General features: G+C 45.0%; 3 protein-coding genes across 3 annotated transcripts; 1 reads left to right on the top strand and 2 right to left on the bottom strand.

Annotated features, from left to right (window-relative positions):
- Positions 1-15028: 15028 nt before the first annotated feature.
- On the bottom strand, positions 15029-29571 carry LOC133345707 (potassium channel subfamily K member 18-like). Its single transcript, XM_061556686.1, has 6 exons — positions 29561-29571; positions 26411-26434; positions 25556-25652; positions 23528-23804; positions 19690-19830; positions 15029-18040 (listed from the first exon to the last, which is right to left on the bottom strand). The coding sequence occupies exons 1-6, from the start codon at positions 29569-29571 to the stop codon at positions 17328-17330; spliced, it is 1263 nt and encodes a 420-aa protein (XP_061412670.1). The 3' UTR covers positions 15029-17327.
- Positions 29572-35987: 6416 nt separating this feature from the next.
- On the top strand, positions 35988-77990 carry PDCD11 (programmed cell death 11). Its single transcript, XM_061556470.1, is given in 39 exon segments — positions 35988-36237; positions 37161-37276; positions 37809-37961; positions 38708-38875; positions 39328-39489; positions 40123-40246; positions 40800-40981; positions 42199-42300; positions 43265-43471; positions 44836-44948; positions 45060-45120; positions 45408-45554; positions 47408-47659; positions 48432-48572; positions 49094-49285; positions 49706-49780; positions 50621-50689; positions 50691-50717; positions 51295-51511; positions 52168-52196; positions 52198-52300; positions 52871-52923; positions 52925-52999; positions 54322-54866; positions 55521-55583; positions 55740-55842; positions 56201-56290; positions 57497-57599; positions 57855-58092; positions 58796-58927; positions 59978-60100; positions 61600-61768; positions 62577-62690; positions 63699-63866; positions 64408-64673; positions 65639-65807; positions 66345-66498; positions 71480-71645; positions 75371-77990. Coding segments are annotated over 38 exon segments (5529 nt in total). The 5' UTR covers positions 35988-36237; positions 37161-37177; the 3' UTR covers positions 75546-77990.
- A 3261-nt stretch (positions 77991-81251) lies between these two features.
- LOC133345568 (RING finger protein 24-like) lies at positions 81252-105175 on the bottom strand. Its single transcript, XM_061556469.1, has 6 exons — positions 104674-105175; positions 103210-103368; positions 94707-94749; positions 94524-94565; positions 90922-91001; positions 81252-85225 (listed from the first exon to the last, which is right to left on the bottom strand). The coding sequence occupies exons 2-6, from the start codon at positions 103365-103367 to the stop codon at positions 84916-84918; spliced, it is 633 nt and encodes a 210-aa protein (XP_061412453.1). The 5' UTR covers position 103368; positions 104674-105175; the 3' UTR covers positions 81252-84915.
- Between the last annotated feature and the right edge of the window lie 23143 nt (positions 105176-128318).

The raw sequence follows: 128318 nt of genomic DNA, 5'->3' as shown, positions 1-128318 counted from the left end.
AAGAGGCTGTGTCATTAGCAAGAGGCTGTGTCATTAGCAAGAGGCTGTGTCATTAGCAAGAGGCTGTGTCATTAGCAAGAGGCTGTGTCATTAGCAAGAGGCTGTGTCATTAGCAAGAGGCTGTGTCATTAGCAAGAGGCTGTGTCATTAGCAAGAGGCTGTGTCATTAGCAAGAGGCTGTGTCATTAGCAAGAGGCTGTGTCATTAGCAAGAGGCTGTGTCATTAGCAAGAGGCTGTGTCATTAGCAAGAGGCTGTGTCATTAGCAAGAGGCTGTGTCATTAGCAAGAGGCTGTGTCATTAGCAAGAGGCTGTGTCATTAGCAAGAGGCTGTGCATTAGCAAGAGGCTGTGTCATTAGCAAGAGGCTGTGTCATTAGCAAGAGGCTGTGTCATTAGCAAGAGGCTGTGTCATTAGCAAGAGGCTGTGTCATTAGCAAGAGGCTGTGTCATTAGCAAGAGGCTGTGTCATTAGCAAGAGGCTGTGTCATTAGCAAGAGGCTGTGTCATTAGCAAGAGGCTGTGTCATTAGCAATAGGCTGTGTCATTGGCAAGAGGCTGTGTCATTAGCAAGAGGCTGTGTCATTGGCAAGAGGCTGTGTTATTAGCAAGAGGTTGTGTCATTAGCAAGAGACTGTGTCATTAGCAAGAGGCTGTGTCATTAGCAAGAGGCTGTGTCATTGGCAAGAGGCTGTGCCATTAGCAAGAGGCTGTGTCATTAGCAAGAGACTGTGTCATTAGCAAGAGGCTGTGTCATTAGCAAGAGGCTGTGTCATTGGCAAGAGGCTGTGTCTTAGCAAGAGGCTGTGTCATTAGCAAGAGGCTGTGTCATTAGCAAGAGGCTGTGTCATTATCAAGAGGCTGTGCCATTAGCAAGAGGCTGTGTCATTAGCAAGAGGCTGTTGCATTGCTCGGGGAGTTCACAACGTCGCTGTCACAATTACTTGGCAAATAACAGGCGAGTACCTTCTGAGTTTAAACGAGGTACTCAACTCAAATCTCTCCAATGCTTCTTCGGGCCATGAGGTTCGACGTTTCGCTACACGTGCTGGGAACTTCTTCGAGTTCCCGAGAAGTTCCCAGCGGGTGGCGCGAAACGTCGGGCATCATGCCCAACGATACGCGGTTACAACCAGAGAGCACCTCGGAGAGCAACACAGCAGCAGAACAACAACCGCGAGAGAGACAACAGCATAAAGATCATCTTCTTGGTTCTTTCGGTAAAGTCACGTAGAAGGGAAATAATAAAATAATACAAATAAAACATAATAAAATAATTCTCATATAATAGAAAAATTCTCACAAAGAGAGAATTATTTTATTATGTTTAATTTTTATTATTTTATTATTTCCCTTCTACGTGACTTTACCGATAGAACCAAGAAGATGAATCCCTGCAGTCACGAAAGCTTTAAATCGAAAAAGCATACATATCATTTAGTTTACATCTCCCAGCATTGAAGAATCACTCAACAGGTAGGAGCAACACATTAACTCATTCACACACAGCTAAAAAGATCGCAGTCGAAAGAGTATGGTAAGACAGCGGGTCCTTGAAGGATGTCGTGGGAAGGTTTATGCTTTCATTTCTTGCCGCCGTGGCTTCTGCGGGATTATCCACAAATAACCAATCTTCTGAGCGCATAACTGTTGAAGGTATATTCTGCGTGTGCAGTAATTGTTTATTAAACTTAAAGAGAGGCGCATGCAGACACGTGCCGTGCAGTGGCTTTGATTGGCTTTGTGTTCTCACAGAAGGCGCTATTCGTCTTGCGTTGAGGTCTGCACGTGACCCTCCAGGTGCCTGTGAAAGATAAACTGGCGGTTGCTATAGGTTGTGTGTGAGTTGATATAAACGAAGCACTGCAGTGATGTTGTCGTATTCGCCATAGCACATTAATAAAAAAACAACAATTGGCTCTTCCACTAGTATAAACTACTGAACAAATGTTATGTTAAAATACCACTGTATTGATACTCTTTGGTTCTTTTGGTAAAGTCACGTAGTTAGAAATAAAATAAAATAAAACAAATCACGACGTTTCGATCGCAACCTGATGACGACCGCTTGCAATCGAGACGCCGTGATTTGATTAATTTAAATTTTATTTCTAACTACGTGACTTTACTGAAAGAACCAACGAGTATGGATTCCTGCAATCACGAAAGCTTCAAATCAAGACCAGTGTATTGCGTAAGCTCTTGTCCCGTGTAAATTTCCTGTGATGTATTTAACAAAATAACATATTTTTAAAGTATTAACACTGTTAAAAAAAGTAATACGAGCCTACTATACCTGCTATTTGTCAAGCTATACCCACATACGGTATAGTTCTATGCGAGTATACTCAATAGTTATAGCTATTGAAAAGTATTCATGAAAAACACGATCTTTGTAACGTGAATAAATCGTGATAGTATTCATATTCGTCTGTACTTATGCATGTTAAATTAATAAAGGTGAACTCTCCTGACGGGTTCATGTTTGATTTTAAGTTATTCCTGCCCGCGCACCAATTAATTATGTTGTTGTTATGGCTATGTATAAATCAGCACCCTGGACAGCGCATTCAGCGTAATAATTGCAACGGCCCCACGTCCCTACAAGCCATGAGAGACTCCATGATCTTAATAACATCGTGCTGCTCGCTATCTTCTTTGATTTTATACCCAACGAGCGAAGATTATACGAGGTCATTCGACTACAAAGAGCCATCTGACTTCAAATAAACATTTAAAGAGGGCTCAGCTAAACTTTTCTCAAGTGTTTTTTTATTTATCGGATCAAATTCAAAAAAGGACACAAGCACCCACCACATCACGTATAATAATACTGTAGTATTGAGGCCATTTATCCAAAATCATCATTGAGTCCCTCGGGTATTTTATCATGAGAGTCCTGCGTTTCAATAATTTGGCCAGTTCCTCAATATGAGGAGCTGAATAAACCCCCACACATACGAGGGGACACGCCTCAAAGGTCCGCACAGATAGGTTCACGAACCCAGTTTCTACGCTGTCATCACCTGGCCACCTCGTAACCCAAGCGGGTCTGTTTGGGGGGTTCACAAATCTCCGTGATTCACTAAGCCTTGCCTCCAGAGCGCTGGGTCGTAGGCGCGCATCGCCACCACGCTCTGACATTGCCCCTCGTGTGCAGGCGGTGCAACTGCGCTGGCGTCCACGGGACAGTGTGGCCCAAGCGCTGAACCACGGGGCTGACAACCAAGCTACGCCACAAGCTTCAGGCATCGGTGGGGAAACTGATGATGCCCTGGCGTGGCCGCGTGTACAGTGCCTCTACCGTTATACGCAGCGGTAGGAAACACTCCCGCAAAACAAACACGCCAGCCTCTTGTTTCCCTCTCGCGATGAGTCGCACTCTATGCACGAATAATCCAGCCAGCTGGCGCGCAGTGCTTAAAGCACGACGGCTCGCGTGTGTGTGAAGGTCAAGAGTTGAAATCCCCAAGTGAGGGGTCAACTCGGCGTTTCGTCCTTCGTGTTGATTAAAATGAATTACCGTTCAATGCGAAGTGAGCAATTGTCTCGTGTATAGGACCGATCACTGTTAGAGGAATGTGGCATTCTCACCAGTATGCGATCACCTCTCAACGTTCACTTAAGTAGGAAACCATTTTCGATTATTATATACAAACAACCAGCGACGATTAAACCAGTTAGTGAACAATCGCTAAACGGATGCCCACATTTCAGGACTGAGATATAGTGATGGCTTTGGGTAAAGCCTTCATCATCCAGCAACGGATTGAGCATTGCTGATGATAATACAAACAACCGTATACTTTTTAGGACATATGCACGTCGAGCATATGAACGATTTAATTGCATGACATGTATTCGATTCTCATGTTATTCTATGCAAGTCATAAATAAACCTTGAGAATAACATTTTGAAATTGTGTCATCACAGGAAGCACTGTGTATAAGCATTTCATTGGGAAAATTAGACAATTATTTTAATTATATTTTTAAGCCACAGTCATGGTGGGCTTTCATGCATTACGTATAACCACAGAAGGGCCACCATCTCTTTCATCCAATTATGATTCATGTGAACACAGCAGATGGCTTTCATCTGCTGCCGGGTGTTTGATGTGTAAAATGAGGTAGGCTGACATATGTGAACTTTGAATAAACAATACTGTGCAGATATACCGGTAAACCAAAACTTGTTGTTTTTTAAATACAACTCAACCACATCGAGCTGATTCAAAAGAACACAGGATGAGATGTTACTATCCTTTGTGCAAGCACTTCCAAGAGTTCATGAACAGTGATGCAGCGATGAACAGACATCTCTCAGATGCGTCTGCGGCTTGTATCACGTGATGCTTTAGCAACATTAATTGTTGTCCATAATAGAGGTGTTTGTGTCGAAAATTCGCCACCACCCGACACAGCCAATTAGTAAGGTACGTAAGGTTTGTCGTGTGACGAACCTTACTAATTGGCTGTTTTGGGTGGTGGCAGCTTTAACGACACATTTATATTTACGCGATGAAACCCAACGAGCTCTATTATGGATCATATTTCTAGATTTGAAGCTTTCGTGACTGCAAGGATTCATACTCTTTGTTTTTTTCGGTAAAGTCACGTAGGTAAAAGATAAAATAAAAAAATGAATGAAAAAAACTCAATTTTCAATGAAAAAAATGTAATTTCCATTTATTTTGTTTTATCGTATCTTTTACCTACGTGGCTTTGCCGAAAAAACCAAAGAGTATGGATAATATTTGTCGCGAAAGCCCTGCGTGTTACACTGATCCATTCTTGTGCACTCCTTATATGCTCCAAAGTCACTTCTCCCGCCTTCACCAACCCGCACTGACCATCATCATGATGATAATGAAAAATGGTGCAACAGTTGACCACGGTACAACAGCGAAAGCCTACGCATCACAAGTTGTTTCGTGAATTGTCGCTGTGTTGGGTGTTGTCGGTTTTGCATCCTCGCAAATGCACAGTGTCCCCCCCCCCGCTCTTCCGTACACCGTGCCAGGCGTGGATGTCACGTGACCTTTCTTGGTCGGTGTCGCTCGGTAAAGACGTTGGAGCATAGAAGTAGAGTGGAACAATGAATGTCTGCCGCACTGCCCCTGCTCAGACGCATAGCTCCGCAGCAGCAAGGGATTGACAAGAGGACTGTCCTGTATATTTATTGGAGGCCACGTTAGTGTGTGATGTTATTTCCCTCGCCTGATATGCAGGAGGTCGTGGGTTCCATACCGACCCTGACGCCTGTATATTTGGAGTGTTCATGTCTCTCTGCCCGTGGTCGAGTGGATGTTTATCCGGGTCCTCCGGTTTGCCCCTCCACATTTAGAATCAACGTCACGCGTTTAGGGTATTTGGCCGCGAAAAATGTCCACGTGATAAGCCACTTCGTTGAGCTATCATTTGTGGCCAGGTCGCTTCCGAAAAATAGCTATACAGCTCAGTGGGCCTTATCTGGTCAAATAAAAAATAGTTTTTTTTAATTTACTACACAAAAAATGTCGCCACGGTGCTAGATGTCCCATGCCAATATGGTGGTCGGTTAACACAAGCACTATTCAGGCTCAGACTTACTTCGTTTCCACCATAGAGAACATTTTGTCTACGTGGCCATAGACGAAATGGTATAAGATTCATCAATGCCTAACAGAGCGACAACTTGTCACATATCATTGCAGGCTCATACCGTCTGTCATCCGCAATGTGCTGGCTTTTCAGTGCCGTGACCGCGTGTAATGTGTGACATCGATGCAACGTTTTGTGACATTTCATTAGTTTTATGGCAGTTGGAGGTGCGCATTATGTAAGCAGTGGATCAACGTGATTTTAAAAAACCTCACGGGGAGATCAGTGGCTATTCAGGCTGTTGGAAGCGCGTTGGCTTTACACTTGCGGCGTCGTTAATGACATGGAAAATGACCGCACTGCTCAAGATATATGTGTGCACTGCCTCTGTGTGCCCAATGCATGGAATTGCAGTACAAAATAGCAGCACTATATATATTTTTACTTATTAAGTCTCCAGTTATAAACGTACATTTAATTACAGCGACATGACATGTGTGCTCTTGTTTGCTTGTGGCCAGGAGCTAGATGGACTCTTGCGTTGTGAGACCTTGATGAAAATTGACGGCTTGCGTAGGCCTTCGACCAGCAGTGGATTGGTCATGACTGATGACGATGTTGATAAATATTGAATTACAGGCAAAACATTAGACTGGACTATCATCTGCATGATTACAATCTGTGCATATCACCCGCTGTGATATATTACATAAAGTTGGGAAACTTTGACAATGGGACACAAGCTAAAACATGTTCAAAGTAGCAATGAGAGACGCATGCTTTCGCACCTCGGACTGCCACGGTTGAGCACGTACAGCGCACAAGAAGTTCAGCATGCATGCACGCAGACACGCACACTTGGCATTACACTGGCAGGCACAACGAGGAACACACAGCACAGGAGACAAACGCCAATTGGAGACGTCAACATCTTGACTCTCGAGAAAAAAACATTGGCATTGGACCCTTAGGGGCCGTCCATAAATGACGTCACGCGCCTAGGGGGGGTCAGACATTTGTGACAATTTGTGACGAGGGGGGGGGGGTGAGAAATGTGACGCCACATCAAAATGTGCAACTTTAAATAAATATAGACAATACGTTCTACTTAATTAAATAGACTTTTTAATAAATGTTTTCTCCTACAACATCAGAGTGCAGCGCCACATTAAATACGCACTACGATGACAATAGTTTAAAGCGATTTGAAGCATGTTTTATTTTTTTGGGAGGGGGGCGGGTAGAGCTTTGTGACGTCATATTTGAGGGGGAGGGTCTAACTTTTTGTGACGCCGTGTGACGAGGGGGGGGGGGTCAAAAATCGTCCAAAATCGCGTGACGTCATTTATGGACGGCCCCTTAGGAGACATCACCGCGAGAAGAGACGATGCCCAATGGAAGGGGGGGGGGCTAGACAAGTCTTCCCATCGCAAGCACCCGTGAGGGATGGCGAGCAACTTGCGGAGGCCTTCATCCACCAGTGGCTGGGTCGTGGCTGCTGATGATTAAGGTCACCAAATACGAATGCGTGTATTAAAAAAATGTGTATAAGAATCACAGTGTGAAGATCAGGAATGTGTTTTAGCACGTGCTTGGTCACATACATTGTAATATGTGTGTTCCTGTCAAATTTGCTGAGCTATTATAATTAACCGTGACATTGCACATGTTACATGCATGTATACTTTATAAGCATAAATGGGAAAAAAATCTCTAGACCAGCTCACATAGCTGGGAATGCCAGAACACATTCCTGCGGAGGGAGCTGGTAGGAACGTTGGTTTGCTCGGTCAATGGCCAGGGTTAACGGTGGCGTGGTGTATTCCGCAAATATGCCCGACTGTGAGGGCGGGCACAAGCCGGCGTGAGTAGGTTAAACGTTGAGTTTTATAAGGGCACCACGGGGTGACCAGCCCCTCCCCACCCAGCCCCACCCCTCCCACCCCCCACCCAGCCCCACCCTCCCCAACCAGCCCCTCCCCACCCTCCTCACCCAGCCCCTCCCCACCCCCCACCCAGCTCCTCCCCACCCTCCCCTCCCTTCCCCACCCAGCCCCACCTTCCCCACCCAGCCCCTCCCCACCCTCCCCTCCCCACCCAGCCCCTCCCTCCCCACCCAGCCCCTCCCTGCACGACGGATGGACACAATAATCCTCTGTGGGCTGGTGGAACCAGTGGGTTCCTACCAGTATAATGTCCCCCTCTTGTGCTTTGAGCATGACATATTAACAGTGCTCTGCTATTGATAGTGTGACGTCCACAAACTCTCCTGCGTGTGTTAGATCAGTGTCAACTGCATTTCACAATCTCTGATCATATCATAGAATGAATTGAATTGGATGCCTGTTTCATATACAGTATTTTGTACTTCATAATGTATTCTTTGTGCATGCTTTATATTGTTGATTTGAGTTATTTACCCATGGTCACTTCACTGCTGGATAAAGGCCTCCCCAAATTCTTCCTATGTCTAAATTGAAAAAAAAATGTGTTCAAGTATTTATAATGGTAGAGATTTTTTTTAAACAGCAGTATGTTAAATGCATTACCTGCCAATACGGGATTGAAAACATGTGTGTACACCGAAAAAAATTGCAATTTTTGGCTACTTATGAGCAATCGCACAATCTCCGACAATCAATAACTCACTGCATAAATATTTCATCATTAATTCTGGATGTGTTATTTATGCCGCTGACTAATGTGCGATGCTCTTCATTATCATGAAATGCACAAAGCTGTCTAGTGTCCTTTTAATAAAACCTCATTACAATACTTGCTAGTCCGTTCCTTAATTAATTTATCCGACAGCTATGGGTTTATTCATGGTTTAGGGAACAGAACAGCTTTCATCATCATTTAGTAGCAATATCGCACTTACATCCATTGCATTCCATACTTTGTAGGAAAATAATTTTCACCTAACGAAACATGTCTTCATGCTAATAAACCACTAACAAAAATAATGACACTGAATACATGAAATCGCTAATCAATCCCGCGTGTATGCGTGTGAATGTATGTTAGTATCGCACCAAAGACACAGTGGGGAGCGGTAATATAGCGGTTAACACACTGCGCTCCGAACCTGGCGACCCGAGTTCGATTCCCGCTCACGGCCAACACGAGTGACGATTATTTTGAACCGGTCCTGGGCTTCCTCTAGGTTGACTCAGCCTTAAATGAGTACCTGATGCGATGCGTTAACATCGCCACTGGGGAGACAAAGGCGGTCGGGCGTGGCGCTGGCCACACACCCCCTCGTGTGCCGTTCTGCCTTTCAGAGAGGTGCTCGCTAAGAACACTTGCCCCAACAGTCTGGTCCAGGCTATACGGGGGGTTTTGTCTTTGTATCATACCGCATTATATCTCTGTCTCGTTGGGAGCTGTTAGCATGCTGCTGGCTGCCAGAGTTAGATTCCTCGCCACGTGGGGAGCGGTGGTATAATGGTCAGCACACTGCGTATCAACCCAGCGAACCTGAGTTTGATTGCCCCTCACAGCCAACATCAGTGATGGGTATTCAAACCGGTCCTGGACCTGCCGTAGGTCGACTCAGTCTAAAATGAGTACCTGGTGCCGTGTGTAAACATCAGCATTGCGGAGACAAAGGTGATCAGGTGTAGTGCTGACCACTTGCTACATCAACTGGCTTTAATAAAGTGCTTGCTAACAGCACTTGCCCCTACAATCTGTAAAAGTCTATGTGGGAAGATTGTTGTAAAGGTCTTTACGTATCATGAGGCTTATAATAATGAGAGACATGGACTTTGTCTTGTCTAATGTAAAGTTGCATTTTTTTTGCAAAGCATGTTTGTCTTAACAATTTTCTAAGAATTGAGTCACCTGTTCCTAATCTAGCAAAATCAGACCTAAAGTAAAATCCTTTATTTTGTATAATAATATAATGGTAATTATGCGTGCACGTGTAATGACAGGGTGCCACCTGTCAGCCTGAAGGGGTAATAGCGGTTATGGGTATATTACGTCATGCCTAATTATGAGGGGGGCATATCTGGAGTAAGGTGAAAGGCGGAGTCAGTCGAAGCTCCGGTAACCGGCTTGAAGGTTCTGGAAAGGGGCGTGGCCAGAGGCGGGGCTTGGCCGCGCCGGGGTGTATATAAGGGGGACCGAACCAGAGGAACCAGAGGTTCGGTGCTGTTGCGGGTCCTGGGTCCTGGCTGCGTCGCCGCTCGCCGTCATCTCTCTCCGTCGTCCGGCCACGTGGCCGATCTTCTGCAAGGCTCTCATCGTCGCCGTCGCTGCGCTAGTCGGGCAGCTGCGTAGTTGGACGCCGACGATGGGGTTGTGTGTTAGGGTCGGCTTTGTGTAGCTGCTTTACGTAAATGTATCGCCCAGTGTGCTCCTACACATGTGTAGTGGTGCAATTGGAGACACGCATTATGGAATTGGAGGCAACACGTTTATGAACAACTCTCCTCTAACGAGGTAACTCTAAACGTAACTGGTTCTATAGTAAGGCGTAACGACCTGCTCTATGTGAATAGCGAGTTTAACGAATCGAACGGGTCAGTCGGCGCACACGCTGCCTGCCCCACGACACCGAGCGAAGTTCCGGACCGGGGACTGAAGACGCAGGAACCCAGGCTTGAATCCACAGAAGAGCCCCCGATCGCTGTCCGGGCTGCCCCTCGATCAGAGGTCGCAAACGGGTTTTGATTCCTTACCCGTACCCGGCCGCACCAGGGTCGCAAACGGGTACCCGTACCCGGCCGGGTACGGGTAGCCGGGTATCAGGTAGGGTACGGGTATCGGGTACCCGGTTGTGACCTCTGGAATGAAGCCATGTTGCAGGCGCGGGTGGGTTGATTCTAGGAACTTGAATTGTGAGAAGAGACAAGACGTTGGGAAATGAGTGACAAACGGTTACTCACCAGTGACTCACGGTCTACCCATACCCGTACCCGGCCGCACCAGGGTCGCAAACGGGTACCCGTACCCGGCCGGGTACGGGTAGCCGGGTATCGGGTAGGGTACGGGTATCGGGTACCCGGTTGCGACCTCTGCCCTCGATCCCCCTGAGCGTGGCCTCGCTCCGCCCCTGCTGGCATCCAGCCAGCCCGCTTTCGAGCCCCTTTCTCGCCTCTTCGCTGCCCTGTCCCCGGGACTGCGCCCCCTAGGGGCTGCTCGCAGACCGTACACAACTCCGGCGGCCTCCGAGAGAGGCTCCAGGCACGCACACAATAGTGACGTCATTACCGTCACTACACGTGACTGCCTCGTTGAGTTTCAGGAGTCTTTACACTGAGACATCTCCTTTACCAGTGGCAAAATATAGTAATAGGTTTTTACCATTTCAACTGGTACAAAAACTGACACCTTTATACAAGGCATCATGTTTGCAATAACCACAACACAAGCAGTCATATTGCAAACAATTCAGAGTTATTTCTTTTTGATTGCATTTTGACTGCTTGTGTTGTGGTTATTGCAAACATGATGCCTTGTATAAAGGTGTCAGTTTTTGTACCAGTTGAAAGGGTAAAAACCTTTTACTATATTTCAGGAGTCTGTTTTTTCGAAGGGTCCTGCGTTGGATGTCGTGCCATTTACACCAATGATTGTTTGGCTGCTTCTAAGAATAAACTGGACTACTTAGAGTAAGCACATGCTGAGGTTCAGTACTGTCATCTCCTGATCAAATTGCAGCTGCATGCCTACAACACCTGGCAAGCCCTAGCGGTCACCTATCCCAGCACGAAACGGGCTCGGACCTGCTTAGCTTGTGAGATCCACAATGCACGGTCAATGCTCATTGCTGTTAAAACACAAATGTGTGTTTGCCTGTGGAATTTCCAGAATCGTTGAATGGTTAGCAACTAACACGCAGAAAATCCCCACTTGCAAGCAGCCATACCCTCTAGTAAGCAACAATATGTCAACCTAGCACATGGTTAATAAACGCCAGTCTGATTGGTGAGGCTACGTATCTCATTACGCTCCATACCGGGGCATTGTGTGCTGGTGAAAATGACCCAACTGAACGTTCCGTATGACCGTTCACGTTGGATAATGTGTTTCCGCCTACGAATATGCTTTAGAATCAGTGAACGATGTTCATTCACTGCGATGCTGGTCGACTTAACTTTGTGCTTGCATTTCGTACAAAACAAAATAAATATGGAAAATGAAATGTATAGATGAGGGATGTGTAAAACATAAAGTACACTGGCAAAGTGTTAATGGTGCACTGCGGCGGCGGATTTAATCTGAGATGAGTGTTCTAATGATTGCAAATAAAATGACTGCATGAATGACTGAACCCATAAAAAAACTAACACAGAAACAGGGCGTTGAGCAAGCAAAATGAATAAATTACAATCCACCTCCACCAGCGAAATGCACTGGGCTTGGGTTCTCTGGCGTGGCACGTTCTGGGTGAATTGAAGTTCAAAATCGCTCATTGAATAATTAATAAATTTCCATGAAATTGCATCCACCGTGAATTTAGCAAACTGAAAAAATGTCGTCGGCAAACTTGGTGACTGAAATCGTGTTTCTGCCGAACATCGGTTACGCTTGGTGACAAGAAAAACGGGCTAAATGGGATGTTTTTTTAAGAAGTTTTATTGATTGCCTATAAAGTATAAATAGTGGCACACATTTTAAATAATTCAAACAAAAAAGACAGAACCGTTTTTTTCTCTGTCACAAATGTGTGAAGTGCATATGCCAGGTCTGTGATGACTTCATTACAGATAGGTAAACACTTTAAAAATAAAACATGCATACAAAAACATACAGCATGCATATAAAAATAGTCACAAATATAGCCCCATTGCATAAAAACATGCACATTTCATATTCGTATCGTATCCGTGTACAGTATGTGTAGTGGATCATGCACTTCTCTCTAAACCCAGTTCAATTGCTGGCCACAGCTAACATCAGTGGTAAGTGATGCCTGAGCTGATCCTGGGCCTACCAATTCTTCAACCTGCACTGACCACAGTGGTGAAGTATAGTGATACAACTTGGTGACTGACAAAGGACAGCAAATTATTTATGTTTGTGTAATACCTGATTTGCATATACCGTACACATATATTGTATGGGTGTATATGCGGGGCGTTCCTCAAGTCTCTATAGATGCTTGGCAAGAAATGCCTTGAGATGTACTGTGATATGGATCTGCATTCCTGAATGTATGGGCTGTTTACAAGGACTATTCTTATGTGTTCATGTGATTGTCCCATAGTCCTCCACAATTATAATAACAGCGATGCTCAAACAATGGCCCTTCTTCCAGTGGGATTGTCTGGGATAGCAATTAGACTCCCTGTAACACAAATCAATCACTATGAGACATCTGCTTTACCAGTGGCAAAATATAGTAATAGGTTTTTACCCTTTCAACTGGTACAAAAACTGACACCTTTATACAAGGCATCATGTTTGCCATAACCACAACACAAGCAGTCAAAATGCAAACAAAAAGAAACAACTCTGATGATAATAATGATATGCACTGTCCTTGAAGTTGATTGGTCCACACCCGAGACAGCTTTTCTTAGAGCCTAGTCTCCATTGGTGTTGGACCAGATGACGCCAAAAGGCGTACAACTAAAAAAATGATGCCTTGTATAAAGGTGTCAGTTTTTGTACCAGTTGAAAGGGTAAAAACCTATTACAAGTCAATCAGTACCGTTTCTACTGCATTGGTTTTTCGCAGTTGTGCCGCATAGATCTTCGATGACTTTTCCAGCTGGTGTTATCTGGCGTATGCTGGAAGCTCCCAGCACGTGGATTTAAACGTTGGACATCGTGCCTAACCACACTCGGTGGAACTTGAAAACACATCGGAGAGATAATGCCTTTGTTTAACAACCAGGTGAAAGCCGACAAATCTCTTTTGCAAGCGAGACACGGGTACCAACATTACTTTCGAAAACATGGTGCATATGTATGCATGCACGTGTAAAACATATGTGCATAGATTTCCCATTGTCCATCATAAATTTTGTCTAATTTTTTAAAACTAAATTGATACATGCCAATTTACAATACTTTGTTGAATGCAAACATGTCGGTCCTGTTACAGGCGTAACATCTCTCCACAGTAGACTTTTTCACATACACACCCCACTGATTTCCAATGACCCTTGCACGTTTCGCTCAACAGGCCATTGAACATTGTGATTGATTATTGCCAATGTGCATCATGAGTAAAGGCTTACATAAGAGTATTGAGATTGGTGGGAGGCTTGTAGCCGTATCGAATTAAAATGGGGGGGTTTCTCTGTAATTTATCCTTATTATTTGAATCGCGGTTATCTTTCAACGGATCACCGTGTATCTACTTTTCATTCTGTTTTTTTTTACATTCAATTAGGCAACAATGAAATGGATGACTTTTACGGGAAGTTATTGTTTGCCATTTCAAATGGCTCCATCCATCACCGAATTAAGTGAATGATATCCCCAGGAGCAGCAGCAATCAGCCACCACGTGAATCCATGTCGGCCAGGTTACCTTCGGACAACTTTCCTTGGGACACGTGTGCTCACTGGCCATGTGATTGCTGATTCATCACAGCGATGCACATGCCGATTCATCACGGGCGATATCACAGCGACACATTCCGCTGCTCCTGACGCGGTTGTCCGGATTGACCACCTTGAATGTGAAATTGCAGTCGATGCTCTGCATCTACATCTACATCATCAGCCACACGAAGGGAAGAAGATTGCCGAGTCGACGGGAAATGTCTTCAAAACCGAAACCCACCAAAACATGTGTCAACAAAGGCGAGTGCTGGGAACAGACACATATTAGAACATCACAGAGATTATAACGTCAATAAACACCCCTCCCGCCTCCATCATGCTGTCTCGTCTCCATTTTCTTATATTTGAAGCACCCGTCGAGGACGCTTGACAACGGAGTTGAGGCACACGTATATTTATTTAACAAGTTGCCAGTACAGGACAGCCCTAGAGGGGGTAGCGGCCCCCTCACCCGTATAACTCAGGGAATACCCCTAGCTATCCATAGCCTATCCCCTGAGTCCTCCACTAAGAGCTAGGGGAGGCTGTCTGGCCCGACACTGGTAATCGGGCTCGGTACCCGGAGTCCCAGAGCACTGGCTCTGGTTCACGGGACCACGCCACTGGCTCGAGCCTGATCCCGTGGGGCCCTGATAAGGGCGGCGATCAGGGGGAGTCCAGGGCTCTAGCTACGACGTCTTCCGACTTCTTAGCTTAACTATAACATAACTGACTAAGCCCATATAACGACCCCTTTTTATACCCAACCCTCCTTGAGGGGTGGGGCCCCGGGGGATCGTAACGCCGAACCAGCCCCCCCCCAGGGTGTCTGGCTCGGACGTCGCAGAGGGCATCTCCCTGTGCACACACGTAGCCCCGCCCACTGTGTTTCTTTCCCATAGGCTGCCATGCATAACGGCCCTCTCTCCAACATCCCTACATATTTATAGAAAGCATGCTCCTGACCAAATCCCTCGGAATGAGGCTGACTGATCTTGTCAGATATCGGACGCTGAGCCTGGTGGATATTTCTGGGTGACCACCAAGCATAAAACAGGTGTTATAGGCTGCTGCTGTAGGGCTGCATTGGAAGCACAGAGCAATGCAGCAAAAATGTATTGTTCTACTGTGCTATACTTCAATGTCTCTCCGCCTTCAATCTAAATCGTCAGTGAACTCAACTCCATTTGGCCTCGGCAGGCTATGTTTTCGATACATCAACGAAGCCAGTATACACTCAACTAAATCAGTACGATACTTTTCACTCTGACCATAAGTCATATCCGGGACTGAAGCCAGAATTGAACTTGTCTGACCTAGACAATGCATCAACTTGGTCTCGACCTTAAATAATACCTCTTCTGCCACCGGCGCTGGTGAAATTCCTCCCGTTGCCCTTCAGCTGGTGGCCGACCAAAATCTTGAAACCTCTCGCCCACATTTGTAACCCCTCCGTCAGCGAAGCCAAACTTCCTCTCTCGTGCTTCTCTCTACGTGCCCAGAGTGACTCGAACTTTGGTTCGAGGATCATTTCGTGTTGCTGCTCCCCTTTCGTGGAATGAGCTCGCTTCATGTTTTCGGGAAAATATTTCTCCCATCACCGGGCCTCGTTTAAATTCCTCACTCGATTTCAAATACCATTTTTACTTGCACATGTGATAAGCATGATTTACATAACTCGTTTTTTTTTACATATATAGATTATTTTTGTTGTTGTTCCTCCTGTCCCCTAAAGTTTTGCCCTTGATTGTATGTCTTTCGAATGTTGAAGCGACCTACCTCGTATAAAAAAAATTCATTCTTGTCATCCTGTCTTGTTATTTGCTGCTAACGACTGTAGCATCTCTCGTCAGGTACTCCGTGGGTCTGTCTTGAAAAGCAGCCCGCATCACCAAATAAAACCGAGCGAAACTCAGCCTGCGTTTGTTAGCAGTGTGACGCAAGGTCGAACAGCCCCCCACGAGATGCACGGTCACGTGGTGGGAGGCTCTCATCCAGCAGTGGATTGACAAAATGACTGCACACGGTACACAGGAAGCACTGCCATGTTACTAACCTTCTCTCGTGAACCATTCAATGTGTGGACATACTTGCCATTCATCAAATATAGCCCGTAAATAAATCACTACATCGAAGTAACTTGTGCCATTGGAACAATTGTTGCGAATAACTTGTGATTATGTATGCTTTCATATATAAATTCAAACAATTCCACGTGAATTACATGGTATGGGGGGAAAAAATCATGCGATTACAGTACGTATGTGTATTGTGATGGGAGAAAAAGATTTGGTGAAATGGAATTTACTTTTTATAAACGGGATTAAAAGACGTGAGCACGTCATAAGGTCACACCAATAATTCTGCATTCCGCATACCTGTCAACCCACACGATTTACCCGTATTCTTGTTTCAACACGGGCAAATTTTGTTTTTGTCTATGTGTTTGTGTTTCTCCCTTGCAATAGGATTTTATAGGATGAACGTTGAGATTTATAACGACACGGGGTGACCAATAAAGTCTCAATTGGTCTGTACGAAGGTAGGCACTGATAAGGGATTGACAGGTATGATTATGTGCAAGTGCAAGTTAATGTAAACATTCGTGTCGCTAAAAACCAATGAGTTACATGACCTACGAGAAAGAAAAAAACACATTTCCGTGTCGCGTCACGCACTACGGAATACTCACTCGCACGCGGACGTGAGCGGTGTGAGGACCTACAGGGGACATTTGTGCTTTCGTATACGTTCACTAAAATCATGACGCTTCACATTATTAATGCATTAAATAGGCCCGTAATGTATACATGTACACCCACCATGCAACGCCGTTGACAACTACAAACGTCGGCTATGCCGTAGAGAAGCATTCTCCTGTCAAAACCACCCAAGTTCCCTTGCTGAGTGACGCAATGTAAATGCAGCTCACTTTCTGAAAGCAACGTCTTTGATAATGAGCATTGCATAATATTGGGCAAAACCCAAATATATATTTACGGGATTTAAGGGCAACAAACAAAACCAGCATAACCCTGATACTTAATGAGTGTGTAAAACGCAGGCAATGACCAAATCACAAATAATTCATTATATCGCCTGTACGTTCATGCATTCACTTGGTAGTATTGAGTAGGAATATTCAAAGAAGGTAGGAAGGCATATCGGTTTTGTTGTTGTTGTTGTTTTTGAAAGTCCGCTCAGGATGTAGGCAGCGGTGGCGGCGGCATCGACGGCGCCTATCTGGCACATTTCACGCAGTCTCTTAGTCTCTGGCGCGGGATGCTGATGCGGCCGTAGAGCGCAAAGATGCGGTCCTGCGTGAGCTTGAACCCCATGGAGATGATGGCCATGCCGATGATGATGTAAATGGACGTAAGCATGAAGAAGTTAGGATGCTTTGGCACGATGTCGCCTAGGCCGATGGTGGTCATTGTCACGAAGACGAAGTAGAAGGCGTCCAGGTAGCTCCATTCCTCCCAGCAGGGCAGGAGGAAGGTCCCGAACATCAGGTAGACGAAGACGATCAGGAAAATGAGCGTGAAGGGAACGTCCAAGTCCTTGACTTCTCTGTCGGCTTCCGGGACATCAGCGCCCTCGGAGACGCTGACCGTGGACGGCAACTCCCTGCCGCCCTCCACGTCGCTGCCGGGGGATTTGAGGGGCATGTCCACCGCATCGTCCTCGCCCTCATGCCGGTGGCTGTCGTCGATTTTGGTGCGCGACCGCTGGAGATCGTTCCCCTCCGGCCCATCGCCGGGCGAGCGCTGCCGGCCGCACCGCCCCCCCGGCACGAGGCGGTGGCGGAAGGACGTGTAGATGGTGGTGAGCGTGCGCGCCAGCAGGTCGCCCACGTCGGCCAGCACCAGCAGCATGATGGGAATGCCGAAGGTGGCGTACACCATGCACATGATCTTGCCGCCGTCCGTGGAAGGCGCGATGTGCCCGTAGCCTGCCGCCGTTCAAAGAGGGGGGTCCGGTGTTAATTGGCCACGGTGGAACGAACGTCGGTTCTGAGTGAAAAGCATTCGCGGTGATTTTACATTTCACGAGCAGGGGCAGATCTGGGAGGGGGAGGTCAACGTGACGGCCGTTAAGTGCTCGCAAGTGCAGAGGCCAGCGAAAAAATAAAGGAGGGTTTTTGGTTTACAATTATCATTTCAATATTACTGCTGCTGGGACTATGTCTATGAATAAGAGGAGGGGGGTGGGGAGTGGGAGATACGGAGGATGCATGGGGGGGAGGTGGTCATTTATCCTCTGGTGGCCGGGCGGCAAACGTTCCTAAATCTGACCCCTGCGTTACGGCTGCGCGCATCAATCCCACAGATTAATTGATGCTGATAATTAACGTTGAGGCTTGCTATTGTGATTTAATTTAGGAGAGTCGAGAGTAGGACCTGACTCCACATCTTGAGCAAGCAATTCTCATTTGTGAACTGCATGGAAAAATCGAGTGGTTGCAACGAGTGGTGGGAACATTTCCAAAAAAGGACATTATGTAACAGTGCATCCAGAAATTAGACAGGTATGCATGTATATTTCTTAGGGCAATGTCCACTGTCATCAGTCTCATGTTCCACCAAAATCAATGCAGTATTTTAAAGCGCCTGCACACATTCAGCAAGTAATTTGTGAAGTTGGGCAGTACAACTTGTACTCGAACACTTATTTCGTGTCTAATCCCACTTGACATTGCTTTGTATTTTGGGCACAAGGTATTTACCAAGTTCTGTTACTTGATTAGATTTCAGCTGGATTTGGGCACCCAAGGATTTATTGTTTAGTAACACAATTATGGCAGTAACTTCCAGTTTAATTGCTTTAAAACATTGCTTAATTGGCTGTGATGCGAACAGCTTAGCTTTGCATTCTGAATTTGAGATTCTACTGAAATTAAGGAATAGGGGGTACTTCTCGAAAAGTAATTTTTTAGCAACTCAACAAAATTCTTCAATGTCACGACAAAGTATTAAGATGAAATGCAAAAACATATTCATATATTACGTAATAACCTCCAGAACAAGTAGACAGACAAATATATATTTATTTAGGCAATGCATACTATTGTCTGTCCCACATACCAGCAGCATCAATATTCCAAAGTTGAAACATGCAATTAAATGCGAATAAATATTCAGTTATTTGATTAGCAATGCCTGTTTTGGTTTTAATCTATTTGTTCAGAACACTGAGTGTTATTCGTTCGTATGCATGCATTTTCTCCAACTGCTATAATTTTCTCCTGCATGAAGCCAAACAATTCATTAACGGAATTTGCCTGAATTTGCCAAACATTCCATTGCAGAGTCCTTCTGAATGAAAAAAACAGCAACACCCTTTGCACTTGCAATTGATAGAATTGTACCTTCAGAAGCAAAACTACGATGCTGCAAGATAAATGAAATCTACTCTGTAGGTTTTTGCAGTCATGCTGTACAGCTCGTGTTTGTTTGGAGCGAAACAACAGACTTCACGATGACCAACAGCTGATGGCAACCAACAAACAACAAACATTTGGAGAACTGTATTTAGTTACAATCTCACTCAAGAGTTGCCTCCTTGAGCCCGAGCCATGAGCAGCCACTGGTCGTGCCGTACCTATGGTCGTGAAGATTGTGCAGCAGAAAAAGAGCGATCCCAGGAAATTCCACTTGATGGGCTTTTGCATGGTCAGATTGTAGAACTCTGCCAGGACGATGCTCAAGTAGTCGTGGTACTTGGTGCCATTCTCCATATCGCCTGCAAATAAAGAATAATAATCACAAACATTTACAACAATAGAATTGCAGCATCTAACACAAGAAGCCACAAGCACCAGGCACATTTCTTGATGATTGATTTTCATGATTTACCGTCCTTTGTAAATCCAGTGATGAATTGATTCCTCCTTGCCCCATGTTGATAATGGGAGTTGTTTGACCAAACTTCACCACGATGGTCCACGCGGGTCGGTGAAGGTGGATTCAGATATCACCTGCGACTGATGTTAACAGTAGCTGAGAATCGAACTCCGGTCATAAAGTTCATAGTGCAGTGTGCTAACCACTGTGCCACTTCTCAATCCTTTGGCGAAAAATAAAGTTTCACGGAATAAAATAATTGCATCGAGTCTAAGTAATACATGGTGTTTTAACATCTTAACACCTGTTTTGTTGCCAGAAAAAAGGGGGGGGGAACCCTATTATCCTAAGTAATATTAGTCTAATATCGCATCAAGTCACTTATTATTTTATATTTCATGCTAATAATGCTTGCAATCAACTGCACGTAAAAGAACTGTTATTTTCATATGATATGTAACCGTTCAAGCCACTAGAGGCCGCCACATTGACAAGGTTAAAAACGAATAAATCCTCGATTTGAATGACGTCTACAATTCACACTCATTTTACTGAATCACAAAGGGCCCTTTTTCATTTTCTGCACTCTCACTGTCAGTGGCAGCTCGTGGCCCCAGTGCAAGAGGCTAGCAGTGGCTTCAACGTCATCACTTCATCTACCAGAGGGATACATGTCATCCACCTTCTCCTTAGCAGTTGGTTTGAGCTGGCCTGACTATGCCGATTGAGACACGAAGTCGTTGAGACTGGTCAAGAATTTGCTTGTATTGAACCGACGCTGCTGGGATTATGCCCAACCTTGTATTTTTTATGTGCGCATCGCACGCTTCCAGATGCGCTTCTGCGGCCGTCTGGAACTCTCTTTATTCCTATATTAGGAACCCACTGGAGCTATTTATTTACTTAGTTTCTCATGTGCACGGTGAGTTTTATTCTGGTTCTCCACTCGACTCCCACATGCCAAAACATCCCAGTGTGGGACCACGCTGAAGGAGAGTCGTGAGCCTCGTTCAGGCTTTCCTGGCTACATAGTGGGCATTATTGGTGGTCAATAATAACAACAGTGGTAGCCAATCAATGGAATGCTTCCAATACAATATTTACCGAGCAAATGGAGCGATACAATCAGCTCATGAACAGGTGCTGGATGGATTGTTGCATCGCAAGATCATGAGAGATGATGGTGGCTTGGGAAGGCCGTCCTCCAACAGTGGATTAATCGTGGCTGATGCTGATGTTGGTTCGTGACATTACAATGATTAGTCAAGCCACCTGCAGCTGTAACTTGAAACTGGGAAAGGTGAGGTGGTGTGTGTGTTTCTTCCTCCAACTGGGGTCATGAGACACCACAAGCCACTCATTATTGTGCATTTACATGAACATAATAATCAAGAAGCGTGACAATTGAAATAAAATAGCGAGTTGTGGCTATGATCACATTTTATGCATACACTGTCTTCATGCACCTACTGGTGGAACATTCAATCTGTATATATCCTTGCATTACGAAAAATAATTGTAACATCAAACCAGTAAAATAAAGCTCATGCCATTCGAAAGATAAAGCTAAGCATGGACATAATTTGCCATCTATATTGAAATACTACATAATCTTCTTGGTTCTTTCGGTAAAGTCACGTAGAAGGGAAGTAATAAAATAATAATAATAAAACATAATAAAATAATTCTCACGACGTTTCGGCCACAACGCAAGCAGCCGTCCTCAGGTGAAAACCAGGTCTGTCGGGGAGACAGCGTCTGAATTCTGACGGCTGCTTGCGTTGTGGCCGAAACGTCGTGAGAATTATTTTATTATGTTATATTTTTATTATTTTATTACTTCCCTTCTACGTGACTTTACCGAAAGAACCAAAAAGATGAATCCCTGCAGTCACGAAAGCTTTAAATCGAAAAATACTACATAATATATCATCACCAGCTGTTCTCCATCCACCGTTTCACGAAGGCTGCCCTGGGCCCTGTAATTCACGGGAAATGTTCGATCACACTTCACCGTCCTGGTCGGTGTGGGCTGGTGAAGGTAGTATACGAGCACACGTGACCAGGTCAGATATCTCTCGACACTGACATTCATCCTCTCCCGAAAACTTGGGTTACTGGGTTCATAGCGTCTTACGCGAATGCCACCACTGCTCCCCCGATACTGCTGAGACAACAACACTGACGATTGTTGTTCTTGATACTTGCCTGCAAAATGTTGCGTTTTTCTTGTGACTGTATTCTCATCATCATTTTTTTAATGATAATTAACAAGACACGTAAGCAATAATTTTCAATTCGCCTTGCCAACTATGCATAGATAATCATAAAAAAAGTATTAAATTGTAACTCTCCTGCTACATTGAGCACTGAGAGCATTCTAAATCTAACCGACTGTCGTGACTTGGGATGCTAACACACAAGACAGTCTTAATTCACTTCTGCCCAGCGTTGGCAGTGCTGCCACCGTGACGGTGTCAAATGTGGCATCGCAGATGAGAACCGACGACAAATATTAAAGGCAGCGACTGCATTCACGTGTCGCTCAGGAAAGCTGCGTTAGCGTTGTGCACACGTGACATAAAATAAAAATAAGCATTGTATTGCAAAGCAGAAAAAGGGTGCAAGGATGTGTAAATGCAGTAGCTGTTGACACAACATAATTATGGGGAGGTAAGTCAAACACAAAATAACAACTCTCGGCATAGTCAATTATGCAGAAAGTGCATTACTTAAAACTGCACTCTGCTCCCGCACATTCACCACTGAGTTTTTACCAAAATTCCACATGCTTGGCTGATTAATTAGGTAGTCAATTTAGACTGCAGAATACAGAGTGCATATTTATAGCATTTGGATGCAGCTGTGGCACAGTGGTTAGCACACCGTGATATGAACACGGCGACCCGAGTTTGTTTCCTGGGCACTGCCAACAACCCTATTTTCTTCTCACATGGCAAAGACCCATGAACGGAATTAGTTAAACACCCCAATACAAGACCCTCCTGAACAAGTGGGACTTTCCTGTGCAAAAATAAATAAAATAAAACTAAGTGGCACTTTTCACTGGAAAACAAAGCCCCCACCTATTGGTACATTCCATTCTCCTATAAACGCCGCGTGTTTTCATAAGGCGAATTGGATATAACGCGATTGAATGAATAGAACTACGTCGCGCGAGTATGAATATGCGGTTTTATGGCTGCATCAGCGTAGCGTCACACAAGGCAGCGGGATGCTGTTGGATGCTTCGAGATGCTATTCACGTGCCTCAGTGTTTATTCAGCCTGCATACGCATCTCACGTGCTATCGTGGACTGTGCTTTACCCCCTATATCATATTTTTATACCGCGATTTCTTCCATAAAAGGGTGTGCTATGAATGCAACCAACACGTTACGGGTGAAAAGCCTGTATGGCGATAATTATGACCGTCACACGGTACAGTGGCTGCCCGTGGCGGTATTAACACGACCCACGCAATGACCCCACGCAATGATCCCACGCATGACCCCAGGCAATGACCCCACGCAATGACCCCACGCATGACCCCACGCGAGCGCGCAGACATGTGCACGGTGGGCCCTGGCACCGACCTGCCTGCGAGAGGCGGACGGTGTGGTTAACGATCTGGCTGACCAGCTTCTTCAGCTTGGTGTCCTCGCCCTTGTCCTTGTCACCCTCGATCAAGGTGAAGGTGACGGCGCCCAGGAAGGCGTAGATCATGAGCAGGCCGGCCAGCAGCACGTGCGTGGAAAGGGCGGGCAGCACTTTCCGCAGACGCTCCACGTACGCAGCACAGCCCGCCTGCCTCTGCATGGCGCTCATGACCCTCCGCAAAGAGCCGCAACGAGCCGCCTTGCTTTTGCAGGCCTACGTAACGAGAAGGCGCGATCAATCAGGAGGCGTTAGTCCATTGTTTATTGTGCATATGTATCCGCGTTCACTGTGGGTGTGCGTGCGGACGTATGGATTTTTGTTGTCTTCTTGTAGCCCAGTTGTGTTCAAATTTTGATATCGGCATCGCGTCTTGAGACGGAGCTCTAGTAGAGCAGTGCATCACCCTGTGGGTACGAGAAGGGCCCCTGAAAGAATAACTCATCAGAAGCCAGAATCACAACATTGGTCTGACCTCTGAGTCATCAGGTCACCTCGAAATATATATTTCTGCTATTAGAACAGATGACAATACAATTTTAGTTCTCTTTTTGGGGTGGACAATGCTTTACATGGAATTAATTTAATCAAATCCTCTTGTAATTAAATACGCAGAAGCGCACATGGATTTTTACTCATTACAATTCATTACGGATATTAGCAACACTTTAGAGCACATTTGGTGGTCTGAGCTATATTTCTAATAATTTTACATGTTGTTTGCAACATATATGATCTACATCTACAATGTAGGTATATATACACACAACTTTAACTCGTCTATAAAGGAAATAAGTCCGTGATATAAAACTGGTATTCTGTGGAATTATTGTGTAGACTGATGTACCGTGGGTATTAGTTAACATGTTCTTCTCCGGTTCATGTCAGTGCTATCTAACCGTTGTAATGCTGTTGCGCTATATTTATGAAAGCCACCTAATCTGTATACAGATCATTTGGCGATGGTGCGTTGTCACATCCTTCAATAACACTGTGGCCCCGCAAGGGAAAAATACATAACAGGCGTCATGTCGGGGCAATGGTCTTGCACGTGCTATAAAGAAGGGCCATTGCGTGACGTGTCACCTATGCTATAGTTTTCTTTTGAGGCAATGTAACTAACAAACATGTCAAACTTTGTTTATATTATCTTCTTGGTTCTTTCGGTAAAGTCACGTAGAAGGGAAGTAATAAAATAATAAAAATAAAACATAATAAAATAATATAATATAAAACATAATAAAATAATATAATAATATATATTATTTGATTATGTTTTATTTTTATTATTTTATTACTTCCCTTCTACGTGACTTTACCGAAAGAACCAAGAAGATGAATCCCTGCAGTCACGAAAGCTTTAATTCGAAATTTGTTTATATTATTACTTAGGTATATATACACGAACAGTCCTTCCTTGGTCTTTTCAAGTATTTCCGAAATAACAAAAAAAAATTCTCGTGTGGTTAGCGAACCCCACACAAGTTAGCGTTATACTTATGCGTTTCCAGCTGCCGGTGTTACTTGAATGGAGCATGATTTGAGCGGTGTTTCCCTCGATCTTGTTTACTACTTGGTGTCTGCATTGTTATGGGTTTTCTTGCCGCTGTAACTTCTTTTTTTCACCAAGGTCATTCTTGTAAAACAGTTTAAGGCTGAATATGTCTTCCCATGTCGTCGAATCAAATCAATCAACAATGAATGTCCTCTGGACATGTCCCTCCCTCGCTCCAGCCAACCAGCCAGCAACCAATTTTTTTTCTAATATAGTATGATTAGATTAGTCAAAGAATATTGGAAAACAGAAAAGCAGGTGAATGGATGCAGTGTTAAAATATCTAGAAGAACATGCTTGGGGCCTGTCTTCATTTTGTATGGCATTTGAAAATTAACTGACAAAAAAAAACATTAAAGACTGCGTGTTGAGTCTGTCGATTCGTTCGATGGCATCCGGAGTTGCTTCCTACCTCCTGTGGGTCAATCGGGTGATGAATCGATTGGACTTCACCACGTTCACAATCGGGTAGAAGGGTTGAATGAAGGATTGAGACGGAATCAGCAATGCTGGTTAAAGAAAGGAGAATCACGGCAAAATAATTAGTTGAGCTTCATTGTTGTTAATGAGTTGATAGAACGCACAGATCATGATGATAATTGAATTGTCAAATGACAGGAGTTTAGTTTGCTTTACAGGGTGAGAAATCAAGAGGCCCACATACAAAAAAGTAACCTGGGTCAGCAACATGACAAAAGCACAACGAATATAAATACATGTCAGCACTTGTGCGAACATAATCAAACCAAAAAACAACCGCGTCACATGTGAACTACATATGTATTACTGTACTTATGGATGTGTCTTACAGTACTGGCGGCATTGTGTTCCAACTTTTTAAACGATTATCTATGGAACACAATTTGTCCACGGTACAGTGGTGTAATCACAGGCAGGTTGGAGATTAAGGTGCTTATGACCCACGGCATGTAAACATTGTCACAATTCATGGGACCTCCCTTGCCAGTATCAAAATAAAAGAAGAGGTTTTACCATTTCTGGCAATAAAACAGTTGTGTTCAGATGTTAAAACACCAAACTCAAACCTTTTGCAAGGAATCTTGTCTGCATTAACCACACGTACTTGTGGTGCAGACACGATTCTTTGCACATTCGCCGCAAGCATATGTGCTTAATGCAGACATGATTCCTTGCAGAAGGTTTCAGTTTGGTGTTTTAACATCTTAACGCAACTATTTGATTGCCAGAAAGGGTAAAGCATATTCTCATATTGTCACAATTACCAAACCAAAAATAATCCACTTACTGTGAACGCTGCTGTGGCGTAGCTCTGGAGCCCAAAGGAGGTCACAATTTCACCAGGGCCCACATGCTGTGTGGCCCCAGGTGCCCGGGCCACGAAGAGCCAAAAGCCCCTTTTCATTCCTCAGGACCAGAGCCCATGCTACCCACACTAATGTCACTGAAGCAATGGCCTACTATTTATTGTCCATTTTGCTCAACTACCCCCGCCTCACAACCTGTGCTAGACAAAGTGGAAAGCGTAGTGCAGGATCGAGACTGACCTTCGTCTGGATTTCAAGGCTGTTGCTGCCCGTATTACTGGTGATGAACGCCAGACCCAAGCCCTCAGATAACCTTCAACTGGCTTTGTGTGCAAGATACGTTATAATCCTGGTATGTTACTGCCGGAATGACATGATAACTGCGTGAGCATCGACAGTGCTTCTGGAAATGAACGGGGAACGATGCTTGTCTCGTCCCAGGCCATTCATTACAATGTCAGGCGCAAAATATTAAACTTCGTAATTGCTGCCAGATCCAATGCCCTTGGCACTTAAAAATAATATCAACGGCAAGCAATTATGAGATGGTTAAAGAAAATCCAATTGGTTAGGTTAACCTTCTCGGAGATGATACGAGTGTATGGAGTCCCCAAGAGAACGCACTGCAATGTAAACCCTTCTAAACGCGGAATTACTTCGAGACCGCAATTTCATTTGTTTACAAATCATGTGGCGAGCGATCCCAAGCCTCTCCGGTGTGAAACTGCGTGGACAATGATGCAAAAGCTTCGGCTTTCAGGCAAGCATATGAGCGTCGTGAAAGACGTCAATTGCTCCAATTTGAACATTCACACATTGCAAATGACCGCGTTTCCATGTGTGGGCATGCGATTTCAACATGTGAAGGACTTAGCGAAGAATCATAAACTTGTTTGGTGGCACTGGTTTTGAAATTATGTTAGATACTGTATACTTTTTCTGAAAAAGAAAAGAAAGCCTCCGTACATTTGTACAAAATATACTTTTCACACGAATCCGTTCTATAATACAGTTGTACTGTCTTTACTGCACAATAAACGAAACTTAAACTCTTAAGGGTGAATCGCAGACGGAGATTAATTATTGCTTTTAAAAATAAATAGACAATTATAAGTGATAGAAACATTTAAGTTAAATGTATTCTTTCATTTATGTCAATTTTAATATAAAGTGGACAAGCTCCTGGCTCACAAAGCCATAATATCGCCATCTCACATCATCACGCCGCTGTTACGGTAAAGCGCACGTGGGGCAACCATGCAAAAGGCAAACATGGTGAGGTGCATGCTTGAAATAACACCGAGGGGGCAGTAAAGGGAACACGTGAGTTGGAGGACATGCGTTAGATGGAGGTATCGTATTCATCGTTCAGAAAAAGGAGTGGGGCTTAGAGTAGGACGATGCACAATGCACGTTTGATAAACGTGGTGTACTAAGCGCACCCACACACGCACGTGCATTACACATGAGATGGCGACGTCTTGGGGATGCCTTCATCCAGCAGTGCATAGATCAAGGCGCAAGTAGATAACGATGATTAAATGCCAGTTTTGGAAAGGCGGTGTTACTACAAATATCCCCCGTGTAGCCTTAACAGACTATAGGGGCAAGTGCTGTTCGAGAGGACCTACGAAGGCCGGCACGGCACACGAGTGGTTGGGTGGCCAGCACCACGCCCGGTCACCTTTGGCGATGTTTTACACACAGCACAAGGTACTCATTTGATGCCGAGTCAACCTAGGGGATGCCCATGACCGGTTTAGATAATCGTCACTGGTGTCAACCGTGAGCGGGAATCGAACTCGCGTCGCCAGGTACTTAGCGCAGCGCTTTAACTGCTACACTACCGCTCCCCTGTACACACACAGGCACACACGTGCAGTCTACATAATGAGCTGATCGTGTAAATCACGCGAGCGCGTGCAGGTGGACACATGTTTACATGCATGGCGACACACGCGGTACACGCGGGCGTTTGCGCTCCGTTGCACACGTGTAGCTAGCTAACCCCTCGTCCAAAGCACAAAACGCAAGGAGTTGCCACTATTGCACACACCCACGCCGCACACGCAATTACAGAACCTCGACTCTGATTGATTTAGATGATTACCATTGCCCTTGCATTGTAGTATAGACGTTTACAAACAGACGCGAAATATAAAATACATATACGGTGCATACCTTGATCCAACATCTACGCTATACCTTCTTTGCACTGTTACACACACAAGGCGTTTTTTTTTTTAATGCACGCATAAATGCATTCTATATTTCATACAAATTACGCATTTTTTTGCAAATCGCTACACAATGCAACTGGCAGCGTTGTGCGTTCGCGTAGCAATATTAACACACGCGCTATCGTTATCAATGATATACACACTGCATACACTGCTATTTGTGCATACTGGACCTTACCTTGGTCAGTTGTGTCCAAAACACAGTGCTGGAATACAATGCACCGCTCCTGTATGCGCGTCCGCTCAGCACCACGGCGCTTTCGTTGATGTGAGCTGGCCTGATTGGATATTATATATTAGAGGCAGGCAACTGTAGCAGCAGTAGTAGTGGTGGTGGGTGGAATGGATGTATGGATGATAATGTATAATAAGGCTGTACCTTCTGTTTCAACAATAACAACAAAAAAACGAGGTTAGGCTGTGCTTGTGTGTGTGTGTGTGCTTTGAAGGCTAGGCTTGCTGCCTGCAAATGGTCCTCTTTGTTTTTGCTGGCTATGCCACTTCACGTGTGCGCAATAATTCTTTGAAATAAATAAATTATACCACCTAGATCTGTCCCGTGACCTCCTCCTGCCAGCGGAGCCTTCGACACTTCACGTGGCCCTCAAGGTGCACCTAGCCTGACACAGGCGCCGTGGTGATGTCACCGTGACTTTGTATCGGCGTTATTGTCTTGGACCCCCCCCCCACCCCCGCCCGCCACTAATCCTCGGCGCAATGTGAACATCCAAAGGCAAACATTGAGGCTCTGTGGCTGAACCAGTTGGTGTTGATGCGCGCATCTTATGCAAAGTGTGCACTGTGACAATAACTGCAGGCCGTTGTTTGTTCTTGTTTGAGAGGAGAAGGGACAGGGAGCTGTTAAGGGGATAAAGAGACACAAAATGATACCCAAGCCCCATGGTGACTCATTGAAGTTGTTTATTTATGGGGAATGGCACGAATTAACCATGAACAATTTCTAGACTCACTCATTACACCGCTTTCTTTCTCAAGCCACTCCCGTCATCAGCAGTAGTCATTTTCTATCTACTGGTGCAGCAAGGGCTGTTAAAAGCTGCATACATAGACATATACACAGATACAAACACATACAATACCCATGTATATGTATTATCACGAGTCATGGTCTATCCGCTGCAAGATAAAGGCCTCGGATACTCATTTTCATTTGCTCGTGGTCCTGCAATGCCACCAACTCAGTCCTGCACGCGAGCTGATCTCATATTGCTCCATCTCCCCGGTTAATGTCCCTTCAAGAGTGATCCCCTCCTCGACCGTCATTCCGTAAATCAATCGTCTGCTCACCCCATTATTATTATTATATTCACTCAGAAAAGACTAGTTTACTTACTGAATTTTTTTGCAGATTTGGAATGCTTGGTTGTATTTATACGGTTTTTTTTCGTATGCTCGAGATCCATAGTGTTCCGAGACAATCCACGCATTCGCTGTGACAACTCCACACGCACATCGCCTGTCATGAGCCTACTTGCTGTACTGCCTCCTAAAGGAAACTCTTTGTTCTACACGTGTCTACTTCGTGGCGTCATCTCTGCGTGAACCACCAACCCTACCTCCAAAGAACTGGTTCACAGGTTTGCGCTATAATTCATAGACGCGGGAGCATAGAAGTATAGTACAACAAATGACTTTGCAGTATGGTCGCCGACCCAATCATTATTAACCAGGCTCAAAGCCCGCTAAGCTTCTGAGATATAACATTGCGGCCAATGGCAGAGCCAGGATTTTCAGGTCGGGGAGCAACCCCTCCAGCAATGAAACATGATAGGAGTTGTTCGAACCGTGTGTGATCGGCATCGCGCTCGCGTCGTGTACTGTAGACGCAACTGCGCACAATTCTGAGTCACTTATAACTGCTTTGCCGTTACTTATTGCCAATTATGGACTCAGACTATTGCCCTATCATCTCATTGAGTCCCTGGCTCGTAATAATATGCTACACAGTGGCAGTGAGGGTCGCAAAATGACGATGTATTATTAATAAAACCCAATGATCCGATCGAAATTAGGGATTTCGATCGGATCATTGGGGGGGGGGGGGGGCACGTGCCACTCCAACCCCCACTGGCTCCGCCAGCAATTGCGGGTGATTTGGTCATACAGCTGATTACATAAAAACGATGGAAAAATCTGTCTTGTGTCTCACCTGTGAGGCTGGTAGCTTCTCGTGCCTTATGTACAGATCAAAGTTTATCACCAGTCCCATTCGCAGCTCATATAAAATAGAAATGTAAAACATATCACCGTAGCTGAGCACAGGCCCAACGGCCAAACATGTCCAGGAGTCCAGCAACAAAAAGCAACGTTGAAAGTGTAAAGAGGCACGAGTCAATACTTTTCTTGAATGGAGCAAGGTTCTAGATTTGAAGCTTTCGTGACTGCAAGGATTCATACTCCCAGATTTTTTCGGTAAAGTCACGTAGGTAATAAATACAATTAAAAGTTAATAAAAGTAATAATGGAAATAAAATAAAATAATAAATCACGACGTTTCGGAGGCAACACAAGTCTCCGTCATCAGGTGGGACCGTCACAGATGCAGTAATTTTAGCTGTGACGGTCCCACCTGATGACGGAGACTTGTGTTGCCTCCGAAACGTCGTGATTTATTAGTTTATTTTATTTCCATTATTAGTTTTATTAACTTTTATTTTTATTTTTTACCTACGTAACTTTACCGAAAAAACCTGAGAGTATGGAGCAAGGTTATTGGAACTTCCCGGGAAAAGAGATGACGAATGGAGAGATTTCCAACTTTGAGCAGTGCGAGTCTACAATCAGGAGGAGAAGTGTTTTGACCTGCAGTACGTTGGGTGAACACAGAATGGATAAGACAAAATCGTCCGTCCGGTAGGCTGAGTTTTAGGAGTGAAGTTCACGGGAACAATATCCGTGGTGGTGGCGATAGAGGAGTGATAAGGGGGGACGGCTGACCGCTAGTGAGTAAATCAGTGAGAGCTGGGAGATCAATCATCCTGACTGCTTTATGTTGAATTCCATCAAGTGCACATAGGTAGGAACTGGGTGTTTCACCCCATAAATAACAACAAAATTCCATCTTAGGCCGAATTCGTGCTTTGTATGACAATGTGAAATCCGTTGATGGGCTCGTGCTAGGTTTATTCTTGCATCAAATGACCGTGGAATGTGACTGCGACTTGGGAAGGCCTTTATCCATTAGTAGATTGACCATGGCCGATGATGATTGTACAATTAATTGTACCAATGGCACGTTTTAAAAGTCTATCACGGCACGTGAGCCCTTTACAGCTTGACGAACACACAACTGTGATATTTCCTGTTCTGTATGTTTCAGTTTCGTCCAGACAAACTTAGCTTTTGTCTTTTTTTTTGTGCTTGGCTTTTTTGGTAGCAGAGCTGATATGAGGGCAGTGTGAACCTGGTTCTTGTCATTCACACGCCGGGCAAGCTAGGCTGAGTGCATTTGCTAACAATAGGCTGCACTCCATCATCAATCAGTCTAAGCCCCCGGACCGGACAAAGTAGAATATATATGCATTTGGTCACACGATGCAACGGGAGTTGTACAGTAGTTGATTAAGATGAATGCACATAGCCAAATGTAATACTGTGAAATGTAATACTGTATTATAATCAACGCTGGCTTGCAACATGAGTTGTATTTGATTACAATGTTCTGCTTCTTTGTTTTCTCTCCCTTTGTTATTCTGCTGTTGGATGAAGGCCCTCCTCACGTCGTGTTAGTCGTGGAGCTAACTTGACCATATTTCACCACCGTGACCAGAGTGCGTTTTGGTGCGGGGAAGCAGCAGGACCACAACAACACCTTGGTGTCCGTATTCTCAGGTCGTCTTCCATGCAATTCATATCCAAGCTTCGACCTGCTTAGCTTCCGATATCTGACCATGCTGGATGGATTCAAGGCGTTGTTGTCACACATTGTGCACAGTGTCATGTAGCCTATTTGTGATACATAACAAATATTGTGGATAATTGTGTTGATCCAAAAGCGTGTTGCAGAACCAAGCCAAACTCGGGCCAAATTTTCCTCTCGGCAATGTGTGATTTCGTGATGCTGCTGTACATATTGACCTCTTCAAGGGACTGCACAGCAAGAATTTAAGTTCCATTATCCCTCCAAGGTCTCTCTTTTAATATCCACAATACGGTATTGGTGTGTAACCCTTTCACGTACACACAATTTAATTGATCTTCTGCTACATAGTATTCGTACTTTTTCTTTGGTTCTTTCGGTAAAGTCACGTATAAAGATAAAATAATAAATTAAATAATAGCATACTACTAGTATGCTATTAATTTACCGAAAGAACCAAAGAATAATTCCTGCAGTCACGAAAGCTCCAAAATTAAAATAGTATTCGTAGTTGAGCTTTCTTTCCGACAGCCCTGTTCTTCACCTGAGGACGGATGCTTGCGTTGTGGCCGAAACGTCGTGAGAATTTTATTTTATTATGTTACATTTTAATTATTTTATTATTTCCCTTCTACGTGACTTTACCGAAAGAACCAAGAAGATGAATCCCTGCAGTCACGAAAGCTTTAAATCGAAAATTTAGCTATATTGTTCATGCTCAGTTTATACCAACGCATGCCTGCCTATACCTGATGTTGAATGGGGACCATTTGGTTATTTAGTAGGTTATTACCATCTCACAAGCTGGACCTGGATAGCGCTTTCATTTATTGGACTATACGTTCAGTAGTAGGACATTTGCGAATGAAGCAAGCAACCACTTGACTTAAAGCTTTCGTGACTGCAGGAATTCATATTATCTGGGTCTTTCGGTAAAGTCACGTAGATAGGTTCAAAGAAAATAACAAAAAACTACGACGTTCGATCGCAACACAAGCTTATTTTCTTTGAACCTATCTACGTGACTTTACCGAAAGACCCAAAGAACAAGCCACCACTGTTATCCGACGTGGTCGCACATGATGTGTCGTATCAAGCCCTTAATTGGGAAGCGGACAGTCGGTGAGCAACATCGCACAAGGTGGCTGAAGCCTCTCCTCATCTGGCTCCAACACAACAAGCCACGGTGATGTGGTAGACCGAATGTAACAAGCAATTTCCGCAACAAATAAATGAATGTTAGGATGCATTTCCAAATTATACACTTAAGTGTTAAATCTTTACCAACGTTCGAAAGGGCATTTTTCAGATGGTTTATTTATATGTGGAATTTTAAATTACATGAGAACCTCATGGGTGAAAGTTCTCTCTTGCAAGGTAGTGTGTTGTCCTTCCTCCGCACCTCCGATTATCACGTTTGGCAAGCGTACGGTGCGAAAGAAGTTCAACATACATACAGTCCTGTCCTTTTGTGAATATACTGTTGGCTGAGGTCTTCCCCATGGTACAACAATCAGTACATATGTTGTAAAAAGAATGCATGGACGTTCATGAACATGATTTGTGCAACGCAGTGTTTAAACATTTTCAATCGATAATACAGGGTTTTTTCTAATCCAAAAACCTGTATTATGGATGATATTGGTCGCGAAAGCCTACGTTTTAAACTGATTTTCAATCGGTTGTACAGGCATGCCGAGGCTCTTTGCGAATAAAATAAAGAGGACCTTTTGTTACGAATAGCCAAAGGTATTCTGAATTGAGATTGTGCATGCATATTGGTATTGGACATGTGAAATCGAACATGAACAACGTGGTGTGTTTAATTTTTCATCAAAACGTAATTTGCAAACACGCTGAACACACTTTTTGATTTTTGTGTTGTTTTACATTTTTCACGTGTATGCACGTACCATTCTACAATATCCGAGCGCACATTGACACATTCCATCTGTCTAATTTGTAATTATTTGATGTAACCGATGACACACGCTGTCCATGTACCACGTGGAATTATTGTAATCGCAAACAATGACAGTATTTTGTTTACAAAAAAAAATTAACATATCTGATATTCAGACTAGGCTCTAAGGAAAGCTATCTCGGGTGTGGACCAATCCACTTCAATGGCAGTGCACATTATCAGAGTTATGTTGTTTGTTAGCATTATGACTGCAGGTATTGTGGTCTATGTAAACATGACTCCTTGTAAAAAAGGTATCAGTTTTGTTGCCAGATAGAAGGGTAAAAAAAAAACAATTATGATATTTTTACTGACAAATGAGGTTCCAATGGTGGGGATTAAAAGCAGCGGAGAGCGAGTTCTCAGGGCTGCCGGTTCTGGGGTTGGACTCGACTCGTCGTTCTTTCTGGTCTTCGCAAGATCATTTCACGGCCGGACAGTCGTTGGCTTTTTCGGTCGACGCCGTCGGTGCAACGCGGTCCCGGTTGTGTCTAGGCCGGGGCTGTACGGCAACATGGTCGAGGGAGAGGAGGCGATCCTGGGTGTGAACGCCCGGAAAGGTGTAACAAATTAAAGGGGCCGTCCATAAATGACGTCACGCACCTAGGGGGGGAGGGGGTCAGACATTTGTGACGATGTGTGACGAGGGGGGGGGAGTTTGAGAAATGTGACGTCACATCAAAATTCGCAACTTTAAATAAATATAGGCAACACGTTTTACTTAATTAAATATACTTTTTAATAAATGTTTTCTCCTACAACATCAGAGTTCAGCGCCACATTAAATACGCACTACAATGACAATAGTTTAAAGCGATTTGAAGCTTGTTTTATATTTGGGGGGGGGGGGGGCAGAGCTTTGTGACGTCATGTTTTAGGGGGGGAGATTTGACTTTTTGTGACGCCATGTGACGAAGGGGGAAGGGGGGTCAAAAATCGCGTGACGTCATTTATGGACGGCCCCAAAGAAGGTGCCTCCTGCAACTATCTCGTCTCCGACTTGTGCTATGCACACCGACACCACTAGTTACAAATTGGCTACCTTCTGTTTACGTGGCAAAAAAAACCTTACTAATGGGCAGTGTCGGGTGGTGGCGGGTTTAACGACGCGTTTATATTTACGCGATCATACTTTTAAAAAAATCCCATATAATGGATGGATAATAGGGGTCGCGAAAGCCTCCTAAGCGTTAAACTGGCCCATTATTCTTCTTGGTTCTTTCGGTAAAGTCACGTAGAAGGGAAATAATAAAATAATAAAAATAAAACATAATAAAATAAAATAAGTTATTTTATATATTTTTTATTTTTTTATTTCCCTTCTACGTGACTTTACCGAAAGAACCAAGAAGATGAATCCCTGCAGTCACGAAAGCTTTACATCGAAATGGCCCCATTATTCATTCATTTAAAATCGCCAAGCGGACGTTTTCCAGCCATAGTCTCGCGAGAGCGCATGCGCGAGATCTCGCGAGACGAGATTTGCTCCGTCGCTTTACGCACATGTTTTCCAAACCTCGTGGTGGCTCGATCGGGCTTGCCGCTTAAATTACTTCGATTAAAGAATCCTTATCGTCAAAGAAGGTGATCGGTATACATTTGCGACTCCGTGTTGTACGACTTTAATAATATTGCACGTTCAGCGTCGACCACCGACGTTTTCAACTGAACTCCAACTAGGCCGCGGTGAATCATCGGTCTCGCCTGGATTCTCTGCTGGTTGAGGTGAGGGGTGGTCGGTAGGGGCATCCAGCCCAAGTCGGTGGGTGTTGAGCGAGGTTACTTTCAAACTCTGGCCTCTCTTGGCTTTATCGGAGTAATCGGTGCCTTTAAAGATCGCGTGTTGTTGACGTTAAGCTCATTCCACTATGTTACTTTATTTTTTAAAGTAATTTAAACGTTCCGTTATAATAACCCGCATGACCAGCGTGGTGAAGTATGTTCAAATCACTCACGGCACGAGGAGGCCCTCATTCAGCATTTATATAATCACGGCTCGGTATTATTTTTACTTAGATATGTTTTTCTTACATTAAAAATGTATCGGATAACGTGGGAGGGAGGGGGGGCGCAGTACAAAAAGTTAACCATTACAGTATAAAGTTTATAAACAAACGCCTGAATCATAGCGTATGGTTTGCAGGATTATTTGTTCGTGTATTTGGTATTATCTGCTCTCTTTCCATCTCTTGTCGGTGTTGGGGGTGTATAGTAATGTACTTTATGCATCACGTTGGTCAAGGCGGTTTGGTTGGTGAAAGGGGAGATGGGGACCCGGGGCTGGTTCAGAAAATAATATAAAAATATAATCAACACTAAACTATTGAAAGTCGTGTATTTGTATCCATTCTGATCACAAAATGTGTACATTTTTCTGTACATACTTTTGTAAAAAAAAAAGTGTTGCCACACACCTGCAATATGTGATTACCAGAGGCGTTAATTACATACATGAAACGCCTCAATCTGCTGGACATGTAAGGTGGCAAGAATATGTCAGTACAGCAAGTGAGCCATCAAATGCAAAGATTGTCGGTGGATATGGTGGTCGACACAACTTTTAATGAATATCTGCTGGGACGGGAGTGCTTGTGAATGCATTTTTTCACGCAGAATATGTGGGAAACGCTTGTGTCTCTTTTGCTCAGCCACAAGTTGCAAAGCCATGGAGGAAGATTTCCCCCGAGGAGGTGTCCAGCCCAAGGAACGAGTGGCCGCACGTGCCATCGACAAGCCTGCTGCTCACAGCGATAACCTCTTCGGCGTAAGTCACCCCTGCCGCAAGCCGAAAACCTGCGCATCGTTTGTACCATGTGTCAACGGAGGATATATACGTTGATAACGTCTGTAGATTGCTCTTTTGTAAAGAAAAAACGTGTAAAATGTTAATATGATACATGCATGGTTGTCATGCTTGCAAAAATACTGTTATGCAAATATGCTTTGTGTTACAGTGTGTATATGTTGGAACTTTTTTGCACCGTACGTAGCAAACCGTGCTAATCGGAGGTGCAGTGAAAGGACAACAAACTAAACACCAAAAACAGTGAGGCTAGTGAAGCCAGCCATCATCCTGTTCAAAGAAGAGAATACAATTAGAAACGATATGGACAAGACTGTAAAAATGAGGCAAATTGTGTCTTGAATGGATTTGCAACATGAGTCATTACATGTCCAGTAAATATATAGACCGTGATAAAACACAAATGATCACAGAAGTGCAATACGGTAATTGAAATCGTACTCTTGTTGGAACGTGTTTATTTTTTTGCCACTAACCGAAATGTTTATTGCAGCAACAAGAGTTGGAAATTGAGGGCAAAAAGCGGCGAGCCAAGGATGAGGGAGAAAAAGTCAAGAAAATGAAGTTTGAACAAGAGGCCATCAGCACTAAACACGCAGTATTAAAGCCCAACAAAGTCCAGTTCATCGACATTCTTAAATTGAAGGTAAAACCGTTGCGTGATCCACATTACTTCTGCTAATCTGTGGGAAAGATGATAGGCCCTTTGTACTGAATTTCTACGTATCCTGTCGTAAAAGTACAGTGAAACCTAATTGTAATGTTCTTACTCGGTGATTTTTTTTCTATACCGAACAATCCATTAAAAAACATCTGATTGATATTGCAGTCGGTTTTTCTGTCATTTAACGTTTTCGCATCTAACGTTCAGTTTGGAAGGATCCCTGAAAATGTTATTTTGAGGTCTCACGGTACCTTCCCGACATGCCTTTCAGCAGAATGGCTACGTTGCCAAAGATTGTGTTAACTGTGGTGTAAATACACTACCTCTGCCCCCATTTCACTCTCTTCTATATTAACTCTGCTTTAGCAACCATGGCTTCTTATCAAAGCCCACAGTCACCATTTTTTCCAGTGGAAGGTTGCGCATTATCTTATGCAGCCCCCCATGGGCTGCTATTGCCTTCCCTCATTCATCTGTGCTGTCAACTCCCTGCTCCTTTTCAAGTCCAATCCTTTTTTTTGCTATGGCAATTGGCCTCTCTCTTTAAAATAAATGTGCCCGCTTTTCTGATACAGCGTCTTGAGATGCAGTTTCTTTTTGTAGCTTTATAAATACAAAGATTGCAATTTACAGCAAAACTTCAGTTGAAACATTGTCATGTTGCCTCGCCTTGTTAAGTATGCTCCTCCCATTTGAATTCTTTATTTGTATTTGCGTTTGTCCCACAGATGGTAAACCCAGACATGCTTGTCCTGGGCTGCGTCAAGGTCTCTCTGGACCATGAGCTGGAGGTGGGGTTGCCAGGTTGCCTCACTGGCAATGTCCAGATCGCGCACGTGTGCGATGCCTACACTAAGAGCTTGGGTGACAACATGGATTCAAACCTGGAGTCAGAGGTGATGAATGTCTTTTTTTATTAAATACATTCAATCTATTTAGTTTGTGCTCTAATGAGGTGTGGTATTTTTTTATATATTCACAAAGAAAACATTTTATATTTTTCGGAAGACCGTCCCGGATTATAGTTTAATGTAGATATTGTTGGAATTGTTTGTAGAACTGTTAATATGTATAGGTTGTTGGAGTTGGAAGGAGTGCTTTGGAAATAATACGCTGCATTTAATAGCGTAGTGGTTCGTTTTGAAACCATAGCTTCTGCAATTATTGTATTGAATCACCATTTTGTTTTCTTGTTTTGTGTAAAATTAATGTGACTCAACTGATTATCTCCACAAGCGTTGTTATATTTTAACCTTCGGCAGAAACATTTAATTGCGGGCACAGACAATCAATACATTTCGCATATAAGTTGTGTTAAATTCTCCGTTTTTCTGTGCTCTGTTAACAGACGATCGCTCCTCTGAGTGAGCTGTACCCACCAGGGACTCTGGTTCCTTGCCGAGTCATGGAGGTTGTGCAGGGCAAAGGCAACTGGTGCAGGATTAATCTCTCGGTCAACCCTCGTGATGTCAACAAGGAACTCAGTGCCTCCGCTCTCAGGCCAGGCATGGTATGTCAGCAGCTGTGGGCTCGTGCCAATCTTGGCAGGAATTACTTTTGTGCTGTCCCATGTCATGTCATGAGATAAAATGTCCAATTCAGAGTTGTCGTGGAGCAGTGTATCGCCTCGAGTTAGAGAGTGGCCTGGAGAAGGCATTATCACAACTACTTTTGAGATTCTTTCAGGTGTCCTCTTGTCCACACTTGGCATGCTATATCTTACAAAGTGTGCTTCTATAGAAATGTTCGGTACATTACAGTCAACCAGATTTAACATTTTTGTAGCTGGAATCTGCCAAATTAAGTGAAAACACAAATTTCCTATGATGGGTTTTGTGTGCAGTCCTTGGTGACCATGCCGAGACTATCGATTTGCTACATTTGCAATTCCGGTTTAATAACAGGCAATTAAAACACGTTCAAACTTAAGATATTGGCAGTGCCTGATCAATGGTCTGACCTGCTTGTTTAACCTGCACTAGCTTGTTTAATTTATAAATGTATACTCTTCAGAGCTGACCACAATGCATTCCTTCAGGAAGTGCTGGTGAATTTTGCATAATGCACGAAGGCCAAGGCCTTTTACACATTTTGCGTGTTGTTTGAAACTTATCAGCAGCTGATGCTTATCTTGCTTTTGCAGCTACTCCATGGCTGTGTGGCCAGCTTAGAGGATCATGGGTACGTGGTGGACATTGGCGTGTATGGCACCCAGGCTTTTCTCAGCAAGGCTAAGGCCCAAGCATTGGTGAACTCGAAGAAAGCGGGTAAGTTTTACACATGAAAGTGATTTTTCAAAATAATGTATTCTGGTTTCACTTTTTTATGTTCCAGTACCATTCATGTACATTTTTCACCGACACAGGTTTGAATTACAATTTCTTTACTTGGTCTTCTGTGAAAGTATTGTTAGACCCACTTAAGACACGTGAGCTTGAAAGCACTCGTCCTTTGTTCTTGCAGTGCCATTGGCTTTTTCTTTATAGAGCCCTTCAATTTAAAATTATATGGAGTTTTATAACCTGTGGCTATGGTTTTTAAAGTATATAGCCAACCTGATTTCATGTTTGTAGTGAGATATAGTTGTCATGTAGCCAATGAATTAATGAACAGTCATTGCCAAAAAAATATATATTCAATAACGCTTTTCGAGCCTTTGTAAATTCCCTGTAGGCAACAGCAGGGGCTTATGATAAACTGAAGCCGCCAATATGCTTCGTGTATGTATGTGCGTGTGTTTGTGTCAGTGTAATAAGCCTTGCCTTGGTTGTATAATGCATGGGTTTGTTTGATGTCTCGTTGCCATCTCCATGTGACCAGGTCAAAACCTGTCGGTGGGCCAGCCTGTGTGGTGCATCGTTGAGACTGTTCGAAGCCAAGGCCATTCGGTTCAGCTCTCGGCCAGCCCTACCAAACTGAGTGCAGCCATCGCCAACGAGAAGCATGGCTGGACACTCGACAACCTCCTGCCTGGCGTGATTCTGTCGGGCACCATTGAAAGGGTACGATAGCTTCTTCTTGGTTCTTTCGGTAAAGTCACGTAGAAGGGAAGTAATAAAATAATAGAAATAAAACATAATAAAATAATTCTCACGACGTTTCGGCCACAACGCAAGCAGCCGTCCTCAGGTGAAGACCAGGTCTGTCGGGGAGACAGCGTCTGAATTCAAACGCTGTCTCCCCTGAATTCAGACGCTGTCTCCCCGACAGACCTGGTCTTCACCTGAGGACGGCTGCTTGCGTTGTGGCCAAAACGTCGTGAGAATTATTTTATTATGTTTTGGCCGAAACGTGAGAATTATTATATTATGTTTTATTTTTATTATTGTATTACTTCCCTTCTACGTGACTTTACCGAAAGAACCAAGAAGATGACTCCCTGCAGTTACGATAGCTTCTAATGTTATGGCGCAATGTCGAGGGGATTTACGCAGTGGTTGACACACTCCTCTATTGCACACATCAACCTATGGGTTCAGTTTTGAGATCCCAACTATGGCTAACAGCAGTGGCGAGTGATGTATGAACTGCTCCTGGGGCCCCCTTCATCACGACCAAAATTGGTAAGAGGTAAAGGTGTAGCTCTCTATGCTTGCTCGTACCACATCCGGCAGAAGGGACTCTGCTACATGGAGCTCTGAGGGCCCCTCTCGAGTGTATTTGGCCTGTGGGTGCAGCCCATGTTTAGTGAAAGTTGCCACAAAAATGTCTGTCTCGGGTGTGGATCAATCAACTTCAAGGACAGTGCATATATTATCAGAGTTATGTTTTTGTTTGCATTATGGCTGCAGGTATTGTGGTCTATGCAAACATGACTCCTTGTAAAAAAGGTGTCAGTTTTGTTGCCAGATAGAAGGGTAAAAAACCAATTATCATGTCTGTCGGCATTTATAAGCCTCTAATTTATAATTAGGTGGAACGGTGGCATAGTGATGCTCACGCTGCGCCATGAACCTGATGACTTGAGTTCGAGTCCCGGTCATGGCTAACATCAGTTGCGAGCGATATCTAAACCTGTACTGACCACCCCCTTTTCACCGATCCTCACTTACCAGTCGGAGGTGTGGTCAAACACTTCACACGGGGGAAAGCTTTCTTCAACTAGCAGTGAATTAACATTGGTTCATGAAGTTTGTTATTTTTTTCGAATTGTATATTTTTTCTAATTTCACAATAGGAGGAGTGCTGTTTGATCATGTCAATTATCTGCTTGCATAAGGTGGAGCACGATGGGTTGGTGGTGGAGTTCCTGGGTTTGTTTGAAGGCAGCGTGGATTCTTTGCATCTCAGCCCACAAGAGCGTTACAAGAAGGGCCAGAAGGTGAGAATTGTGCACAGGATTCCTGGCTCGCATGCCATCCTGCACTGTGGAGATCAAGACACAGACAATCTCTTAACAAAAAACTTGCTTAGCCTTAGGCGGGGAGACCCCTAATGGAACCTGTCCCTGTGCAGTACAAAATGAACACAATTTACTTCATTTTCATCCAGGAATCGACCCATCATTCCAGAATTATAACTTGCATGATGGTTTTAACTGTGTTAAATTTTTCGCGAACATATTCGTCATATACGAAAGTATTTTTTTTTAAACAAAATCTTAATCTTGAATGTTCTTGGGTCTTTCGGTAAAGTCACGTAGATTGGTTCAAAGAAAATAATCCAAAATAACAGAAAACTACGACGTTTCGATCGCAACGCAAGCGGTCGTCTTCAGGAAAAGGGGGGTGAGCTTCCAAGGGAAACTGTTTATAAGGGTTTGAAATGGGCATAGCCCAAATGTCAGCAGCCAATGATAATGTAAGTGTTCCGCAGCGAGCACGGCGGTGGTTCGTTTTCCACCAATCAAAGGAGAGAGGGTATTGAGACTTTGGAGACATCTAAAGACCAGGAAATACATATTTTTATAATTTCTCCATATCTTTTTTGTGGGGTTACTATTAATGGATCACACTGTTCAACAAAAGCCCCCTTGTCATTGTAACTTATTCTAAACAATTAGCAAAATTAATAATTATAATCTTCATTTAAACTGGAGGAATTTGATTAACTATGAAGCCCCTTTTTCACAGATGTCGAGTAAATTAAAATTCTACGTGACTACACTCTGCAGGCAGACATTGCTCCCACTTATTAGCGCTGAAGCTGGCCCACTAGCGCTCACATTACATACGCCAGCGACATTGTTTTCTCTTGTTTTGATTGTAAGATGGTATTGTTTACCAATGCTGGTAAACGCCGTAACACGAGTTTGTCGCGCCGGGCCCTGTTTTTTGTTTGCTCAGGTGAAGGTGTGCGTTCTGCACGTGATGCCCTCTTCCAAGCTGATTGGGCTCAGCACCCTGCCAGCGCTGCTGCAGCCGGGAAAACCAGTGTCGGACCCGATCGGTTTCACCATCGGTGACGTGTTTGAGGACTGTGCTATCTCCAGGTTCCTCACGGGTTCAGGCATCTTATTGGTGCTGCCCAACGGATCTTCTGCCTTCGTTCATGTAAATATTATTGCCTTGCAGACATTAATAATGTGTGTTTGTTTCCCTGTAAGTGTTGTACTTAATCATTAGCGGCAGTGATCTATCAACTGCTGGATGAAGGCCTTATGGTGTCACGGTGCAACGGTCCCATCTAATTCCTGTACACGTGATTGTTTTTAATTGCTCCATCTCTCTGTTAGACGTGATTCTCGGTCGTATTCCCACCTTTGGCTGCCACTTTTTATAACGTGGTTATAAATGATAACTTACAGCCCTCATCAATTCACTATGGATAATGGCCTTGTCTTGTGTTGGTCATGGGGCTTCACCACTGTGGTCAGTGCAGGACAAGTTCAGATGTCACTAGCCACTGATGTTAGATGTGACCAAGAATCAAACTCAGGTTGCTAGGTTTATAGAGCAGTGCATGAACTGCTGCTCCACCACTCTCCCCATTTGTAAGGAGATAGTGTTGAATATGCATTTGAAAATCCGACATTTAGGATATCTGCACTTTCATCATCTTGTCGATTTCTCATTTTATTGTAAATGTAATGATGTGCCCATTGCCAAAAATAGGGGGAAATTTGGAGGTGATATTTTTCATCTGTTTCATCAGGATGGGAGTGGTACCCTACGCGTCTTTCTGAGTGTAACCAGCGGGGGGGGGGGGGCACAATAATCTCTACCCACCTTCATATTTCATTAAGGTTAAAGCTGGAAAGAATAGTCCATTTTATGCTCTTTGGTTCTAATTTGTATTTAAAGCTTTCGTGACTGCAGGGATTCATATTCTTGGTTCTTTCGGTAAAGTCACATAGAAGGGAAATAATAAAAAATGAAAAATAAATATTTTATTATTAAGAATACAATAATATAAAAAAAAATATTATTTCCCTTCTACGTGACTTTACCGAAAGAACCAAAAATATACTCTTTGGTTCTTTCGGTAAAGTCTATACCTACGTGACTTTACCGAAAGAACCAAATAGTATGGATTCCTGCAGTCACGAAAGCTTCAATTCAAGTTCATTTTATGTTTCATTGATGGAAGAATTGAATCAACTACTCTTGGTGGTTGATTACTTGAGACCCTACGAGCCACGCTCGTCAGCGTGAAGCGACCGATGGTGCCGGTGATGTCACCAAGCCCTGCCCATCGCCTCCCGTCCAGTGGGGCATGATGTGGGATACAGAGTTGAGACTTTTCCACGTGATCTGATTAGTCAGATAATCAAACTGATAATTGATAGAGAAAGCTCTTGACAAATCACATAGCTCAGCTTGAGTTCAGTTTTTTTCGATTTTCTGCTGTGTTTGAATGCTGGAAATTATATTATCATTATAACTGTAGCAAGCATATTTGTATCTTCAACGTGCAGGTGAAACAGATTTCCGACAAGGAACGGCAGTTTCTAAGCGAAGACTCGAAGCACAAATGCCGCGTCATAGGCTTCAGCCACGTGGATCAAGCGGCAATCGCTTCCCTTCGGCAGTGAGTACCGTCTCTTGTCCACAGCGCTTCTCTGAGTTGCGCCCAGCAGCTCTCACACAGATCAAGTTGCTAAAACGATCAATTTACACGATGTTCTTTTCTTGTTTCCAGGAGTGTAATCGAAGGTCCTTTTATGCGCTACAGCGATCTTGAGCTCGGGCAGACCGTGGAGGTGAGCAGACGCCAATGCTCGCACTAGTTCCGCACACAATCACTCCGTGGTGCAATGATATTGATTTTAAATCGGACTGGCAGGACTGGTTCTCGTATTACCCGCCACTAGCTGCTGCGGCACGGCTCCATCCCTTCGACGCGATACACATTTGAATGGTTTTGTAGTGTCTCACGTGCATGGCTCGACAAAAGAGAGCGCCTGGCCTTATGCTCATGGCGTCGTCGTGTGCCACTCCTGATGGGCCCCCCCCCCCCCCCCAGTCACACCGCGTCTCTGTACCGTAGGGCACGGTGCTGGCGGTGGGCAAATTCGGCCTGCAGGTTCGCCTGACGGATCACGTGCGCGGCTTCGTGCCACTCGCCCACCTCGCGGACGTTGCTGTGCTCCACCCAGAGAAGAAGTTCAGCCCCGGCAACGAGGTCACCTGCAAGGTAGCTTGAACAATAAACTTGAATCTTCTTGGTTCTTTCGGTGAAGTCACGTAGAAGGGAAATAATAAAAAAATAAAAATATTAAAATTATTCTCACGACGTTTCGGCCACAACGCAAGCAGCCGTCCTCAGGTGAAGAAACAGGTCTGTCGGGAAGGCAGCGTCTGAATGAAACACCCCAGGCTTGGAGCGTATATTTAAGCTGGGTTGGAGGGGGAAGAGCGCCTTGACAAAATAATTTGCATATCAAGAGGAATCTAGCTTATTTATGGGAAATGCGGATATGGGATTAGTACTACTTGTGAAATGCATAGGAGGTGGGCGGGGGGTTTCAAAGTCATATTATGCCCGTGCATTATGCAGGATTAGCAGCATCAAAGGGAGGGGATAGGGGTAGCATTAATAAAGGGAAGGAATGTTAATAGTATGTAAATAAACTTGAATTCATAATCAACGTTTTTGGGTTTAGATTGCGTTATTTATAAATGTGTCGTAACCCTCCACCACCCGACACGGCCAATCAGTAAAAAAGTGTCACGTTGACAAAAGATAAATAGTGCACTGATTTAGTCCACAGGTGTGTTGAAGCGTGAAACCACAACATTTACAATTTTTGAGTACGACGTTTTGCTGGTAATTGCATCCAGCATCATCGGGCAAGTCGCCCGATGATGGTGGTGGAGGGTTACGACACATTTATAAATAACGCGATCTAAACCCAAAAACGTTGATTATGAATAATATTGGTCGCAAAAGCCTACGTGTTAAAATAAACTTGAAACTTGAAGGTACAGCGCCGTAGTGATGGGAAGGTTCCAGCGCCCTCTTTGTCCAACGGTCTTTGTTTTTATGACAATGTTAAACATATATATATATAAACTTTATGACAATGCTTAACATTGTCCACTCGAAATGGGCAGGCGCGAAAGTTCAGAGTGCATTGATCATAATTAAAGAACGTTAACATCATAACTGAACTTGTGTCAACTTGAACATCGCAAGATATGTGGCCTTTACGCCCCTTCCAGCAGCTAACCAAAAATACTATTCACCGGAACGTCAAACCCAAAAGTTAAATGTTCTAATATTTCTCTCCAAGTTTAACACGTAGGCTTTCGCGATCAATGTCATCCATAATACAGGTTTTTACTCTTGTGGTGTTACCCCAAAATGTAGTTTGAATCCAGGTACTACGATGAAGGCTAGCACAGTTGTGCTCTGTAGCCCTGCAGTGCTTGGCCATGTTTATCAGGAACTGAATTTCTAGGTGTTTTTTTTTTCCATTGAAATCTATATTGACACACAAGCATAACAATCCACTGTAATCGATCAACGAATCGTCCCGTCCCGAGAAAGCAAGAGGTTTACCGATATATTTGCAGTCACATGGACACTGTGACACTAACCCTCAATGAGTGAGGAGCTTGGTTATACTCCACAACCCGGATATTGCACCTTCAAAACCCGGTGAATAACTTTTTTTGAGAATTTGGTTAAAAAATAACTTATCGGTACCGCCCAGGGTGACAAATGCAAATGATTATATATTTGGAGCATTTTACCTCCAGATCACACATGGATATGATGGCAAACAAAAGGTTGTTCGCAGATAATATAGCTTTGGGAAACTAATAGTTGCGTGAATCATCTGTGGAATATGGCAACAAATATTAAGCGTGTCTGCAAACCAGACAGTAAGTGCGCTAATCTTTCTACCCACTGTGGACACACGAGTAGCGTTTGCCACTACAAGCGGTACCGACCACAACCCCTGTGGCTCACGTGATGTAACGCTGCCGTTGGTGAATGAAAACAAATGACCATGCTTATTGGCTCGCTTACCCCATCTGCAGGTGCTGAACTGCTGTGCGGAGAAGCACAAGCTGATGCTGACGCACAAGCGGGCGCTGGTGCGCTCCAAGCTCCGCCCGCTCGTCTCCTTCGAGAGCGCCGTGCCCGGCACGGTGGCTCACGGCACTGTGGTGTGCGTGCGTGACTTCGGCTGCATCGTGCGCTTTTACGGCGACGTCAAGGCCCTGGCGCGGCGCTCCGACCTGGGCCTCGACTTTGGCACCGACCCCACGCAGGCGTTCTACACCGGGCAGGTGAGGACCACGCTGGAGCGCCCGGAAACTACGGCGGGGTTGGGTTATTACAGGAAGCCACAATGTATGTTGAACGTGTTTCGTGCTGTACCTAACCAACCGTGCTAATCGGGAGGTGCAGGGGAAGGACAATAAATTAATCAGTAAAAGCAGTTCTAAAGAAATTAAGTGTAAAATCTAGGTTTAAAAGTGCATAGCTGTGGCTTCCTAATATCGGATGGAAGCGCGTTCCAGACGGCCGCAGAAACTCTGCTGAATGAACGCGATGCATGGACCGTCTTTGTTCGATGGCTAGCCAAAAGCTGCTACTGCGAGGATGACCGGAGTTTGCATGATGGTTTATGTCCCTTAATGAGTTCAGCATGATATGCAATAGAAAAATGAAACGGTTTTTTCATCGTGAAGTCAATTTTTGTGATGCTGCATTGGCAGTGGGTTGGCAAGCACAAATTATAGAATAGGAGACGTTTTGTGAACTGGCTATTCATCTCAAATATATAGAAGTATCATTGCCCAAAATGTTGGCTGCTCTCATGGGTTAATGACGGGGTGGGTAGCTTGGGATGGGTTCAGATATTACTCACCAGTGATGTAGGCCATGGCTTAGAGAAACGGAATTAAAGATTGTCTGGTTCAGAGTGCACTCACTAACCACAGTTTTACCAGCTCCACCCTCAGATGATTATTTTCAAATGAAGCAACTGGAACAGATGCTCCCATCATTGTGAAATTGAATTTGTATGTTTTTTTCTTGCGTGCCTCCTGAGCACAGGTGGTGAAGGCTATGGTCTTAAATTCTTCTCCAGCCGAGGAGAGAATGTTGGTTTCTCTGTCGGGGACGGTGAGTGGGAAGGAGACGCAGGATGCTGGGGGCCCCGTTCAGCAAACAAGCTTCGCCGTCGAAGTGGGCAAGGTGAGAGAGCGTTTCTGCAATGTGCACATCCTGCCTTCCACGTGAGATAAACATTCGGTGCTCCTGGGCAGCAGCCGTATGTGAAATGTTTTTTTTTAGATCGTATTATCTCGTAGCGTCGCACCGTTTGCAGCACGCTGTACGTAAGCTTTTGGTTTCAGATGTCTATGTTCTGAACATTTATAGTCCTGCACCAGATAGGTTTTTTTACACTGTTGCTGAGCACAGGTCCAATGTCGCAAATTTCAAACGGCCAGCAATAAACGACATTATCATAGTCGTAATAAATTAGATGTAACACATTTCTTGAATTGGGCAAGGTTATAAGAGCTTGATCAAGGAGACGATGGGAGGGAATTACACACATCTAGCAGTGCGAGCGAAGAAGCGGAGGAGGATAAGCATTTTTGCAAGTAGTATGAGCATCGAACGCGATATTGACGAGACAGACCCGCTGCGGAGAAGGTGTGTTCCCACGCGACAATTAACCCCCACCGTGTGCTCTGTCGGTGCCTGCCCAGTGCGTGGACGTGCAGGTGCGTTGCAAGTCGGAGAAGGGGCTGGACGTGACTGTCATGGATTCAGGAGCGCTGGGCTTCATGCCCATGATGCACCTCTCCGACAACGTGCACGTGTGCCGACTGCTGCTGGAACTTGTGGAGCCAGGCGACGTGATGAGCGCCACGTGTTTCAGCGAGCGCAATGGCAAAATTGTATCCTTGGCATCGTGCCCACGTGGTGGAGTTGGAGGGGGGGGCAGACGTTTGTACGACAGACTGGTGCACATGGCAACTGAAGGCCCTCCATCCTGTGGTGGATTGACAAAAACTAAGTAAAACTTTTATTTTTAACCAGGTAAGGCCCACTGAGACACAGCTCTTTCAGAAGCGAACTGGCCAAAAATGATAGCTCAACAAAGTGGCTTACCATGTGGAAATTTATAGCAGCCAAATACTCTAAACGCATGTTTCTAAAAAAGAGGCCGTACGTGCAATTGTACATTTAGTGATGTTTATTGTGTAACCTGTGCGATTGAAAGCCTGAATATAAGTGTATGCTCACCGTCGTGTTGAGCCTTTCCTGTGCTTTTGCATGTGTGCTGTTAAATGGCCTTAACCACCCATTAACGTCAGCTACTGACAAAGAAGCACGCTCTGCAGGTGGCGCTGTCCGGGAGCAATGTGCCAAAGACACTCGGCGACTTACAAGTGAGACCTTTCACATTACGTTGTTAAGAGTTTGAGTATTTAACACAAATAACTTATTTTCACAGTTGGCTATGTACAGTGCAAAATAAGTTAAACATACATATAAAAGCTTTGGAGTGGAGGGAACTTGTATCCGTTGAAGGAAGCAGCGACGGACAGAGAGAAGTGGAGTGACATGGCAAGGAGATATCGGTGAAAGAAATGGTCAGGCCCCAACGGTAAAAAAGGCCATGGGACTCGAAAAACATCGATGTGAAATCTATTAATACAAAAAATTAGTACATTTAAAAAATGACCTGTAAATTTCTCGTTTGGGAAAAAAAGGAGCTTTGCCTTTAGTGAAACTTGGCAGAACCCTTCTGGAAAAAGTTAGGCTTTGATTTTTTTTAAATGCCCCAAATTTTATACAGGTGTGGAAAATTGGCTGTTTTAAAATCCTTTATATTAAGTTCACTTGCTTGCGCGCTTACGACCGTGCACATTTTTCGGTCGTTTTTTAACCCACTTCCCGTGATCCAATCGAGCTGACATTTTGCACACAGACTCGTTGTGCGTGACAATTTATTTTCGTGAACATTTTTTTCCATAACTTTACACTTTTTAGGAATTTTTTAAATATTTAATTACCAATTGCTTAATGGTGGCAGGCAATCATCTGACCCATAGGTGGCAGCCATCTCAAGCCAGAGGACGAGAGGACTCTAGCCGCCACGCATATAAAGGATTTATAGTGAAAAACTTTGTTTTTACGGGTAAATTTTTCATTCACCATTTTCAATATGAAATGCAATACAAGAACATTTACAGATCTTCCCCCCCCCCTCCTCCCTGCTGCTGCAGGCTGGTATGCTGCTAGTTGGTGTGACGAGGAGAATGCTGCCGTACGGCGTGTCGGTGGAGTTCCCCTACTGCCCTCAGGGGAATGGCGTTCAAGACCGTAAGTGGAGGACTGTCACGCTCTCCGTGCCTTTACAAGAACCATTACTACAGCAGTAAAAGCCTGCACAAATGAAAATTCTCTTTCAAACTGAGCACTATTAAAATGTAACTGCCGGTTTGGTTTCCCTGCTGAGGGCCTCATAAGTTGTCATGGCTTCTGCACAGCTAAGATTCCACATGCCTAGCACTTAAAAACTGTCTCTATGGGCTCAAATGTCTGAATTTGTAAACACCACTTGTAATATTACCCCAGTTAAAACTATACCAAAAGATCCATTCGTAAGTCGTTTTGTATTGCCTAACTTAGCAATTCGTAGTATTGCAATAATCGCCCGTAAAATGAAAATCCACAGTTATTCACACGGTACTTTCCTTTTATCATCGATAGTTAATTGGTTTAAACGATGCATAGCTCCTGCACGAGCGAACCCAACTGACGAATAGATTTGGCCCTAACGCAAACTGTAAAGCGACGACAGATTCTCCAACCCCGTGGCAAGCGGGAACATTCCAGCGGCAAGAGCGGCTCGGCAAAGCTCACGCGTGCGCGTCGCCGATCATCCCCTTGCGAGCAGGCGCTCTCCGACGAGTACGTGGTGAGCTGCGAGGAGTTCTACTCGGTCGGGCAGACGGTGCTGGCGGCTGTGACCCGCGTGGACGAGGAGAAGAGCCACCTGGACATCTCTCTCCGAGTCTCCGAATGCCTGGCCGACGCTGCGCTCGAGGGGACCGCGCTGCTCAGCCAGGCCCTGCAGGAGGTCGTCCAGGCTCGAGCCTTGCTCGCCAGCAAAGGTCTCGGCTCCGATAGCGCCGTGCGCAGACGCAGCACGAGATGGCACCGGTGGGGGGGGGGGGCGGGGGGGTGGGGGGAGTTCAGGGGTTGGAAGTTTCCCCCATCATATGAATGTGGAATACCCACCAGGCAAATAAAAAGGAGATTATATATGTACGTTGAACTTCTTGGCACCATATGTAGCCAACCGTGCAAAAAGATAACCCAGATATGTAGCCAACCATGCTAAAGATAATTCAGTTATCTAAAATAATTCAGTTATCTTTTGAAGAGGAATAAACTACAGATTTTTTTGTACTTAAATAATACAATCTAACCGTGTTTGGTTGACATTTGGTAGAAACAGTATCGTGTAATACAATACAATATGGATTTAAAAAGCATCTGAATGTGTCGGCATGTCCATGACACTGCAAATGATAAGTAAAAATTTGTATGTTGAACTTCCTTCACGCACCGTATGTAGCCAACCGTGCTTATCGGGAGGTGCGGGGGGAGAACAACAAACTAACCACACTTCTATTGTGTCCCTGAAGTTACGTCTTACAATTAAAATGCACAACAGCTTGAAACTGCCCCCGATGCGTAAACTTCTTGTTTGTTTGCATTGAGCGACGAGCAATGAGGCGATGTCGTACGTGTAACTATCGTGCAGGCCGCGAGTTTCCCAAGCCGGGGCAGATGCTTGAAGGCGACGGTGGAGGAGGTTTCCGCCGATAAGTCCGTGGTGTTCAAATCGGAGAGCGCACCAGGCGTCTCGCTGAAGGCAACGGAACACCACGTGGAAGGTACGGCGACGTCAACTCTCGCGCTTCAACTTGTGTTCGATAAGTTTTTCTTCCGACTGCCGGACTCTTGGTCGACGAGAGAAGTCCTTTGACGGTGGCTTTGATCACAATTTTCTCACCTGGTGAAACATCACAATTTTTTCCCTAAAGGCAGTGTATTCCAAACTCCTAAAGGCAGTGTATTCACACTGCACACATCTGACGATTGATTGGTGAGCATATGCCATGTGATGCAAAAACATTGATTCAAATAAGTAGGGTGATCGTAGTGTGTAGGTGTATATCCCGAAAAATATGTGAATTTTATTCCGGGCTCTCTACGTGACTTGGGACATGTTTATAATATAGCGCGTAGAGCGTGCAAGCATTTTATTTGATCAGGGAAGATTGGCAAATGCTGATGTTGATGGATTGTGAGACCTGGCTTTTGGGAAAACCTGTCTTAAAGATTAATGAATGTACGGTTCACCTGCAGAATGGGGGGATGACATGGCCTAGCGGTGGTAGTGCGTTCTTGGTGGACGCGATGCGTTGTGTGGTGGGTCGTGCAGCGTGTTCTGTTTCTTGCAGGCCAGCAGTTGACCGTGGGGCAGGAGGTGTCCGCCCGGGTGCTGTTTGTGGACTTTTCTCGCCTCCACGGTGCACGTCAGCCTGAAGTCCGAGCTGTTGCCCAAGCGAAAGAAAAAAAAGCAAAAACAGGTACGGCCATATTGGGAGCCACCACGTTGGGTTGATGCCATGTGGTGTTTGCGGATTATCAATGCTGCGATCTCTCTGGTGTAGTTACAATGGCTATTGTGCCACTCAGCTGGTTTGCAGACATTTTAGTCAAGCAATGTGTTAAGTTTACTTGCCTGCAGGCTGTGGGTGCAGTAATTTTTTGATTTCTAATATACACTCGTACAGTTTCTGTGAGAAAGTTGAATTAACTTAAGCTTGCACACATACAGTCCTTTTGTGAATTTACTGCTGGATGAAGGCCTCCCCACAGCGTTGTTGTTTATGGGGGTTCTTTGGCCATTTCATCATGCTGGTCAGTGTGGGTCGATGGCCAGTTCAGATATCATTCCTAGCCATGGCCAGGAATGAGACTGAGAGCACAGAGCGCAAACCACTGCTCCACCCATTTGGTAATAAACAAAATTAAGTGTGTGTACTTTATTGCAATTCTGTTTGGATGAAACCGACTTGTAATTCATTGTTTTTGTCATGCAAAACGTAAGCGTACTTGAACAAGAAAACGTTAGACTTATCAAGGGAATACTCCCACTGAAGTTTCCCCGTTTTTAAAGTGGCCATTAATGTATCAACACTCTTGTTTTACGAGCTCGTTTTCGACATCAGCGTGTTTCCTCTTTTACGACCAATTCATTTGTCCGCTTTTATTAGGTGATCAGGAGGTGGTAACGATTAATGCCACCTCCCTCTCCTGAATTTGATGAATTGCACATTTTGGAAGAAGAATTCGATTTGGAATGGTTATTTTTGTTGTGTTTCTATTGTGTGGGGTTGGGGCATTCGTGCAGTTGTTTGTGCACGACTGGACTCTGAGCCCAGTGAACTGAGTTCAGTTCCCAGCCATGGTTAACATCTTATTCTTGGTTCTTTCGGTAAAGTCACGTAGAAGGGAAATAATAAAATAATAAAAATTAAACATAATAAAAATTATCACGCCGATGGTTAACATGTGACGAGTAGTATCTGATCAGTCTTACCCTGCAATGTCCTCTTACCAACCCGCACTAAGCATCTTGAAAAATGGTCAAAAAACCATGATATGGCATAGGAGAGCCGTTTTTCAGCAGTGGATTGACAAAGGGCTGTAATATATATGTATTCACCATTATTGTTTCTGTGCTGTGTGTCCTGTTTGCTGCGTCACATTTGTTACTTGAACATGCAACGTATGGAAATTCTCAAAATAACAAATTCGCCTTACGCACTCGATTCGATGCTCGTATTATGAGCATAAGAATCGATTTTAATCATTACCCACGTTCCTCTCTTCCACCTCTGCGCAGCTGTGCGAAGGCTACGTTTACTTTGCCACGGTGCAATTCATCGGCAGCGACCTGGCCGTCGCGTCGGTGGAAGAAAACTCTCACCTGATTTTCCTGCCCCTGGCCAACCACCTGAACGAGATGCTGCGCCCCAACTTGGGCTGGCTGAGGGTGGGGGAGAAGCTCAAGGTCGTGGTGAAGTGCGCCGACCCCGAGGAACACGACGGTGTCCTGGTAGCCGCGCCGGACTCCGGCCACTTGGGCAACAGCGCTTTCAGGACGAGAGCTCGGATGGCGTCTGTGAGTGAAGAGGGCGGCGAAGTGACCGACGGAGCGGACGCGGTGAAGGGTCGGGCGCTGCGACTCGGCGATGTCTACAAGGGCACGGTGAAGTCGTCGCGGGGCATGCGCGCCATGGTCACCCTGCCCGGCGGAATCGTGGGCCGCGTGCACGTGTCGGAGATCCGGGACGAGGCAACGACCGGACAGAAGCCAACGATGTCGCTCAAGGCCGGAGAGACGGTTGCCGTCAAAGTGATTGGTGGCCAGGAGATCAAGACGCACAAGTGAGGGGGGGGGGGGATCGTCTTGTATGTGTGTTGTGTGTGTTTGTGAGACGTGAAGCCGCTAGTTAATACGTGTGGGCCTGGGTTGGCTGTGTGGTCGGAGTGATCAGTTGGGATCACTGAAAATCCTCGGTTTGGATCGAGTTTCAGTCACCTGTGATTAAACCGTGTTTGCGCAATTGTAGTGAGTTGATTGCCTCTGCCCAATTACTGATGAGTGGACAAAAAAGCCCCATTATATTAAATGTGTATTTGGTGGGTTTTTGTTGTTGCTTAAATTGGCTATATTTTAACTTAGAATTTAATTTTTTTACTACCATACAGACATTTATCCATAGCAGGGGTTTGTTGACAGTGCTCCACTTAAGCGATGTGTGTTGAAGGGATTTCGGTAGCCGTTCTGTGGAATATTCCTTGGGCCGCAAGATTTTCAACCACATGGAGTGGTTGCTCCGCCAGAGTTTCAAATGGTTATTTTCTCACGTGTGATGGCAACATCACAATTGGGAGTAAAATTGTGTATATGCACACACAATCTATATTTGCTTAAAATGACTTGAAGTTTATGGGAAGGGGTTTGAATTCTTTAGATGCATTTTAATGACTTTTCAGAATCTGTTGCAATTTAATGGAATGTTTTTATTTTTGTTGCAGATATTTACCCATCACGCATCAGAATTTAGTAATACATTTGCCAGAGCTCACAATGAGACCCAGGTAAGGTCAAATCCCATCATATAACTGCATAATATTATCACAAATTACATTTAATGGAAGCAATGTTTCCCATTTCTTTTTTAATCAATTATTTGTATTCAAGCTTCCTTTGCATTCTGGATTGACATTTTTTTTACATTTGTCATTGCTGTGCAGTAAACTGAACAGTAATAACAAGGAAGACTACTGCATCCGATCAGCCAAGGAGTGCCTTGAGTCCTACCAACCCGGACAGACTATCACCTGCTTTGTCAACAAGGTATGCCAACAACACGATTGCTTTCCCCGATGTAATGAAACCATAATGGTAAATATTTTGTTTTCGTTTTTCTAGAGTCCGTGCATCAGCATTCCATCAGATTTGGAAATGGATCTGATTTTTGTTTCATGTAAACTAAAGGCTCCGAACGATGCAGAGCCACCCAATTGCTCGTATGCTTTATGCCTATTCAAATCCTGCCAACTGAGAACTGACTTTTCACCTCCTTTGCTTCGTCAACGTTAACCTCTCCCTGGCGTCTTGCCGATCGTGTATGCGTCTTCGTTCGCGTCGAGAGCCGTGGCTCGGCTGTGACCGGTAATCGGTGGCGTGTCTGTATTGTCGTCGTTCCTTTTAGTACCAGGAGGATCGGAAAGCCTTGTGGGTGGACGTGAATGCCGTGGTCAGTGGACGTGTGGAGCAACTCCTCATTAGCAACAAGCCGAAGGTGCGCACACTCTCTGCCAGATCCCCTTCGCTGCCGATTGATTCTGCTTCTGTTGCAAGGATCTGCGGCCAGCATGGAATCCGCCGTTTTATCTGCTTACGCCCTTGTCTGTGCGTGTGTGTGTTAAGGAGTTGCAGCAGATTTGGGGTTCATTATAATTGTAATTGCGTGATTTATATTGAATCTCAATCACAATTGAGAACAGATTGTGTTGTCCTTCCTCCGCACCTCCAAAGAAGTTCAACAAACATGCATACATACCTCCGATTCGCATGGTTGGCTACGTACGGTGCGAAATAAGTTCAGCACACATGATTACGATCTAAGTGTGAATTCTGCAAACAATGTTGCTCTCACTAAAATTATAATTGACCCCCCGAGGTGGGGGTCGTCACGGGGTCAGGGATGGTAAACGTACGTCATTGCACGCTCGGCGACAACCGTCAACAATTTCGGTACGTTTAATTGAGCTGTTCGGTGGTGTGGATGTTCACGTGTGGAGGTTCACGTGTGGAGGTTCACGTGTGGAGGTTAACGTGTGGAGGTTCACGTGTGGATGTTCACGTGTGGAGGTTCACGTGTGGATGTTCACGTGTGGAGGTTCACGTGTGGATGTTCACGTGTGGAGGTTCACGTGTGGAGGTTCAAGTGTGGAGGTTCAAGTGTGGATGTTCACGTGTGGATGTTCACGTGTGGATGTTCACGTGTGGATGTTCACGTGTGGATGTTCACCTGTGCATTACATGTAGCCCTCTCCCACCGCAGTTTCACACAAAACAAGCGCCCGGTGTAGCAAAGGGACATGGCATGGTGGTTGTTACACAACCCAGCCCTTGAAATCACTGATAGCACAAGATAACCCTTTGAAAACATGTATCTCAATGTAACCTTTAGTTCTGTTTAAATGTCAACGTTTAATTGGTATTAATCCTTAATGTATTAATTGAAGGTTTTCATACACTTGTAGTTGACTTTCATCACATGTTTGCTGTACTAGTAGTTGGGTACCCTACTTAAAAAGGTACCCTACTTAAAAAGGGGGACCGGTTTGTCCTCGGTGCAACTGTCACCTTGATGTTAAATTTAGCACGCGCATAGATGCATGAATTTGACATCCTCATCTTAGGAACTCAGAGCTCACTTGACAGCTTTTGATGTGATCGTGTATGAAACTGATACGATAAACCTTGTGTTGTTGCGACGCAGGTGTTGGATAATCCTCTGCAGAAGTTTCGCGTGGGATGCGCCGTGCAGGCCACCGTGGTTACTTGCAAGGTGGAGCAGGAGTTGCTCAGTCTCTCACTCTCTGGTATGTTCACCCTGCAGACCATGACACATGCCACACAACCATCATGACACCCAGAATTTAACGCACGGAGACATGACCTTGATTAAAGCCGCTCGGCTGAAATCGAACCCAGGATCTTGGCCACTGTGGCTTGACGTTCGACCCCTGAACCTCCCAGGAGCCACTTGCCAGCACAGCATGCACATTTAGGCTGAAGCAGAACGGTGAACGAGCGCATGGGTGAGTGACTCCGTCTCTGCGCGCGATGCACCGCAGGTGTGTACGAGCTGTCGCCTGGCACTTTGACGCTGGGACGCGTCAAGTGCATTCAGCCGGGCATCGGCCTGCTGCTGTCGCTACCGCTGGGCCACACGGGCAGGGTCTCGCTCACGGAGCTGAACGACTCCTTCGTGCAGAAGCCCCTGGCCGCCTTCGAGGAGGGACAGATTGTGCCGTGCTGTGTGCTGGAGAACGGAGGCAAGATGCGAGTCATGCTCTCGCTGCGCGATTCCAGGTGAGGCCAAATCGGAATCAGAAACTTTATTTCGACAGGAGGAATCCGATGAGCTATGGGTGGGTCAGCAAGTTTCAACAGCAAACAATAAAAAAAAGCGATAGGAGTGCAAAATAGAGGAAAAAAAGTATGCAAGTCACTACTTGTACATGAATAAATAAGTGATTGCTCATTTCATTATATAAGTCAGATTTTTCAAGCTTGGGCAAGACAGCAAAAACAACAACTAAACAGTCCCAGACCACACCAAGATAACACACATTAGTCCCTCAATAAAACGGTACATTAACTTGGAACTATCAGTACAAATCACGTTTGAGAATGTGGCTGTATCCAGATTGGGGTCGAGCGTTCCGCCCCACGGGAGCCTCACCTTTGACCCCGTTCTGTGTGTCTGAGACAGCCTTGCTCGTCGCGACGCTCGTTTGCGGAATCCTTATTTGCGACGTGCGAAAGTGTTTTCAGGTGCGCTTCTGCGGCCGTCTGGAATGCTCTTCCTTACCATATTAGGGAGCCACTCGGAGCTATGCACTTTGAAATCTAGATTGAAAACTCGTTTCTTTAGAACTGATTTTTGTGTTTTGCTTGTTTTCCTTGCCCCCACACCTCCCATTAGCACGATTGGCTACTTGCGGTGCAAAATAAGTTCAACATACGGACATACGTAATGCGGTGATGGGCTTTTCCACGTTCATGTTTTTAGGGTGAAACCGCCGACGGGCGATGAAGAGGCAGTGGTGAAGGACAAGGAGCTGTCATCTGTGGAGGACCTCACGGTGGGCTCTGTGATCCGTGGCTACGTCCACACTATTGTCAACAACCAAGTCTTGGTCAAGTGAGCATTCTTCCTGTGATTATAAGATTGGGGCACGTGACTAGATGGACCCTATTGGGAGGCACCCAAGTGCTTGCGTCAAAGTGCACTCAACATTTTTATTTTGTCACGTGAATTACAGCATACATTTTTACATTCTTGTTGAGAAATTTCTCCTTCAAAACTGATACATTAAAACGCATGCGTTATCTTAAAGAGGAAAAGACACGTGTTTTGTCTAATGCATGATTTCTCTTTTTTTTTATTATAGTCGTAAATATTGTTGCACAAACAGCACTGTACCCTTCAGGCTAAACTTTGAAAGGCAATACTCAGACACAAGATTGATGGTGGCACTTATTTTTGAAATATATTTTCCTGCATGCAGTCAAGTTTTTGTTCTCAAGACTTAATCCATCGTGTGCTTCATTGCGTTGTGCTTCGGTGTGTGTGGGGCGCGGTCCTGTAGCGTTAGCGCGCTGTACGACAAACCCTGCGACCTAAGTTCGATTCCCGCTCATGGCCAACACCAGTGACAGTTATCTGAACAGGTTTTGGTTCTCCCCGAGGTCGACACAAGCCTGAGTACCTGGTGCGATGTTTAAAAACATTGCCACTTGGGAGATGAAAGCGGCCAGGCATGGCGCTGGCCACCCACCCCCTCGTGTGCCATTCCGGCCTTCATAGGTCCTCGCTAACAGCACTAGTCCAAACATTTTGTTACGGCTATCGGTGGGATCCTTAGTCTTCCGTGTGGGGAGCGGCAGCACAACGGTTAGCGCACTTGCGCTACGAAGCCAACCACCCGAGTTCAATTACCGCTCATGGCCACACCAGTGACGATTATCTAAACCAGTCCTGGGCCTCCGCTAGGTTGACTCGGCCTAAAATGACGACGTGGTGCGGTGTGTAAACATCAGCACAGGGGATATATAGGTGGCCGGACCTGGCGCTGGCTACTCACCCTCATTGTGCTGTGCTGGCTCTCATAGGTGCTCGCTAACAACACCTGTCCCAAAAGTCTGTTATTAGGCTCTACGAGTGATCTTTGTCTTTGTGTCGCTTGATCAGCTTGTCGTGGTGCGTGATGGGCCGGATCTCACTCCGCAACCTGTCCAAGTACTTTGTAAGTGACTCTTCACTCATGGAGAGGCACATTCACAAGGGCGGGCTCATCTCTGTGAAAGTGCTCAGGTAATGTTTCCATTGAAGTCTGAGTGTATGCATGTGCCAGTACAATAGCAAACAATCTTAGTACTCTTGTAAATTTAGTATTACCTGGTTTATAACAATGTTACCTGGTCTATAATCATCTTAGGAAAATTATAATATAAAATGTAAACACTTGCATCATTTAACGTTTCCAAATGCCCGAAATATTGCCTAATTATGTAGTTTTCCTTTGAGGCAATTTTTCTGACAGGAGGTCCCATAATGTGTTGGTTTATTTGTTTTAATCTGTGCTTACGTACCACCGCCAACGCAGGATGGCCAAATATTTATTTTTATCTCAGGTAATTTTAGTTTGGTAATGATTATATTAGCTATCAGGAATGCACCTGATCTTGGAGATTAAGGGGAGGGGTTGAACATCACTTGGATGGACCACCACCTTGCGCAACAGGTGTGCTATAAGCTGCAGGGTCATGTTGTGTGTGGCAATTTACAGTGCAGCAAAATCGCGTACTTCTGTGCTTCCACGGCTATGTTGCCCATTTCCGCATATCCTGCACTGACCAGCGTGGTGAAATATGGTCAAAGCTTTTATTCAATTTCCATAGCAATCACCGCCCCCTGCTGCAAAAGCTTGGCAGGACTGGGATGAAAAAGAGTTGAGACTCAGTGAAGCTTTCCTAGTTAAATAACCATAATAATCCCTGCAACTCGCACAGCATGGGAGGGCCTACATTGGTAATGAACTGTAAATGCTAAATTTTAAAAAAATTTAACGGGATGTTGAGTTCGGAGAATTTGGCACAATTTACCAACAATTTTTTTATTTTCCTTTATTTCTTAATGTATGGGATTCCATTCAGTCAGAATCATAATATTTATACTGGAGGAATCCGATGAGCTATAAAGCTCTTTTTTAACAGATGATCAGTCAGGGCTTCAAAGTTAAAAGCGTGTTCCGGAGCGGGTCGTTGACAACACAAGGTAACAGTTGAAAAGCCAACAGTGGTAGCAACCCCGCTGCCAGAGCGCATTACATGATTAACTTTCCAAATTTGACCATCAGCAATGGATTTACAAAGTGCCCGTAGAGTAAAAAAAAAAATTGTACTGACTTGGGCACGCATGGCCTACTCTTTCAGCGCCACGGTGCCTCACCTGGTTTGCAGGAGCTCGTGGGTTCAATCCCAACCCTGACGCCGGTATATTTGAAGTTTGCATGTTCTCCCCGTGGTCACATGGAATTATTTCCGGATCCTCCGGTTTTTCCCTCCACATTTAGAAATTAGGCATTTAGAGTATTTGGCTGCAATACATTTGCACGTGATACGCCACTTCGTTGAGCTATCATTTGTGGCCAAGTCGCTTCTGGAAAATAGCTATATAGCTCAGTGGGCCTTACTTGGTAAAATAGAAATAACATTTAATTAGCTTGGTTGAGTTTTTAGAATAACGCCACAGGATCTTCAGCACGTATATATATTTATTACGTCTTTGCGTCTTACCCCTCCGCACTGCAGCGTCGACGCGGAGACCAAGAGGGTGGAGCTGTCTTCCCTGCCGAACGACACGGGAGGCAAGGACTTGTTCCCGGGCTCGATAGGGCTGAGGCTGTGGCGGAAGAATGACGACAAAGACAAGACTCGCAAGAGGAAGGCGGAGGCGGATACCGCCGAGCCGGTCCCTGAGGTGAAGGCCGTGCAGCCACGCTCGGCTAAAATCCCGAGCGAGGGGATTAAAGAAAAGAAAATTAAAATTAATAAAAGTAAAATAAAAAATCACGACGTTTGGGAGGCAACACAAGCTTCCGTCTTCAGGTGGAAGCTTGTGTTGCCTCCGAAATGTCGTGATTTTTTATTTTACTTTTATTAATTTTATTTTTTACCTACGTCACTTTACCGAAAAAAACCTATGAGTATGAATCCTTGCAGTCACGAAAGTTTCAAATTTAGGATTAAAGAAAGTCGGTGGCATCGCTACGGAGTGTGCAGGCAGTGCGACTTGCACGGAAGCTTTAAAAGGAGAGATGCAGCCCAAACGACTAACGGCTCTTGTGCGATTTGTTTTTTTTTCTGTGTGTCGGCACAGACTGTCGGGCCCAACATTTAGAAGCTTTGATAAGTGGAGGAAAAGGCGACATTTGTCAAAACGCGTCGTTATGACCCCTTCATGACATCATTTGTGACGACACCTGTGTGTTTTTATACACGCGTGCAATGATGTACATTTGAGTGCTATGGCAGAATGCCTGACTGTGATGTTAAAGTCTTTTTTTTTATCATTTATGAAGCTTCAAGCTCGTGCCACGCAGCCAAGCCCGGGATCCACAGGCTAGTTAGATACGTTTCTATCTCAAATATGAGCCGCGTGTTTTTGGTGATGTGCCTTGTTTTAAGCAAACTAATGTAAGAAGGCGTGGTACCGTAGCTTGGATTAGACTGATTACTCTTAACTTACTGATTGTGCAATTAACACGATGATTTGTGTATTCTTCAAGGAAAAGAAGAAGAAAAAGAGGAAAACAGAAACGGAGAAAGCGGAGGAGTGCACGGACAGCGGCGTTGAGATTTACTTCCGAGAGGGCGGGGATGACAGTGAAACCGAGAAGAAGGTTTGAAAATTTAGATTTTTTAAATCTCAAAATGTAGAATGTATATTTAATTTCGGCGTCATCTTTTTCCCACGAATGATCGGTTTGCGGTGCAGTACACAAACTCACTAATGCACCGCCGTGGAGCATTGTGGGTAAAAGCAATTGCATTGAACAGAGGTTTCGTAGTTTGCATGGAGTGCTCTTGCCAAAAAAACACGTGGTAATCCATCGTTTGTTTAACAAACCTGACTGCTGATGATGGCCAGAAGGTTGAAACCAGTCCAGAGTTTTGTTTGATTAAACAAATGCTGCTTATTAATGTTGGTTTGGAAGGCCAAAAGTGGGATTGACTACTAGGTATTTAGTTTTATATTTGTATGTGGAAACATTGCATGGTGTTCTGCTTATTTTTCCATTGTGATATTTTTTCTATGACTGCATACCTGCATGTGTGCAGGTGAAGTTGTTGTAGTGGAGAATGTCCAGGTGCTGATATATATACACACACGAAGCTAACATTTGATGTAATGTCTTCTTCAGAACCAAAAATGTAAAAAGAATGCTGGAGACTAACTTTTAGTTGGAGACAGCATTTTTACATCCAACAGCTCGCAGCGCGACCCATTTTAATGGCATAAAATACATGACTATTGATTGAGAAATGCGTTTGGCATACGTACATATGGGGATGTTTCAGATGCCAAATCTGAAGAAGCAAAATACCCTCAAGCCATTTGTTCACATACCCCATGCAGAGGACTCCCTTGAGGAGGAGTCACGAGACTCAGCGAGACTTCTCCCGTGCTAATCAAACTCCGCCGTCGCCGCCATGAGTTGTGATGAAGGGGAAGACTAAAGCCAGGTGGCGGGATACGCTGAAGGCGGCGGGCCTTGAAGGTTGTTACGCGTCTACCGTGTGTGGCAGCTGCGGGATGTGGTGGACGGGAGATGGGCATTTGCAAGGTGTGGTGGCATCGCTCGGCTTTTGCAACGGCGACGTCTTGACCTTGTTGTTGTTGCGCGCAGGGCAGCGCAAAGGCGGAGCGCGGCGCAGCCTCCCTCGAGCGGCTGCAGGTGCCGGGCTCATTCAGCTGGGACGCCTCTCTCGCCTCCCTGCAAACGGGCATTCTGGGAGCTCGCAACGGGGGAGGCGGCATTGACACCAGCGGCGACGAGGATGACGCCGACACAGCGGTAAATCGCACAAAATGCCGGCGAGCCGATAAAATCAAAACTCAAGGGCAAACACTGCAGTTGTTTTTAGAGATGTGTAATTATATTGGCATGATACCAGCAGCCACCTGGGATCATAATGCCAATATATGGACCCACGCTTTGGCAGTCTGTGGTGTCAGAGCAGGTACTTTTAAAGCACAGTCAGATGAGGCAGCCTCGCGTGATTTCCGAGTTTCATTAGCTGATGAAGCTCAAAGCAGTTTCAGTGAAACGTCGTCGTATTTTGACGTACAATTTAGTCAAGATAAATAATCGGTGCTTATAAATAATACCTGCAAACCTGTTTGGTGGTGGGAGGGGGTGGGTAATTATAAGAACTTTAGCATAAAACTACCATGTGGCCTCCCTCTAAAACAAATATAGATTCATAATAACTATAGATTGTGAAACGATACAGCCCACGGAGGCCGATCGGTTACCCACCCCTGGTCTAAGGGAATAACCTGGCGCATCTCCGTGTGCGTTTGCCTAACGGCGGATCTCTCCATCCCTCGAGCAGGGCCAGCAGAAGAAGAAGCAGCGGAAGAACAGGCAAGAGGCCTTCGCCGAGCGCAAGCGCGAGGAGAAGGAGCTGGCGCAGCTGGAGGCGCGGCTGGCTGACCCGTCGCGCGTGCCGCAGTCAGTCGACGACTTTGACCGCCTGGTGCTGAGCTCACCCAACAGCTCGCTCGTATGGCTGCAGTACATGGCGTTCCACCTGCAGGCCACCGAGGTGGACAGGGCCCGCGCCGTGGCGGAGCGAGCGCTCAAGACCATCTCCTTCAGGTGAGCGGCCGACCGGGATCGTGCGCGGGATTACTGGTGCGCCCTTCGGGATGTGGGGTCAAGTCGAGGTTGGCCGTGTCTCTCTCTTTTCCTGCTCAAGTGTTTTTCAAGGGAAATGGGTAAGAGTCGGGCAGGCCCCTGAGTCTCGTGGCAGGGGCTGCTGTATCCAAAGAGCGATATTTTGGTTTCTGGGAAATATTGCATGGACGGGCATTTGACAATTTGCAACCCCGAGTTAGTCCATGTGCTTCAACTCTTGAAGATGCCCGCAGAGTAGTGCACGATGACACCTTGTGAAAATAAATGCTAAATGTGTGGCCTGACCCATAAAACTTGACTTGTATTACGAGTGACCACGAAAACCAGGGTATGCATAGCAGCATGTCTGTTCTCATGCACACACTTGAAATGCTTGCATCGTGGGCTTTGCAACCGATTGCATTTTTTTATTGCAATTTATAAAGTGCATAAAGGCATCTCGAGATTCGGCAAAAACTTAAGCACGGTAAAGCCTTTAATGGCAGAATGAAAATGAGGAAAAATATGAAAAGCAATGGCATGCGGAGATTTCCGCTGGGATCCTTATGAGCTCCGTCCACTTGGCCGATTCATTCGCGTTGATGCCAACCCTCGCGCAGAACCCGAGTTCATCGTGGCTTTCCGCTCTCTTTGAGCTTCTGAATCTGAACATATCATTAGCATGTTAAAAATAATTGCGTGCTTAACTGTGATCAGTCTGAAAATAATATGCCAAAGGCAATTAATTATTTAACATTTATTTATGATAATTCATTATTAATGTGTTCTCACGTGGCATAGTAGTTTTTGCGCCGATTTCCATTTGCTTCATCGCTGTACTATACTTGCCTTGTTTTGATTTTGTTATTTCGGTTACAAATCAATCGCTCTTCTTTTGAGTTCTTGCCTGGTGTAATGAAAACATTTGTACTTGAAATGTATTACAGAGAGGAGCAGGAGAAGCTGAATGTGTGGGTGGCACTGCTGAACCTGGAGAATCTGTACGGAGACGAGGCTTCGCTGATGCGCGCGTTCGAGCGTGCCGTGCAGCACAACGACGCGCTCAAGGCGTTCCAGCACCTCGCGCAGATCTACATCGGCTCGGACAAGTTCCAGGTAACGAAGGTTGAAAACTGCGAGCGGTAAAAATATGAAATGCTCTGCTGATGAACATTTTCGTTGCACATTTTCCGCAATCGTAAACACACTGCAAAGCAAAATAAATGTGTATTTTTAAGAGGGAGGATGGCTCGAATCTCCGATTAGCACAGTTGGCAACGTGTACGGTGCATGGCATTGGGAGGGCCATCATCCAACAGTGGATTGACAAAAGAGATGTACATTTCTGTGCATGCACCACAACTTTAACATGTGGTATTTCAGCACATTGAAACGCAGTTGCATTTAGCTGCTCTATAAATATCATTAACTATTTGCGACTCAGTGTTATTGGGTCCACTTAATTGATACAAATAATAATTCACAAGTTACATTATCGAATTAAGGGCTGCGCTTATGGTACCCTTCTATCGTGTTTTGCGAACCGGGTTAAATCAAGAGCTCGGGGGGGGCGAGCGCGATGTTACCGCTAAGCTTGCGAGCATCTCGGCGATAACTGCACCTCCTCCTTGTGTCCACCGTGGGGTGCCGCAGCAAGCGGACGTTCTCTACAACAAGATGCTGCGCCGGTTCCGGCAGGAGAAAGCCGTGTGGCTGGCCTATGGAAGCTTCCTGGTTCAGCGCGGACAGACGGACTCGGCCCGCCGCCTCATGCAGCGCGCGCTCAAGAGCCTGCCCGAACGAGAACGTACGCTCGCACGCACACACAAAGGCAAACAGGTTCCACCCGTGTATAGGCTGTAGCAGACTGTCGGGGCAAGTGCTGTTAGCGAGCACCTGTTAAAGGCCGGCATGGCACACGGAGGAGGTGGTTGGCCAGCACCACGCCCCGACCGCTTTTGTCCCCTTAGTGGCCATGTTTACACACTGCACCAGGTACTCATTTGAGGCTGAGTCGACCTAGCAGAGGCCCAGGACCGGTTCAAAGAATCGTCACTGGTGTCGACCGTGAGCGCGAATTGAACTCTGGTCGCCGGGTTCGTAGCGCAGCGCGTTAACCACTACACTACCGCTCCTCCACGCGGTCTTGCGTTTAGAAAGATCTAACCCAGAATAAGCTATCTTCCTAGGCAGTGTCCAACACTATCCGGCATGAGTGCATTGCCTCGATAATATGTAATCTGGCTTCGTGAGTTCATATCGTCTCTGCATGTGATCACTTTTGTGTTCTTCTTGTCTCCAGGTCCCTTGTCTCGTTGAATTTGCTTTTTAATCTCACCGCGTGGCATCTGTTTGTCACCAATTGGATAACCGCGTTGTAAAATGTAATTCTTGAAGAGTGATGTCACCAGAATACTGTAATGGTACTCCTGGCCATAAGTTTAATTTCTCGGTGCCGAAACGTATTGCTCATGTGAGAAAGCACGCGATTTACAGCCGAGGAGTTACCTCCAAGATAAAAGCTGTTTGTTTTCTGGTCTGTTTCTTGAATGCACTAAGACAAAGACCTCCATATAATCTTACAGACTGCTTGGGCAAGTGCTGACAGTGAGCACTTGTGATTGGTGTCACGAGCACCACACCCGGCTGCATTGTCTCCCAATGATGATCTTAGCACATGGAGCCAGATACTCATTGAAGGCTTCGTCAGCCTATGCGAGGCCCAGGGACCGGTCCAGCTATCACTCGCCACCGATGTCAGTTGTGCAAGGGAATATAAAAACTCGGGTTACCGGGTTTGTATCGCAGCGTGTGCGAACCATTACCGTCGCCTTGAATACACGCCTACACACATGCACACAAGTAATGCTCGACTTCCCACTCGCTCGGCCGCCCCTCCCCTCCACAGCCCCTGGAGGTTGAAATACATCGCGGTGCCCTCATTTGTATACTGATTTGTTCACCATGAACCGTAGATTGTTGGCGGGTGAGGGCGGCGTCCTTTCTTGCAGAGGGGGACTGAGAGCATTTGACATCACTCAGAGAAGCATTCTGGCTCAATGGTCCATGACTTGATTGCAACAAACCAGCTTTTACTTGCTTATTGTCGTGAGTCACGACATGACAGCAGATCTGAGCATTGTTAGTTTTAATTGCCAACATTCCTTAGGAGTTTTGTTTATGTTAGAAAACAAAAAATAACCCTTTAACACACACTAAAACATGTTTTTGCATATTGTATATTTACAAATCCTATGGTTTTCTAGGCAAGTTGAAATCTTCACTTGACAAATTTGGCCTGCGCCACGCCATGTGCATCTTTCTTCTGGCTTTGCAATTTTGTACGTCCTTGTGAATTAGATATTTGCTTATAAAAGCTGATGCAGCAGCAACTGCAGCTTGTTTTCAGATGAGATGTTGACACTTCCATGTGTTGAAGGTTATTAATGATTGTCGTTTTTTGTTGACCTAATGATTTATTTTTTCGTGAGGCCTTGATATGAGCACAGGGAATGCAAACGTTATGTGCATGGGTGTATTTAGTGGGGTACAGCTGGTGCATCTACCAGTCATCTCACTCAGCCAACTCATGGTACCTGGGTCTGTCTTGGAGGCCTATCAGCGAGCCTTCGACACTTCACGTGGCCTCAGAGTGCACCTGGCCTGGCACAGGCGGTCACCATCACTTAGTGGCGAATGGCGGCTATTGGGATTAAGTGCCCTCATTTCCTGTACCATCAACTAAATGCGCGACTTTCAGTTCTACTTTTAGTCCTCTCATCAGATGCACTTCATGCAACTATGTAAGCCACAGTTATTGGAATCCTGGTTTTTAGTATCTATTTCTGCTGTAGGGCTACGCTTACGTCAACTTGGACTAAACTGCATGTGGGTTACCACAACCACCACCCCTCGTGATTTTCCATTCTCATCTGAATGCTCATTGACAGTTCTCTTTGCTTCGGGCTTTAAAGGAGCCACTTTTTCCGACATACAAAGAAACAATTCACCCCCCCCCCCCTCCATGCAGCTTTAATTTATCGTTTTATAATCAATGTTAAACTAACGAGTAAGTAATGGTTTTATTGGTGCATTTGTGTGTGTTTGGCATGGGTTCGCATGCCATCGAGTGACCTCAACCAAAGGGTCCTTGGCAGAGGTAGAAAACACAATCCGAACCGCTTGCTCAGAGCACTTGTGGGGAAGGGGAGGGGGTTCTTTGGCACCGCACGTCACACAATGGCAGGAAAGCCTTCAAATCCCCCATCATCAGCTCGACCGCCGCGCTCAGTTTCTACCGGCAGCGCTCGGTTTCTACCGGCAGCAGCAAAGCTCGCAGTGTCATCGGCAAAAATCGCCGCTGGCAGCGAACGGTAAACAATGCCGCCAAGGCGCGTAGCGTTTCTTAAAATAATCTCTTGGGTTGTTTTTTTTGCGCGCGTTTGCTTCTGTTCTTGGAACTTGACGGCGACGGCTATAACAACGCGAGCAACGTGCCTGGGGTCTCAATTGGCGCCGTGTCCATTGCTGCCGCTGCTGCTCCTGCTCTAGTGTAGTGTTACTGTACACGACGAGCCGAGGTGGCGGGGACCGCCCCTGTGCAAAAGCCCGGCAAAATATTTGCGGGCGCGTTGTGGTTATAACGCACGGGTCTTTGTGGGGAAGGAGGAAAAAAAAAGCAATGCTGCATGATTGAACATGCGACTGGATGCATTGTACTGGTTGAAACAAGGAGGACGAGTACCACGTGCTTTGGTGTAGATTTATTTTTGCTCGACTTATTAGGATTAAATCCATTGATAGCAGGGGAGGGGAGAGGCCTTCATTCAGCAATGGTTTGATCGTCGCTGATACGATAATAACCGTGTGTCAGCATTAACTGGTAACGTTTAACCAGGCTTTTCTAAATTCATCATCCCAAAATAGGTCATTGTGTGCGCTTTGGTTTCTGCATCCACATGAAACAAGGCAGCCATTTGGAATGGCTTGGGAGGATTCTCCCTTTGCTCTTATGATCTTCAATGCATTTGTTTAGTTTTGCCGGTAGAACCTTTGGCATGTGCACTAAGTCTTATTTTTACTGGTTGTGAAGGTATTTCCTTTTTCCTAAACTAATTTGTGTTCATTATTATTGGTAGTAGGTAAATAAAGCAAACAAAACCGTGCAAATAAAACCGATAAAGCCAAAGAATACAAAAGCAGATGTCAAAATTGAGACAAAGAATCCATTCTTTACTCGATTTGCTGGTTGAGTGACTCATTGCAAGCTACCATCTCGCCATCAGTCTGTTGTTGGGTGGTCTGTAAGGCATGATGAGGTCGCCTTGCGGAGGTTGTGATGTCGTGGGCGTTCACAGGGAGCAGTGTGGCTCGTAACTGGCAGTTCTTCCCCCCTCTAATTTTTGCTATTGGGTAAAAAGAGAACTTTCAAATCTTGATATTAAAATAAATACAAGCGCCAGCCAATACACTTTCCTATTCTTTGGGTCTTTCGGTAAAGCCACGTAGATAGAAAAATAATAAAATAATAACAATATGACGACGTTTCGATTGCAACACAAGCAATCGTCATCAGGTGAAAAATATAGCAGGAGCGCTGCTAAGGCAGAGTGTGAAAAGGTTTCGGTTTTATAACACCCTGCCTTAGTGCTCCGCCATATTTTTTTCCTGCCTCAGAAACTCTCCCGCTATATTTTTCACCTGATGACGATTGCTTGTGTTGCGATCGAAACGTCGTGATATTGTTATTATTTTATTAATTTTCTATCTACGTGGCTTTACCGAAAGACCCTAAAAATATGAATTCCTGCAGTCACGAAAGTCAATATTTAATAGACTTTCCGAAAGTCACGAATAGACATGGAGGGCTTCCGTTTGATATCAATATTATGTTTGTAGGTATATTGGGTGGATAAACAATGTATATTTGCAGAACGGAAGAAATTAACAAACAGGTTGTGGCTGTGAAAATCACCGTATGAAATGTATCACATTTACATTCAGCTGCTTTACAAGTGTGTGCTTTTCTTCCACTTGATTGTACATGACCATTTGTCAGTCCACTGCTGAATGTGTGCCTTGCCGCCCTTTCACGGCACGTGGGGGGCTCTTTGACCATACTCCGCCGTCGTCCTGGTCAGTGCGTGTCGGTGAAGGTGGGGAGCTTCGACAATGAGAGTCTACAAGCCCAGCGCAATCATATTTTTGTACCACCCTCCACGTTGGGCCGCAAGCCCTTTGACAACCTGTTTGTGCACCGTGGCCACCCATCCACACACTATCCAGGCTCAAATCTGTTTAGCTCCCAAGGTCTCAATGGTTCGGGCGCATGGAGACTGATTTATCCTGGTGTGGTCTGGGACTGTTTTTGTTGTTGTTTAGCTGCCTTGCCCCACTACCTTGCATTTCACGTCGAAAAATTGTCAGGAATACATGTACTTAGACAAATTTACTTATATACTTTATTTATGTATTAATGTATTTTTCATGTCTTGCTAACCTCTTTACTCTTTTGCACTCATGTATCGTTTTTTTGGTTTTTTTTGTATTGTTTTGCTGTAACTTGCTGACCTACCCCGACTGAACATCTGTGAAAAAGAGCTTCTTAGCTCATCAGATTCCTCCGGTCTAAATCAAGATTTCTGATTCCGATCGGTGCCCCTGTTTAGATCGTCTTCAATGACGATTCTTCCTAAAGTGCACATTGCTGTGTTGCTTGAACTGTTATTTATTAATGCTGTCTTCTGTCCACCCACTCACCTCCCACCCCCTCCCTGAACCTGACCCAGACGTGGACGTGATCGTGAAGTTCGCGCAGCTCGATTTCCGCTCGGGTGACGTGGAGCACGGAGTGGCCGTGTTTGAGAGCACGCTGAGCAGCTACCCGAAGCGCACGGACATCTGGTCCATCTACATTGACATGCTGGCCAAGCATGGCACCGCACAGCAGATCCGGCAAGTGATTAACATGAGCGCCCTCCTCTCACACACACACCGCTCACCGGCACGCGCAGAGATAGAATGCTTTGTTCCAGCGTGCAAGCGCCCAAGCTGTCGGGAAATAATTTTCAGCCATGGTGTATCGACGGCTGGATGAAGGCCTTCCCAGGCCATTACCGTTCCTCGCAGTCCAGTGCTGTTACCTCTTTCGTCTCCTGCAGCTGAACTGATTTCAGGCTCCATCTCTGCAGTGGTTGTTTCTTGGATGCGTTCTCATCTTTGTGGCTGCCGTTCTTTCACAAGCCTGGTCCGTCGGGCGTCATCTCTTCTCGCAATGTGTTCCGCCCAATCCCATTTTGCTTTTAGGCGTTGTCAATGTCATGTCTGTGTCTTTTTCCTGATCCATTTGTCTGTGTCTCCATGCAATTCCCAGCATGTTCTTCTCCATGCGTCTTTGTCCACTGTTCTGCTTTTGTGTTCCGTTTATCAGTGTCCATGTTTCTGATTCCTATGCCAGAGCCAGCAGTATGCACTGATTTAAAACTCTTTTCTTAAGACACATTAGTATGCTACTTGGCATTATCATGTAAATAAACTAAAAACATCATGATGCGCAGTCATGATTGATTGTGGGTATCAAATAAGGCAGGGGGTTGTCCCTCTGCAAAAAAGTTTAATTACATTTCAGTCCATCGGCCTGTCTGACAGCATTTGTGTATGCAGAATAATTCTGCACTGCTTCAGTCGGGCCATTAGTTCGCCATTCATGATGCTGTTAACCCTTTACTGTCCCGATGACGTCCGTGTACGTCATCGGGACAGAACCGGAAGAAGAAAAATAAATAACTATCAGTTCCGAGGCTCCCACAAGGCCATGCGGGGGAGGGCGTGTGTGGCACAGTTTGGAGCCAGCTATCATAGAGTGCGGTCGTGTAGCTGCAGTTCCCTGCCGTGAGTAAAATGGCTTTAAAAACAACGGCGCTACGCCTCTCTAAATAAAATGTACGCTGAACCGCTTGTGCGTTCTGAGATTCAGTGGTGAACGGGACACCCATCCTGCAACTCGCATTTGTCTCGGAACGAGAAAAGGTGTTCGAAGCAATCATCTCTTTTTGCAAGGGAGTTGATTAAACGGGAGAATTGGGCTCCATAAGGACACGGGCGATCACGAGCGCAAGCGCAGATATAAACTGTGGGGAGTTTTACAGCGTGTTCCATTATTGGGTACACGTACCCTACTTTTACCTTGTGCTTATTTGGTGCGTACATACTCCTGCGAGTCGCTTCATTCCAAGAGCAAAAATTCTGAAACAAAAATGTTTAACGCAAGAATAATTTGAAAAGTAGGGTGTGCCCACCTAGATTACCTTCTTGTAAAACATTCACCTTTCATCATCGCCATTCATTATTTCGGTCTCTGTGATGGAGTTTCTTGATGATGGCATTAGCATCATTCCACACATCCGTGGTGACGATATGGGTGTGGGCTGCATTTGTGACATTGCACAGATTGGTTTTGGGTATGTGTAATATAATTTTATTGCAGTGGTGGCATCTTGCCAGTGACATTCAAGACTGCCCAGCGTGCATTTGTTTACTCGTCAGACTTTATTGACTGCAAAATCACGCACAGACCCCAAATGGCTTCCGAGATGGAGCGTCGCTGAGAGATTGCTGGGGTGGGCGGGTTAATCAGGGTCCAGTTATTCGAGTACACGGAACAAACGTGTTTGTTTTTGTGTTAGGAAACTCATCCCTGCAAAGTTGGTTTTGAGAAATATCTATAAATGATACTTTTAATATGTACGGCAGTTCCACAAACATGTTTTGTCGGTTACAGAGAGAACACGTAGACGGATCATTTTTATTTTACATAAAAAATGGCAATCGTGTAGATTTAGTTTCTGGGAACATGAAAACCTGAAATAATTGGACCAGATATTAATGTGTCTGTTTTCTTGTTCTGCGACTGATGTTTGTCGAATTGCATTACAGGACTTGTACATTGTTGACCTGCGTGTATACTAGTTCCTGCTTCATGCAGTCGCTGACGAGGGTAATCTAAATGCTTAAAATGCTGGCACGTTCAGCATAAATGAAAGGATGTATCAACACCGACATAACCACACAGACAAATAGCACTGTACAAATAGGTGCCTATGTAAACTTATAACATATTTAAATGTTACAGCACAAATCGTGACTAGATATTCAAATCCATAACTGATAATAAAAAAACATCATTACATAAATTGCCACGTCAGTGCAGTTCTTCAGTAATTGGTGGTTTTGCTATACGCATTGGCTGAGAGATTTTGTCATGCAATGCACGTTTTGTGTGTTACTGAGACTTTGTTTTCTGGCCTGCACTTATATGTCTCTGAGTTTTCACATCATATATATTTGAATTATTGTTACCATTTGGCAAACTGATGGGTTTCCCATGGTGTCAAAGTGGGCGTCTAATATGTGTGAGGCAGACTTGGCAGCAATGAGCGTTCGTGTCTGCACTCTACAGATAGGTCGTAATAATGACAGAGCCAATCTACAGTTGTCTCTTTGTCTCACCCACTGCCTGTCGGTTTGTCGCATTTGCTCAATTGACTTAAGAAAAGATATCAGTTCTTCAGGAAGCGCTGGTATTGCATAGTGCATTGGCTCAGAGCTTTGTCCATGCGGCGCACGTTTTTGTCCATTGTGTGATTAACTCCGCGAAACTGACGATGCACACGCTGTTTACGTTGGTCATCAAAATGTTGTGAACCCACGTGCCCATTTGCCATCGGTGTAGCTGGTGCTGCCACGTTCCTCATCGAGCATTTGAGCCATCCCCAGGATGTGAAAGTCACCCGTAGTGTGAGTCAACGTTGCAGGATAAGGTTTTGGGTCTGAGTAATGAGCCCTTCTGGTTTTAACACAGATGTGAGTGAAATGTATTTTAATGTGGAAAAGTGCAAAATGAACCTTGAGTCGTGAGTAACTTAGGTAATTACTGTATCATTTCTAGTGAATAACTCATTAACTACAGCCTTACATTTTAAGTGCAATGTTACTTTGAACTGCTCTGCAACAGCTTCCAAATCTGAGAGTTTCTTAATAAGTATCCTTCTAAAACATATTCTTTCAAAAACTCTTTATAATTTATATTCCAAAATAACAAGAACTGCATTTTAGTTTTGTGGTGCACGTTACATACCACCCCCTCACGCACCCCAAACATCACATGACCGCTCGTTCACATGCAGCAACATTGCAATGTGTGCTTTTAAGCACATATGGATGTCACTTGTAAATAATCCGTTCAAACGCCATTGAATGTCCCCCCCTCCCTCCACCTCCACCCCCCCCCCCTCCCGTCCATCCTGCAGTATAAATGGCTGCACCAAAGTTAGTCGATCGGCAAGTCGCGTGCCGTGGGGTGTAGCGGTGTGGGTACTCGCCACTTTCACGACATCTGGCCAGCGTGGAAGAGTAGGCCAAAAATACCATCCGGGGGGGGAGGCTGTCTAGAGCACCCTTGCTTCAGTGGAAGCCCATTCCGCCACCAGTTGCGTGAGCCAGCAATTTGCAGGGCCCACGCACCTTGACTCTGTACCTGGCTTAACCGTAAGAGCTGATGTTCGTGCTGTCGTACGTATGCATGTTGAACTTCTGTCGCACCGTACGTAGCCAACCGTGCTCTCATCGGAGGCGTAGCGATGTCATGACATTGTTGCGTGTGCGTCGTGTTCACCGTGCAGGGCCGTGTTCGAACGCGTCGTCCACATGAACTTCTCGCCCAAGCGGATGAAGTTCTTCTTCAAACGCTACTTGGACTACGAGCGCAAGCACGGCGATGCCGCGTCTGTGCAGCGCGTTCGGCAAAAGGCCCTGGAGTACGTGGAGGAGAAGAGCAGCGTCGGGGCGAAGCAGTAGCCTCCCCTCCCCCGTTGCCGTGTTGGGGGCGGGGGGTGTGCGGAGAAGGTCACGCAACTTTCTTTTTTTTTACGTAAATTATAGCATGACGAGCATATCTGTGCCAGCTCGTGCTGATTTGCCTTGGAGAAGGGGTGGGGGCAGTATGACATGGGGTTAACTCGGATAAGGTTGCGATATAAAAGTCATTTATATATATAATTACAAGGATGACCGTGTCAAATACGTTACAAGAAGTAACGCTTTCAAAGGCCGTTCCGAAAGATTTCCCCGCAGCGAATTTTCCAGAGCAGTGTTCACATTGTCGTCATGTAATATACGGTGTGTGTTGGTACCTTGCTGGTTTGTGGGTTCATAAAGAGATCTAAATAAAAGGCGATTTTTTTTCCCGAACACGAAGCCCTGTGTGCTGTTTAGATATGGAACAACGCGAGTCGGACAGCAGGAGCTCTGATCTTGCGCAGATTAAAAGGCCATTGTGGGTAATAAACATTTATTATTTTGGCTTGTATTAATATGAGTGTTACTTAACAGGCATTACTTTTTTTTTTTCTTCTTGGTTTTTTCGGTAAAGTCACGTAGAAGGGAAGTAATAAAATAATAAAAATAAAACAATAAAACAATTCTCACGACGTTTCAGCCACAGCGCAAGCAACCGTCCTCAGGTGAAAACCAGGTCCGTCGAGGCGACAGAGCCTTCTTATCCCGGAGCTTTTAAGCTCCGGGATAAGAAGGCTCAGAAGGCTCAGCTAATCGAGTCTCTCACCTTTCTGAAGAGATGCCGCGACTCTAAGACTCTGATCAGCGTGGTTGGCTACATACGGTGCGAAAGAAGTTCATCACACATACTTGAAGGGTTGTTTTCCCATACTTTACCTTTTCTGGTCAGTTTGATTTTGTGAAATGGCAAGATAATATAGGGTGAACTCATCCATCAATCAGTGATGTAAGCTACGACTGGGAATTTAACTCGGGGTGCCGGGAATCATAGTGCAGTGCACAAACCACTGCAACTGCACTTCCCTCTATTCTTGTAAACTTATCTGCCAGTTTTAATAATTAAGATTTTAAAAAGTGTACAAATTAACCTGTACAACTGTTCCACTTGCCCGCAGTTGTCCTTCCCCAACACCGATTTGTCTGTCCTCCACACCTCTAATTAGCACGATTGGCAAGGTACGGTGTGAAAGAAGTTCAACACGCAATGCTATGGGAACCTCATTTGCCAGTAAAATATGATAATTGGTTTTTTACCCTTCTATCTGGCAACAAAACTGACACCTTTTTACAAGGAGTCATGTTTGCATAGACCGCAATACCTGCAGTCATAATACAAACAAAAAACACAACTCTGATAATGTGCACTGTCCTTGAAGTTGATTGGTCCACACCCGAGACAGCTTTCCTTAGAGTCTAGTCTCAAGGACAGTGCACATTATCAGAGTTATGTTCTTTTGTTTGTATTATGACTGCAGGTATTGCGGTCTATGCAAACATGACTCCTTGTAAAAAGGTGTCAGTTTTGTTGCCAGATAGAAGGGTAAAAAACCAATTAGCACACGCAAAGCTTTCATGAATTCGGAATCTTGTGCTCCAGTGGTGTGACTGGTTTGGTGTTTCTCCTCTCGCCAGCATGGCAATGTGTTCATCGCCATGGTGCTTTGCGAAAACTGAGAATTACCAAAGGCTGTAATTATTAACGCGCGGAATTTACCCATTGTGGCGAGTGTTGCAATGCTAGTGTCATCAGGTCACCAAGCTTGGCTCGCTTATGCAACTGCTTACGGTTCGGCTTGTTACCTCTTTAATCGGCATTAACAGTGCTGTGTTTATAAAATCGGTTACAAAATGTCCTGCCATTGTTGCTGGGATCTTAAATAGGCCTGCTGATTGCTTTTAATAGCGGGATGTCATTCATTCTTAAATCTTTTTTTAAATGTTCAGATTTAAGCCAAAGCGCACAGCTGATATGATGTAAGGCTTCGGGGCAACTTGCTACGTGCAGCAGCATCTTATAGAGAACCTTTTGCCTAATGCCACGATATTGGACAAGGCTTCACTTGGTGTGAAGTTGTAATTGCAAATAAGTGCCTGGGAATAGTGTCATTTTAGTGCATTGCAGCTAATTATGAAACCCGCTGCTCTGTTTGAACACGATTAGGTCGTTCGATGAATCTCCGTGGCTGTAGATTTCCACTCAGTCGGGGCGGTTTCTCGGCTGTATCATTTTGCTGCACCCCCCCCCCCCCCCCCACAGCCTCACTGTCGTGTTGTTGAGATGTCGTTGGCCAGAAGTGCCGACCAATTACGTTGGAAAATGTTGAAAAATGCTCATCATGTTGAAGCGTAATTCCCTTTAAGTTGTATGCATAAACATAAATTAACGTTTGTAAATTCCTCAATTGTGGTTCTTAGTCACATTAAAGGATGTTATTTGTAAACAACCACCTTGCTTATTTTCGTTTTCATGTGCATTAAAATTGAAATCCTTAGAATCATAAGCCGATCCTGGTGTATGCCCGTGACAAATCATTGTTTTTTAATCTGGCTCTTTGTATTGAAGTTTCTCTCATCTCTTGTTCTAAACCACATCAAAGCTCCCGCGGTGAACGACCACGCGTTGCTTTGGTTCCATGCGGTTAAAAGTGGTTGGTGACTTTCAACTGGCATCCAGTTCTCATTTGCAGTTTTGAATCTTCGGCGTTAAAACTGCGAGCAGCCTTGGCCCCAATTCGAATCTGCCCGCTTATACGACACGGGTCTCCGGGCCAACTTTGGTGGGGTGCCCTGCCACCGGCCGCCTCTCCGATGTCACATATCGTGTGACAGGGTGACAGCGTGACAGCGTGACAGGGAGTGACATGCCGAGCAAAAGCGCCGCCAGTGTGCATCGGCTATGGCGCCCTCGCCCGCTGCTAGGCTAGGCTGTGTGCCAGCCGTGGTGGCTGGCGGCACACTGTTGCAGCACTTGCCAACTGGGCTTGTCAGGGCATTCTCACACTTTGGAGACTTGTGCTACTTTTGTGCTGGGTTGTGCAGTGCCTCCCCACCCCGTGCCTGCGTCACTGCCATCTCGTCCCAGTGCTTGTGGGTGTGTCTGCACGCACAGGGTAACTGTTGATGCAAGCTATACGGTAATCTGTGTAGATTGCTATTGCAGTATGAGGTGGCTGGTGAGTGAAATGTTTTGTAATCGTGAATGCGCACCCGTGTCACGTAATACGTCAAACTTGGGCACAAGCGAGAATTGCACAATTTAGCTTTCGGCATAAACCCAACTTTCCACGTGTACTTTTACCCAAATTCAGCTCAATGCTCTGCAGTTAGGAAGAAGGGAGCTTTTACAATTTTAGAAACTCAATATGAACCTTTGTCGATGCCTACGAAAACAACAAATATTTTAATGGGACCGTGGCTTTCAAGGGCATCCGCGATGTTCGTCGCTGGTCGCCCTTGGGCTGTTCGACAAGGATGAGACGCTCACGCGCCCGACGCGAATTAGCGGAGTCCAGTTTTGCGTTGAGACGAGGGAGGGAGAGGGGCATTGCAAATTACTCATTGCGTTCATCGACTCGTGCAGGCAAAAACTCGTTCGAAAATCCCCGCCTCTGCAGATTTCATACCCACCCACCCACACTCATGACAAATCGAGGGGCGGATATTTAATTGAGCAATATGAAGGAATGTAGCTTGCATTGGTGTTGCGCGCAGGCTTTTGTTCATTGCTGACAACGTTGGAATAATTGGGCGCGAGTCATTTTTTTTGACGTTTGAAGCCACAGCCCTATTGCATCAGCGGCACAATCACGGAAACTCGCTCGGCTGTTTGGATTTAGTACCGCTGGTTTAGATTAGCGGTCTTCTCGTATGCGTTTATTGTTGTTTGCCGATTACCAAAGTGGGCTTTCGTGGTGCGGAGCGATGAGCGTTATTTCGGAGGGTCGTTTCACGATCGATTGGTGATGGGGAAGGCGTTTCTTTTTTAAATCCTTTATATTAAGTTCGCGTGCTTGCTTGCTTGCTTAGGACCGTGCAAATCTTTCGGTCGTTTTTTAACCCACTTCCCGTGATCCAATCGAGCTGACATTTTGCACACAGACTCGTTGTGTCAGACAATTATTGTTCGTGAAAAAAAATTCCCAAAATTTTACACTTTTTAGGCAAAAAAAATGTATTTTACATATATTCAAATAGAACTAATTCATGGCTTTGGCTGAACGTCAGAGTGTAAGAGCCCAGAGCGTAACCCCTCCACATGCCGTGGTGGAGTAGCGCAGTTGGTAGCGCCCTCGCTTCCCATGCCAAAGGTCGCGGGATCGATCCCCGCGTCCTCCACAGGCGAATATATTTTTAAATCCTTTATATTAAGTTCGCTGCCACGCATATAAAGGATTTATAGTGAAAAACTTTGTTTTTACGGGTTATACTTATTATAACGTAATAATTTTCGAGAATCATCTGGTCATTTCTTTCTAGATTTGAAGCTTTCGTGAATGCAAGGATTCATATTCTTAGGTTTTTTCGGTAAAGTCACGTAGGTAAAACATTAAAATTAATAAAAGTAAAATAAAATAAAATCACGACGTTTCGGAGGCAACACAAGCTTCCGTCTTCAGGTGGAACCGTCACAGCCACGACAGATGTATCAAGTAAATGAGAGATTACAAGAGCTACCACTCCGTTTATATAATGGTTGGAGAGGGGGGGGGCAAGTAAAGCACACTTTTTATTCATATGTTAAGGTGAGGCTTAAGACTAAGCATAGACTGCATAACAAAGGCTGAGCCTTTGTTATGGAGAGGTACGGTTATTTTACTTTTATTAATTTTAATGTTTTACCTACTTTTATTAATTTTAATGTTTTACCTACGTGACTTTACCGAAAAAAACCTAAGAATATGGTCATTTCTTGTTTGAGTATAATTCCATCGCATGGAAACATCTTGGCACAACAGCAAAAATGAAGTTACTCACGCGCGCGCACTCAAAACTGTCCTTGGCCCCGTTTTTGTTTTTCGTATTTATTAAATGCGAGCATTTTTTCCATGGAAACACATCGTCGACAAATGCAAGTTACCCTCTAACAATACAAATAACTTTTTTTTGTAATGTTTTTTTCCCTCGGTTTTTGTTTCTTTATTTACCTAGAATCTGGTAATAAATATGTACAGGCTCGTTTCGACAAGAAACAGACAGCAAGCGGACCGCCACCACCACCACCGAACGGCAATGGTGCAAAATTGGCATTTGTTGAGGACCCAATATCACAAGCTGTGGTGCACCAACAGCAGCAGACTGAGGCACAATTGCTGGGCGTTGGCAACATCCCTTCAGAGGGCAGCAGGCGGGGAGGTAACGGCATTTTCCATCGATCCCCATCGCACAAACCACAACGACCGCAACGCATCCAAGTCTCGTGCCCTTGAAATCCATCCGCGATGTCGTGCATATCACTGGAGATTCTTGGTCGGGGGCCCTTTAAAAAAAAAAACACTTTTGAAAAACAAAAATTTGAATTGCGCTACTGAAACACTTGGAAGAGCACTGAACCAGGGCAATTTCACCTGATTTTATTTTTAAATCCTTTATATTAAATTCGCTTGCTTGCTTAGGACCGTGCTAATCTTTCTGTCGTTTTTTAACCCACTTCCCGTGATCCAATCGAGCTGACATTTTCCACACATACTCGTTGTGCGTGACAATTAATGTTCGTGAAAATTTATTTCCAAAATTTTACACTTTTTAGGACAAAAATATTATATTTAATTACCAATTGCTTAATGGTGCAATGCAATCACCCGACCCATAGGTGGCAGTCATCTCAAGCCAGAGGACTAGAGGACTCTAGCCGCCACGCATATAAAGGATTTATAGTGAAAAACTTTGTTTTTACTGGTTATACTTATTACTGCGTCTCCACACTGTTCAGAAACTCCGTGCCAGTGCAGTCCCAATTGGGTGATGTATTTTGCACTAAAGTACCATTCGATTGCGTGTTTCACAATTGGTTTGATTTTTGGCAGGTTCAGTGTTCTGTTTTTCCTTATACCTTTCATAACGCTTTTAAATTTGTAAATATAACAAAAACAATTTCACAAGTGGGCTAAATTTCGTCTTCATGCAAATAATGGTGTTTCTTTTGTTACTGAAGTGGATATACCGGGGCATCCCTTCCCTGAATTAGCTCGCTATTTCGAGGACACACTGTACTGAGTATTGGTGACATCCGCAGTACGGTGGCTATGGGAGACTGCATGTTTCTTACAAAAATTCCTATCGCGATCCAGCCGAGCATCTTTCGTGCCACCCCAGGAAGCGCACGACCCTTATCAGCGTCTTTCCTTCACCTCCCTCCAACTTCGACTTTCATTTTGTTCCTTCGTGAGTTCAGCAATGCCCTGCTTCAGTGCTACTTAAGAGCAAGTGGGTGCGAGTACAAGTGTGAAGGACCCTGGTTTACTGATATCTCCTTGTGTTTTGTCTTTCTTTAGGCAGCTGTGTATACATTGATATATCGTATATATGTCTAGAGGATTTTTTTCCACTGAATTTTTGCACACGTGTAGGCGGGCCAGTGATATGTTTGGCGGGGGGGGAATAAGATTTCTATTCAATGACTTGATTAGTAATTGAATAGAAAGATAAACATGTTCTTTAGACTTTCTCTACACAGTATTTTTAAGAGGATAGTTCTTCCCAACGAGAAGATACAGGCCCGTTGCGGATATTAACAGCGGTGAATATTTTCGAAACGTTAATATTTACGTAAGCTCGAAGCGGGTGGTCACTAGCCATTGGATTAAATTGGATTGGAAGAGGCCTTTTTTGTTGAAACACTTTTTTGACGTGCTAGCTTGCACTGTGGCATTTCCTTTGCACCTTCAGGTATTCACTTGTATGTATGGTGAACTTCTTTCGCACCGTACAAAGCCAACCGTGCTAACTGGAGGTGCACTCCCCTCTGCTCCATGTAAACATGGGCTGCGAAAAACATTCTCCAGGAGATCTCCACGCACGGAGTACAAGAGTAACAGAACCATCGGCGCACGCTGATCGGAAACTGGTATGGATAACTAAATGAAACTGCTCCTCTGTAACCCGCGGGACAAGCGCCACCTCTAATTGATGAATTAAAGCAGGCAATCGTTTGCTGCCTGTATTTTACTTGGTGTCTGTTCCCACATTGGATGCTGTATATATATTTACAAAAACTAATTCAAATTCTTTTACAAAATTACCTTTTGTTCATCTTAATTATGGCATAAATCCCAAGGCCATAGTCCTTGCATATCGCGCAATGAATACCGGACCTGATACATTCTTTTTAAACACTTTCATGATATTTGACAAGCTTTTTTTCTTCCTCTCATAGTTTTCAACCTCCTGGGGCAACGTTCTTCTGAACGTTCAGGGTAACTGTCCAGGCTGGTGCTATGTTTTTACCAGTGTGGTTTCACCTGATGTAGCTTAAAAAGGGGCATTGTGTCAAATATTGGGCTTATTTCCAGACTTGAGATGAGAAACCGATTGTACTCACGTTTCACGATTTAACCTCAAAAGGGGGAAACATTTTGCCATCGCTTGAAGCAGAAAATCCCACACTGTGCCGAGCTATCGTTTACATTGTCGTGCAATAGTAAAAAATAAATCCTGTTTAACATAACAAAATAACACTGTAATATGTAAAAAAATTAAAAGCTTAACTGTAAAAATAAATTAATGATTACAATAACAAAACGAGGCTTTCACAATAAATATCAAATAGCAATTTGTAGTCATTTTAACTTACAATTATAAATTTCAAGTTGTAAACAATCAGGCACAGGGTAGTGTTGCTAATCTACAAGTCTGACATTGATGTGTTTTAGAACCGTAAGAATTGGATGAAGATGTTATTTTGTGGTGGAAATGTTGATCGTCAAAGTCAGCATTGCCTTCTGCTCGAAAATATGGTTCGGAAAGGAGCGGGTCAATATTGTTGGGCCTTTTTGGACGCGTGCTTGTAAAGTGGCCGACGGACAGGCCAACCTTGTTCACGGTTGTTCACGTTCAGATTTTTCATGAAAACCCCACAAGAGGTCTTCATTTCCAAACAACGGGATACATTCCCAAAATGGATTTCGTTTCAGCCTTTGTCAAAAGAGCAACCAGGGCCAATTCAATAGATGTTATTTCATGAAACCAACCTGTCACGTCCAAATAGAAATATGTTCAGTCAAACATACGCCTCTTGGCTTTTTGCTTCTGAGCGAAACACTGGATATTAAATACAACTCGAGCATCAATGAATGGCACCTGTGGAGGGTGAACCGTGGTAATTAAATCGACCACTGTAACAGAATTGGTTCATTCCATATTCAGTCTTGCAGATGTGATGTTTGCAGTGAATTCATATGTGCAGAGCAAACCAACTACTCTCCATAGAGGTCTCTCCTTGCACGATCAACTTTGCCAGCGTACCAATGATCCCAAATGATATTAACAAACTTTCTGTAGACCTCCAAAATCATACATCTTGCACATCACCAGGTACAAACATAACATAATTACCTTGCCATTTAAGTAAAAATAAAAACTATCATAAAAATGTACAGTATTACACAGAATAACTTACAATAATAATGTTCAAGTCCTTATCACAATTTCCTCTGCGTTGCCCTCATAACTATAACCACACATCACCAACATTTAACGTGGCTTTAAACTTTGGTGTTATTCCTTCACAGCAAAACTTTGTTTCAAAGCTTTCCTTATACTAATATTTGTCGATAGATGATGCAGTATTTTACACTATAATTCATCGTCATTTTCACAGCCTTGTCCTCTAGAAATCTGTTATATTACTCAGGTCTCCTTTCCCCGCCTGTGTAATTTTAGCGAAGGTGGAAATAATGCAAAAAAAAAGGCTCGTCATTTTGACTCCCCTTTCTTTAACAAAACGGACCATTAGCATAAAAAAAGCAGATGTGATGCTGAGCAAAAGTGAGCTCTTGACAGCGTGTGCCCATAGCGAGTGACAGGGGAGCAGCTGCAGGCGGCAGCAGCAGCAGCATTCGCAACCGGGCAACAGCGGTTGACGCGACAGACCGCTTGCTGCGCACGCCCTGCGATGGTCTGAAGCGGGGCTCTTCCAACGTCCATACTGGTAAACGCAGGCCCGTCACGACGATGGGCCCACTACCACTCGCACCAACTTTGCGTTCTCCCCCAACAGTCCCTTTTAAAAACTTCGCAAGTCCAAACTTCGTCGGTGGCGGCGGCGGCATCCGGTGCCCGTCGCGACGACCCCCGGAAAAAATGGAGCCAAGGTGCCCCCCGCCGTCAAACGACGGCACGCGGTCACGAAACAAAGAATCCCTTCTTTTGTTATTTACACCGCGGAGAAGCCGCCGCTGGGCCCTTCGGCCCCGTAGAGCGCCGCTCGCGAGATCCGCTGCCCGTCGACGGGGCAGCCCAAGGAGCTCGGTGACCCCAGGGCGCCCACGCCGAGGCCGAGGTCCCCGGAGTCGCTCGTGTCGCTCGCATCCCCGGACTCGGCCGACGGCAGCAGCCGCTGGCGCTGCGTCGGCTCGAAGGAGGCCGGCTCGCCCTGGCTCCTGATGGCCTTGGAGCCAGGCAGCAGGATGGGCGTGATGCACATGGGGCACGACTTGCGGATCTCTAGCCAGCGCACCAGGCACCTGTGATGGATGAGGAGGAGGAGGTGAGTCAGGCTCAGCGTCGGGTGAAGAAAAAAATGCCATATCCTGAGGACGTTCTTAACGTGGAACAATATGTTGTCAGGTGCTGGCTGGGAGATTGTTTTGTCACATACTGGGGAGCTACTTTGGTATGTTTTGTTTGCTGGGAGCTTGAGTTCCTGGAGAAGCTGCCAGCATGTGACAACATAATGCATCCGGAACTGAAGGCAAATATATCGTCTCGGGAGCTGAAGGAGCACATGGACGACATGGTGCCGAACAATACGTGGTGACACAACCAGAAAACGCATATGAAAGCCGTACAGCACAAGCGCGAAAAAACTGCGCAGTAGTTATATTTAAATTGTGTCGGTGGCGTCAAAGGCCGAGACGAAGAAAAGCACGTTGGGAACTCTCGCGGCGAGCAATGCCCGTAGCATTGCGGAGCGGCCACTGGAAAGTTACATCAAAGATTGCCTCCGAGAGTCATTTCCATAGACCTCTGGCAACAGGACACACCGCGCGCGGTGTCTGTCGCGTAACAAACCGGACTTTGTCGTTCTCAGAGATGGAACTGGTGTATTGAAAACGCCGATTCGTTAAAAAAAATTGGTGCGGCCGAGGGAAATGTATTATTTTTTTGCAACCAAATCATCTGTGACAACGGGCACATGCAGGAATGAACCTGCATTCGCGAAGTCAGCGATAAGCATATCATTTTTGACCTGTGACATATATGAATATTATCTTTAATGTATACCACGTAATTCTAGATTTGAAGCTTTCGTGACTGCAATGATTCATATTCTTAGGTTTTTTCGGTAAAGTCACGTAGGTATTTTATTTTATTTTTATTAATTTTTATTAATTTTGATGTTTTACCTACGTGACTTTACCGAAAAAACCTAAGAATATGTATACCACGTACTGAAAGTGAATCAACAAACTTGATTTGAAGCTTTCTTGACTGCAGGAATTACTCTTTGGTTCTTTCGGTAAAGTCACGTAGAAAGAAAATAAATTAAATAATAGAGTACGACGTTTCAATTGCAACACAAGCAGCCATCATCAGGTAGAACTAAATTTGAGAGAGAGACAAAACACAGACACACAGACAGACACACAAGCAGAGAGCCAACACAGAGACACACAGAGAGAGACACAAAACATAGTTGTTGTGTCTCTCTCGGTGTTGTTGAGTAAAGCACCAACATTTATTGTCTTGTGTGTTTATGAAATTGTAAGCTCTTAAAAAATTGAGACCTTTAAACGTTCTCAGAATTTGTTCTGTAACATCCGCTTCTGTGGGCCACTCTCACAAGAAGGGTTCACAGCTGCAGCGTAAATTCCAAATAGATCATTCGTCACGAGACACGACGCCAAAAGCACAATTGGGTTAAAGTTTGGAAAATTATTCTTGCAGGAATGAGATGTATCCAACAATTATTAATGTGCGATGTTCCCTTTGCAGTCGTATTAAGGGCTATGAAATTATCACAATGAAACAAGAGGATACGGTTACTGGAATCCAAAAATAGAACACCCACATAGAGCAGCTGGCAGCTGTTAATCACTCCTATTTGGCTGGGAGACACACATGTTCCTCACCCACATATCATGGACACTGTTCGTATTCAAGAATGCTTTGAAGCGGGTAGCTGTTTAATGTGAAATGGGAGTTATTATACTCCTCTGCACTTGAATGCTAAAATTGTTGCTCTGCCAATATGTATGTTTTGCAATTGGCAAGGCGAGCGAGTATAACATCTGCAGGGGCACTTGGTTATAAAAAGTTTGCCCCTTTAACGGAGAAGAATAAACAGCTTCCCAGCAGGCACTGCTTGGATGGTGGATTTGGAGAGATGAGACGAAGCCACCGCTATTATATAATCTCATCTTGTTCAAACCTGCTGTCAAAACACCGAGGTTCCACGAACAAGTAGGGGAAATTGCTCGGCTTATTCGAATGAAATATGTTTGTATACATTTGAGCAACAATTTTCCAAAACGGAAGTGTTTCTAATTAATGGCCACTGCTGACGTCGTGTGCCGTGATTTACGCGTCGTTTTCACAGCAGTTCCCCGATGATGCCTGTTTCGTGATCGGACGTGGAGCTTATTCGGTCGTCAAACGTAGTCGCTGTGTTCCAAATGCATCTATTTGACAAAATATGTACATTTTAATCTTGTACACGTGCTATGGTACGTGTGGTTTTTTTTGGTATCAAATAGTGTGCAAGGTCAAGGTGCAGTAATTTGCTTGCTCATGCCACTGCCGGCAGAGGCCCTTCTGGCGGCATTGGCTATAGAGGGTAGTTGGCTTCATCATCCACGGTGGCCGGACATGTTCAATAAATGGCGCTCATTATGACAATACCGCAAATTGAAAACCCAAAAAACAGTGGCTCTCGTCCACTCTATACAGCCTCGGTTTGAATTCAAAAATGCCCACATCACTCAAGCACCCCCCCCCCCACACCCAGAGATACACCCCCCACTCTGCACGTGGAAGATATCTGGGGTAGCTGCCTTATAAAATGTAGGAAATTTCCCTGAACATTAAATGGTCTGGTATCTGTCAGTTGCGTAATAAAGGATTTAAAAACAAAGTTTTTCACTATAAATCCTTTATATGCGTGACATCGGTTTTATTTTATTATTCATTTCAGTTTTTCTTGAGTAAGAGTTTCATTTTTATCACATTGGTATTTTAAATTAAATATGAAATTTTATTTTTCCTAAAAAGTGGAAAATTTAGCAATTTTTTTTTCACGAAAATAAATTGTCACGCACAACGAGTCTGTCTGCAAAATGTCAGCTCGATTGGATCACGGGAAGTGGGTTAAAAAACGACCGAAATATTTGCACGGTCGTAAGCACGCAAGCAAGCAAGTGAACTTAATATAAAGGATTTAAAAATACAGCACTCCAGACGTGCAGTTACATGTGGTTCTTCCGGTATTGATCGTGCTTTTGTGATGACGGTGCCTTCACAATTGCAGCACCTAAACTCAGGAACTACTTGCCCTCCGAGGTCAGGACTTCTGAGACACATACAAATCTTCAAATCACGACGAAAAACGTATCTGTTTAAAATGGCTTTCTCTCTTTAGTTATTTTCAAAGCGTCGTTCTTACTTCTTCTTTGCTTGGCTAATGTAAAACTATTTCTGCCTTTCCATGCATAGCACCATGAGATCGATTGTTTCAGAGCGCTTCATAAATTTAAATTATTATTATTGTGAGAAATTCTTCTTCTCATTGCTCTGGCTTTTATGGTGGTGGTGGTATCTCCGCTCCAGGCCTAATCCCGACTAACAAGTAGCACAACGAAAATCGCTTCATATATACGGCCACACAGGATCCGCTTTCCCTTAAATGAGCAATGTTTCAAATTGTACGTTATCCGCCAAGCTCACTTAACACAGGGGTGCACTAGTCGCTTTCATTTAAGGGAGCTTAGTGCCCGGACAGATTTTCTGCTGCCGCTGGAAATTGTAGCCAAGCGGAGTTAGCAGCAGATGTACCGGGCCTGACAGCGGGAGCTCACGCCAATGAGCACACTTGTACCGAGTGACCTTTTCATTCTCACTCACTGTGCTGCACGCACCGTATGCTCGTTAAGTTGGGGAGCAACAACGGACCTTTGTAAGGGGCGCCGTGGTGGCGAGGTGTTATCTCCCTCACCTGGTATGCAGTAGCGCGTGGGTTCGATCCCAACCCCTGACACCTGTATATTTGGAGTTTGCGTATTCTCCCCATGGTGGCGTGGATGTTTTATCCGGGCCCTCCGGTTTTTCCCTCCACATTCAGAAACGTGTGCTTAAGAGTGTTTGCCTGCTATACATGTCCACATGATAAGCCACTGTGTTGAGCTATCATTTATGGCCAGGTCGTTTCTGACAAAGAGCTTTCTAGCACAGTGGGCCTTACCCGGTAAAATATAACACAAATTAGTTTAGTTTTAAATACGGGACGAGTGACAGGTCAAACGCTAACCAGAGTTATTGTTTCAGGGCCTGACAATGTGGGTTTCGCCATGAAGTCTACGCTGTGCGGGATTGGTCGTGTGGGAACATCATTCCCCACCGGAGGTATCATAATAATCATAATCAGGGCTTAAATTAAACCAGAGCTGTCCAGAGATGAGCTCTGTGGGGTTATGGGTTGGTTGAGGGGGAGTGGGGGGGTGCCAGAGAATATTCCACAAGATACTAAGCCCTGATCATGCTACTGCTGCGTAGGTTTTCGTGATGTTGCTGCACAGATCTCTGACGTGTTGTCTGGTTCCTGAAAAATCTCCCAGCACGTGGATAAAAATACGTCGAACCAACACGCGGTGCAACGCAGCAACACATCGGAGAGCTACCACCATAATCGTCATCATCATCAGCCAACGTCTGTCCACGTCTGTCCACTGTCAGACAAGGGGCCTCCTCTGCAAGCCAGCACCATCCCTCAGTCACGTGATGCAACAATCCGTTTCCCTCTCTTGTATTACGCAGGAAACTCGCATGCTGTTCAGGTTACTTGATTGCACAACAGCCAGTGTTTGGATAAACCAGTGCTTCTTAAACCTGGGGTGCACGCACCCCCTGGGAGTGCGAGATGCCCTTTCTGAGGGTGCGTGAAATGGCCAGATTATTTTTTAAGGTAAATCATCCAAACACAAATTAAGCATGGATACGTAAGCACAACTACTTTGTTTCATCAAACCTATTTATTGACGTAATTTTTTTTACAACTGAGAACCAAAAGGGGTGCAAGGCTGCAGTAAAGGTTAAGAACCACTGGGCTAAAGAAACACTTGTAGATACCACAACTTTCAACAACCCAGGTTAACTCGGCCTTAAACGACTACCCAGCAATGCGTGCGAGTTCCAGCGCTGATTCACGATGGCAGCCTAGGGTGGCGCTGTCCTCAGAGGTTGGCCATCCATGTGCGCTGTGCCAGTGTTAATGGGGGCTCGCTAATGATGCGTCATGCATTAATTAAAACAGGTAAATTGTGGATGTCTTTGCAAGTATCCTGCAGTGTTCCCGTGTGTGTGTTAGAGAAAAGTCCCATTCATGCAGATTTTCGTTTTTGAAAAAAGATGTGCTGCTCACTTTTATTTCCAGCAACGGGGAGAACTGCAAGGTCGATGTGATTTTAGGAATTCAAGTCAAGATGGGAAACTTACTCAAATCGTTTAAACCTAGGACTAACAGATGGTTAAAATTTCAGTCAAAGTTTGGAGACAGCCGATAATCCCTCTGGGGTCAATAAAGTAAGGCCCATTTTGTGGGTTAGTCAGCAGTGGTCGTTCTATGTAGAATTCCTGCCCCTGGCTTGGAGTTAACGGTGAAAGCAAATCAACCGAGCTGTCTGCTCGTCGTCATTCAAATATAAAGATATCACTTTATTATTTCATAGTGGGTGAATTATGAAATTCCCTGTGCCACCAAAAGTACATTGTCACGTGTTTCAATGAAACCAGCATGAATGATGTGCTTGTGTGTGTGTGTTGCACACCGCCACTTAGTGGCGAATGGCGGTTGTTGTTGTGTTGGATATTAAATTTGTTCCGGGACACCTCCCCAAATGGCGTTTTGCCTCACGATATTCGTGGCTCACACTCTCGGTACTCCAAAGAAAACACAGAGAATGCCCCCTCCCCCCCTCCCCCCCTCCCCACCGATCACCGGGTCACTTACTTTCGGTGGAAGGCGTGCCGGCACGGACAAATGCCCAGCTTGTCCTTGAGCGTGAAGTCCTCCAAGCAGACGGCACAAGTCTGCACGATCACAGAGTCAACGTTACCAACGCGGCCACAACACCGGCACATGGTACGGCACACGCCCGCCGACTTGCTCCCGCGCGCCATTTCGCATAAACGTTAAACTTTTGGAAGAGGTTCACAATGTTTATAGCACTGCCCGATTTTCAAAGCCAAAATTTCGCAGGATTTGGCGTGTGGATGAAAAGCAAAGCTGCCGAATTTTTTATCCCCCCGAGTCGCGGTTAGAGAAGGGAAGGTGCCACAGCATGGCTATTGAGGCCAAGGTTTGCAGTCGTCAGTTTTAAATGAATTGCTTGGCCAGAATTATTGTGCTTGTGTGGAAGAGTAATAATGCCACATGTATCTTGAGGCTGTTTCACATTTTAAAAAATACACATAATTGCAATGTCAAACTCTGCTTCTGGCTAGGAATGCCCTCAAGTCAAGCAGCAAGAGTAAATGTGAAAAAATACCATCTGTTAGTCCAACACGCATGTTCACATTGGTTCAATACGAGTATTTATTTTTAATGCAGTACAGTAGTTTTAAAAATACATAATAAATGTACACATTTTTCTATCATTCGTTATTATGCATGGCAACATAGTGTGTTTTATGTATGTCCACAAGCTGCCATTGTGTGGTCTGATAAAGGCTGTAGTTGATAAGATGTTAATAAAATATTAAGAATGTAAATGTGTCAATTTGCTTATTTGGTTTAGTGCTCTGAATTGTACACTGAAAGCATTTTTTATTAATCCACTGCTGGAGGGCCTCCCAACGCCGTGGAGGTGATTGGTGTTATTTGGTCATACTTCACCGCACTGGTTATTGTGGATCGGTGAAGGCGGGAGCATACAATTACAGTACAACAATAGATTTTGGCTACACCGCCAACTGCTGCCCACAACCTAGCACCGCCTCAAGGCCAGCTAACGGCATGCATGGCGATCATCCATCCAACAATACGATCCATTAAAATGTATTTGTAAGTTATCTCAATCCTTAGATATGCAACAAAGCCCAAGCTCAGAGGGCCTCAGATGCCCTTATGAAAACAAACGAAGAAAGCACAGTACCACAAGATGCATGACATTGAGCGCACAACACACAAAAGCCACAGGCGAAAACGGAACCATCAACTCGCACACAAAATGAGCCAACCCCCTTTATCTCAAATTGCTTGTGCATCCACACAAATCCTTGACTCACGGAAATGTATGGGCATCGAACTCGGTAGACATTTCTACCATCGAAGCCGTGAGACGCTGCTCTCCGAAGATCAAGATCGACATTCAGGAGCAAGCCGAGCGTTTCCTCCGGTCGATTTGCATTTGCGTCGCGCTAACAGATGTCGCATCACTCCTCAAATCTCCTCAAGGGCTGCCCCCCGCGTGGCAGGCGGCAACAGAGATGGCCCACAAGCAGAGGTCGCAACCGGGTACCCGATACCCGTACCCTACCCGATACCCGGCTACCCGTACCCGGCCGGCCGGGTACGGGTACAGGTACCCGTTTGCGACCCTGGTGCGGCCGGGTACGGGTACGGGTAGGCCGTGAGTCACTACTGAGTAACCGTTTGTCACTCATTTCCCAACGTCTTGTCTCTTCTCACAATTCAAGTTCCTAGAATCAACCCACCCGCGCCTGCAACATGGCTTCATCCCAGAGGTCGCAATCGGGTACCCGTACCCGTACCCTACCCGTAGGGTACGGGTAGCCAGGTATCGGGTAGGGTACGGGTACCCGTTTGTGACCCTGGTGCGGCCGGGTACGGGTAAGGAATCAAAACCCGTGTGTGACCTCTGCCCACAAGTCCAAGTCTCTGCTTTACAAATGAGACTATCCTGGCCTCCCAAGTACTCACCTGGTTAAACAAAAACAAGCTCATGCCAGGTGGCTCAGGGGGAACGCGAGTGGCTCGCAATCAGAAGGATCTGAGTTCAACTCCTGGTTGGGGGTTGACGTGACTCATCATCACTCCGGGGTTGATAAAATGAGCATCCGTTTTGTGGGGAAGTTAACACTCACTGATTTCAGGATCTACTGCACCCCCCACACCCACCCCTCACCACCATAGGAATAGGGAATTTCCACGACTTTCTTACAGCTTTCAAAGGGAGATAAGCACCACATAAATGCTCATTTGCGCAAGAAAATTCCCTGCCTTTTTTATTTATTTCTTGCCGCGCAGCGCGAAAGAAGCTGCCCTACGAGCCGGGCAGCTACACAACACCATTTTTGTCACAATGCGCACGTCAAAGTTCGCAAACTGTTGTTTCTCCAGAATCACGTGGTCATGGGGGGGATCCTCCATCCGCGATCACGTGCGGAGCACATGATCGCGGATGGCAGCACCGATCGGGATAAAAATGGCATCGACACAAGGGCATTACCGTTGGCGCACACACTCGTGTGGACTCGGCTGGCCGGGGCAGGAGCCAACATTTTGGTTAGAGGCGGGTTTAATTTACCGGCTCATGCAATCCGATTCCCGGAGCACGTCGCTGCACCCCCCACTACCCCCATACCCGCCCCTTGTGTGCCTGGTTGTCTATACATAGGTGCCCGCTGACGAATAGAAATACTAAGTGAAATCTCAACGGTAAGTTGTTGCTTATCCCAAAACAAACAGTTCAGATCGTAACGTTACGTAGGCTGTCTCAAAGTGCACTGTCCCCTTAGCGGTATCGGAACGTGACAATAACGCACTGTTCCTTTAACATATCTGTGAGATCCTTTGGCTCACAAGTTTATCAAACGAATCTCTTTTTTTATCCGCTCATCACCTTTGAAGCCACTTGCGTTCATCACGACTGGCTTGGCAGGTCCATTACAGTTCAGATGAGAGTCTGAAAACCATTTTTCCATGAGTGGTAGCACAATTAATTTTTTCTAGGGTGTCCCTATCGTTTCCATATTGTATTCTGCCCCAATGTGCTATTTGATGAAGGTCTGCATTTAAGTGTTACATGCATCTTGGCTAACTTGTGGCGATGGTAAACAGATTTTTTTTTTCAATGCTACACGTCGAGCCCACGTTATTACCAAAGCCAAAATCATGGCCAACTCTCTGAAGAACATATCAAGTCAATTTTAAAGACATAAAACGTCTGACAGACACCGCCTCATGTTTACGATGTTTTTGATGTTTTCGAGAGTCTGGGCTGGCCTTCTCTTTCAAGGCTAAGGTGCCTGCAAATGCCGTAAATAATACGGTGGAATGAAGCCATATGGTTTAGTTCCCAGTCAATTTTCCTAATCCACACTACAGTATTAACGATCACTTGTGTAGCTATTTAACGACGAGCAATTGCACTGCATTACGCCGGGTCACTGAAGAAATAGAGCCACGAAGGTTCGCTCCATCCAGGGCAGACACTCGGTGATCAGACGCACGCTTGGCTCGCAGCCATTCCCACCACAGACTGTAAGCGGAAATCGACGGCAGCGATTTTGCCAAAATCACGATGTAAACTCAATATTGGCGCCGCAGTTCAATTTGTAAACGCACAGAGACGTCACCGTGATATTTACCTCGTAGCAGTCAAAGTTCCGTGCTTTTCCTTTCTTGATGACCTGTTGAAAAGAAGAAAATTATTTTAAAAAATTATAACAAAAACAGAATATAAGACACTAGATGTATTGCCAAACCATGTACGTTTGGTGTACACGTACGTATTGAACAAAAGCGACAACAGAGTAAATAAAATCTCTTACCTCATTGTACTTGTTAATTTCACGCTGCGCTTTGAGCCGTAACCTGGCAACAACATGAACCAAAAATATATATTTATTTCTCATGTAAAATTGGCACCGAATACAGATTATTTCAATTAACAGCGTTTACATCCCATTATTCTCTCGACGTGAGGTAGATTCAAGTCAGCCATTGAAAAATCACAGTCGTTCGTGGTGGTTTTTTGTTTGTTCTCTGGCTAGTAACTTCAGCCAATATTAGCCATGGCCTGATACCAACACTCTTAATGCCCTTCTGAAAGCCAACTTTGTCTCACCTTAATTTGTGTAACAAAAAACTTCCCAAACCACAAAACCAGTATAAACCACATTTTGACTCAGATTTACCTTTGCAATATTTTGCTATGCAAATATTCAAAAATAAAGGGTGCTTAATGAAAAGGGCATTTGGCTTGGGCAATGCAGTTTGCAGAAAAATGCAAAACAAATAATGCAAATGAATGAGTGAAGTCCTAGGATTTTCAGAAGCCACCTGATCAGTGTTTTCATTTACACTTTGAAGTTCAGCCTTTTCAAGTCGTGAATTAGCTCTAACTTAATAAAATCGAATTTTTCCCCTAACCAACAGTTCAAAGTCCCCACAGAGAGCCATGGCACGTGCTTGTTAGTCAGCCCGCACCAGCTTCCAGCTTGTAACCTCACGTGGCGCCACATGGGGGTATAACATTGTATGGCCTTTCCCATACAACACCATTCTCTCCACTCGGATAAGGGGGCCCCATAAAAGGTTAATGTGGAAAGTGGAAACAATGTAAAAGTTCATACTGCAGTGGTGTAATTATAAAGGCTGCAGCTAGCCTTTTACAGACATTTGCGCGTTCTTAGATGTAGCAGCATATGTTCGGAATATCCTGTCGTCTTTATTTCACCAAAAAATTAAAAACAAGCCCCATTGAGACACGTGGTGCATGGCCTGTTTTGCAAGGTTGGCCTGGGTTACATGAATACATTTAAAATACTGTACAACAAAATGTTTACAAACGTTTGAACGTTAACAAACCTGGATTTGATTTGTGATAAATTGGATACAAATGTGAACATTGTCAAAAAAAAACAGAATGTAATTATTATTGGGGTATTATAGAATATGTTCAAAGTTGTTCGTAAAATGTTAAGCCAAATATTGTACAAACTTAGCATTTTCACACTTTGTTAAAGGATTTTTTTTCGACAACAAAAGCAATTTTAAATGCAAGGCTACGTTCAAGTGCAGTATCTGTGCCAAGTGAGATTAGAACTGGTCCTGAACCCCCCCCTCCTTCCTTTCACCAACCCGAAACAAACCAGCATGGTGAAGTATGGTTTAAAAGAGAACTCCATTATCGAAACGAGGTGGAGAGCTCTTCATGCGTTGGTGGGAAGAGAATGGCTGGAATGAATTAATTGTTCCACCAAGCACACAATGTGGCAAATTACTGTGTTGAACTTAACATATTTCATTCATTTATTATTAATTCATCAGCCAGGTGAGAGCCCATTGTGGCTATCTATTTTATTTCAAGGGAGCCCAGAGTCAGAGCAATGCAGGTACAGTAGAACATGTGAAGATTAAAGGTCCATAACAGCTGTCGACAATAACAATAATTTTGCAAATAAAGCTACATTTATTACCACGTAACAATTACAACACTGAAGCTACCGACACAAAGCCCATGCATTGTGCACCATTCGGCCATGTGACACGGCAACCGCGCGCGTGTGGTTTCGATTGCCACAGCTGTCCTCTTATTGCCTGCCCTCAAAAGAGATCGGTTTGGAGAATTAAAAAAATCCACGGAAAAAGACGTGAACTTAAAAAATATATATTCTATCTCTCATTCAACTAAAAAATCGATACTCGATTGCGTAGCGGTGTTGTTCTCTTCTTAAACGTCGTCTTTCGTGTATGCACGTTGTGGATGGAATACTTTTGCCACGATTGGATGAAGGCCTCAACAAACAGTGCGAGTCTTGGGGATTGTTTGGCAATGCTTCACCGCACTGACCAGTACAGGTCGGTGACCAATTTAGACATCAATCTGGCACCGATCTTAGCCATGGCCAGGAAACAAACTCAGGATGCAGGGTTCGTAGCAGCGAACCACTTTGCCACTGCTCCATCCCACCAAACCCCACCCCATTTCGACCTCACCCTACCCCCACGTTACGAATACTAGTTAATTATAATGGTGTAATTGATATAATCACCAACAGAGCAACAGTACGTTCGAAAAGTAAAAAAAAATAATGTCGTTTTCACTGACATCTGGTGATTATCACAGGAATAGGTGGTTTCCCATATTCCCGGCAATGTCACACTAAACAAACCCATCACGGGAGGTTCAACGGTCACACAGAAAGCCCCTTAAAGCGCCACAGCCTCTCGAACATTCTTCCCCTTGCCTTCCAACCCCCCCCCCCCCCCTTGGGGAATCTCACTTGATCCAAGTTAACAATTGCCACTGCAAACCACAGCACTCGGTTTATCAACACGAGCCACACAGCCTTAAAAAAACAAAAATACAGTCAGCAATTGCGCAAAAAAAACCACATGGAACCAATGAAAACATTGCTTAATCCCGTGACACACTTCTGTATACGCGTCACTGCTGTCGAAATTTACCCCACATTACTGTTATATGATTACAATGCAAGGACAATTACGGTAGTTTCTGAGCAAGCCGCACATACTCATCTCCGAGGTAAAGGTGCTTTTAATAACATAATTGCCTAACCGGGACTCAACCTAAAGTGCCGCTTGAATTGAGTCATTGGGGCCATTTCATGCGTTGAATCACTTGGCACCAGATTTGTGGCAAGTGGCAGTGAATTAGTGTGCCGTTCTCAGATAAGGGAGGTAAAACTACCGATCGACTACTCGGCGACAGGCAAGCAGGCAGTGTTTATCAGCCGAAGTTTGTTGCCAGTTAACGTCTTAAATGAGTGGCGACTGACACGTGAAAGGTGATTGGGGCCCACACACCCCTTCACCAGCCTGCACCGATCAGCTTTGATAAGTGTGGTCAAATAACCCTCATGCCCACACAGTGGAATGAGGAGGCCTTCACCCAGCAGTTGATTGTCAGAAGGGCTGCAAGTTATTTGTTGTAAAACTAGCCTTTTGCCCGTCCAAGGACGGGTGTATTGTAGTTAATCTGAAACAACTGCTCTATCTTTTCACCTGAAGACGATTGCTTGTGCTGCGATCGAAACGTCGTAATTTTTGGTTATTTTTCTATCTGCGTGACTTTACCGAAAGAGCCAAAGAGTATGAAATCCTGCTGTCACGAAAGCTTTAAGTCAAGATTACATTGGCGTCATCTGGTCCTACACCATGTGAGACTAGGCTCTAAGAAAAGCTGTCTCGGGTGTGGACCAATCAATTTCAAGGACAGTGCACACATTATCAGTGTTGTGGTTTTTGTTTGCATTCCGACCGCAGGTATTGTGGTCAATGCAAACATGACTCCTTGTAAAAAAAGGTGTCAGTTTTGTTGCCAGATAAAAGGGTAAAAAAACAATTATATTTTGCTACTGGCAAAGGAGGTTCCAATGGTGTAAATTACATTGTCGAAGAAATGTTTATTATCGATTCCTATCATCATCTATGGTCAATCCACTGCTGGATGAAGGTCTCCTTCAAGCCGTTACCATCTCTCACAACTTTGCGATGTAATAATTGTTTAGGATGTTGTAAACAACACATTATGGATATTGTATACACCACAATATACATAATTACAACACAATCGCCCTAACTAATGTTAGCAAGGGAAATAATACTGTAACTTGGGATCAACCCTTGCACATGTCTTTAATTCAAATACATTTTAGAGGCTAAACCATTTAAATAATTTTCGAAAGTTTTTTTTCTCAAGCACTATACTGTACAGAATTTGCATCTTTTCTGCGTTTTGCCATCCCCTTATTTAAAGACATTATCAAAGTTAAAGAAACATTTTCTAATTAAATACTTACATTCTATGCAAGCCTAGCTGCTGTCGTGGGCCACCCAGGAATTACGCGTCTCTAGAACATGACAATTTAATAGGTAAGATGCTGCTTTGGCAGTGGTGCACAAGCACAACAAAGACAGAGACCCCCCGTGTCGCCTATAACAGACTGCTGGGGGCTAATGCTGTTAGCGAGCAGGCAAGGTACGGGGGTGGCCAGCACCACGCCCGACCGCCTTTGTCTTCCCCCAGTGGCGATGTTTACCGCACACGGTACTCATTCGAGTCTGACACGACCTAGGGGAGGGGACCCCCTCGAGGCTGACACGACATAGGGGACCCCCCCACCACCCCCAGGAGTAGTTCAAGATCACCGTCACTGAGTGTTGGCCGTGAGCCCGAATCGAACTAGTGTGTCGCCCGGATTCGGAGCACGCAGCTCCCTAACCGTTTGCACTCTCGCTCAAAAAAAAAACACGAAAACATACACACGAACTCAACACTGCCTTAAAAAATTTTAGACATTTTTTGTTTTTTTTATTAAAGCGTTATTTACCAACGCGTTGAGTCCATTTCCTGTCTAAGCGCACGTAAGAGGTGGCTCTTTAAACCCTCCGGTGGGTGACGTCATTCATTTCCGGAAACATCGCTGACGAACACCGCCAGACGTGGGAGGGAGAGGGCCTCGTGGTGGTGGTGGTGGTGATCTCCCGTGGAATGTTACACCGGGGTAAAACGAGTTTTAATCTTAAATACGATGGTTTTTTTTAAATAAGGAGCAGCTCACGGGCGGCAGCAAAGAACGTGCATTTTATCTTGCGATGTATCAACATTGGGGGGGGGTAAGAGCCCCTTTTTAGTTCTTTCGGTAAAGTCACGTAGAAGGGAAGTAATAAAATAATAAAAAATAAAACATAATAAAATTATTCTCGCTACGTTTCGGCCGTCGTGAGAATAATTTTATTATGTTTTATTTTTATTATTTTATTACTTCCCTTCTACGTGACTTTACCAAAAGAACCAAGAAGATGAATCCCTGCAGTCACGAAAGCTTTAAATCAAAATTTAGCCCCTTTTTAGATTTAAAGCTTTCGTGACTGCAGTGATTCATCTTCTTGGTTCTTTCGGTAAAGTCACGTAGAAGGGAAATAATAAAAAAAACACAATAAAATAATTCTCAAATAGTGAGAAATAATTCTCAAATACTGAGAATTATTTTATTATTTTTGTTTCTCAAATAGTGAGAATTATTTTATTTTTTATTTTAATTTTATTACTTCCCTTCTACGTGACTTTACCGAAAGAACCAAGAAGATAAGAGCCCCTTTGTAACGTAAACATAAAATTATAACTGGGGTAAATGCTCTATAATCATCGTGCATCGTCTCCGCAGTGTTTCGTTCGACTTTTGGCGTCGTTCGACTTTTGGCGTCGTTCTCTCGTCTACTGACACTGCTGGCGAGACTAGGCCCGAAAGCAGGCTTTGCTATCTCTGATGTAGGGCAATCAGTTTCAAAGACAATGCCACATTATCATCATTACAATAGCACCTTTGTTCGTTTGCATGTTCACCACAAGCACGTGTGCGGTCAATGCAGCCTCGATTCCTTGCAATAAAAGGTTTCTATTTGCTCTTTGAACATCTTAACACCTCCTTGTTTTATTGCCACAAAGGGGTAAACACCTTTTTGTTTTACATACTGGAGTAGTTAGAATCTGTACAGGGATGGAACAGTGTCGGTGGGAGGTGGGGGTGCTGCTGCTGCTACTGGTGGTGGGGTGACGCACAGAGTGGAAATTTCCAACTCGTTCGGTGGCGCAATGGGACCCACGCATGGTGGATTCCCTTTCGCTGTGCGTGTGTGGTGCGAGCCCGTGGCGTGGAGAAGAGAGAGAAACGCTGCAGAGGGCACTCATCCGTTGCGTTAAACGGAGGAACGTGAGAGCCCCCCCACCTCCTCCCGAGCACGTGCTTGCCCACGTGTACATTTCCCGTCGTGGGGTTTATGTTGTGATAGTTGCAGGCTCTGGCGTGTTGCGTAATAATTGTTTGTTTGTTTTCCCAATCGATATTGTATTTACAAAGCTGCCATCGGCATTGGCACGGTTTCGTGTATATGATGTGTAAGGAAATTTATGTAGGGGGCATTTGTGTGTGCTGCTATTGTAATTGATGTTTAATAACACGCCCTTACAGGGTGTGTCCTTTAAAAAGTACAACCAGGTAACGTTCTTGGGTGAACTGTTACTTTATATGCCCTATAGAGGTAGCCACGATTTAAAGGAAAGTTGCTGTTTTGTCAAAGGCAACATACACAATTTCAATACAGCAAATAAAATGGCCAAATTATTTTTTGAAAATAATACAACGGTGCTGCTGCTTTGCTTGCGAGCTGCATTTTCTCGGTCGCTTTCAAATATAATCATACCGTGAGCAAAACGCGCATTCGCGTATCCACTGTGACGTTGCGAGCACACGCAAACAGCGTGCCCACTGCAAAATTGGGCTAAAAAAAAAAGCCTCGCCAACCATCTGTCGATCTTTACCGAGGCTCTCTGCTCAGTTGAGCGAGATCACAGGCAAAGAGCCCCAGTAATATTCCACCGCGCAGCATTGCATATAAATATAAACACAGCGCCGATGAGTAATCCGCATTAGCAGCAGTGCCCGTCACTTGCATTGAACTCGTGGTACACGTAACCTCTACCCTTCTCTCTCGTGCCCAAACCATGCTGCTGTCGCGTGAAATATAACTCATTGAGCCAACTCTTCGCCTGTGGGCGATCTACATCAGTGCTTCTCAACCTGATTTCATTCCACGACACTCACTTTCGAGTTTTCCAGATTTTCGCGGCACGCCGAACCCAACAATCACCTTGGCGCCAGGCGTGTGGGTATCCGCTGCTGTACCGTCGTATTACTGCTCACGATTACAACTGCGCGTGTGTATTCGCGACTGTGCGAGTACCCCCCCCCCCCCCCCCCATGTCTGCCGTGTGTGTGTCTTCGTGTCTGCCCAATTGCGAAAGTGTCCCATCGAAGGAGTTGAGAGGGCCTGGGGGTGGTGGCCATGCTGCACCGCGACCAAAACCAGCGGAGGGCAGGAGGTGTGGGGATGTGGGGTAGGGGCTGGATCAGCCACTGAACGGCATGGAGAGTTCCAATGTCCCGGCTCGCAAACAGCGACGGGTTCTTTACTTTCCTGTATTCTTCAAATACCGAGGCACACCAGGGACCTGTCGCCATAACAGCACACTGGTGTGCCATGGCGCGCTGCTCGCGAAGCACTGATCTATGTGAATGCATGCCTGGCCAAGCCCCTCCTCCTTTCGGTGTCACGAGGGTTGTGGCTAAAAAAGTTCGAAAAATTTGTTACGCAAGGAACCTCTGCACAATTCAACGCAACGCGCACACCCACCAACCTCATTTATACCACGTACTTTATGTGCTAGAAATAAGGGTTATTGGCCAAAACATCTCCTTTTTTACAGTATAGTTTTCGTTTTAAGGCAGTGTTTTTGATGAGTGTTTTTGTAATTGATAGTGGTTCACCACTGCCAATACAGCAGCATCGCCACAGAATATGTTTAACCCCATTTATACATCACACATGTGGCTAACAATGTTGCTGTAACATCTGCCTTGCGATGAAAAATGTTTAATGTTATATTGTATACGCAGATGCCATGATGTTTTGACCAATGTTTAGCCACCATTGCCCAATGCAGAGTGTTTGCTGGGTGTGCATTACCTTCGTCACAGGGTTTCCAAAATTTCTTTAAATTACAAGCCACAACAGTTCAACGTATTCCACTTCCACCCACTGCCATATAGGGATGTGCAATCTATAAGGCCTTCACGTGCATTTGAATAGAGATTAGTGAATGTGAAAAGGATGACTGTGGCAGGCTGAATAGACTGGGACATTGCAAAGCCCAGTAAAGAATATTCCACACAGCAGAGCCTCCAACAATACAGGCACTATACCAGTTGTCACCAACCACAGCGTCATAGAAAACTAAAATTTCCGATACCAGCAGAGAAGTTGAGCACAAACCGACGACGTCCATTCAAACATTTCAAAAACGTTGATAATGACAGATTTTACAAATCCAAGTTGTACAGAATTTATTTAATTAAATACATATACTTCCGTTAATTTCTCTATATCAAATCTATATTTTAGTCCATTATCCATCAGTTTTTTTTTTAAGCAAGCAATCTCTGCACCAGTTGCAATCGTGTGGGTCTTCTTTTGAAATGTTTAAGCAAACAAACTCTCAGCCAGATGGTGTCATTATCAAGGAGCAATTAAGCAAGCAAATTCTGGACCAGTTTCAACTGTCTGGATCTCTTTGATTAAATTAGTGCAAAGCTTGGAACGCCAAGAGGCAAATGGACTCAGCTGATATCGTGTTACTGGAGAAATTAATGATACACACATGTTATTATTTGTGTGTTTATCCGTTTCTATGTGTGTGTCTGTATGTGTAATTGCATGGGTGAGTGGGTATGTGTTGTTGGCACTTACTTTACGAGATGGCAGCAGAAAATGAGGCTCAGAACAAAGACGAACACGGCCGAGCCGGTGGCAAAGACGACGAGATTCAGCGGCAGGTCCTGCAGACCCACGCTTGGCATCGCAGTCGTGCTGTCAGAGTAGCCCCAGGAGTAGACTGGAATGTACATCCTGGATGGGAGGGGCAGAATGTGTGGTGGGGACATGGGGGTTTACAACATGCGTGGTACATAAACCGTTTTATCTTATCAGCAAACCAATTGTAAAGGAATAAACGTAACGGGCAAAAGTCAAAAGTAATTTCTGTGCCATGGTTGGATTAGTTTTGTTTATGTTTTAACCAGGTGACAACTTAAGAGACCAAGTATCATTTCAAAGAGTGACCTGAGTCATTAGTCTGTCAGCACATCATCCCAATTAAATAATGTGCGTGGTAGATTTCGAAATCGACAAATTTGGACATCGATGCTGGTCGACTCGTGCAAATGACGTCAGGAGACCTTCAACGTTCTCCGTGAAGCTGACGGCACCGTAGTATTAGTCAGAGCGGCGGTGGTTACCACCTGTAGTAATAACCAGGGCGGCCGCTGGGTTTGAACCGCGACCGTTCGCACACAAAGCGCCAAAAGCGTTACAGCTAGGCAATGTCATCGCACAATCGCCCATCAACGTCCTCGTAATCAATACAATACGCAAATTTGACTGATGCAGTCTAAACGCAGCTACCTCAAGATAACAGGTAACATCTGTTTAGATAATTTACCGAGTAATTGCCTCATTTCAGCCTCGAGATTGAGATTCAGGCGGTCCCTGCTACAACGGACGGGATGTTTCGCCAATACCATGAACGAGTGGGTTGCCTTCGTGTCAGACAGACAAACCCCATACAACCTGGAGAAATCCCATAAAACCTGGAGAAACCCCATACAACCTGGAGAAACCCCATTCAACCTGGAGAAACCCCATTCAACCTGGACAAACCCCATACAACGTGGAGAAATCCCATAAAACCTGGAGAAATCCCACGGCGCATCGGAAGGGGATAACCCTCACAGCTCCGCACAGATGGATTCAATGCACGGGCAGGCTCAATACACAGTTAATCGCATCAGGTTATTGGCTATCGTTAATTAAGACTGCATTGGCCATTTGCGAGGATAATTTTGCAATATAATCAATGAGCATCTGTATGATAGTGGACTGTACAACAGCAGGCTTAACTGCATCACATACAGCCATCTGGCACGAGTTATTTCAGCAGACTGGGTCATGCATTCTTGCCACGGACACAGTATTTGAAGAATGCATAATTTAACACTTTTGTAATCTTATGACAGAAAAAAACAACTGCAATACAATGGAACGAGCTTCTTTTATCGGCATACAAATCGATACAGTGGCAATATACACACACAGTACGATAAAGCTTGGCAAACAATGTACATTTAATTAGAGATGTATAGATGTTTCTCTTACCCGTATGAAAGCCAAAACGATGGTGAGCTGCGATTCACGTGCAGGATATTTGAAAGATTTCTCTGCCCAGCGATTTCAATTTAGACCGACCAACAACACTCAACAATCGCAACGCATTAAAAGTCCGATCTGCAAGCAGCAAATGTGGGTAAGCTGGTGGTCTCGGGGCTAATAGATTTAGCCGAATATACGACCCTAAATAATAATGGACATACAGAAGATGACTGCAAGTCTACCCTTCTTCCCACTTTGTCTTCAAAGCCAACTTGCTGATGTCCTCCGTACACTTGGAACTGAACTGAACGCCGTGCCGGATGTCGCTCTAACGCCGTAGCAAGACAACAATGTTTGGCAATTGTTCACCCTTATCACTGCAGCGATGCTGAGACACAGAGCGAGAGAGAGAGCTCGAAGGCGACACACACACACATCTGTGTTGTGGCTCTCCGCTGCTCAAGGCTGCACAGCTTATAGAGAGAGAGCTGCGCTCATTCCGTGTGGAAAATTCCCAAGTTCAGCCCCGACAATCGGAGCTCCGCCTACACACAGAGGGAGCCTCCTCCTCCTGCCCCCTCCCCACCCCCTCCCTCTCCATCCTCCCCCCCTCCCTCCCCGTCGTCCTCCCCCTCATCCCCCCTCCCTCCCCGTCCTCCTCCCCCTCATCCCCCGTCCCACTCCATTCTCCTGCCCCCCTCCCTCCCCATCCTCCCCCTCCTGCCCCCTCCCCATCCCCTTCCCCCCCTCCCTCCCCGTCCTCCTCCTGCCCCCCCCTTCCTCCCCGTCCTCCCCCCCCCGTCCTCCTCCCCCCTCCCCGTCCTCCTCCTCGCCCCTCCCCGTCCTCCTCCTCCTGCCCCCTCCCTCCCCATCTTCCTCCCCATCCTCCTTCCCCCTCCCTATCCTCCCCCATCCCTCCCCATCCTCCTCCTCCCCCCTCCCCATCCTCCTCCCCCATCCTCCCCCATCCCTCCCCATCCTCATTCCCCCTCCCCATCCTCATTCCCCCTCCCCATCCTCCCCCTCCCCATCCTCCCCCTCCTCCTCCCCCCCTCCCCATCCTCCTCCCCCCTCCCTCCCCATCCTCCTCCCCCCTCCCCATCCTCCTCCCCCCTCCCCATCCTCCTCCCCCATCCCTCCCCATCCTCCATCCTCCTCCCCCCTCCCCGTCCTTCCCCCTCCCTCCCCATCCTCCTCTCCCATCCCTCCCCAACCTCCCCCATCCTCCTCCTAGCCCCTCCCCTTCATCCTCCGCCACGCACGCGCGTCAGTGGCGCGCGCGCGCGACGTGCGTGCCGAGGGGGCGTGAGTCCATCCGCTCGTCATCCGTGATGCGTCTGGGGCGTGGCTTGGGGGCGTGTTTATGTGTGAGTGCGTTGGGTGAGTGTGAACCGGACCTGGGCCTCTCCTAGGTCGACTCAGCCTCAAATGAGTACTCGGTGCGGTTGTGTAAACATCGGGTGGGAGACAAAGGCGGTCGGGCGTGGTGCTGGCCACCCACCCACCCCCCTCGTGTTCCTTTCCGGCTCGCGAACAGCAATAGCCCCAGCAGTCTGTGTCACAGGTGACACGAGGGTCTTTTCTTTTTGTCTTTTGCAGAATGTGTCACATAGTCAGTCCCACCTGACTCTGTGACACATTGAGCTCCTCCCGCAGGCGAGGCTGTTAGTCACGGAGCCCGGCATGCCCAGGCAGCTTTGGTTTTGGCCGGATAGCGGAAGATCTTTGCAAACGAGCTTTATAACTCATCGGATTCCTCCAGTAACACATTCCTGCGGAGGGAGCTGGTAGGAACGTTATTGGGTTGCTCGGTCAATGGCCAGGGTCAACGGCGGCGTGGTGTATTCCGCAAATATGCCCGACTGTGAGGGCGGGCACAAGCCGACGTGAGTAGGTTAAACGTTGAGCTTTATAAGGGCACCACGGGGTGACCAGCCCCTTCCCACCCAGCCCCACCCCTCCCACCCCCCCACCCAGCCCCTCCCTCCCCACCCAGCCCCTCCCTGCACGACGGACGGACACAATAATCCCCTGTGGGTTGGTGTAACCAGGAGGTTCCCACCAGTATAAATATTCTGATTCTGATATGGAGTACTCAGAGGAAACATGGGATAACACTCAAAGCTTCACACGGATATATTTAACCACACTGTCTAGTAGAGGCCGACCTAAACTGAATTTCTGGTTTCGGCCGAAAACGAAATCAGACCGAAAGTAAAAAAATTACTTTTGGCCAAAACCGAAAGTTAACTTTTTGGCTTCGGCAGAAACAGAAACTATGCCGAAAGAGGCCATTTGCTCATTAATAATTATGAGCGGCTGACGTCACTCCACATGGGGGGGGGGGGCGATCTCCGTAACGATATTGAGACATTGAAGTAAAAAGGACGTCATGATGAACAAGGGATTATAACCTTTAAATGAAATAGGTCTGTGTCACCCCGCCCTTACAAATTGCACACGAATTGATGCAATGAATATCATGTCGCGGTCTGATTTTCGTTTGTAAGTTTCAGATTTACTACAATACACCCGTCCTTGGACGGGCAAAAGGCGAGTTCATATCGAGTTGTGAGTGTCAAACCTCCACGTATGTGTAGGATATCTCTCGGTCCTCCGGTTTCCTGCCACATGACCAAACACAATGGAATTGGCCAAACATCTCGATTCAGGATCCTCTTGGAACAAAAAAAATGTTGCTACTCGGTGAATATTATGGGTAAAAGTTTATAAATATAACAAATACTGCTGGCAAACGCTGGCCTCAACGTCTTAAAATACTCAACAATGGCACATCCGGAGTTTCTGTTCAATTATTATGTACGCTCACAAAGAACTCTGAACTCTGAATTCACTCCTTATGCACTTAGAGGCACTTTTTCTGTGTGGGCAGTTAGTTTAAGTCGACTGCTGGGAAATCCCACCGTCGAGAAAAGCAAGAAGTGGCGGGCCGTTCGTCACACTGCACACGTGACTGAACACCCACTGCCCATTCTCCTGCCCTGCATGCAATTGCTCTGCAATGGCTCTGCTTGACAACTGATGCAAGTGGGTCGCAATCTGATTTTCATATTTTAGTTATACAGCGCAGAGCACCCGAGAATAATTAGCTTTTTATTTATACATATATAATGCAGTGACGGGCAATTCAAAGACTAAAATCATACTGAACTGCGACGGCATACAGTGCTAAATGGGATTGATTTTTTCTCTAGAAGGTTCCTTTTGGCAAAACATCACTCATGAACGAATAGTAATGTACAGTCATCTCTTTTACAATCCATTTCTGGATGAAGGCCTCTCCACACACCATTGTGGCCATGGGGTTATTTAATTACAACTCCACATGCTGGTCAGTGTGGGTTGGTGAAATGGAGGGTTTCACTACCATTTTAGATACCAGTCGACGGTCTTAGTCACGGGAATTAAACTCAGTTCATCGAGGTCATAGCGCAGTGCTTAAAACAAGTGCCAACGCGCCACCAAAATGTAAAAATTTTCAATACTTGTTTTAAAGAGTGCCAAGCTAAAACCCAATAACGGTTACTTGTAAATATACAAAGTGTACTGTACATGTAAGTGTATTCTCTAAAAAGCTACAAATTGAAAATGTCTTAACCATCCGCAAGAGTGTGGTATGAAGCAGAAAAGCTTCCATGTGAAAAATGAATTCCAAGTTTTAACATTCGAGCTTAAAATAGCATGGCCGGGATGCTTCAGCCCTAATAAAGCTGGCAAAGATGCCATGGAAACATGCCACACTAAGCAAAATCTTATGGATAAGTGACATCATGCATGGCTAGAGTTCAAGAAAATAGGTCTGTCTCTCTTGTGTTTAAAGATCCCTTGCGTTTAAAGTGCCTGCAATCCAGCCACTTGCAAAATTAAGTTGGTGGACTATGCATAAATGGAACCAGCGTGCGTGTGAGACACTCGCCTGCTGGAATATGATGGTGTGTACAGCAAGGAGGTATACGCTTTCTTATCAGTGTAGAGTTTAAGAGTTCTCTGGTATATAATGTTGGTTTTCTCTGACCACCCAACTTTCCTCCCGCACATAAAAGCACCTTCCTCCCAAGTGGTTACATGTCTTGGTCAAGCATCCCAAAAAGGGCCTCCCAAAATCTGGCAGTCATCCAGCGACTCAACACAGTAACTGCCCTTTGCAGGAATTAGGCAGCTGTTAAGCAAACGAGCTAATACATTCAAACACAGCTGATGCAAATTATGTTTATCTTGGATACCGCTATGGATTATTAAAATTATGTTTGTAAAAAAATTGCAGTCTGGAACCTACCTCTTTGCTGTACGATCTTTCCATTTACACACAGGTCTCGCTTGCCAAATAATATAGACGTGGTCTCCATGTGCCCTTGAAATAATGCTCATAATAATTTATAGCTCGTATCAATCCACGACTGGACGACGGTTCTGCCAAAGCCATGTCAGCCATATTTGACGACTGCACTATGCTGGTCAGCGAGGGTTGGTGAGAGGGTGGTGGATGGGGCATGGGATGGTTGGTGGGGTGCAGAGGTCGCAAACTGGTTTTGATTCCTTACCCGTACCCGGCCGCACCAGGGTCGCAAATGGGTACCCGTACCCGTACCCGGCCGGGTACGGGTTCCCGTTCCCTACCCGTACCCGTACCCTACCCGAAATGAGTGACAGACGGTTACTCACCAGTGACTCACGGCCTACCCGTACCCGGCCGCACCAGGGTCGCAAACGGCTACCTGTACCCGTACCCGGCCGGGTACGGGTAGCCGGGTATCGGGTAGGGTATGGGTATCGGGTACTCGGTTGTGACCTCTGGTGGGGTGTAGCCCAGGACCAGCTTGCGTGACACTTGCCATTGACAGAGCCGTTCCTTGGGTACGCCGGATGGGGGCGATTGCCCCGGGCTTTGCGGGGGGGGGGGGCAGGCTTCGACCAAGTTCGACGCCACGGTGTCAGATGTTAATACTTAAGGTCCCATGATGTAACTTACGGTTTCGTTTGAAGGCGTCGGGGGGACCCACACAGTGGCATTTAACTTGGACCCCAAACCTTCCTATGGACGGCCCTGACCACTGATGCCAGTTTTGGCTATTGATCGAACTTTGGTTGCCGGGTTTATAGTGCACTGTGCCAACCACCAATTGGCTTAAAAATGGGTTTAAAAGCTGCATAGTGTTTTATTCTACTAAAAAAAAGCAACTACCTTAACATTTGGCTGCCAGTGTAGTGTGCATATACTGTATATACGTGCTAGAAATGAGTTATGTTAACATAAAACGGGCAGCATTAAAAAAATGAGAGTGGGCATTTCATCGGGACATGTTAATGCTGAACTGTTTGGCATTACTCCAGTTGCCCACATTTTAAGGAATCTGATATCAGGAGTCAAAACTCTGCCAAGAGTCAAACTATGCCAAGGCCCCGATGGCTGGGGAGTTAAAGAGTCAGAATCAAGGACACGTGGAGCGACTTGCACTCTTTTGACATAACTGCGTTTGCACATTCCCTATCCCAGCTATCGTTCGAGATAGCCTGTCGTATTTAAGTGTACCAACAATCACACGAGAATGATTAAAATCATTGATTGTAGGAGTGGGCCCGATTCAAGTATCATTTGCACCTGGTTAGACCGGAGGAAGAAAGCGACCAACACTAGCTTCTCAGGACATGCTCCAATGCAAACGGAATACTACTGTACTGTCTTTATACGCCTTGTCCAATCGAAATTGCACTGTTAGCAAAGGCAATTAATAAAGGCAGAAGTATTCATATTGTTCGCATCAAAAGGATAGTCTAATTAGTCGCTCTATTCGTCATGTAAAATCCAATGAATATTTTCTCGGGCCCTTGTTACGTTTTTGCCACGGCCAAATTATCTCCAGTTTGCTCCCCCACTCCCACCTACACCCCCCCACCGCCCCCCACAAACATGCTACTAAATCCGGCCTTGTTGGGGGGAAAGGTGTCAGTTTAACACTGTTGGCATCTCAACATAGTTATAGAATTACAGTTCATACCTAATTTTTTAAATAGATGTGACACTTACTTTGGCTAGTTTAGTTTAAGCATGCACTGGTGATTGAATAAATATACTTCGATTGCCTCTATATTCGAGAATACACTGTTTATTAAAAAACACCATTTTAGATTGCATTATTGCCAGAATACAGTATTGACAAAGTGAAATGCTTATTGTTTTAACTCCTTCTCATCTATTTTATCCTTTGCTGTATCACTTTTATGCCGTTTTTTATACTTTAGATTTGTATTGCAAAATGTTTGTGTCGTTTAAATTCTCATTCTAATCAGATTTCCATTGCTTTAACCACTCTCAGCCGGCTCTAGCTTGCCTATAAACAAAGGAATCAACACAAAAATGAATGAACACATCAGATAAGTGTCTGCTACGAGCTCAGTGAACATGAAAGCATAATGTGGAGCCCTGAGATCATAGGAATAGAGAAGTGACTTGACAGACATGTCTTTATTCTTAGGTTTTTTCGGTAAAGTCACGTAGGTAAAAATGTAAATTAATAAAAGTAAAACTAAACAAAATAAAACATTCACGACGTTTCGGAGGCAACACAAGCCTCCGTCTTCAGGTGGAACTGTCACCGCCACGACAGCTGTATCAAGTAAATGAGAGATCACAAGAAATACCACCCCGTATATATAATGGTTGAGGGGAGAAGGGCCAGGAACGGCACACTTTTTATTAATATGGTAAGGTGAGGCTTAAGACTAAGAATAGACTGCATAACAACAAAGGACTGAGCCTTTGTTATGAAGAGGTGCGGTTTGTAACTAACACCTAGCATACATAACAAAAGTGTGAAAAAAGAAAAGAAAGAAAGTAAAAACTAAAACTGGTAAAACAACAAACTGGCTGTCTATCAATAACCTGTAATAGTTGTCTGTCAAATAAGATGGTCCAAATAAGTGTCTTTCCACAATACTCCACCGGGTGTCTCTCTACGAGTTTACAAATTTACATCTTAATTAAGGCGTTACACGCGCCACTCATATGATTTCTAAACACGTATCATGTCACGTTCAGGTAGGGTGGCCCAGTGTGCTGATACAAATTTACGCTAATGAGTGCTCTCTTAATGCCACGAGGGAGCGTGTTTAGCAATCTTCGGGCTTGCAAGTTGATTTGTATTTGAAAGGCAATAAATTGGCCAGCACCACGCACGACCGCCTTCGTTGTGACTTGTAGCAGTGAATTGCAGGAAGTTAAATTACGGGAAACTCTTCTTTAAATGCTGTAAATATTGTGTCGTTGCCGTTATAGTGAGTGTCTAATACACCCCTACTCTCATTTTAAGCATTAGTACTATTGAATGCTAAATGGCACAGTGGTAAGCACAATGAACTCCGCAAACCTCAGTTCGATTCCGGGCTACAGCTAAATTCACGAGTGATATCAGTCCGGGTCGCCCTGCATCCCGCCAATCACATTCCAACGTGGTGAATTATGGTGAAATAACCCCCAAAGAAAGACCCATGCGGGCAGTGGATTGACAAACGGCTGAATCGAGTGCTGTATCGAGCGAGCACCTATGAAGGCTGGAACGGTGCACAAGAGGGTGGGTGGCCAGCACCACGCCTGCCCGCTTTTGTCTCCCCAGTGGCCATGACTTTTACACACCACACCAGGTACTCATTTGAGGCTGAGTCGACCTAGGGGAGGCCCAGGGCAGACCCAAATAATCGGCACTGGTTTTGGCCGCGAGCGGGAAACGAACTCGTGTCTCCGGATTTAAAGCGCAGCGCGCTCAACGTTACACTACCGCTCCCTATACAAATGGGGCACATCCATGAGAACGTCCACCGATGGGATGGATGCAGCGATGAAAGCAGCCTGTGTACAGACGCTTGGTGGATTGCTCCATCACAGGGTCATGATGAAAGGCCACAGCCTGGGGAGGTCTTCATCTAACAGTGGATAGATAATGGCCGTTAGTGAACGGGTATTTCACGTTGTTACGCAGTTGCAGTTGTAACGAGTGATTCAAATCTCTGAAGTGTCAAAATGTTTTGCCACATAGCTAAGCAATGACGCAGCCTATATAGATTGCCATTGCGTGGGTTGTTGTATCATGCATGCTATAAAGCAACACTATTGATTACTATGCCCAGAGGTGATTACTGGAATTCATGAAAACCATTTGCGAAATGAAGACCTCAAACGGACTCCTGGCCCGATGGCAACGTCATTACATGTCGCATTTGTTATTTGTAGAGAAGTGAATAACGTTTCTGGTTAACGTTTATATCCCAGTAAGTGCCGTGTACTTATCTGCCCGTGGGCAGGAACGCGTCGCTAGAAGGGACGATGGTAACCGATGGTCAAGAATAACGATGGAACGACGGTCAAGGAATGGACCGCGTCCGACAGGACGTTCGTGAAGGAGATGGGAGGGATGAAATCCACTGGTGTGTAGATGTTATGTAGATTATTACTACATCACAGGACCGTTCTAGGATGACGGCACGTTGGGAGGAGGCAGTTGATTGGCCATGGTTGATCATGATGATGTTTTGTTCTACAAATACCCGGTGGAATTTGGAGAACGCGATTAAAATATCGATGCATGCCTTTTTAATTTCTGGTTATAGAATGTCATATTTGGCAACTTGGCTACAAGCTCGCTATAGACAACATCACGCTCATAACACACAACAACAGCCGTTCATTTGCGACCAAGTCGCAGTAACATCGCACGACACTCGTGCCAGGCTAGGTGCACTTTGATGCCGCACAAAGTACTGAGACAAGTTTCAAACAGAAAGCTGTCTCTGGTGTGGGCCAATCAGTTTCAAGGACAATGCATATATTATCAGAGTATGTTTTTGTTTGCATTCTGACCACAAGCATTGTGGTTAATGTAGACATAATTCCTTGTAAAAAGTTTCAGTTTGGTGTTTAACATCTTAACACCTGTTTTGTTGCCAGAAAAAGGAGGAAAAACCTATTATCATATTTTGGTACAGGCAAAGGAGATCCCATGATTTAGTGAAGGCTCGTGGGCAGGATTTAAATGTTTTAATTCTCACTACCCACCACAGTAAGCATGTCCATGTTTACAATATTCTGGTGAACACGGACGATGTTCTTGATTGGTATGGAGCCAAATGTGTGTGGAAAAGCAAAAATAAAATAACAATGTCAATTGCAGTAAATCGTTACACGCCGCATATGCCTGATGATTAAAACCCGCATTTCACGTATAGAGCCCACAGTTGATGTCTTCTTGTGTGCACGCGTTTACGTGATGTGGACAGCATGAAACATTTTAATTAGCGATGTTTACAAGTCGCGTTGGACGTGTTTCGCAATTCGTCACGCGCACGCGCCCCACCGTTTATATGAACGTGTAACTTGTGGATCATGGTGGCCGACGTGCATTTTGGTGACCCCGTGCTACGGGTTAACCGAGGTGAGATTGACCTACAGGAACGGATTGGGTAGCAACGAGTGAAGTGTCAGTACAGGGAAGTACAGCAAGTAAGGTTTGGGTTTTTTGCACGGATTTTGAGTGTACAATACTGGATATCGTTTATTCCCTTGGATTCGTCATCCCAACCAAAACCATGCACAGAAAAAGTCTTCAGATTTAGTTAAGATAATTTTTTGGGTGGGTCGTGGGGGGGGGGCTATTTGTATATATCTTGAACGTCTATTGCACCGTACTTAGCGGGGGAAGCAGTCAATGATTATCGTAGTAGCAAAAGTAGCTACACAATTATGATAAGGGCCCCACGCTAAACGCTTTCAAGCTACCAATTCCGGTTCAGTGATTCTGCACTTGCTCTATTACAATAGTACTATACCGCCTTTAACTTGTATGATCGACTGTGTGTTTAAGGTGAGCGATTTGTCATATTATCTGGCTGTATAGCAAATGAAAAAATACAATTACTTTACTGTGCAAGTTAAACATTTATGTGTTCTAGATTTGAAGCTTTCGTGACTGCAAGGATTCATACTCTTTGGTTTTTTCGGTAAAGTCAACTAAATTAAATCACGACGTTTCGGGCGCAACAAAGAAGGACGCTTGTGTTGCGCCCTAAACGTCGTGATTACATTTAGTTCTTTTCATTTATTTATTTTTACCTACGTGACTTTACCGAAAAAATCAAAGAGCATTTATATTTCCGTTTTTTTATATTTAGCGCACCTTCAAAACATTCTACAGGCCTCGCACTAGCTTCATCCACCACTGGGGGGGGGGAGGAGTTTGATTTGTGACCACACGTCACCCTCCGATGGAACGGACCGCAACAGACATGAGCACGGCAGTCAAGGGAAGCAACGCACCTCCATCACCGTGGCTGAACGACGGGCGTGGCCCAGCTGATTGTGCCCAGCAAGTTGAGACACGCGCGCGTTCATTACGTGCCAAGACACATGCAACAGGAATGGCATTTACCGTGCTTAGAGTGTGTACTCAGTCCCCAGGGCGTCAGGCGATGGGCTGGGGGGGGGGGGGGTGTTTTCAGTGTAAGATTAAAGGAAGAACTATTTGAACAAATTGTGCAGCGTGTAAAAAATCTACAAATGGTGAGTGCTGATTAAATCAGAATCGACTATAGCTCCGCATCCGACTTTGCAACTGGTGAAACTTTCGATTTAAAGCTTTCGTGACTGCAGGGATTCATCTTCTTGGTTCTTTCAGTAAAGTCACGTAGAATGGAAATAATAAAATAATAAAAATTAAACATAATAAAATAATTCTCACGACGTTTCGGCCACAACGCATGCAGCCGTCCTCTCGACAGACCTGTTCTCCACCTGAGGACGGCTGCTTGCGTTGTGGCCGAAACGTCGTGAGAATTATTTTATTATGTTTTATTTTTATTATTTTATTATTTCCATTCTACGTGACTTTACCGAAAGAACCAAGAAGATGAACTGGTTAAACTGTTGATCTGCACCATGTAAGACGGTGATGCTCTGCTTCAGCATACGCGTACTTGACAGTGCCCTCGTGTTCGTTGTTAATTACCGCCCGTACGCTCTGACAAATAACACGATATCGTTATATCGTGTTTCCACGCGTTGGCGAAACACGTGCAGGCGAAGTTCGCACGTGTTTTTTGGTAAATAAGCGCGGCATTTAACCCGCATAGGGCTGGAGCAGTGTCGTAGTTGGTGAGCGCACTTTGGTATGACGATACGAGAACAATTACCGGCCACTTGTTTCAGTGGCAAGTGATGTCTAAACTTGCCATCTCGGCCCCTGCAACCCACAATGACGAGCTTTTTTGAAATATGCTCAACACGGTCCTTATAAACGGCACGGTGTTGAGATCCTTGATCCAGCGTTGTATTGCTTGTTTTACGGAATAATAATAAAAATTGTAGGCCTTTATCGAGACTGCACAACAAAGGGCTGTCATTTTATTATGATAGCATTTTTAAAATGTATTATATTTATTATATTATTTTATTATATTATTATTTTATAATGTTTAATTTTTATTATTTTATTATTTCCCTTCTACGTGACTTTACCGAAAGAACCAAGAAGATATAATAGCATTATTTAGCTGTAGTTCTCTGAATATTGTACTGTGCTTGATAAATACAACAAAGATTCATGCCACAAGGCTCAACAGAGAAAATATGTGCACTGCCACTGGGCTCTGCTACAAATATCACTCTATTTCGGTAAGGTAAGCTTAGGTAGTCCACCTTCAAACCCAGATTCGTGGGGTATTTAAAGAATGTGACCCAGCCACAGAGGAACTGTGCTATAACTATGAAGGTCAGTAGAACTTCCAACTCCGCAACAACTCACGCATTATTGTTTCTTTACCCCATCAACAACAAACTATGGGTCTCTGTCTGAGTCTATGGGTCTCAGTGCCAGTCTGTGGATCTATGTGTGAGTCTGTGGGTCTCCGTGAGTCTAGGGTATCTGTGTGAATCTATAGGTCTGTTTGTGAATCTATGGGTCTGTATGCGAGTCTGTGGAGCTCTGTGTGATTCTAGGGCCTCTGTGCGAGTTCATGTTTGTATGTTGAACTTTTGCACGGCACGTAACCAACCGTGCTAATCTGAGGTGTGGGGGAAGGAAAACAAACTAAACACAAAAAGCAGTTCTAAGACTAATTGCTCTCACGGGACACAATATGAATGCTGCCAGGTTTCAATTAGCTCTAAAGAAATTAGTTTCCAATTTAGTATAGTAGTGTAGTATATCGTATAATCTATAGTATAGTGTATCGTGTAGTATTTCACGTTGAACTTCTTTCGCACCGTACGTAACCAACCGTGCTAATCGGAGGTGCAGGTGGAAGGACAACAAACTAAACTAAAAAATTATGTTAGTTCTAAGAAGAATTGCTCTCACGGGACACAATATGAATGCCGCCAGGTTTCAATCAAACCCGACTAGCCTATTGCAAATCCCTTCTATATAGCCAACCCAAATACATTTTCTAGAATATCCAGATTAATCCAAATGCTTATGGCCCACACTTGGAAACGAGACCACATCAACCCAATATCAGTCCACCAGCTCCCAATCCAGTTGTCGATTCATTTCAAGATTGCACTCGCCATCTTCAAGATCCTCCATGGAATGTACCCTTGCACCTGCCTCTCTCCTCTCATCTCAGTCTACTCACCTGTATGCACTCACCACCCAAGTGGCCAATGTTTTTTTTGTATCAAAAGCCCCAGGCAATCTTCGCGCAGTGGGAGGTCACTTTATCTTGTGTGCTGCCGTAATAGTCTGGGATCTCCTTGTAGCGACGCCAGATATCGTATCAGATATGTTGCTGTTGTTTATACAGGGCACCTTACCTGCCTAAGATGATTGAATGTTTTGCTTGACTCTGCAACTTGTCCCATGACCAAATCATCTGGAACGAGCCAGATCTCGTAGGCTAAGCGGCGTTGAGCATGGACGGTGATCGGCATGCACAGAACTTTGGTTTTAAGTTGAGCGGGGCTACGTGGCGGGCAGCAGAGACGAATGCAGTAAAATCCTTCGTTGTATTGTACTGATATGCTCCCGCATCTGCGCTCCCCGTCCCCCACCCTTTACCAACCCACACATATAATCGTGGAAGTATAGTCAAATAACCTCCACACCTCACATGGCGTGGGCAGGCACTCATTCAATTGAATGACAAAATAGTCTGTGCGTCTACACGTGCCTGTTCTCAGTTGCATGGACCAACGTGTACATACAACTTCAGATGGGGTGGCTTCCTCCATATGCGAATTAAAGCACGACTTTAGTTCTTAGGCAAGAAATCCACTGCTGCTATTGAATCGTTACCCAGTTGCCTGATTATCCAGTTACAAGCTAAGCCATTACCCAGATTCCCCCAATACACGTTACCTAGAAACCACGTGACCCAGCGACCTGATTACCCAGTTACTTTGATACTCAATTAGCACAGCACCGAGTTTCCCCGTTTCCCAGTTGCCATGTCGACCTCATTACCACGTTACAGACCCACCGTTGTTGTTGTATTAGCTCTCAGGCACATGCTGACTCGATGCCCCTGCAGCGTTGCGGTTGGTTATCAACTCTTACATTTCGTGTTATTAAAAAAGCACAGCCAAGAACCAGCCAATGCAGTGCTTTATAGTGAGATTTAAACGGGGCACGTTCCTAATCTGAAAGATGAGATCATTTATATGATGTTTATTTGCCCTTGGAGCTTTAGAAATGATATACACGAGGTGTTTAAAAAAACTATCCCACGATAATCTATAATGAATCATCAACGTGGTCATCCATAATCCACCCACTGCTTGGATGAAGACCTCTTCAAGTCGTCTCCATCTCTCACGATCCTGTGATGTAATAATCCTCCACCTGGCACCTCCACACGGGCGATATTCCAGCCGTGTTACATTCCTTGGCCGTTCAACCCAAACGCACCTTTGATGTACGCGCTATGAAGGGCCATTTCCCGGAATATAGCTTTTCTATTTTAAAACCACGGTGTTATTGGCGAATATGTTTGAGGGTTGGGCTTTTTGAACTTTGAGTAGCAGTTTGAATGGCGTGATTAACCGACCTGTCTGTGTTACTCTTTCACTTACTCAAATACATTTCAAGCATGCAGTCTCTCTGCATTTCTGGCACGCTTTTCAGTTTCGGTTCCTTGTTTGTTATTTGCCGTGTCTCTGACCCATAGGGTATATCAGAAGCTGCTACGTGCTTGCAATCCCCCATTATACCTACAGCTGATGCGTTGTTATGATTTCGCAAGCAGTGCGGTCATCGTGAAGAGTAGCTTCGAGACGAAACATCAGCATTTTAACATTACACGCCCGCTTCACAAGCCCACGTGGGTGGGTTCATTTAATGATTTTAGTAAACCCTTCGATACAATCCAAGGTTGCCTATTCTTCTCTGCTCCCTTTCCCCTAGCCATCCGCGCTGTCAAGTCAAAGTAGGATGTTTAACCTCCGATTAGCACGGCTGGATACGTACGATGCGAAATAAGTTAAACATACATACGTCACAAGGTGCAAACTGAGTCTCGTTTTAATTTCCAAAAGAGCTGTTTACTCCCCGTTCAAGTCTAGGCTCGAGACCTTCCTTTCTTTCATTTTCCCCTCTATATAAAATAAATAAGCCAAATTTCGTTTGTGCAGCGTGTTGAGCCGAGTTCACATTTAGGGTGGTGGCGATGGCAGAACACTTCTGTAAGCCAGCACTGTGGAGACGAGGGTTGGTGGAACGCACACACACGTTGTGAAACACTCTTCCGGTGGGCGTCGATGTGTCATACCCTGGCTTGCCACAGGAGGAGGATGCAGTACAGCAAGTGGACTAATCTCCATCTGTTTCCATCTGTACGGTGATCGAGTATTGCCTCCCTCGGGCGTACGTGGGGTTTTATCTGGCTGCTCCGGTTTTTTGTCGCTCGTGTAAACATCTCATAAATGATTGGCTAAAAATATCTTAAAATAAAAACTCGATGCAAAAAGATTCCTGTGACTTTACTGGATAAATTAATAACATTGTAGAGTAATTGCATTGTGTTGGGGCCGCAAAACCTCACTTAATACTTCTAGATTTTAAGCTTTCGTGACTGCAAGTATTCATATTCTTAGGTTTTTTCGGTAAAGTCACGTAGGTAAAAAATTAATTTAATAAAAAGTTATATAACTTAATACCGCAAGGGGGCGCGCTAGAGGCCACGCACACGGGCTCTAGTCGGTTGCGGTTAAAGATATTGAGATTAATGTTCATGCATAGGTTCGTCTGAATTAGAGTATTGACCTTATGGGAGTACATACAGGCAATTATGAGTGGGTGATGTGCATTATAATGTTATAAAGGGTTAAAATTGTATAAACAAACTAATCGAGTCCAGATAATGACGACCAGATGGTTGAAACGTCCCCTTTCCCCCATGAGTCGTTGTGTTTAACTTACAGGGCAGGGCAAACAGTTGTTAGTTTAAAAACAAAACACGATCCCCATCATCAGCGAACCAAGTAATGCGCCCCTCCGTGGAGTGTGATGCCAAAGCCGATTATATAAACACTGCAGCTCCTATTCTTGGTTCTTTCGGTAAAGTCGCGTAGAAGGGAAATAATAAAATAATAAAAATATAAAACAATAAATTCTCACGACGTGTCGATTGCAACACAAGCAATCATCATCGGGTGTTGCAATCGAAACGTCGTGAGAATTTTATTGTTTTCTTTTTTTCTTTTATTATTTCCCTTCTACGTGACTTTACCGAAAGAACCAATAAAATGAATACTCGGTAAAGTCACGTAGGTAAAAAATAATAACAGTAATAATGGGAATAATTATTTTATTATTATTTTATTTTATTTCCATTATTACTTTTATTAACTTTTAATTTTATTTTTTACCTACGTGACTTTACCGGAAAAACCTGAGAGTGTGAATCCTTCCAGTCACGAAAGCTTTAAATCGAAAATTCCTCCAGCTCCTGCTAGAGGGTTCTAGATAGCAAATGTTTATATTATGTATGACAGCAGTAAAACACAAGGGCAATGGCTTGCATGTTGAATGTCCTTGTACATGGGTATGCGTCTACGTACAACTGCATTGTACGTAATTCGTGTTGAGGTGGGGTCTGCGTAGGGCAGAAGGCAGTGATGGCAGACGGTCAAGAAGAGTGACGGGATTGGAAGGAAGCCATGGGATGGAACGCGTCCTTGAGATCATTCACAGAGGAGATGGAGCGATGGAGTCAGCTCGTGTGCATTCGTTGGGTGGATATCGGGAGATGAAGGCGGCTTGGAGAGGCCTTCATCCAGTAGTGGATTAACCATGGCTAATAAGGATAATAAAATAAACAACAGCAATTATTTGATCAGTTAAAAGCCCACTGGGCTATATGGGTCTTTTCAGAAGCAACATGGCCACATGATAGCTCAACGAAGTGGTTTATCACGTGGACATTTATAACAGCCAAAGACTCGAAAGGCATGTTTATAAATGTGTAGGGGAAAAACCGGAGGACCCGGAGACAAATCCACACGACCACAGGGGAGATCGTGCAAACTCCAGGGTCGGGATCATGCCCACGACCTCCTGTATACCAGGCGAGGTTGTTAACATCTCGCCACAATGAGTCTGTGTGTCGAACACTTCATTATCGTAACATTTCATAACCGCGTCATATAGACTGCCGTACGCTTGTCGACTTGCCATATTCACCTGATTCTAGTTTGCACGTTTTCCCTGTACATCAAAGCAAAAGTTGCGGTGCGTCTTATAATCCTACCAATTATGTGGTGATCCTGCGTTGGCAGTGGTGCACAAATACAATAATAATAATCATCGTGAATTACACTGCCCTATAATGGTCCTTCCTCATAGCACGTCAATGTGTATTTTAAGACTGTTGTATGTACGCTGAACTTCTTTCACACCGTACGTATCCAACCGTGCTCCGCGGAGTTCCGGGGGAAGGACAATAAACTCAACATAAAACGCATTTCTAAAGAAGTGAGTCTTTAATCTATATTGTTTAAAAGTGGCTTCATAATATCGTAAAGAAGACTGTTCCAGACGGCTGCAGAAGCGCATCTGAAAGCGCGAAATAGTCGCAGGTTACCCATGGTAAACATGGACTTCCACCATGGAAGTGCAGTTTACCATGGAAGTCCAGTTTACCATGGAAGTCCAGTTTACCATGGATGTCCAGGTTTACCATGGAAGTCCAGTTTACCATGGATGTCCAGGTTTACCATGGAAGTCCAGTTTACCATGGATGTCCAGGTTTACCATGGAAGTCCAGTTTACCATGGATGTCCAGGTTTAACATGGAAGTCCAGTTTACCATGGATGTCCAATTTACCATGGAAGTCCAGTTTACCATGGAAGTCCAGTTTACCATGGAAGTCCAGTTTACCATAGAAGTCCAATTTACCATGGAAGTCCAGTTTACCATAGAAGTCCAATTTACCATGGAAGTCCAGTTTACCATAGAAGTCAAATTTACCATGGAAGTCCAGTTTACCATGGAAGTCCAGTTTACCATGGAAGTCCAGTTTACCATGGAAGTCCAGGTTTACCACGGAAGTCCAGTTTACCATGGAAGTCCAGTTTACCACGGAAGTCCAGGTTTACCACGGAAGTCCAGTTTACCATAGAAGTCCAATTTACCATGGAAGTCCAGTTTACCATAGAAGTCAAATTTACCACGGAAGTCCAGTTTACCATAGAAGTCCAATTTACCATGGAAGTCCAGTTTACCATAGAAGTCCAATTTACCACGGAAGTCCAGTTTACCATGGGCAGGGTTTCGCTAACCTGCGACTCTTTCGTGACGTTATTTATTAATGGCGATTGCTTGCGTTGCGATCGAAACGTCGTGATCTATTATTATTTTCTACCTACGTGACTTTACCGAAAGAACCAAAGGGTAAAGAGCCATTTCGTTTCGAATTTCAAGAGCCGTACTGCAGTCCTTAAAGAGCCGCATGCTTTCGCCAAATAATTAGCGTTATACAACGTGTGAGGGGAATCTGTCCGTGCGAGGCATGGTGGTGGTGGGGGGGGGGCAACACTCTAAAGTCTAAACCATAGATCGGCAAACCTGAGGCTTCGGAGCCGCATGCGGTGGCTGTTTAACGACTGGCTTCGTTACGTTATTCATTAAGGACCGATGGCACCGGCTCGTATTCGCGTGCATTGCGGCTCTTGAAATATTACGGGGTTTTCTTGTTATACCGAATTCGAAAAAAAACAATTGCCTCCCTTGTTATTTTTGTTGGCGGACCTCTACTGCATCCCACACCGCAGGGACAGACGCTCTGGGTCCGCGCTTTGCGCTACCGCAATTCTCCTGGCGAGGCACGGTACGGTAACGTTGACATCCACCAACGCTCGCCTACAGAGGGCAGGATCACAGGTGTGCATAGCCACCACCGTATTGCACTTATTTACAACGCACACACACACACATCAACAATGTTCACATCCAAAGCCAAGCAGATTGTATGCGTATTGCATAAATACGTACATAATTTTGTTGACTTTGTCACTCACTGGCGCTGTCGTGGAGATGAATTTAGGTGGCATAAAATAGAGACAGACAGACGCGTGTATGACCTACGCTAGTTTTGAGACGGCCGAGGCAGCAAAGGTGAGGTCCTCTCGGAGGGAGCTGTACGTGTAGATGCGTACGATATACAACGCTAACAGCGCGCGCAGGAGGAAATACGTCTTCTTCTTGAGTGCCTCGCTTGCCCCCGACAGAAGACGCGTGCGGGTGTGAGCGTCTCTGCTTGCGAGAGGGGTTATATACCCAGATCCTCTCTCTAGCCGACCCCCAACTCCGCCCCAAAAATAGACAACTACCGTCCACTTCCTCTACAGGCAACTAACTAGCACACGAGTCAGTGGCCCACATGATGTGTTTAACGCATGCACTAAACCATGTTTGCCAAGAGAAACAATACCACTCGCCCGCCCTCCCGAAAACTCGCGTTGTTCAGCAGTAAAGGGCGTGGAGCTGACTTGCACGCCTCTGTGTGCATTAGCATTACAACTAACAGCAGGATGCAGACTTCAAGACTAAACAATGAATTATTAATTCTTATTTATTCATTGGATGAAGACAACTCAACGTACATTAAGGCAATGTAATATGCCGCATGAATAACAAAGGCGCATGATATTTATCAACATCGGTGCCCTTAAAGAAGAACACACAACAATATGAGTTCCGTTTGGGGAATTGACGCTTCTTTATCGATCGCTGCTGTTGACAAATGTGTTGCATTTTTGTTATGAGGGCTTGCGTGCACCACTGACAAAGCAGCATCACAACACTTTTCAGCTTTTGATCCGTGTTCTCAATGCTCATGGTTTCCGATCCATGCCATAGCAGGTAATATCCAATGATTAGAAAAAAGTTAACTAAACAATTGAAAATAGCTGCTGGAGAGATAACTAAAAAAACACATAATCGTACACATATATACACATACCTAGGGCAATTATTAAAGGCGGAGCAGGAACAAAACTATTACAGAGGCGGCGGCCGAGAGTAATCCTTACAAGAAACTGCGATTAATGAAACACAAAATGACAATGTGTCCGAAAGAAGAACGCGTACTTGAGTCAGCGTGCATTGCCCGCTACGACAACGTGCTTAGATCGATGTAAATCCTGTTCACGTGAAAAGCCTGCAAGCCATCGTGATGCAGCGATGAGTCACGCGGCGAATTTTTGTCCGCCTCAAAAGAGGCATGGAATCGAGGACTCTCATTTGCAACAAGCACTCCTCTCTCCTGTCGCGTCTGACTCAGGCGCCCACAGCCAAAGGCGCTCCATTTGCTCGATAAAGATCAGAGACAATGGAAACGCCGCTTCTCAAACAATTACGCAAAACATACCAAAGAGTTAACCCACTTACAGAGTCTAGACTAAATGGGGTGAGTGTAATGAAGATTGAGAGATAAGTTACGACCCGGGATGTAAATGTAGCCCTTTTGTAAATCAACTGCGACCTCTCCATGCACACCACGCTGCTGGGTGCTGGCTGGTGAAGGGTCGTTCTGGGGCAATGGGACAGGAGAGGTACAGATGTCGATCACCGCGGTCCGAATTGAACCCGGGTATCCGAGTTCATAGCGCAGTGCGCCAACCACCGCGAGATCCGATGTAGACATTACAAACTTGGTAAATAAACTTGATTTGAAGCTTTCGTAAGTGCAGGAATTACTCGTTGGTTCTTTCGGTAAAGTCACGTAGAAATAAAATAAATAATAGAATACGACGTTTCGATTGCGACACAAGCAACCGTCATCAGGTGTAAATGAATGCAAGCTCGGAGAGAGACAACACAGACATGGAGAGAGACGCATACACAGAGAGAGAGAGAGACAGAGAGAGACACACAGAGAGAGACACAGAGAGAGAGACACACACACAAACACACAGAGGTAAGAAAACCATGTTAGTTGATATGATCCGAGGGAGAAATGTTATAGCTTGTTTTAAGAAATACACGGTCGGAATTCATATTCATAAATAAATCAGGAGCATCGAACATGAAAGAGAATCAGACAAAGGCTAAAGGAATCCCATTGCACCTCCGTCATGCAAACGAATTGGTTTCCAACTTTGCACTCCTATAGTCGATGTAATCTCCCCGATCTCCGTGACAAAAGAACAATTGTCTTTGTAGGCCCGTCCATGATTAATGCATTATTCGGGAATAGGTATCGATAATAACATTTAAATAGGCCGTGATCGTGCATAGCCGCCTTTGTAGACCATTATCGGTCAGACGGATACCGATAAATGCATCTCCAAATTGCAATCCATTCTCACCCATTGATAGGCAATTTAATCTGTAAATACATACCGTGTTCAATTTTAATTGACTCAAATCATGTTCAGTTACGCTATGAAATCAAGTTGACGAACTGAGTATCCGTGGATATTTAAAGAAAATCTGTTTAAATATGTAGCCTAAAATAAAACGTCTTCAAAGCAGTATTTGTACACTGTGTTTGCACGACCCTCCTCTGAGCTTTACCCGTGTTAATGAGCGTGCGTGTGGTTTGAGCGGGGAGCGGTAGTGCTAAGGGTTAGCGCTCTGCGCAACGAACCTGTCGACGCGAGTTCGATTCCCGCTCACGGCCAACACCAGTGACGCTTATCTGAATCGGTCCTGAGCCACCCCTAGGTCGACTCAGCCACAGGTGCGATGTGTATGCATTGGCACTGGGGAGACAAAGGCGGCCGGGCGTGGTGCTGGCCACCCACATACTTAACAGCACTTGCCCCAACAGTCTGTTTAGGCTATACGGGGGGGATCTTTGTCTTCATGTAAATGTATTGCCAATGGGCACAACCTTGGAGCGCGTCTTACTTTCCAGGCCGTCTTCTAAAATCCCATCGGCCAGACCTCAGCAATCATGAATACCCATTGCTATGTAATGCATTTCAGTCATTATATATTTTTTTTCTTACCAGGTAAACGGGTTTATCAAGGGAGAGTGGAGGCAGGGTGTACGTTATCTCTCTCCTGGACACGTTCCCAATAAACCCGTTTGTTTGCATGTGCGTTTGACGTTTAAGTACCGTAGCACCCTTGGCCTCCGAGAAGAGGCTTACAATTGTGCCATCGCTTGTTCGGTGTGTGATGTTAGTTGTTGTTGCAGGATGTATATTAGTGCGTCGGGGGTGATTATAATGCACGTGGGTTGCTTGTCCCGCCGCCGTCTCGCTGGCTGTACGATTTGATCTTCATCATTCTCTGGAGAGGGTCCCAGCCCTCCCCCGTCTCTTCGTCGCAGCCCGGATGAAGTATTCTCTTATGTAAGTACTGTAGTGCAATTCAAGCTTATCCATGGAGATAAGGCACGGTCAAACGTGGCTCCAGTTCGTCTTGCGTTACGGGTTGGAACGTTAGTATTACTTAGCCAGAGCCAAATATGCGCATATGCACAAGGTGGTTCAGATGCCTTGTGACTCACAATTCATTGACCCGTAAAAAAAATCCTTTCCATATTCACGTCTGGTTATATTAACATTACTTTCAAAATGTGAAGTTTTTAGATGCTAACATGGGGGTCATAAGACATCTGGGCCACCCTGCAATGTTGAACTAATTTCGCACCGTACGTAGCCAACCGTGCACAATTGTATTACAACGTATGCAATGATTTGTGTCAAATTAGGTATTTGTGTCAACATGTCCTGCCGTTTATCAATCAACTGCTGGATTAAGGCCTCCCCGTACCTTGCAAGGCGAGGGAGATGGGGTCTCTTTCACCATACGGCAACACGCTGGTCAGTGCGGATTGCTTAAGGCCGGGAAATTTCGTCGCGAAAGCAACGCTTTTGGTGGCAACGCTCTCATCGTAAAACTACTATTTACGTCTGTCCGCGAACTATATCGCCTGCGTTGGTAAAAAAAAAACCGTCCGTCAAGTGCAGTCGACGTTAACCACCTCAATCCTCGTGGGAACAGTGGCAGCAGCGAGCGGCGAGGAAGCAGTTGCGTCTGAGCACATTTGCTTCATTCTCCCCCTGTCTGGCCAGTGAACATGCAATCGTTTCCAACTACATTGCGAACGTTGGCCCAACGTCGCATGTTTACTGGGAGGGTGGCCGCTCATTTGTTTTAATGTTTACCGGGGAAGTGGCACGTGATAAGTAGCCGCAGTCAGTGCCGGATTAAGCGAGTGCGGAGCCTGTAGCATATAGGGCCCTAAGTAAAAAAAAACACGCAAATATTAAAACACACATTTTTTACTTGCACAGTAAAGTAATTAAAAATTTTCATTTGCTATACAGCCAGATAATACGACAAATCGCTAACCTGAAACACCCAGTCGTTCATAAAAGTTGAAGGCAGTAGAGTACTATAGTAATAGAGCAAGTGCAGAATCACTGAACCGGAATTGATAGCTTGAAAGTGCGGTGCCCGTAGCATATGTAGCTACTTTTGCTACGAGGATAATCCGGTACTTGCCGCAGCCATAGCGAGCTGTTTACAGTACTGGATGTGGCTTGCGTATTGTTGTACATTACTCAGAAATTAGCGACTCATTTAAAATCGCATTGTTTACAACCAGGGATGGGTGAATATTTTCCGGGTCGCTGGTAGGCTTGGAGGTGATACTACTAACCTCAGCCATAGTGAGAGGCATACTCGATGTGGTGTGCCGGTGGATAAGTATTTCTGCATTGGTCTGATGTAAATACCCTCACCAGGGCTTAATATATCACTGAATATGCTACGGATAGACCGAGAAGAGGGTACGTGCTTAGTAGCTTTCGTCACAGAGGAATATTTCCCAAGTTAAACATCCCAATGTATACAACTTCGGGGCTATAATTTCTAAAATTATCACCAAATAATTTTGCGGGTCGCCTGGAACATTGGAAGGTGGCACGCGAATTGTAATAATCGCAGCCAGAGGGAGGAGACACTGTTTGTATCGAATGCGGTGTGCCGGGTGCAGACACATTCGAGACGGAAAGAACCGAATGCTTTTGCACCCCCCAACGCTCCACAAAGAATGCGTTCACTGTAATGACTTTGCTGTACGAGGCTGAAATTTAGCCCACGAGCCAAAGTGGGGGCCTTGTCGGTACCACCCGGTGTGGGCCTGCTACTCGTGTCCTCCGTGGGCAGAATGAGTTTAAGTGTACGTATTT

Source organism: Lethenteron reissneri, chromosome 22, assembly GCF_015708825.2.
Source record: "Lethenteron reissneri isolate LAM-NWPU_2019-01 chromosome 22, ASM1570882v1, whole genome shotgun sequence".
In the NCBI taxonomy this organism is placed as follows: Eukaryota; Metazoa; Chordata; class Hyperoartia; order Petromyzontiformes; family Petromyzontidae; genus Lethenteron; species Lethenteron reissneri.
Note: the sequence above shows the minus strand (reverse complement) of the source record. Positions and strands in the feature narration are given on the sequence as shown.

Bases quoted from the DNA above. Each gene is read 5' to 3' on its own strand.
- LOC133345707 (XM_061556686.1), bottom strand. The intron at 23,805-25,555 runs GTAGGAAGCAAC...CTCGTTACGTAG, and splicing joins ACCCGATTGACCCACAGGAG to GCCTGCAAAAGCAAGGCGGC. The intron at 19,831-23,527 runs GTCGGTGCCAGG...CTTTATTTGCAG, and splicing joins CGTCCGCCTCTCGCAGGCAG to GCGATATGGAGAATGGCACC.
- LOC133345568 (XM_061556469.1), bottom strand. From the start codon at position 103,367: ATGTACATTCCAGTCTACTCCTGGGGCTACTCTGACAGCACGACTGCG. The intron at 91,002-94,523 runs GTAAATATCACG...GTGATCGTGCAG, and splicing joins GGAACTTTGACTGCTACGAG to ACTTGTGCCGTCTGCTTGGA. The intron at 85,226-90,921 runs GTAAGTGACCCG...CATCCATCACAG, and splicing joins CGGCACGCCTTCCACCGAAA to GTGCCTGGTGCGCTGGCTAG.